The following is a 144,179-nucleotide window of genomic DNA, read 5'->3' as shown; positions in this document are numbered from 1 at the left end:
GAATGTAATCTCTCAGGAGATATGACGTCATGAACATTAAGCTCCATGAAAACCAACCTGCAGAGTGAAATTCGCTAGACATACTGGTGAAATTTGTGTGTTCGTGAAGTATGTTAAATATGTGTGAAACATATTTCACATGTGGGTAGCGAGGGAAGCCAAGGATAAAAAGCTAATTCGAAACGCCTGGAACGTTCTCAATTAATTTTTTTTTTTTTTTTTACATATGAAATACAGTCTGGAAAGAAATACTGTAGGGGTGAGAACCATCAGCCTCCTGTTGGTGAGTAGACTGAAGAAGAGAGAGAAGATAGCTTTAGGTGATGGATAGAGATAGGGGAGGCAGTAATGGACAGAGAGAGAGGGGAGAAGAGAAAGGAACGAGGAGACGATGGACAGCGTGAGAAGGGGAGGGAGAGACAGGCAGAGAGATGGGGGAAGGAGCAGATGAGTAGAGAGTGGGGGAGGAGGGAATGGACGGAGAAAGGGAAGAGCAGAGCAGGGAGAGGGGATAGTAGGAGGTCGACACAGAAAGGAAAGGCGAGGAGATGAACAGGGAGGGCGAGTTTCCAATGTGATGGACAAAGAGGGGGGAGGAGGAGATTGATAAAGAGAAAGGGACGAGCAGATGGACACAGAGGTAGGAGGGGAAGATTGACAGAAATAGGAGGAAATACACAGACAGAGGAGCAGGAGAAGATTGCCTGAGGGTGGGGGGGAAGGTTTGAAGAGGAGGACAGAGAGAGGGGGTTAGATAAAGAAAGAAGGGAGGAGAATTTGGTGAATAGAAAGAGGATGGGTAGATGAAGGCGGAGGAGGACCTATATATAGAGAGAGGGGGGGAAGAGGAGATTGACAGAGAGAGTGGACAAGATGGACAGAGAGAGGTTGAAGGAGAAGATGGACAGAGAGAAGAAAAGGGGAGGAGATTGACTAATTAGTAGACTGGAATAAATAAATATCAGGCCAACCTGGGTTTCTTAGCTAGCCTTTTATATTATGATGTCTACTACTGTGGGGTTTGTCTATAGGTTGCGTTTCTGACTTGTAATTAAAACATCTCTGTACCAGGTTCGAACCCAGCCACAAACTGATTGTTCAATAAAAATCATCAGCTATGACTTCCAAAGACTTTCAGCATAAGAAGTCACCCTCGTTGTGGCAACGGTCTTGACAAAGAAGGCGGAGGAGCTGGCAGAGGAACAGGGCACTCTGTTACCCTCGGTGTGGGAAACTGCTCCTAAAAGGTGAAAGAATCGGCAGTAATCAACGGCATGAGGATGCAGAAGGAAATGGAAACCACTGAACTGAAGACTCATAATGCGTATACAGAGGAAATTCGGCTTACAGTTGAAAAGTGTCGTGGTGATCTCTCCATTAGCAAAAGATTTCAGGTTAGATTCACATTCCGATCTCCAGGATGGAACTGCAAAGGATGAAGTGACTATGAGAAAAAGATTGAATAACGAACGAAGAGATAACATTGTCGGAGCTTGGAATGTCAGAAGTCTGAACGTAGTAGGAAATCTGGTTTTGTCCATTATGAATGATTCTGGGGAAGCTTGCGACAGTGAAAATAATGGGTTTGTTCGTAAATAACTGCATGCTAGCCGTCAAGATTTTCTTTTATTCATGTATTGTGTAATGAGCTTCGGGAGATGATTCCTATTTTCAAGCGTATTTTCTCTTTCTACTACGCCACTTTTACTTAAAGTTTTCGATGTGTGATGTTCTGCTTTGTTTTTTGACTTTACTGTAATATACAAAAACGCATAAACTAACCAAAGTCAACAAAACAATGCAGAACCTCACACATCGAAAATATTACGTAACAATGGTATAGTACAAGGAGAAAACATACTTGAAAATAGGAATTATTTCACTGAGTGCGTCGTGTAAAATAAAAACAAAAGAAAATCGTGACTGGTAGCAGAAAACTTATTTACGAACCTACCGCCACGCCACGTACTTCTCTTCTGCGCCAACCTTTTCATCTCAGTGTAGCAATTGCACCCTACGTCCTCAATTATTTGCTGGATGTATTCCAGTCTCTGTCTATTTCTACAGCTTTTACCCTCTACAGCTTTTACCCTCTACAGCTCCCTCTAGAACCATGGAAGTTATCCCCCAATGACATAACAGATGTCCCATCATCTTGTACCTTCTTCTTGACATTGTTTTCCACATGTTCCTTTCCTCGACGATTCTGCGGAGAGCCTTCTCATACCTTACCTTACCAGTCCACCTAATTTTCAACATTCGTCTGAAGCACCACATCTCAAAGGCTTCGATTGTCTTCTGTTCTAGTTTTCCAGCAGTCCATGTCTCACTGCTATACAGTACTCCACTCCAAATGTAAATAGAATCTTAGAGTTTTCTTTCTCACGCTAACACCCTTGGTTGATACTAGCAGACTTCTCTTGGCCAGCAATGCTTTTTCGCCAGTGCTAGTCTGCTTTGATGTCCTTCTTTCTCCATCCATAGTAGGTTATTTTGATATCTTGGTAGCAGATTCCTTATCTTTGTCTACTTCCTGATCTCCAACTGTAATGTTAAGTTTTTCGCTGTACTCATTCCTCATTTCTGCAACTTCTCGTTGTCATGGTCTTTATTCGATTTACTGTCAATCCATAGTTTGTCGTCATTAGATCATTCATTTCGTTCAGCACATCCTGCAGTTATTCTTCACTTTCAGTGAAGATACCAACGTTGTCAGCGAACATTACCATAGATATCTTTTCAAAATTAATTTTAATCTCTTTCTTGAACCCTTCTTTTATTTCTCTGATTGTTTCTTCGACGCATAGATTGAACAGTAGGGGCGAAAGACTGCACCTTTTTTAATCAGAGCACTTCTCTCCTGGTCTTCCAGACTTATTGTTCCCTCTTGGTTCTCGCACATATTGCATATTACCCACCTTCCCTAAAGCTTACCCCTGTCTTTCTCAGTATTTCGAATATCTTGCATCATTTTATAATGTCAAATGCTTTTTCCAGATCGACAAATCCAATGAATATGTCTTGATTTTTCTTCATTCTTCTTTCCATTATCAACTGCAACGTCAGAATCGCCTCTCTGGTGCATTTACCTTTCCTAAAGCCAAACTGATCGTCATCTAACACTTCCTCAATTTTCTTTTGCGTTCTTCTGTATATTATTCTTGACAGCAACTTGGACGGACGAGCTGTTAAGCTGATTGTGCGATAATTCTCGCACTTGTCGGATCTTGATATCTTCGGAATTGTGTGGATGATGCTTTTTCCGGAATTCTGATAGTATACCGCCAATCTCATACATTCGACACACCAACTTAAATAGTCGTTTTGTTGCAACTTCCTCCAACGACTTTAGAAATTGCGATGAAATGTTATCTATCCCTTCTGCCTCATTTAATCTGAAGTTCTCCAAAGTTCTTCTAAATTCTGACTCTAACAGTGGAACCCCTAACTCTTCCCTGTCTGCTCGTGTTTCTTCTTGTATCAAAGCATCAGATAGGTGCTCCCCCTCAAAGAGGTATTCTGTGTTCCCTTTCTACCTATCTGCTCTCTCCTCTGCATTTAACAGTGGAATTCCCACTGAACCCTTAAAGTTACCACTCTTGCGTTTAAGTTCACCGTAGGCTATTTAAACTTTATTATATGATGAATTCGTCCTTGCGACAATCATTTCTTTTAGGATGTCTTCACATTTTGCCTTAGCTTCCTTGCACTTTTATTTCATTTCTAAGTGATTTGTATTTCTGTATTCCTGAATTTCATTGAAAATTTTCGTACTTCCCTCTTTCGGCAGTCACCTGAAGTACTTCATCTCTTATCCGAGGTTTCTTCGCATTTATCTTCCTTGTACCTACTGTCTTCGTTCCAAATTCTGTGGTTGTCCATTCCTCTTCAACTATTGAGCTATTGATCATCACAGTGTCTACAGCCTCAGAGAACTTCTAACGTACCTCTTCATTTGTGAATCTATAATTGCTCCTGGCGGTGCCTAATAATCCAGTACCTGATTTCGGAATCTCTACCGGACCACGATGTAATCTAACTGAAATCTTCCCGAATCTCTTGGCCGTTTCCAAGTATATTTACTCCTCCTGTGATTCGTGAACAGATTATTGCTATTACTGATATTTTTTGAAGAAGTAAATTAGTCTTTCTCCTCTCTCGTTTTTACTATCAAGCCCACATTGCCCTGTAACACTTTCTTCAACTCCATACCCTACAACCGCATTCCAATCCCCATAACTACAAGAGTTTCAACTCTGTTTAAGTACTGAATTAACCATTCAGTATCTTCATATACTTTCTCTATTTCTTCATACTCTGCTTGCGACGAAATCTAGAAAGTATGTAAGGGCAGATGCATAGGTTTATTCTATATATAAATGGGACAGAAAATATGGATTACAGGTCAGATGAATAGAGGGTAATATTAACAGGAGCAGAAAATGGTAGAACGGGAGTAGGATACGTTATGAGTATGAAGGTAGGACATAGAGTGAGTTACCGTGAAAGGTCAGTGATAGTTCTCATCAGTTGCGAAAGCAAACCAATACTGCCAAAGGTAATCCAAGTATAAACGCCATCTTCTTCAGCAGGAGATGAAGAGATAGGGAAAGATGTTGAGGATAGTCAACGGGTAATTCAGTATGCAAAGGTAAACTAACTAAAACCTAATATTCCTGGGTGATTGGTATTCGGTTGTAGAGGAAGGAGTAGTAGAAAGTGTTGCGGGATAATACGGCCTTGGCAGTAGCAACGAGAGAGGAGAAAGACTAATTGAGTTTTGTTGTAAATTTCAGGTGGTAACAGTGAATATTCTGTTCAAGAACCAAAAGAGAAGAGGTGTGGTTGCAATAGACCCGGAAATACGGGAAAAATCTAGCTGAATTACATCATGGTCAGACAGATATCCCGAAATCAGATACTAGATTTTAAGGCGTACAGACATAGCTTCTGATCACAATTAAAAATTATTAAGAGAAGAAGCTTATGAGAATCAACTGGTAGAATCCGAGCAAAAGGATGTGGGATACTGAAGTACTGAGAATTGTAAGTCGGATTTGAAGTTCGCTAAGGATGTGGGTATTGCGATAAGGAATATCACAGTAGGTAGTTCAGTTGAAGATGGGTTGACATCTCAATAGATGGCGATCACAGATGGTGCACAGATGAACATAGATAAAACAAAGGGAGCTGTGAATAATCCTTCGGTAACAGGAGAAATAAATCAGTTGATCGAAGAATGACGTAAGTCCAAAAGTGTTCAGTAAATGACAGGAATACAGCAATTTAAAAAACCTAAGAATTAAATGAACAGGAAGTGAAGGGAGCCAAGGCGAATGTCTGCGGGGGAAATGTGAAGAAATCGAAAAATAAATTATCATCGTGAGGACTCACTCAGCATATACAAAGTCAAACAACCTTCGGTGAAATTAAAAACGACGATTGTAACATTAAGAGTGCAATGGGCATTTTACTGCTAAATGCAGAGGAGAAAGTGGATTGTTGGAAAGGATACACTGAATACCTCTATCAGAGGGAGTAATTGTGTGATAGAAGAAGAAGTTGGAGGCGATATGGAGGATAGAGGAGACCGAATAATAGATTCTTTGAAACATCTCTGGAAGACTTGAGATCAAATTAAGCAGAAGGGATAGATAACATTTTATTGGAATTACTAAAGTCATTAGGAGAAGTGGCAGCCAAATATCCGTTCAGGTTGGTCTGTATAATCTATGAGACTCTCAATGTATCGTCAGACTTCCGGGAAAATATCGCCCACACAACTCCGAAGACAGCAAGGGCAGATAAGTGCAATAATTATCTTAGAATCAGCTTAACAGCTCACACATGTAAGCGGTTGACAAAAATAGTGTACAGACGAATGGAAAAGAAAACTGAGAATCTGTTAGATGACTATCAGTTTGCCTTTTCAAAAACTTAGGACTTTCCCATTAGTAATCGAAGCAATACTAATGAACAATCGAGTAACGTTCAAAACACTTGTCCACCTACAAAAAGCTTTCGACAGTTTGCAATGGAGCAAGGTGTTATAAATTCTGAGATAAATAGGGGCAAGCTATTGGGAAAGACGGATAAGATACAATATGTACCAGAAAGAAGAGGGAACAGTAAGAATGAAAAATTAAGAACTAAGTGCTCGAATTAAAAAAGGTGTAGGAGATAGATGTAGTCTTGCACCCCTACTGCTCAGTCCAAAAGCAGAATAAGTAATGGCGGGAAAGAAGGTTGAAAAGTGAGATTGAAATTCAGGGTGAAAGGCTATCAAAGATAAATTGTGCTGATAACAAGGCTAACCTAAGTGAAACTGAAGAAGAATTTCAGGACCTGTTAAATTTAATGAATAGGTTAGTGAGTACAGAATTGATCGAGAGTAAACCTTTTCTGTCCTGTTCTGAGTATACACAACACTGTTTACGATTACTTGCCACGCGGTAACGCAGAGACTGGCTGATAAAAAAGGGTTCCTGAGGTCAATAACCGATGAGTTCACAAAGTGAACGAGTGGCCGAAAACAAGTACAGAACGTAACAAAGTCATCTCTAGCGTATACAAAATGTCCAGGGAGCTGCCAGAATCAGGAACGTAATACAAACAAGGTCAAAACACTACCGATTAATGGGGCTTACTTCATGCTACAGTGAACTAGAGAGAATTGCAAGTATTAGGCCGCGATATTTGAAGGCAGTCCCGCATGAGTGGACGGCTCCAAGTACATGCTTGCTGCAGCGCAGTCTCTCGCTGGAGCAAGCTGTGGCTGGAACATGTACAGCTCGCGCGGGATACGACGGCCGATGCTCAGTGACCAGTTTTCAACCAAAGCGCTGGACGAGTTCATTCTTTTGTTCGGTAGGAGAGCCCGATAAGTGTTTTCCACCTTACGGTCGGTCAGTGATGACATAATCGAGGTGCGCACTCTGCAGTCCTTCTCAAAAGATTATACAGAAACTATTCGGTAAAAAAATTCACTTTTGCTTTACTTATAGGTTTATATATTATTTTCATGATGATGTTCCCATCATTTCGTTAATGATCATAATTGTTGTGTTATCCACGTGAAAGTAGGGCACTGCGCGAGATTAGGAAAAGTGAGCAATGAAAAATAGAGGTCGCTATGATTTTGCGTTTGCTGCATATTACATAATATCTTGTTGCGTATGAAATTTAGATAAAATATTGAATTTTTCTGTAGACCTGAGGTCGAGGTATCCAATCTCGAGAAAATTGATGTGATGTAGGACACTCATTTGCGATCGCGCCACGCCAGCAATAAAGCCAGAGTGAAATATTCACAACGTTCTTCGTATTTCCTAAACAGTTTCAGATTTCGAAATGAGATTTTGGCAACTAATAGCATGTGAAGAGAAGAATATTTTACCATAACGGTACTATGTAAAACTTCATTATCTACCGTTTTATTCCAAAAACTACAGACTTTTCCGGTGAAAGAATTTAATTTTTAAGGGCCTCGATAGCTAGTGAAACGAGAAATGCTATGGGTTTTGGAACAAAATATGTAAAGACATTACAAGTTCTTTCTACCAAGGATGAGCTTTTTCATAAGCTTCTGACTTTACTTCTCCTCAGTTCCTCGCTTAACAAACCTAATAAACCACTGTTTCAGAATTCTCTTGCAATTGTGGCTTCACAACATGTTAGTGAACTGAGGCAGTGTAAGCTCCGCTGTGTTTTGGCAAAAGAAGCAACCAGAGAAATGCGTAGGTTTTACTCAGAATTCACCACTCATGACGCTTCTCTGAAATTTACAAATGGTTAACAAATCAGGCGAAAATAAATCGATTTATTTTCGGCGGAATTCTGTTTAGATACTAACGAGAGCAGAAGTGACAGTAGAGCGTTTTGAATGCTCACCATGCAAGTGTGAGCATAGGCTTCAGTTTAGAGCGGAACATCCCATATAGCACTCTGAGCGATCCCCCACCACTGCCGCTGTCCCCACGCTTCCCCTGCCTACTGCGCATCTAGCGGCCACGGTATTTTGCATACACTATAGCCTGAGTATGATCGACATCTTCTCCATATCGAAACTCAAGCCTGGCGTGGAGTCCAAATCACTGTCGAGTGCTAAAAAATCGAAAAAGGCGAAAGTAATTATGAGCAGAAGAAATGATATTGGCAATAAGCCAATATCGAAAATGAGGGCCACGATGTAGGCAAAGATAAGCAATTCCCGTATCTTGGAAACCAAATAACACATAATAGCCTAAGAAAGAAGAACAGAAAAAGCAGAGCAGCTTAGTCAAAGAGGGCATTAATAGCTAAATCCATCAGCATCAGCCATCAGTCTTAACCTGAGGAAGAAGTTTCTGAGAATGTAAGACAGATGCACAATTTGGATGGTAGTGAATCATGGACCGTATGAAAATTGTAAAAGAAGAGAATCAAAGCATTTGACATGTGATGCTGTGGAAGGATGTGTTGAAAACTCAGTGGACTGATACGATAGAGAATGAGGAGACTGTCCGATAAATCGGCCAAGAAAGGGATTTACGGAAAACAGCGACAAGAAAAATGACAGGAGATAGAACAAGTGTTAGGACATCAGGGAATAACGGCTATAGTACTAAAGGGAGCAGAAGGTACAAAATTTAGGGGAAGACAGATTGGAATTAATTCAAGAAATAATGGACGAGGTAGACACCTGAGACGAATACGTGGATGCCCGCTTCAAACTAGTCAGAGGACTAATAACTCCAAAGAAAATGGATGTGAAAGATGGACAACATTGAAGACAAACAGAAAACGTCTGAAAGCGATGGGATTATGGCTTTGGAGAAGACTGACGAGGTGTAATTGAACAAAACGAAAATCCCCTGAAGACTTTCAGAAATAGGTAAGTGAGCAGAGAAATCTCATAGCAAGTATCCAAGAAAGGAAAACAAAAGTTTTTGGGCATTTACTTAGACGCAGTAACTTTTTAACATATTAGGAACAAGGTGATACCAGGAAAAAAAATCGAAGATCTATTGATGGTATCAAAACGACAAAACTATAAAAAAAATTAAGAGGTCTGCATAAAATAGAGAAGAGAGGTTTCAAAGATGGGTCTTAGCCTTTAGAAGTTGATAATCAACTGATTTTCTTTCATAAAGCCGCGGTTATAGACGATAGGACATATTTTACACATTGATTGTTCTGTTTTTACTGTGTCGGCGCTTCATAACCATTTGAATGCCAACCAGAGTTAAAACAGTCACAAGTGTGATGAACACATCGAAGAAGTGATAAAAAAACACAACCATTCATTCGTAACTATATAGGCACTTCTCAAGGGACGGCGTACTTTAACTGAGAACTAAGGACACTGTATAGAGTCTGCAAACAATTGTATTATTTTATAGAAAAGGAATCAAGAAAAATATGTTTCCGTGTTTTTGCAGAGAGAAAGAGATTGATTGGAAATAGATACTGAAGTGAGTGATTTACTTGTCAACAAAATTTTACCATCAGAAATGGAGAGCTTGTCATAGAGGAATCACTATGGTATTCCCTCTTGAAGGACAACATTTTTCTCGTTACTATGCCAAAACCGCAATAACAGCCTTAGCGTCATTTTCAAGTGACCAATTTCATGTCCGCGTAAGTGAAAAAGTTTATCACTCTCTCATATATACATAATCATTTAATACCACTGTGTCATTGAAATCTGCGCTCTGAGATAGCATCAGATGAGTTATTCCGTAACTTTTCGTAACTGTGAAAGTGTTACCTGGACAGAAATTCCTTTCACAGTATCAAAAAAATTGGATCTAGTGGCCGCAGGATCAACACTACAGGAATGAAGGCACAGAGAAACGTCTGCAGAAAAAGTGTTGTATGTGTGCTGAGCCAAACGTGATCCGAGCGAGCGTTCTTCTAGATCGGCTCTACGCCAGCTTTGCAGACACCGCACCTCTCGTCCCGGGAGGTCTGTCACTGCTTTCAGAATGTGAATATCTGTGGGAGAAGGCTGCCCAGTTTCCCAGTGGCAAGGCGCCGTATCTTCCTAGTGGAGTAAACTCTTAGAAATTGTACCGCTTTTTAAACTGTACTAGTAACATATCTAGCAAACTAGACTCCTGGAAATAGAAAAAAGAACACATTGACACCGGTGTGTCAGACCCACCATACTTGCTCCGGACACTGCGAGAGGGCTGTACATGCAATGATCACACGTACGGCACAGCGGACACACCAGGAACCGCGGTGTTGGCCGTCGAATGGCGCTAGCTGCGCAGCATTTGTGCACCGCCGCCGTCAGTGTCAGCCAGTTTGCCGTGGCATACGGAGCTCCATCGCAGTCTTTAACACTGGGAGCATGCCGCGACAGCGTGGACGTGAACCGTATGTGCAGTTGACGGACTTTGAGCGAGGGCGTATAGTGGGCATGCGGGAGGCCGGGTGGACGTACCGCCGAATTGCTCAACACGTGGGGCGTGAGGTCTCCACAGTACATCGATGTTGTCGCCAGTGGTCGGCGGAAGGTGCACGTGCCCGTCGACCTGGGACCGGACCGCAGCGACGCACGGATGCACGCTAAGACCGTAGGATCCTACGCAGTGCCGTAGGGGACCGCACCGCCACTTCCCAGCAAATTAGGGACACTGTTGCTCCTGGGGTATCGGCGAGGACCATTCGCAACCGTCTCCATGAAGCTGGGCTACGGTCCCGCACACCGTTAGGCCATATTCCGCTCACGCCCCAACATCGTGCAGCCCGCCTCCAGTGGTGTCGCGACAGGCGTGAATGGAGGGACGAATGGAGACGTGTCGTCTTCAGCGATGAGAGACGCTTCTGCCTTGGTGCCAATGATGGTCGTATGCGTGTTTGGCGCCGTGCAGGTGAGCGCCACAATCAGGACTGCATACGACCGAGGCACACAGGACCAACACCCGGCATCATGGTGTGGGGAGCGATCTCCTACACTGGCCGTACACCACTGGTGATCGTCGAGGGGACACTGAATAGTGCACGGTACATCCAAACCGTCATCGAACCCATCGTTCTACCATTCCTAGAGCGCCAAGGGAACTTGCTGTTCCAACAGGACAATGCACGTCCGCATGTATCCCGTGCCACCCAACGTGCTCTAGAAGGTGTAAGTCAACTACCCTGGCCAGCAAGATCTCCGGATCTGTTCCCCATTGAGCATGTTTGGGACTGGATGAAGCGTCGTCTCACGCGGTCTGCACGTCCAGCACGAACGCTGGTCCAACTGAGGCGCCAGGTGGAAATGGCATGGCAAGCCGTTCCACAGGACTACAGCCAGCATCTCTACGATCGTCTCCATGGGAGAATAGCAGCCTGCTTTGCTGCGAAAGGTGGATATACACTGTACTAGTGCCGACATTGTGCATGCTCTGTTGCCTGTGTCTATGTGCCTGTGGTTCTGTCAGTGTGATCATGTGATGTATCTGACCCCAGGAATGTGTCAATAATGTTTCCCCTTCCTGGGACAATGAATTCACGGTGTTCTTATTTCAATTTCCAGGAGTGTATCTGCTTGGTGGCCAAAATGAGTGTTAGGTTGTACCTATCTGTTGTCGAGGACACAATTTTCGCCTAAAGTAGTTCAAATTTATTTTTTGCTTTGGAGGAAGCAAATATTTGCTTGTGAAGCAAGCATGTAACTATAATTAGTCAGTGATAATTTAGGGTAAAAATTTAAAAGCACTCTAGCATCAGTTCAGTAAATAGTTTAATAAATAGGGCGTCGTCTTATAAATTGTACCGCCCCCTTTCACATATATTGTACCAGTACAGTTAGACATAATCTTCATTATACATATTTTAATGTCTGATTTGCTGTAATAATTGATCTAATAGTTTTACTGCTGTATGTGTTGCCTGCTATAACTTAAGCTAGAGATAATGCTGTAATCATACTTTGCCGGCCTCCACACACTACTCATAAACTACAGCCACAAGACGTTCCATTTTTTTAAGTCACTTGCAGCTTATTACAACCAACTAGCTGGCAAATGCCTTCTCAGGAACGCCGATAGCAATATCAGACACACAAGGATTATTTAGCTGTTAGGAGTGTCATTGGCAGGGCTGTGCCTGTATGAATGCTATCAGTGACTTCTACAAAACTGGAATCTGTCCACTGGGTCCACACGTTTTTCAGCATTCAGACTTCGTGGTGACTAAATTCAAATCATAATCAGAAGGTAGAAATGAGGAAGAGTAAACAGACAAGTCGAAAACTCCCAGGAAAATCAAGACACACTCCACAAAACAAACCTTTAGTATGAGTGAGTCAATAGGAACACAAGGAACCTCTCGCATTGCAGCTCTGCATATAAGAATAAGAAGCAGGGCAACGTCATCTGCTTTTGGGATCACCGGTAATCCTTACAACAGGCTCCTCCTTCACAAATAATTTGAGAAAAACTGAAGTACGCCTAACAAAACTAAAACTGGCAACGCGTCTTCAAGCTGGTCCTGCAAGATATGCGAAGTTGAGCAGGATGAAGAAATGACTGACATCCTCACAAGTTGTGTGTTGTTCCGTACCCGGCGTACGAAACTTGAGTGCGAAGAAAAAAATATTCTATTGTGATATCTGCAAATCTGAATGAGTAGCTAATGTTGAAACCGTTCAGAGTAAGTCCAGAAATATCCAATATTTTATAGAGTAAACATGTATTGAGGATCCAAATTTTTTTGCTAATGTCTTAAAAATTAAAATAAATATTGGTCATACCAAATTTCTGTGTTTCTTGCTATAGTTGGGAATACTTTAGCGGTACGATTTATAACGCCAATAGTGCAATTTGGAAGAACTGCTTGTAGATACTATCACTTTACACCTCTCCAAATCTTGCGTTGCTTCTTTTACTCTCTTAATCCCAAGCGTAGGTAATTCGCATCATACGAAAGCGACGCTAATAAAAGGAAGGTCAATCACCTTTGAGCACCTCTGACAATAGGTGCAGACCCTACACGAAACTGCCACCGTCTCTGACATGTGCTTCTGGCTCCTGAGTGGTTTGGATATTTCTGTAACGACTTTCTGTTTGCGCCTTTGTTCACAACACACGCACCAAAAGTTATCGTCATTATTTGGACAATTACAGCTAGATATAGAGGTAAGTTCAGTTCTGAAAATTATTTGCTTCTTCTATACTATCCGTGAGGTGACGAAAATCACATTTTGACGTAACAAACTAGTTTCCGTACAAGTTTCCAATAGTTCTTATGAACATCTACATCTACATTATTACTCCGTAAGCCACCCAACGGTGTGTGGCGAAGGGCACTTTACGTGCCACTGTCATTACCTCCCTTTCCTGTTCAAGTCGCATATGGTTAGCGGGAAAATCGACTGCTGGAAAGCCTCCGTGCGCGCTCGAATCTCTCTAGTTTTACATTCGTGATCTCCTCGGGAGGTATAAGAAGCGGGAAGCAATATATTAGATATCTAATCCAGAAATGCACCATCTCGAAATCTGGACAGAAAGCTACACCGCGATGCAGAGCGCCTCTCTTGCAGAGTCTGCCACTTGAGTTTGCTAAACATCTCCGTAACGCTATCACGCTTACCAAATAACCCTGTGACGAAACGCGCCGCTCTTCTTTGGATCTTCTCTATCTCCTCCGTCAACCCGATCTGGTACGGATCCCACACTGATGAGCAATACTCAAGTATAGGTCGAACGAGTGTCTTGTAAGCCACCTCCTGTGTTGGTGGACTACATTTTCTAAAGACTCTCCCAATGAATCTCAACCTGGCACCCGCCTTACCAACAATTAATTTTATATGATAATTCCACTTCAAATTGTTCCGTACGCATAATCCAAGATATTTTAGAGAAGTAACTGCTACCATTGTTTGTTCCGCTATCATATAATCATACAATAAAGGATCCTTCTTTCTATGTATTCACAATACATTACATTTGTCTATGTGAAGGGTCAGTTGCCACTCCCTGCACCAAGTGCCTATCCGCTGCAGATCTTCCTGCATTTCGCTGCAACTTTCTAATGCTGCAACTTCTCTGTATACTACAGCATCATCCGCGAAAAGCCGAAAGGAACTTCCGACACTATCTACTAGGTCATTTATATATATTGTGAAAAGCAATGATCCCATAACACTCCCCTGTGGCACGCCAGAGGTTACTTTAACGTCTGTAGACGTCTCTCCAATGAGAACAACATGCTGCGTTCCGTTTGCTGTGTTGCCACACAGCTGGTCTGATATTCCGTAGGCTCTTACTTTGTTTATCAGGCGACAGTGCGGAACTGTATCGAACGCCTTCCGGAAGTCAAGGTTAAAATGGTTCAAATGGCTCTGAGCACTATGGGACTTAACATCTGAGGTTATCAGTCCCCTAGAACTTAGAACTACTTAAACCAACTAACCTAAGGACATCACACACATCCATGCCCGAGGCAGGATTCGAACCTGCGATCGTAGCGGTCGCGCGGTTGGAAGTCACGGAAAATGGCATCTTTCTGGGAGCCTGTATCTAATATTTTCTGGGTCTCATGAAAAAATAAAGCGAGTTGGGTCTCACACGATCGCTGTTTCCGGAATCCATGTTGATTCCTTCAGAGTAGATTCTGGGTTTCCAGAAATGACGTGATACGCGAGCAAAAAACATCTTCTAAAATTCTACAACAGATCGATGTCAGAATACAGGTCTATAGTTTTGCGCATCTGCTCGACGACCCTTCTTGAAGACTGGGACTACCTGTGCTCTTTTCCAATCATTTTGAACCTTCCGTTCCTCTAGAGACTTGCGGTACACGGCTGTTAAAAGGGGGGCAAGTTCTTTCGCGTATTCTGTGTAGAATCGAATTGATATCCCGTCAGGTCCAGTGGACTTTCCTCTGTTGAGTGATTTCAGTCGCTTTTCTATACCTTGGACATTTATTTCGATGTCAGCTATTTTTTCGTTTGTGCGAGGATTTAGAAAAGGAATTACAGTGCGGTCTTCCTCTGTGAAACAGCTTTGGAAAAAGGTGTTCGGTATTTTAGCTTTGCGCGTGTTATCCTCTGTTTCAATGTCGTTTTCATCACAGAGTGTCTGGATATGCTGTTTCGAGCCACTTACTGATTTAACGTAAGACCAGAACTTCCTAGGATTTCCTGTCAAGTCGGTACACAGAATTTTACTTTCGAATTCATTGAACGCTTCACGCATAGCCCTCCTTACGCTAACTTTGACATCGTTTAGCTTCTGTTTGTCCGAGAGGTTTTGGCTGCGTTTAAACTTGCAGTGAAGCTCTCTCTGCGCTCGACCTCAACACTGTTTTTGGAGATTACAGTTCACTTATATTGCGATGTAGAGATTCTTCTGAATTACTAATACTCCGAAGCTTTTATTTCATTAGCGATGTATCCCTGCAGTTTTACGCTCTACAAAATGCAAATGGAGCATTCAAAGCTCGCATACGAACACATTACAAAGTACGCCATAATAAACAAAATGATCTACTAGAATTGAAATCCGGAATAGCAGAACACTCTGCAAGCAAAAAAAAGACATGACGAACAATGAGACAGATAGGCCAGAACAGAGGCAGAACTAGTATGCAAGAAGCATCAGGGTCTAACAAAAGCCGGCTCCAGAGAAACCTACCAGTACTGTTGCTGTACATCATTGACCTCAGGTTAGAGACATAAGGCAAAGATGTAAAAGACTAAATTGTACGGGCAGTATTCATATGCAGTAAGTGTAACGTACTTGAACAAGAGAATAAACTGTTTCCTAGAATTTCACGAATAAGGCTATATACGTTATACATATGAGGGGCGTTTGAAAGGTCCGTGCAAAGTCCGAGAGATGGCACCACCGGCGCGTATCGATGTCGTGTTTAGTTAGTAGCATCTTTGGATAGAACGCGCACCAAGTTTCAGCCATATTGGCCTAATTCTTTGTGTTTGGCATTCGTGTGAACCAAGTAAGTCGAGTGATTGTCACAAAATGGAAGAAAAATAATTTCGTGTGGTGATTAAACATTACTTTATGAATGGCAAAACGTCTCATGAGACTAAAGAGAAGCGTCATAAACATTACGGTGACTCTGCACCTTCGATTAGAATAGTTTATAAATGATTTCAAAATTTTCCGAGTGGCCATATGGGCACAAGTGATGCTGAACGTTCTGGGCGCCCTTTGGAGGTTACGACTCCAGAAATCATTGGTAAAAAACCACGATATGGTGATGGATGACAAAAGAGTTAAGGTGCGTGAGATTGCTAGTGCTGTGGGTATCTCGAATGAACGGGTACATAATATTTTGCATAAACATTTGGACATGAGAAAGCTATTCGCAAGATGGGTTCCTGATTTCTCACGCTTGAGCGAAAACGGAATCGTGTGAAGTGTTGCAAGGATGATTTGCAGCTGTTCAGGAAGAATCTGCAGGACTTTAAGCGTCGTTTCGTCGCTGTGGATGAAACACGGATACATTACTATAGTCCTGAGACGAAACAACAATCTAAACATTGGGTTACCAAGGGACAATCAACACCAAAAAAGGCGAAGATCATTCTTTTGACCGGAAAGGTTATGGCGACTGCCTTTTGGGATTAGCAAGGGATAATCCTCATTAACTATCTGAAATTGGTTATACAATTACAGGTGAATATTATTCGTCGTTATTGGACCGTTTGAAAACCGAGCTGCAAGAAAAACACCGGCTACTGGACCGCAAAAAAAGTCCATCACGAGAGTGCACTAGCACAGACCTCAGCAGTTGTGGTTGCAAAATTAATGGAAATCGGATTCCAACACGTTTCACATCCCCCTTACTCTCCAGACTTGATTCCCTCGGACTATTATTTGTTCCCCAACCTGAAGAAATGGCTGGCGGGACTAAGTTTTTATTCAAACAACGAGGTGATTGCAGCAACTAATAGCTATTTTGCAGACTTGGACAATTCCTATTATTCTGAAGGGATCAACAAATTAGAACAGCGTTGGACGAAGGGTGTAAGTCTGAAAGGAGACTATGTTGAAAAATAAAAAAGGTTTACCCCAAACACGTAAGTAGTTTTTATTTTTGCACGGACTTTTCAAACGCCACTTGCAAATATTCGTAATATATGTCAACATATACTTCTCATTTTTAATCAACTAAGTTCAATAAATATACCATAAAATGTCAAATAAACATTTTTACTTAATCAAGTGTTGTAAGTGCTCAGCTTCTCAAACGCCTGTTATCGCAGATATATGATATACTTAACCGTACCTCATTGGTGTAACGTATCTTAGTTTTGACATCATGTACTCTATAACACTTCATTATTGGTTACAAATGTAGCTTTTTGTTACTTTTTTCTTTCAAGCAGAAATTTATTCATGTTTCAAACGAGTAAATTTAGTAAATTTATTTTCGAAACTTTCGGCATATGTTTCTGATAGAGTGGGCTACGCGTTATTACAGTATCCAGTCATATTAATGTGATCACCTGTTAGAAGCCCGAAGAACCACGTTAAGCAGCGCGAGACGTGCAGAAAAACAATGACCTTCTGGAAGCTACTGACATGGTTGGGAAGCCATGCCGAATCCAATGTCTAGACCAGCTGTGCTAGGTTTCTCGGTTGACGGTCCTTGGCGCAAGCAACCCGTTCAACCAACCGTCGACTGGGTTTATATCCGGTGATGTTGGTGGCCAGGAGAATACGGTAAGATCATCCTGGTGCTCTTCGTAGCGCGCAAGAACACTAGGAGCGTCACCCATGTCATCTATGGCCCGTGGTGCACCACAGTTGCTCCGGCTCAGGGTTCAGCTACCGCCATTTTGCCATGTTTGGTATTCTCTAGCCGCGGCGCCAGCGAGTAATACCAGTCTGTGGCTGGATGGCTGGAAAGGTGGCGGTGTGTATGCCTGTAATTCAATGGTATGCAAACATGTTACGTGGAAGAAAAGCATTGCTTTTCATAATTGCAGTGATGATATATTGAGGAGACAAGGAGTGATTAGTCGCCCTCTTCGACGAGATGTATAAGACATTCACGGAGGTGTCACAAAATTCGCTACGTCTGTCAACAGTGCATCGGACTGATAATTTACGAAGAAGTTTGTTGCAAAGTGCAGTGCACCTATGATTTTGTATCATATCTTGACTTTAAAAGTAATTTCAATGAAAATGGAGTTCCTCTTCTAACATTTCTTCTCAGACCCTGTTGTGAGAAAAAAAAGTAACTGTTCCGAGGTGCTGTTTAACATGGATGTCCATTAGTTAGTCCACATAGTGTATTTTTTTCTGGCAATATCAGTAAAAGCTACTGCAATGAAACAGAAATCCTTTGCCCACTGCACAGCACCTTCCTCCGTAGCAGTAGTGTTGTGTTATACAAGATTAGTAGTGTAAAGTGAATGCTTGCGTGCATGAATTTGCTATTATTGTTATTATTATTATTATTTCCCATGTAATTATATTTGTCCATGTTGTTATGTTTTGTAGTACAAGATCCATTTATCACGTCAGCAAGAATCAATTTTTCTTTTTCTTTAAAAAATTCATATTTCAGAATTCTGCACACACATAAAAGTATGAGTCTACGGTCGTATATTCTTGCGGCATTTTCATTTTAATATAGCATTAGGTAGTACGGCTCTCTCGGGGCCCCAACATTGAGCTAATCAGAATTATTAAATAGTGAATTACAATGGTTGCGTTATACGTTATTCGAGAGTGGAGCGAAAGAGACATATACGTAGAGGCGGACCGAAATATTCATGGATATACAGCAAAAATCCTGAATTACTCGACACAGAAGGCGGAATTATTTATTATTTCGTGATTCCATTGACGCGTTATCTTATCTTTCAGAAACAGTGATAGTACGTAAATTATAAAGGTACTTGCGTACTGTTCAGTTTCCTGCAACAACGCTATTTTTTCTGATAGGCCCAACTATTCACACGCACTCAATGATACAGCATTAAACGCAGTAAACGGTGGAAATGTTGACGTTTGTACCTTCAGAACTCCTCATTCATGTGTGCTGTCATTCAGTAGACAAGGAACTTCAGCTACAAGTGGCCATACTCCACAGGACGGAGAGGAAAGGAGACCACCCTAGGGGAGAGAACAATCATCATGCACATGCATGAACGAAATAAGACACGTCGAGGCACTGGAGAAGCTGTTCACAGAAATCCGTCCACTGTGTAGGGTTCATATAACACTATAAAACGAAGAATACCTTAGTGAATCACCGTACGACAAGTGCTCCGCCAAAATTTACTTTGAAGGACGATAGACAAATGCTGAGAATGGTGCAACACAGCCCCTGAATAAACAGTTACAGAAATTCGAGCACTTCTGGAGGAGCAAAATGGTTCAAATGGCTCTGAGCACTATGGGACTCAACTGCTGGGGTCATAAGTCCCCTAGAACTTAGAACTACTTAAACCTAACTAACCTAAGGACATCACACACATCCATGCCCGAGGCAGGATTCGAACCTGCGACCGTAGCAGTACCACGGATCCGGATTGCAGCGCCTAGAACCGCACGGCCACCGCGGCCGGCAGCATTCTGGAGGAACATCTTGGGAAGGTCGTTAGTGAAAGAATACTACTCGGTACAATTCCGAAAGACAGGGAAGAAAACCGTATGTACATAAAGTAAAGGAGGACAAGTGTTTAGTATTTTCCCGTGAGTAAATAAGGAAGAATATTGAGTTTTGGGATCGTGTATCATGGTCATATGAAAGCAAGGGCAACATACGCCGAAGTGATGGCCGATTAAAGGTGTGGAACCAGAAGAAGACTGTGTGGGATCCAGAAAATATGGAAGTTAAGGTCAAACATGGGGGCGGCAGCGTAGTGGTATGCTAGTTTATGGAGTCAACATGTGCGGGTGAGCTAGCTATTTTTGATGGCAATATCTAAAGGAATATAGTACAAGAACATTTCAACAGAAGCGCTCAAAAAACTAAATTTTGAAAATAAGTACAATTTCCAACAAGACAACGATCCTAAGCATACCTTAGAAGCTGCTGGGTTATGGATGGCCTAAACGCACTGCGTTCTGTCAAAACGCCACCTCATTCATCCGACCTGAACCCGATCGAGAACATCTGGTATGAAACGGATCAGGAAACATGACAACACAAGTAAAACATAATTGCTAAACATTATTCCGCAGGAATGCAGTAATACCGACTCGGACGTAACCAGCAGGCACGCATATTCTGTGCCAAGGCGTCTGGCCGCAATTATTCGTAGGAAAGGCTTGATATACAAATACTAGAACGTTTTGTTTGTTTGAATACTCACGTCCAACTGTTGGGACTACATTTTTTTTGGTTTTCATTACGAAATTGTAGTTATGTATCATTTAAGTAAATAGAAACTAAATACAGGTGTTTTAGAAGCAGAGAAGAATTTTATTTATTTTACTGTGTATGTTTTGGTAGTTAAATATTCTATTCTAGTAGCCTACAGGTGACATTTGAGTACTTCCGTCAGCCTCTGTAGTCTGAAAGGGTCAATGACTTACCTGTGATTACTTTTGAATACATTGTTATAAAGGGATGTGAATTAGCAATATGCAGTCTTAAAGCATATAAGGAAACCCACTACAGATGAAAATGAAACACACAATTGGGGAATCAAATATATACCAAAAGTCTGGCGTTTACAAAATACTATGTAATGACTGTGAGAAACAGCATATTGGCCAAACTGGCCGTAACTTCCTGACACGTTTTAAGGAACATACTACTGTTACTGCAAGTACCAAATCAATATTTGGTCAACATCTTGATGGATACAAGCATTGTGACGGCTGCATTTCTCACAATTTAAAAATATTACGTACCGTGCCAAAAGGATTACTGCTAAATACTTTAGAAGAAATTGAAATCTATTCATTTCACGAAAGTAATCCATTATCTGTTTTAAACGAACAACTTGAATTCAAAGAAAAACATTTCTTTGAGCCTTTCGACGATCTGTTCACTCTTCAGTCCTGCGTTTTTAAAACTATTAAGACCTTTAGGAAATTTTTATCTTTACTTTGTAATTTTATTTCGCCAAACATTATTTTATGACTGACTATCTGTTTTTAGAATGTTTGCTTATATGCTTTAATACTGCATATTGCTAATTCACATCCCTTTATTTTTGACACTACGGTTCATAGTATTATAATTTTAAATTCCTTCCATTTCCATTATTTTTGTTTGTTTATAAGACTGGCATGCCACATAAGACATAACAATGCCTTTTAAAAATTGTCACATGTAAAGAAAAAGGAATCTGCATATGAACTTCATAGACAATATTTCATAAATATGCACAACTACTGTGCACTCTCCATTTTTTTCCCTTAGTATTGATCTGTAAGAGTTATTATGTAATCTATGTACATGGAAGTCTCTTATTACACCAGTAAATCGTATCTGTGTAGCATGTACTATACGTGTCAGTTAACGATTATTGCAGCCTACTCATTGAAAATCCTTTCAATAGAGACATGTTGCTGCTCAATAGTACATCGTCTGACGTGACAGTCTTTGCCATTCCACTTTCGCAACAACTTCGTTAGAAAGAAGCCTGCTGCCACAGGTTGCACTGGCGTTTATCCACATCATGGCAACCACTAGTCTGACTATCGACTTTACAAAAACTTCAGTGGAAAGAAGCCTGCTGCCACATCTTTGGAAAGGCGTCGAACGTCACCATGGCAACCGGTGGTTCCAAATGTTTCACTAATAGGCCTTGAGAGGGCAACCCATATACTGTCAAAACGAAGTTCATTATTCTACATGCATAAATATTTTTAACGCTTCTTAATTGACAATAGCTGTTAAATAAAATAAGTTTAGTGTGTGTTTATTTTCCTTTCTTGACACTGTTCTTTTAACTAAGAAATTTTACATTGTTATTCGACCTATAACCCATTGGTTAGTAATGACATCATTCCGTCAGAAGTGGGCGGAGCCTCCATTATATATATTGTAAGACGTGCACTGGTTTCTCCAGTAGTGATTCTCCAGCAGAAGGAGGTCCTTACTCATTGGTAATTCATCGTTTTATAACTTTATAACTTTAAGTATTTTCTTGAATGTATGTAGCCCTCTAATTAAAGCTTTGTATACGACTTGTAGGTCTGAAGATGACCACCGTAGTGGTCGAAACCGGTCACCATAATAAATGAATTGTGATCAAGACTTAACTGTGAGCCGCGGAGTAATCACGCAGATGCAGATGTGAGCCCGCTAGGTCGTTTACAAGTTGACGCTCGCCCTGTAACAGAGGTGTACCACCAGACGAAGGGCGACCGGCGGTCCTCACGAGTACAGCAGTGGTGCAGACACTCACCTGGTGGTCTGGCAGCGCTCTCGCCGGCTCCCGCGGATGCTCTGCGCCGACCGGCCGCTCCTGGCGTGCAACTGCGTCCTACTTCTCGCGCCCGGTCCCGTGTTTTCACCTTTCTCCTTCGCCGGCGAATGTGCTGTTTTTCCTGCCACTCTCTTATCCTCTGTTACTGCATCTTCGGCGTTCAAACGAGAGCCGCCTACTAATCGCAGTAGCGCCGTACACAAGAGAGCTTTTCCTTTCTGACACAAATGTTGCAGATTTCAAACTTAAGACCGCCGTCAAACACATGCGACATTCTATAACAACACTCATTAATGATGTTTCATACATGCAACCTAACTACGACGTATATGCTGAGAATAACCAGACGTTTCTAAGAACCAGCAACAGCCCGAAGTACATTCATGCTCACAAATTAAGGATAATTGCAGAATGTGGTGCCCCACAATGTGGCACTACGCAAAACTAGCGCTAATAGCATAGGCACATAGGGAACACACACGACACAGATCTGAAAGTCCACGGTATTGGTGATAAGTTGAGAAAACCGTCCCTAAACACATGTGCTACAAAACGCCACTGTTTCCTGCGCATGTACCCCGACATCAATATGAGATATGATCACCATGCACACAGGCCGCACAAAGGGGTGGCATACTCTGGATCAGGTGGCCGAGCAGCTGCTGGGGTATAGCCTCCCATTCTTGCACCAGTGCCTGTCGGAGTTCCTGAAGTGTCCTAGGAGTTTGAAGACGTGCAGCGATACGTCGACCGAGAGCATCCCAGACGTGCTCGATGGGGTTTAGGTCTGTAGAACAGGCAGGCCACTCCATTCGCCTGATATCTTCTATTTTGAGGTACTCCTCAACGATGGCAGCTCGGTGGGGCAGTGCGTTATCATCCATCAAGAGGAAGGTGGGATCCACTGCACCTCTGAAAAGGCGGACATACCGGTGCAAAATGACGTCCCAATACACCTGACCTGTTACAGTTCCTCTGTCAAACACATACAGGGATGTACGTGCACCAATCATAATGCCACCCCACACCATCAAACCACGACCTCCACACAGGTCACTTTCAAGGACATTAAGGGGTTGGTATCTGGTTCCTGGTTCCCGCCAGATAAAAACCCGGCGAGAATCACTGTTCAGACTATACCTGGACGCGTCCGTGAACATAACCTGGGACCACTATTCCAACGACCATGTACTATGTTCTTGACACCAGGGTTTACTGACTCTCCTGTCTCTAGGTGTCAGTGGAATGCACCTTGCAGGTCTCTGGGCGAAAATACCATGTCTGTTCAGTCGTCTGTAGACTGTGTGTCTGGAGCCAACTGTTCCAGTGGCTGCGGTAAGTTCCCGAGCAAGGCTACCTGCAGTACTCCGTGGCCGTCTGCGGGCACTGATTGTGAGATATCGGTCTTCTTGTGGTGTTGTACACTCTGGACGTCCCGTACTGTAGCGCCTGGACACGTTTTCTGTCTGCTGGAATCGTTGCCAAAATGTTGAGATCACACTTCGTGGGACACGGAGGGCCCGTGCTATGTATGATCCGATGTGTTTGACCAGCTTCCAGTCGCTCTAGTATTCTATCCCTCTTAACGTCATCAGTGTGTGTTCTTTGAGCCATTTTCAACACACAGTCACCATTAGCACGTCTGAAAACGTCTGCACACTTACTCGCTGCACCTTACTCTGACATGCACCACACACCTCTGCGTATGTGGACTGCTGCCAGCACCACCGTGCTACGAACGCAGGTCAAATGCACCACATGGACATACCCTGAGGTGATTTCAACCAGGAAACCGCCCTGCAGGGCATTTGTTTCACTATGTATCAGCATTATCCTTAATTTATGAACATGAGTGTATATTACTGCTGCTGTATCAGGAAAGAGCGACGACGTTTGCCCTGTATCCTGATGGACTCAAAACTAGGTCTTAACCTAAACGCTAAGAAGTTACATGCCATTCTCCTGTCATACCGAAAGTTGACCAAGAGATATTTTCGTGATATGCAGGTGCCTTATCAAAAAGAGTAAAAAAATTCGGACTCTAAATTGAGAAAAAGAAATGGTTACTGCAGGCAGAAAATCTTTCTCTTGCCTACATGCAACTCAAAATTTGAGGCAAACATTTTCTCCTACTACTACACTTTGTGGATTAGCCTGTGAGCCTTTTCCGTCTTCACAAACTGTCTGTTCATCTCTCCTCAGGTCATTCAACACCTCCTCTTCCTGTTGGTTTTTAAGCTAACGTCGCTTTGAGAATCCGTTTACGGTCCAGTATTTGTGCTTGTTCGTACCGGATATTGCTGTATTTCGTTAAACTGCTTTCAACCAGATCAACTTTCAGTTCTTACAGCGTTTACTTATAGTGTGTTCGTCTGTAGCTGTTTTTCTTTTTAGAAATTTCACTTATGCACTTTGTTTTATACCTGATGTTCTTATCGTAGCTACCCTGCATTCACTCCCATCACGAAGAGCTGGAAGAGACATACAGTTTTGTATAATTTTACTCTAGTTTCTTGTCAGGTTTCCTTCGTGAATAAATTTTGAATGATTTCACGTACGTTTCCAAATTTAGGCAGTTTTAAATCTAGAGGTTTGTTACTGTCTTGGGCAATCAGAAACGTCGAATTAGTGAAAGATGTCACGTTTTCTACAGTCCAGTTATCCACAACTATTTTGAATCGTACCTCACCTTTGCCCCAGAAAGTCATCATTTTAGTCTTAGTTTTAAAATCTCAACATCGTATTCTTTAGAAACGGAATTTAAGTGGTTTAATGCACGTTGAAACTAGTCTTCCTTTTCTTGCATCTGCATAAATTAAAACATTTAACGTGTTATTTTTTTATGTTTTAATGCCTTTTTGTATGTATTCTGTCCAGTTTAGGATAATGTCATTCATATGAATATAAAAAACACTATGTGTTATTAGGAACCCTTGTCGTACTCCTTCATTTACTAAAATTTCTTTTGTTTCACCCACATTTGTTATAATTTTTCATTTATGTGTAATCTTCTTACGACCTTTAGCAGTCTGATTTCCATTATAGTTCTGATTTTGTTTCTGTTCATATTGTCAATTGTATTAACCAAACCTATAAATGCTGCATACCTTTGTACGCTCTCGTCTTTTCTCTATTACTTGTTAGAGAGTAAATACATTGTCTGCATTTGATCAATCTTTTCTAAATCCTGTCTGTTCTTCAGCAATGAAAATTTTTGAAATTGTTGTTAAGTCAGTTGTTCATTATTTTGCAATGAAACTGACATTTTTTGCACATAGGTATTACTTCTGCTGGTTTTCACGACTGAGGTATTTCACTTTTCTGCCAGCAGTGGTTGAATATGTTTATGAACCTTTTCTTTAGCATCATACTTCCATATTTTTACAATTCTGCTCTTATTTTATCGGTCCCAGTTGTTTTTCCATTTACAATTTCTTTTACGGACAAAAATAGTTCAACTCCAAACTAAAATTAGGCCTGTCTTCAGTTCTGCCAAATCATTCCTATTGTGATGAAGTTCAGCACGGTATAAAAAATGAAAATTGTATATGATTTGACCTAGCTATGAATAATGGGCATAGGTAAGCGTGTGGTAACATTCGCTTGTTTCACTACGTCAGTTTTCCTGTATTCAGTTAAGCTTATCTTCTGTTTACTTTATTAGGTTCTCAGTTGTTAGTGCAGTCCTTGCCTCACACCACACTTTAAATGCCTGTCATTATTCTATAATTGAAGTACTAGATATACGCAAGCCCTTTGGCCGTATCTTTGCATAACACTTTCTCCACCTCCTTTTCCATTTCATACATACGACTGTGTGGCACTTATTGCACAGGCTACGTTTTTCTTAGATAAATCATCCTACACATCTATTCTTTTCGGCACTAGGGAATAGCAAACGAATCACTTGGAACCATGTCTGATGAAATTGATGCTTGAGGAGTTTTTTTAGAAAGGTAACTCGCGAATTTTCGCCACACTATCTGATAAGAAGTATCCGGACACCTACTATTGGACATTAATAAGTGATGGGTAACATAGTGATGCTGGACGGTGTGGTCTCAATGTCGACGTTCCAACTCATCCCAAAGGTGTACCATTGGGTTCTGGTCGGGACTATGGGCGGAACCGTCCACGAACCATCGTCTTACATATGGTGCTTTGTGACACGGGCCATTCTCATGTTGATACAAATATCCGTTTTCACCGAACTGATCTTCTAATATATACCTACACAATGGCATAAAATTTGTTCATATCCTTCCTTTATTAAGCGAAATAACGGGACCGCACCCTAACCATGAAAAAAAAAAATCCACCCGTAACATCATCTCCTCCATACTCCACCGTTGGCATTACACCTGATAGCAGGTAACATCCTCCAGGCATTCACCAATCCGAGACACTTCCTTCGGATTCCCACAGGTGTAGTGTGAACATCCAGATCACTCGTTTTCAGTAGTCCACTGGCAAGAGATGTCACTTTCTGCACCACCTAAAGCATCTCTTGGAACTGACCACAGAAATACGTATTGTATGAGGAGTTACTTAACAATTACACCCCATTCTTTATAACTCCCTACGCACAGTCATTGTGCTACCTGTGTCGCTGGTAGAACTTTGACTTAGAAGTAATTTCTCCCACTGATTTCATTCGAATTTTTAGAGCGATCCTCCGCTATGCTAGACAGTCCCTGTCCATCAGTACACGAGGTCTGCTTGATCCTGGTTTAGATGTGGTTCCTGCTTTCGATTTCCACTTTACAGTCTTATCCCCAATATCAACTTTGGTAGCTCTAGAAAGATTGAAATCTCCGTGATGAATTTGTTATGCATGTAACATCCAGTGTCTGGTGATAGTTCAGCTCTCCCGAGCAACCCATTCTGCTGTTACGACTTCCCTAGTGACAACACAATACTCCCCACCAGCTTTTATATTGGCGGGCCTGCCTATCATTACCTTTAGAGGTCAGTTCCAACACTAGTTGTGATAAAAATAAACACCACGCTAAGATTTACTGGAAGGATACTTTTAATATACATTTTCAGGGAAAAAAAAGATGCGCCACGAAGGTATTATTAGAATCGGACGGGAATCAGTAGATGCGATGTACCTCTACAGACAGGCAAATGATTACAATTTCAGAAAAATTGGATAATTTGTTTTCTTCAAGAGAAAGACTTTCACAAACTGAGCAAATCACTAACGTGTTCGTCCAGCTCTGGCCCTTTAAAACCAGTTATTCGGTTTGACATTGATTGATAAAGTTGTTCGATGCTCTCCTGATGGATGTAGTACCAAATTCTGTCCAACTGGCGCATTAGATATTCAAAATCCCGAGAGCACTGCCCATAATGCTCACAACATTCCCAGTTGGGGGAGATGCCGAGGCCGCGCTGGCCAATGTAGAGTTTTGTAAGCACGAAGACAAGCTTTTGGAAAAAAAAAACAAAAATGGCATATTATTTGCAGACACTGTGACTGACATATGGACAGGTGTGTATATATATATAAATACAGGGTGGTCCATTGATAGTGACTGGGCCAAATATCTCACGAAATAAGCATCAAACGAAAAAACTACTAAGAACAAAACTCGTCTAGCTTGAAAGGGGAAACCAGATGGCGCTATGGTTGGCCCGCTAAATGGCGCTGCCATAGGTCAAACGGATATCAACTGCGTTTTTTAAAATAGGAACTCCCATTTTTATTACATATTCGTGTAATACGTAAAGAAATATGAATGTTTTAGTTGGACCACTTTTTTCGCTTTGTGATAGACGGCGCTGTAATAGTCACAAACGTATAAGTACGTCGTATCACGTAACATTCCGCCAGTGTGGACGGCATTTGCTTCGTGATACATTACCCGTGTTAAAGTGGACTATTTCCTAATTGCGGAAAAGCTCGAATTGTGTTGATGTATGGTTATTGCGATCAAAACGCCCAACGGGCGAGTGCTATGTATGCTGCCCGGTATTCTGGACGACATCAACCAAGTGTCCGGACCGTTCGCCGGATAGTTACGTTATTTAAGGAAACCGGAAGTGTTCAGCCACATGTGAAACGTCAACCACGACCTGCAACAAATGATGATGCCCAAGTAGGTGTTTTAGCTGCTGTCGCGGCTAATACACACATCAGTAGCAGACAAACTCCGTGAGAATCGGGAATCTCAAAAACGTCGGTGTTCAGAATTCTACATCAACATAGATTGCACCCGTACCATATTTCTATGCACCAGGATATGCATGGCAACTACTTTGAACGTCGTGTACAGCTCTTCCACTGGGCACAACAGAAATTACGGGATGATGACAGATTTCTTGCACGCGTTCTATTTAGCGACGAAGCGTCATTCACCAACACCGGTAACGTAAACCAGCATAATATGCACTATTGGGCAACGGAAAATCCACGATGGCTGCGACAAGTGGAACATCAGCGACCTTGGCGGCTTAATGTATGGTTCGGCATTATTGGGAGGAAGGTTAATTCCCCCCCCCCCCCCCATTTTATTGATGGCAATCTAAGTGGTGATTTCCTACGTAATGTTCTACCGGTGTTACTACAAGATGATTTACTGCATGACAGAATGGCGATGTACTTCCAACATGATGGATGTCCGGCACATAACCAGCGTGCGGTTGAAGCGGTATTGAATAGCATATTTCATGACAGGTGGATTGGTCGTCGAAGCACCATACCATGGCCCGCACTTTCACCGGATCTGACATCCCCGGATTTCTTTCTGTGAGGAAAGTTGAAGGATATTTGCTATCGTTATCCACCGACAACGCCTGACAACATGCGTCAGCGCATTGTCAATGCATTGGCGAACATTACGGAAGGTGAACTACGCGCTGTTGAGAGGAATGTCGTTACACGTATTGCCAAATGCATTGAGGTCGACAGACAACATTTTGAGCATTTATTGCATTAATGTGGTATTTACAGGTAATCACGCTGTAACAACATGTGTTCTCAGGCATAATAAGTTCACAAAGGTACATATATCACATTGGAACAACCGAAATAAAATGTTCAAACGTACCTACGTTCTGTATTTTAATTTAAAAACCTACCTGTTACCAACTGTTCGTCTAAAATTGTGAGCCATATGTTTGTGACTATTACAGCGGCATCCACCACAAAGCGAAAAAAGTGGCCCAACTAAAACATTCATATTTCTTTACGTACTAATCGAATATATAATAAAAAACGCCTTGGTACTGCGACAGTGTCTACTGCTTATCTTCGCGCTTGCCGAACCTTATCTTGTCCAGCAAGGTCGTCGAATCTCTCACCAACAGGGAAGTTTTGAAGCATTATGGGCTGCGGCCTCCAATCAGCTGCTCGAGAGTGTAACGATAAAATGCGCCAATTGGGCAGAATTTGCACTATAGATATAATGCAATGTAATATAGTCCAAATATATAGATATATTTGCACTATAGGACCTCCTACAACGCCATCATTCAGTGCCATGCGAAACAATTGCTTGCATAGGACCAGGGATGGACCAACGCGTGACTGACTTGCTCAATTTGTGGAACACTTCCTCTTGAATAAATCGTCCAATATTCCTGAAATTGTAATCATTTGATTATCTGTAAATGTACATCACATTCACGGATTTCCGTCCCATTCCAATAATTCCTGCCTGGTCTGTTGTCTAATTAATTTATTTGATTAAGTGTATAAATGCGTTACGAAAGATATTTGTTATACAGGTTGGTCAGAAACAATCTGAAAAGTTTGTAAGGCTGTTGCATGGTAGGTCGCGCTGAGAAATAACTGTTACCAAAGAAACTTTTACGTTGCTCTGTTTCAGAATTAATTAGGACTCAAATTAGCTGTGAAGCCGTTGCGCCAGCAAATTCAGGCGGCCCGCCAGAGTCGGTGTCGTCAGTCTAAAACCTAACCAGAGTGCGATACAACGATTCGACATGGGGCAGTAAAAAGGATCGAACCTGAGCTAAAGGCTGAGCAGTCCCTTGCGCTAACAGGTACGCTAAAAGACCATCTGACTCTAACTGGATCTGGTGGGCCACTTGAATTTGCGTGCGCAATGGACTGATCAGCCAAATTCAATGTTAACTAACACGAACACGGCGCAACATATCGAACTTTTTTCTCAGTTATTTCTCAGCACAGGCTTGCTTGCAACGCTCTCACAAGCTTTTCAGACTGTTTCTGACCATCCTGAATACGGCTATCAAATATATTTTTCAGTATTGTTCTTCTGTCAGCGATTATTTCCAACTAAGCTTAGCAGAGGAAGATACAGGTGTTTGAAGAAACAGCAGCACTTTACGACACGTGCTTGTTTTGCTAAATTGTTGCTGTCAAAGTTATGATTATTATCAATTACGCTGAGTGAGCGGGTATGTGGAAAGAATACATTGAAAGCCACTATGAGGGGGAAGATTTGTCTGATGGGACAGAAGAAGAAACAGGAGTCGATTTAGAAGAGATAGGGATTCAGTATTAGAATCACAATTTAAAAGAGTTTTGGATAAAATAAGGCAAAAGGGATAGCTAACATTTCAACAGAATTTCTTAAATCATTGGGGGAAGTGGCAACAAAACGACTATTCACGTTGGTGTGTAGAATGTATGAGTCTGGCGACATACTATCTGACTTTCGGAAAAGCATCACCCATACAATTCCGAAGACGGCAAGAGCTGACAAGTGGGAGAATTATTGCAGAATCAGCTTAACAGCTCATGCATCCATGTTGCTGATAATAATATACAGAAGAATGCAAAAGAAAAATGAGGATGCGTTAGATAACGACCAGTTTGGCTTTAGGAAAGGTGAAGGTACGAGAAAGGCAATTCTGACGTTGCGGTTAATAAGCGAAGCAAGACTAAAGACAAATCAAGACACGTTCATAGGATTTTTCGACCTGGAAAAACGGTCTACAACGTAAAATGGTGCTAGATGTTAGAAATTCTGAAAAAAGTAGGGGTAAGCTATAGAGAGAGATGGGTAATGTACAAGAGTCAGGAGGGAATAATAATAGTGTACGGCCAAGAACAAAGTGCACGTATGAAAAAGGGTGTAAGACAAGGATGTAGTCTTTCACCCCTACTTTTCAATCTGTATATCGAGGAAGCAATGATGGAAATAAAAGAAAGCTTCGAGAGTGGAATTAAAATTCAAGGTGAAAGGATATCAATGAAACGATTCGCTGATGACGTTGCTATCCTCAGTGAAAGTGAGGAAGAATTACTTGATCTGCTGAACGGAATGAATAGTCTGATGAGTACGGAGTATGGATTGAGGGTAAATCGAAGAAAGATGAAGGTAATGAGAAGTCTACTAATATCAAATATCGTCCTTAATTTGAGGAAGAAATTTCTGAGACTATACGTTTGGAGTACGGCATTGTATGGTAGGGAAACATGGACTGTTGGGAAAACCGGAACAGAAGAGAATCGAAGGATTTGAGATGTGGTGCTATAGACGAATGTTGAAAATTAGGTGGTCTGATAAGGTAAGGAATGAGGAAGTTCTGCGTAGAATCGTAGAGGAAAGGAACATGTGGAAAACACTGATAAGGAGAAGGGACTGGATGATAGGACAGCTGTTTAGACATGAGAGATTGGCTTCCAGGTACTAGAGGGCGCTGTAGAGGGCAAAAACTGTAGAGGAGGACAGAGATTGTAATACATACAGCAAATAATTGAGGACGTAGGTTGCAAGTGCTACTCTGAGATGAAGAGCTTGGAACAGGAGAGGAATTCGTGGCAGGCCGCATCAGACCAGTCAGAAGACTGATGGAAAAAAAAAAACAAAAAAAAAACGCTGTAACAATTATATTTCGCAACCAGAATTTAGAGCTTACCTCTTAGCAGAAGTCAAGGAATATTAGATCCCACAAAAGTTATTTAAATTCCAGCTTATACAGCAACCTACACACACCCCAACTCTCGCCGTTTGTAACTGTGGTTTAGTCAGTGCGAAAGCTTCGGGTGACGGTTCTATACTCCCAGCATAACTAGACAAAACTTTGACATTCCTTTCAAGTCAGTTCGTCATTCGCCTCCGGGTATTTCTTTCTATAAACGTTGCTCGCATTCGTATTCTGCTGATTTTCGGTGAGGCACTGAGTGTCATTCTAACGTACTAATGCAGAAGCAGATTTATTAATAGTTAATCCGTGAAGATGCAAGCCGTGTTATAGCTTCACTAAATACAAAAACAAATACATATTCTTTCACAACCATGCGAAGCAGCTTTTACCTCTTATGCCAAAGATAGTCTTACTTGAGGAGTACCACTACAACCATTTCAAAATACAAACTACTAAATCGGTCATGGATGTAGAGAAAATATGATTAACACCACTATGAGCAAATAGTGAGGTACAAAGACTTTAAATTCGGGACAGCAAGGAAGTTACAAATGGGGAAGATTCAAAGCTTATCTTCATCTGTAGAAATCTGTACATAAATTGCGAAACAATATTATTAATCTAGGAAAGCAAAACAACAATGAACAGACACAATTCTGTAATCATACCAGCAACGTAATTTAATGACAACAGTGGTCAACTTATATTTAGAGAAATTTTACAAACAACAAATTCGATCGTCGGATAGATACATTAATGTTACATTATTTTCTTTTACTTCTCAAAAGCGTAAAGATCAGATAAGTACAAAAATAACTGATTTCAGTAGACTCATATGACTAGAATGAAGTAGTCAAAAATTCACAAAAAGTGCTTATGTACATTGACCAGTACAACCAGTAGAATGAAGTTCTGGGCAAATTTTTGACGCTGCAAGAACTGCTATCTGGAAACTGATGAACAAATTTTAATCTTTGTGGACACATAATCCATTGAAACATCAACAGTTTGATTATGCTGCTAAATGTTAAACTTTTAGCTTGAAAATATTAGCTGTTTCTATGACATAGAGCTTGTTAGAAATTATCGTAATTAAATTTGCGCTCATTATTTAAGTGCAACAGATAAAACCTGCACTGTTTCTAATATTGCACGTTTCGGCGTAGTAAAACGTGCCATTGTGTAGTGCTGACATTGGAAATCTCGCGCAAACGCAATGCCACTAAAGTAATAAATAATGATTTCATCGGAGATGGAAGACTATAACGCTTCCAGCGATGTGATGTAATGGTGATTTTGTTTGGAAGCCTGGTGAGAGAACATCTGTTGAGCGGTAGACACATTTACATCCGATAATACTGTTTCAAGTTGAATACATAGGTAATCTTAGGTATCTTGACTTTGTACTCGTACTTGTGGCTCCATCCTTATACAAACTAAGCAGGTAACCGTGTGCTGTTTTTTAAACTGTCTTGAACATTTGTAGCTGTTGCACCACTGGTGAAATATTCAGACGCCGCTGTTCCCAGAGGTGTAAATATACGGCCGTTCCTCAGTGGGACACAGAAAGCGGGAGAATGTATCATCCCAGTCCTCGGATTTACGGCCAACCGGCTCCATCATGTTGTTCCACAGTGCATTGGCAGCTATTGACACAGAAAAATTACAGGAATTAATCTTCAGACTGTTACGAAATTCCAATCATAGGCTGACTTTCATTCATAAATAATCAAGTTTCTATACCAGGTAGATAACGACTAACTCCTAAGCATTGGAAAGTCGTTGGCTCATAATGTAAACTTAAAGATTATTTCAGGTACTTGTCGGCTGTACATAAGATATAGTTGAGACTTTCATGTTCATTTCTACGGTGTTTCTACCAGACAAACCAACTACATTTAGGCGTGAGGATGTCTGTGAGTGAATCCATCTCAGATATTCCGTTCTGCGTTTTGTGTACTCAGCAAATTACCCCAATACAGAGTTGTCATAACCTCTCGATCAATTTCTACGAAATAACTGATGTATTTACTTGATACACATTTATGTTTAACGCAATCCAATACAAATTTAATCGCACTTCAACATGGTGTCCATTTTAAGGCATTGCTGTCGCCGTTGTAGAGCTGACCTGAATACATTCTGAAGCATATCTTGTTAAATGGACGGCGCTGCGTCCAGGATCAAGCTGTTAGATCCTGGAGTTCCCTTTCCTTTGTTTTGCGAACCCTTGACTCAGAGTACCGCGAAGGGAAGAAATTCTAGGGTGTCGAATGAGCTAAACATGATGGACACAGACCTGCGTAACGTCTGCCTATCCACTTGTGCGCTAATTTTTGGTTCAGGTACCCTCTTGCTGTGAGTCAAAAGTGAGGGGGTTCTGAGTGCTGTTGGAACGCAACAGTGTCAGCAATGCCTTCTTGCTCCAAAACTGTGGTTCCAGGAATTGTTCCAGCGTATCAAGGTACAGGTTGCCTGCAGTTTTCGCTTTTGCAAATAAATAAAGTCTCATAAACTGGAAACTTTGTGAATCCAACACATTTTCTTTTGGTGTGTCTCTTTGCCATTTAGTGGTAGCTTGAGGAGGCTCGTTAAGTAGCAGTAATGATCGCAAATGTGGAATGTGGCCTCATTAGTTAAAAAATGTCATTCATCAGTTGTTCGTTGTTTGCAGCGGTCTATCAAATAGTAACACGGAGACTGGCAAGTTGAGTAACCTTCGTGGTCTAATTTGTGAAGTAACTGAATGTGATACGCTCTTTTCTTGAGCACAATATCGTTGACTTTGGCACGTCTAACTCGTTGCTTAAACGACGAATTGATGTATTCGAAATTCTTTCGATTGCTTCTCTGATTCGCTGAACAGTCTCTTATGGTACAGATCTCCCGGAACGTGATTCACGGGCAACGTTCCAGTTCTTTGGAACTTACTGACAAGGAATGCTTTTTCTTACTGGTGCTGGCTTGTGAAACTGCCTTGTGAAGTCCACTTGCACCTCTAGATAACATCAACTGCGCGGTCGCGGGCTAACATCAGCCAAGTTGTAACAGAAATGGATTATAATTATGTATTATGTAAGTTCTTTCATTATTTCTTGGAAATGGATCGAGACTTTTTGATCATCCTGTATTTGTTGAAAGGCAGGACTACATATTGTTCAGTGCGACATAACAGGCTTCGTAGGGGACTATTCCGTTAAAGTGATCCATCGCATCTGGTATGTAGTGATTTGCTCGGGTCTTATTGCATCATGGGGTTTACACCACACATCAGTTGATGTCAGTACAGGATATATATTTTAATTGGTACGGAATTAATCCATATAGTAACATTCAAACATCAGTTACATCATGGCCATTCACCACATAATGCAGCAGAAGACATACACCAAGAAATATTTTGATAATTTTAATCTTAATTTTCAGATGAAAAATAGTGAAAATAGTAATTCCAAACTAAAAAAAAACTGGCGTTCTGCAGTTGAAATTATCAAATACTGTAATATGTTTATTTACGTCTTATGATGACCTTCAGTTGATGCTAATTTTATTTTTAAAATGCTCTTTGATTCTTAAATGACAACACTGTTATTTGCAGAATTAATTTTAATTCTGCAGTGAAGTATGCTCAGATTTGAAGTTTCCTGGTGAACTGATGCTGTGTGCCAGACCGAGACTAGAACCCAGAATGTACGTCTCTTGGGGGCAAGTGCCCTACCGGCTGAGCTATCTTTTATTCCATTTTGCCTTTCGCTCTCTAGTTATGCCTTCATCGACGAGTTTCTTCGTTATAATTTCAAAAATACTTTCACTATGTGCTATCAATTCATTTCCTTTCAGTTGTCTGTGCTCTTTTCGACACGGGAATAATAAAGGCAAGGGGTACTTCGGCATTAAGTAAATAAAATGCAATATATTCTGATAAAATTGTGATCTTTCTTCTTGTTTAATTTACAAGTTTGTCCTTAGAGGGAAAAAATTAAAAATTAAAACCCAATAATTTGAGAACGAAATGAGATATCGTTCTGCTCTCAGTTTTAAGTAAAATTTCGATATCTTACCTACGTTTCATTGAAAGCAATGTACAAGATAAAATCAACCATACGTAAAGTTTACGCAATGCGTTTTTACCTCTGCAAAATCCTTATAATTTCGCGCTATGTTTAACTTATTGTAAATATGACAGATAACCAAAAGAAATTCCGTTCTTTATCGAGTGAAGATATCAGACTGTAATGTGCAAAAATCAAAGTCTTTCATCTGATTATTTTCTTAAAATTAGATGACAAGTATTTCAGCGTTCTCAACCCAGGCACCAGAATTTGGCGAGCAGTGCAGCCTTAGCAAAAGTCGCCCGCAACACTGGATGCTGAAAGAACGTCTGTAGCGATTTAAAGGTTAAGACAGATACACCTTCTAAAGCGATAATAATTTAAAAGGACAGAAAATGTATAATTAACTTCCTCTTTGTTGGCTGAGCCTTGTATCTCACCTTTTTATAGATACTTCATACAATTGGTTAAAACATATGAATCATTTTAATTTTATCCATATTTTGCAGCTTAAAACGTGACTGTATTCAAAACATTGCAGGTATGAATTAAACAACGGCTTCAGTCACAACTTTCTCGTCTTTTATTAATTACACGATGCATTTCGGACCCTTTGGGTTCATCGTCAGGTGCAATTTGTCTTAATACATGTTTTACTTCTTCTCGTGAATGAGGTCAAATGCTTATTCCTGCCCACGAAAAGGTTTAATGTTAGGTTATGAATTTCGTAAGTTGAACGCGGAAAATATGTGGAAAATACTGGAAAATGACCAGTATAAACTTACCACATAATCCAAGGAAAGCGTTTTCAATGTTTTAGCTCCAGCAAACATTCTTTTCTTCATCGTTTTAGTGCATGTCACTTCATTCAGGATGTACATTTGCACAGACATCTTTGACAACATCATCCGTTTAGCCCCATGAAATATGCACTCCTTGGGAGGCAGTACGTTGATGATAAGGTCACTGATGTAAAAAGAAGTAGCCACTACGTCGATCAGTAAGTCAGCGCCGGACGTTGTGTCCGAGCGGTTCTAGGCGCTTCCGTCTGGAACCGCGCTGCTGCTACGGTTGCAAGTTCGAACCCTGCCTCGCGCATGGATGTGTGTGATGTCCTTAGGTTAGTTAGGTTTAAGTAGTTCTAAGTTCTAGGGGACTGATTACCTCAGATGTCAAGTCCCATAGTGCTCAGAGCCATTTGAACCATTTGAAAGTAAGGCAGCACCATGCACGCTTAGAGTCCTCTCTCCTGCAGCCCCCAGTAAGCTAGCATACGTCCGTCGTACTGAACGGAGATTACGTTCAAAATAGGGTTTTGTAGCCAAAAGAGTGGAGAGTAATATGGTGTATCAGAATCTTGAATAAAACCGAACTGCTTTTAGAAAAAAATGTTGTACTACTTATTGAACGGACTTCATACTTTGGCTATTCGACTGCAATTAAATTTGATTTTCCGAAAGGTTTCAGACCACACTTCCTTGCTGATACCATAAACAGTCCAGTACAAGCTAAGCGCATCTCTGATCATTTCGAGCAGCACTTTGAACGGTAAATTACAGACTTTCACTGATCGAAAGCCAAAACGTGAGTATGTTATTAACACTGTGCTAACAGAACCATCATTATTATTAAATTTTTTGCTACAATGAAGTGGAAGGAATGTATAGAAGGGAGATGAACTTACAGCCAATATTATAGAAATAGAACAGGACGTGGATGAAGAAGAGATGGGAGACATAATACTGCGAGAAAAATTTGGCAGAGCACTGAAAGACCTAAGACGAAACAAGGCCCCGGGAGAAGAAGACATTCCAACAGACATCTGGTAGCCTTGTGAGAGTCAGTCATGACCAAACAAGATCTATGACACAGGAGAAATATCCTCAGATTTCGAGAAGAATGTAGTAACTCCAATTCCAAAGAAAGCTGGTGTTGACAGGTGTGAATATTACCGACCTAACATTTAAGAAGTCATGGGTGCAAAATATTAACACGAATTCTTCCAGAAGAATAGAAAAACTGATAGAAGTCTCCCTTCGGGAAGATTAGTTTGGATTCCGGAGAAATGCTGGCACACGCGAGGCAATACTGACCCAACGAGTTATCTTACAGGGTAGGTTTAGGAAAGGCAAACCTACGTTAATAGCATCTGTTGACTTATGAGAAGCTTTTGACAGTGTTGACTGGAATACTCTCTCTGAAATCTGAAGTTAGCAGGGATAATTACAGAAAGCGAAAGGCTGTTTACAACTTGTACAGAAAGCAGATGGCAGTTATAAGAGTAGAGAGGTATGAAAACGAGGTAGTGGTTGAGAAGTGAGTGAGGCAGTATTTTAACCTGTCCCAGACGTTATTCAACCTGTACAATGAGCAAGCGGTAAAGAAAACGAAAGGAAAATCTGAGGAAGGAATTAGAGACACTTAAAGTAGTAATTGAGATTTTTATTTGCCCAAGCAAAACAACTGGTGATGGCTGATGTAGAAAGAATATAAAATACAGACAGGCAATTTTAATGTTAAAAATATTTTCTGAATGTATTCGTATGGAATGAAGCCATGTATAGAAGTGCAACATGGACGATAAACAGTTTAGACAAGAAGAGAATAGGAGCTTTTGAAATGTTGTGTTACCGAAGAATGCTGAAGATTAGGTGGGTAGATCGCTTAATTAATGAGGAAGTACGGAAAAGAACTGTGGAGAAAAGGAATTTGTTCCACAACCTGATTAAAAGAAAGGATCGGTTGACAGGACACATTCTGAATCAAGGGATCACCATTTTAGTATTGGAGGGAAGTGTGGTAGGTAAAAATCATAGAGGGAGACTCAGAAGGATGTAATTTGCTGTAGTTATTCAGAGATGAAGAGGCTTGTACAAGACAGAGTAGCATGGTGACTACATCAAAACAGTCTTCGGACTGAAGACCACAACAAAAACAAAATCCAACTAGTGTTCCCGACTATTCTCTCACAAAGACCGTTATTTGTGCGTTTATCATGTACACAATTTGTAGCGTTGTTAATTTCAGTACCTAACACTTCCTTATCAAGCAACTTGACATCATTAATTAGCCATTTCCAAATACCGATGGGGGTAAAGCTTTCTGTATTTCTCTCAGAATTAAATTTCAGGATATCTCTCGTTGAAAGATACATGTTACTTGCAGCTCAACAAATGTTTTTCTTGGGCACAAATGGGCGCTCCACTGTAAACAAGCGCATCAATGCACGCACGCCAAGGCACTACTCATGGCCACCAGTAGACTTTTTCCTTAACTTCTAAATACTGTTTTTAGTAGGATCACTGCAAATCGAGCGACGATTAGGGCTGAACTCTCTTACGGGCAAGACTTACATCTGTTATCCCTGGATTACCTCACTTTTTTTTTATTTGGAACATGTAAATCAAGTTGTCACCTACGCAAGCGTGATATTTGTTTCTTTCTCTGTTTAGAAAATTAACACGCTGATTATTTCTTCGAACTAATGAGTTGTCATCAAAACAGATCAATTTTTCAAAATGTGAATCTGAATACATACAGCCCCAGGCTACTTAAACCTTCACTTCCACCAGTAGACTTTTTCCTTAACATCTAAATACTGTTTTTAGTAGTATCACTGCAAACCGAGCGACAGTTAGGGCTGAACTCTCTTACGGGCAAGACTTACATCTGTTATCCCTGGATTACCTCACTTTTTTTTTTAAATTTGGAACATGTAAATCAAGTTGTCACCTACGCAAGCGTGATATTTGTTTCTTTCTCTGTTTAGAAAATTAACACGCTGACTATTTCTTCGAACTAATGAGTTGTCATCAAAACACATCAATTTTTCAAAATGTGAATCTGAATACATACAGCCCCAGACTACTTAATAGAGTCCGAAGATACTTTCAGCTTTTGTGCAGTTGGAGATTCCTGCACTTCTGGTGTTTACCAGGTGTATTTAGGCTTGAACCTGAATACATGGTTGAACTGGTGAAAAAACCCTAGAGCTTATTTTCAAGTATAATTAATAACCAATCACTCATTTAGTAGGTTATTTCCCAGATATAGTCCTTATGCATAATTCTGTTCGTATTGGAACATCTCAAACTGGTGAATCGATTTCTGAACCAGAAGACAGCAAAATTCCGTAACAGGTGGTAGATGGGCGAATAACCCGAAAAGGTACTTATTCACTAACTGATCCTGAAGGTGAATGTAAATACTTTTATGTTTAGGATGCATGAAATTATTTCCACTGAATAGTTTCATTTCTTGACGTCGTTTCGTACCTAATCTTTTGGTAATTCTGTTCAAGCACAAGGAATGTTTTGAACACAAAGGCGAGCAATCTGGACTTTCGTGATGCTAATTCACGGAGTTACTTCCAAGCATGTGCTCAACAAGCTTGGGATTAGGGCTTCATACATTGAAATAATAATAAACATAGTGTTGAGAATAAAATTTTCACTCTGCGTTGGACTGTACGCTCATTTGAAACTTCCTGCAAGATTAAAACTGTGTGCTGGACCGAGACTCGAGCTAGGGACCTTTACTTCTGCCGGAAAATGCTCTACATGATTTTGAGATTTGCGGTTGAGATCATGACCTTGTCTGAGAGGAACAGCGGTATCTAATTGCGGAAACAGAGCAGTCAATAGTGTAAGTCCTACATCATAGGAGATGAAACTTTTAGCAGCGTATCGGTGTTTTTCAAACCCACGTTGAAGATTATGAAAACATAATTAATTCTAATTTATTTTTCATTTCGAGTAACCCTTTTTTAGGATACGTTGAAACAACATTGTTTTTGCGTCTTTGTTTTCAACTATGGTCCGCCCACGTGGTCTCGCTGTAGCGTTCTCGCTTCCCGAGCGCGGGGTCCCGGGTTCGATTCCCAGCGGGGTCAGGGATTTTTCCTGCCTCGAGATGACTGGGTGTTGTTGTGTCGTCTTCATCATCATCATTCATCCCCATTACGGTCGGAGGAAGGCAACGGCAAACCACCTCATTAGGACCTTGCCTAGTAAGGCGGTGCGGGTCTCCCGCATCGTTCCCCTACGCTCTGTAAAGAAGCATGGGACTTCATTTTCATTTTTCCATTTTCAACTATAGTTTCCTTTGAATCATACTTCTTCCAATCTTCGAGAATGTTGTTTCTTCTATTCTTGTGATCACTTCCTTGCAGTTCTTAGTGTTTTTCTGTCGTGAAAGGCTGCCTCTTCTATTGCTGCCTTTTTTTATTGTGTCCATGTTGACTCCTCCATCTTCCATATCTCTTCCTGCTTCTCTGAGCCATATCATTTAGGATTTGTAATTGTTCAGTAGGCCCAAGATTTGTTTACTTTTTCTGTCATTATTCATGCTGCTTATGTAAGCATAGAATTTTAATCTCCTCTTTCTCATTAAATCTGTTACCTTTTCAACTTTTAGATATAATTCTCCATTAGATATTAATGTGTATTCTGATTCACTGCTGCTTTTAGGTCGTAGTATTTTTCTTCGAATTCTTCTTTCAGTTTTTGGTCATTTTTGAAACTCTCCCTTCCTAGCTATTTTAAGAATTTCAGCTATATAGACTACTTGTGGTCTTAGAAATATTCCACAGTTTTTCAGTTTTGTGTTTCAGCATAAAGATTTTTTGGTATAGATGTTTCTTATTATTTGAAAGGCTCTCTCCATTTGAAGTATTCTAGTCTCTATTGCTGTATTTTCCTTCATGACGTCTGAAAAATATCCTCTTAGATATTTAAAATAGTCTACTTTAGATATTGTTTTGTTATTTATTTTAGGTTTTTGAGGTTCCTTACTGACATTTGTCACGAACAGTGTTTTTTTAACATATATGTACTCTTACTTTTCCTGCTTGATTATACTGTTCTGTTACTTGTTCATGTGAATTTTCAAGTGAGTCTGTTATAAGTGTCATGTAATCAGCAATTTCCAGGTAATTTTTTACTCATTATATGAGAGTTTGTTGACTCTGATCAACTTAATGGATGATACTGACTATAATCTCACGCACTCATAAAACGTTGGGAGAAAATCGCTGGTAGACTGAAGCTTTGGAGAGTGTTTAGGCGTCCACATGTGGCTCAGACTTGCCCGAATATGAGAAATATGCACTATCTGTGTATTCTACCCCGCTGCAGCATTTTCGGTATGTTACCTAAGACTGACTATAATTGAAATTAAGACACCTGATTTGAGAAATATCCATTGCCTCTCGCTGATATTACCTGGTATCAGCTAACTTATAAATATGCGAATCACGTCATATGTCTCTGTTGCTACCATATTTATGAGGCTTGTAGTACAATGGTGTGATACTTCAACGTAAAAATAAAATTTAAAGAACACGGAAGTTTCGAACTGTGCTTACTAAATTAATATTATTGGGAGACAGCTAGCAAACAAGAGAAAATTCTAATTTTTGACATAACATACCAGGATATATAATTTACAGTGAGAAGGTCGACGAATCTAGTAAACAAAAGTGAAAAACGTACACGAATATGTGCTAATGATGATAGATTCAGTTGACCACAAATGTGTGAGACTTTTCAGTGTCACCTGATTTACATCTTAAGTTCTATATTGGCATACACTACTGGCCATTAAAATTGCAATAACTGTCGAATTTGCATGAAGTCAACTTCATACTTGGATATGTGCTTTATCAGTGAGTAGGAGCAACGCCATACACAATGTATACATAAGAAGATATTATGTAGACGGTTTCTCGTTCAGAAATCGCATCTGAATATTGATTGTGAGAAGGTCGTGGTATACCTTGTGTAACAAGGAAAACGTATACCAGCACGTGTTGGAATTCGACAATGGCAGTATTTCGTCTTATCAAGACTGCAACTTATTGTTCCAGCATGTTGCTACTCACGTTGGTTGATATATCGCGAATGTAATGCAGGTGGGGAATCTTTGATTGCAGCAGTGCCTTATTCGAGGCCATGCAGGATCTAGCGGCCTCTAATGACTAGTGCCCGAGAGGACATTGTGCTTTCGGCAGTGCAGCCACATCACGTAGCTTCAGTCAGGAAATTATCCTGTTTGCGGAAAGACACATGCTCACAGAGGTACTTGGACGAATACGAACGCTGTTGCGGTGTCCTTTGAGGCGACAGGGGAGAGGCATCTTGACAGTGGTGCGACCAACGAGACTATGAATCTACTCTGTAGGAATCAGCATGGGTTTCGAAAAAGACGATCGTGTGAAACCCAGCTCGTGCTACTCGTCCACGAGACTCAGAGGGCCATAGACACGGGTTCCCAGGTAGATGCCGTGTTTCTTGACTTCCGCAAGGCTTTCGATACAGTTCCCCACAGTCGTTTAATGATCAAAGTAAGAGCATATGGACTATCAGACCAATTGTGTGATTGGATTGAAGAGTTGATAGATAACAGAACGCAGCATGTCATTCTCAATGGAGATAAGTCTTCCGAAGTAAGAGTGATTTCAGGTGTGCCGCAGGGGAGTGTCGTAGGACCGTTGCTATTCACAGTATACATAAATGACCTTGTGGATAACAGCGGAAGTTCACTGAGGGCTTTTTGCAGATGATGCTGTGGTGTATCGAGAGGTTGTAACAATGGAAAATTGTACTGAAATGCAGGAGGATCTGCAGAGAATTGACGCATGGTGCAGAGAATGGCAATTGAATCTCAATGTAGACAAGTGTAATGTGCTGCGAATACATAGAAAGGTAGATCCCTTATCATTTAGCTGCAATATAGCAGGTCAGCAACTGGAAGCAGTTAATTCCATAAATTATCTGGGAGTACGCATTAGGAGTGATTTAAAATGAAATGATCATATAAAGTTGATCGTCGGTAAAGCAGATGCCAGACTGAGATTCATTGGAAGAATCCTAAGGAAATGCAATCCGAAAACAAAGGAAGTAGGTTACAGTTCACTTGTTCGCCCACTGCTTGAATAATGCTCACCAGTCTGGGATCCGTACCAGATAGGGTTGATAGAAGAGATAGAGGAGATCCATCGGAGAGCAGCGCGCTTCGTTACAGGATCATTAAGTAATCGTGAAAGCATTACGGAGATGATAGGTAAACTCCAGTGGAACACTCTGCAGGAGATACGCGCAGTAGCTCGGTACGGGCTTTTGTTGAAGTTTCGAGAACATACCTTCACCGAGGAGTCAAGTAGTATACTGCTCCCTCCTACGTATATCTCGCGGAGATACCATGAGGATAAAATCAGAGAGATTAGAGCCCACACAATCTTTCTTTCCACGAACAATTCGAGACTGGAATAGAAGGGAGAACCGATAGAGGTCCTCAACGTACCCTCCGCCACACACCGTCAGGTGGCTTGCAGAGTATGGATGTAGATATAGATGTAGAATACTGAGCTAGGGAATGGCACCACTTCGCCGTTTCAACCGAATCTCTTTTCCACCTGTATTAGCGCAGTGTAAATATCCATACATGGAGGACCCGAGAACAACAAACATTGCCAGACTGCATTATTCATCATCATAGACGACCAGCACCCGGCGTGATGGTATGGGGACTCATGAGTACGCAATACAATCAGCTCTGGTTCGCACTGTTGCTAATTTGTACAGGGGCCATTACAACTACGGCGTGGGTGTGCCCATCTTAGGTGCCTCGCATCTTAAAAGCCTGATGTTATCGTTCAAGGAAATAAAAACGCAGGTTGCCTTTGTTGTCCTGACCTGTCTTGATACAGACGCCCTTCGACTGCTGCCATGGACCATACCTTCTCAAGATCTGTTATTAATTCGGTCGTGGCTTGTCGCCACTACTCGCCAGCAACTACGATTGATGAACTTTGGCAAAGGTTTGAAGTAACATGGAATGGCGTACTACTATCTGTGACCCAATCTCAGTGTGATTCGATGCTCATCTGAGTTGAGCCTAAATTCCGAACCCTCTACACAACTCACCTATAAATTCAGTCACGTATTATTTCTGTGGTAGTGTACACCTTGTGGTGCAGTTTAATGAACAGATGAATATACATCTGCACAGAAAAGAAGAGCCTGTAGAAAAAAATGAGAATTGTTTGGAAAGATTGTTTCGCACACACCCATTTAACGCACTACTGCCCATTAAAATTGCTACACCACGAAGATGACGTGCTACAGACACGGAATTTAACCGACAGGAAGGAGATGCTGTGATACGCAAATGATTAGCTTTTCAGAGCATTCACACAAGGTTGGCGCCGGTGGCGACACCTACAACGTGCTGAGATGACAAAAGTTTCCAACCGATATCTGAACACAAACAGAAGTTGACCGGCGTTGCCTGGTGAAACGTTGTTGTGTTGCCTCGTGTAAGGAGGAGAAATGCGCACCATCACGTTTCCGACTTTGATAAAGGTGGGATTGTAGCACATCGCGATTGCGGTTTATCGTATCACGACACTGCTGCTCGCGTTGGTCAAGATCCAATGACTGTTAGCAGAATATGGAATCGGTGGGTTCACGAGGGTAATACGGAACGCCGTGCTGGATCCCAACGGCATCTTATCACTAGCAGTCGAAATGACAGGCATCTTATCCGCATGGCTGTAACGGATCGTGCAGCCACGTCTCGAACCCTGAGTCAACAGATGGGGACGTTTGCAAGACAACAACCATCTGCACTAACTGTTCGACGACGTTTGCAGCAGCATGGAGTATCAGCTCGGATACCATGGCTGTGGTTACCCATGACGCTGCATCACAGTCAGGAGCGCCTCCGATGGCGTACTCAACGACGAACCTGGGTGCATGAATGGCAAAACGTCATTTTTTCGGATGAATCCAGGTTCTGTTTACAGCATCATGATGGTCGCAACCGTGTTTGGCGACATCGCGGTGAACGCATATTGGAAGCGTGTATTCGTCATCGTCATACTACCGCATCACCCGGCGTGATGTTATGGGGTGCCATTGGTTACACGTCTCAGTCACCTCTTGTTCGCATTGACGGCACTTTGAACACTGGACATTACATTTCAGATGTATTACGACCCGTGGCTCTACCCTTCATTCGATCCCTGCGAAACCCTACATTTCAGCAGGATAATGCACGACCGCATATTGCAGGTCCTCTACGGGCCCTTCTGGATACGGAAAATGTTCAACTGCTGCCCTGGCCAGCACATTCTCCAGATCTCTCACCAATTGAAAACGTCTGGTCAATGATGGCCGAGCAACTGGCTCGTCACAATACGCCAGTCACTACTCTTGATGTACTGTGGTATCGTGTTGAAGCTGCATGGGCGGCTATACCTGTACACGCCATCCAAGCTCTGTTTGACTCAATGCCCAGGCGTATCAAAGCCGTTATTACGACCAGAGGTGGTTGTTCTGGGTACTGATTTCTCAGGATCTATGCACCCAAATTGCGTGAAAATGTAATCACATGTCAGTTCTAGTATAATATATTTGTCCGATCAATAACTGTTATATCATCTACATTTCTTCTTGATGTAGCAATTTTAATGGCCACTAGTGTAATACACTGCCAGGAAAAAAAATTCAACGCCTTCAACGGTTGTATTTGGTGGTACCAGCGAAAAATATGAAAATACTGAGGGGTGCTAGTGTTGGTGATTCATTTGGAACTGCCACAGGCGATCTGATGGCTCTCTGGTACCCTGGCCTCTCTACGCACAAACTGTTTCGACTCCGCAGCCAGAGAAAAATGTGGACAACATTCGCTCTAGGGTAACAACTGTGCCCCACCGCCGAGTACATAATGCTGTCGAACATTTTTGGTAAATGTATCAGTAGCGTTTTGCTGCTCTCAGCAATGGTCTGCGGAACATTCCCGCACTCGCAGATCAGGTACTGGACTTTCGTGTAATACAGGCCCACATCAAGATCCACGTGTTGTGAGAGCAGCGGTGGCCAAGGAAGATATCCGGTACGTGTTGCACCTGATGTGTCACCAAAAATCATTGGGAACAGTCAACCTGAAGCAGGACTAAGACTACGTGTGCCTCTGGCAAGGTTGTCACTGACGCCACGACAGTGGCTGCTCTGGTGTCGTGGAAGAGTCGACTGGAGAGTGAAATAACACTGTTGTCTTCAGTGAGGAGAGCAATTTCTGTCTGTATGCGAGTGATAGACGTGCACGTGTAGGGGTGGATCTGGTAAGCGGCCTATTACAGGTGTGTTCGTCCACCACACACAGATACCAGCCCAGCCACCATGGTGTGGGGGGCCATCAATTACAGCTTGCGCTATACGTTTGCTGTTTGTGGAGGGGTTAAGTAACCAGAGCAACTTCAGTGTACAAGTTTTTGTCCCCGTGCTACTGCCATTTCTTCGGCAGCAAAACAATGCACGTCCACAAACGGCTGGTGCCACAAAAAGTGCTTTTCGTGCTGTACAACAACTGCTGTTACCACTAAGATCACCAGACCTCTCGCCAATTAAACACCTATTGGATTTGGCGAAGCGAAAACTTATCCATTCTCCAGAGCCTACAAGAACCACTGCCTAAGTGCAAGAAAAGTGCATGGGACAGACTATCGCAGGATGCAATTCGGCACTTGACGATCGTTTGCTTGAGAGAATACACTTCTGCGTTCCCGCCAGAGGAAGGTACATTGTGTATTGATGTGACTGTTTGGGTGCCCTTTACCATGACATGTGTGTTTCCTTTTGGCCTGAATTTGTTGTCGTATACTCCGATAACGACAAAGTACTTATCACATCATTTATCAATACCACGCGGAGTAGCCGCGCGGTCTGCGCTATGTCACAGACTGCGCGGCCCCTCCCGTGGGAGGTTTGAGTCCTCCCTTGAACATGGATGTCTGTGATGTTCTTGGAATAAGTTAGTTTAAGTAGTGTGTAATTCTAGGGACCGATGATCTCAGCAGTTTGGTCCCTTACGAATTCACCCACATTTCAACATTTCAAAATGGCCATGTCCTTGGGGGCGTTGCATCCTTTCTGCCAGCGTTGAAAGGAAAAAAGATTTTATGGTCCCTTTTGTGTGTGTGTGTGTGTGTGTGTGTGTGTGTGTGTGTGTGTGTGTGTGTGTGTGTCACTAAGCAGATATCAACATGGGATAGTGGAAACAGAGATCTAGACAGATATGTTATTATCAATGAGTTTGTTTATCTTAACCTTACCTCTCGCCATACCCTTCTGACTGAAGTGGAAGCAGTCCTGCGAGAGAAAGGAGTAATCTGTACGATGGCCGGCTTTCGTCGTAATGTTAGGAAAGATGAGCGACTTGGTGAACGGCTGCGTCACCACGGCAAAATCTTTCAGACCCGCATAGCGGCTATCGGCAGACTGTGGACGAAATAAAAGTCACAATTTTTAAATCAAACAATGGCAACTCCAGATATGAATATCAACAATGTACGAAAAAACATGTTGCTACTTACACGTAAAGAAGACACGTCAAGTTGCAGATAGGCACAAATAAAAGACCCTCACATATAGCTTTCGGCCAAAGCCTTCGTCAGTAAGACACACACTCTCACAACAGGTGCGCGCGCGCACACCATTCACATACACAAGCTAGCACACCTCAGGCACACGCGACCGCCAACTCCAGCATTTAGGGCCCGAGCTGCTGGGGTTGGCGGTCGTCTTTTACTGACGAAGGCAGTGGTTGAAAGCTTTTGCCGGCCATTGTAGCCGAGCGGTTCTAGGCGCTTCAGTCTGGAACCACGCGACCGCTACGGTCGCAGGTTCGAATCCTGCCTCGGGCATGGATGTGTCTGATGTCCTTAGGTTAGTTAGGTTTAAGTAGTTCTAAGTTCTAGGGGACTGATGACCTCTGATGTTAAGTCCCATAGTGCTCAGAGCCATTTGAACCATTTGGTGAAAGCTTTATTTGAGTGTCTTTTAATTGAGCCGGTCTGCAACTTGACGTGTCTTTTTTATGGTAAGTAGCAGTCAGTCTTTTCCTGTAATTTTTAGTGAATTGTAGTAGTTAATTTAAACCAATTTCCTAAAAATTTCAGTTTCAGAGGATGCTATGCCGATACATGTCTATTCCAATTAAATAACAAAATACTATGTGAAATTAAAGTTAGTCTCTTCGAAATACTATTGATGTTGTCAGTTAGGATAGTCGTAACGTTTCTTTTCATCCGTGCCTCGCAGCTGGCGTAACGTCGCACCAAGTCGAACTCGCACCGAGGTCAGAACCCATGCACTCTTAGCGATGTGCGGTGCACGAAACAAATTAACGCGACGTACTGCTAAGCGGATTTAATGGGAAACGTTTACTGGCGAGCTCTGATTACTTTTTTGCACTGCTCTATCACCAATTTCCGTACGTATTATAAGAGTATTTGCATGTAGATACGCATATACCGGGTGATCAAAAAGTCAGTATAGATTTGAAAACTTAATAAACCACGGAATAATGTAGATAGAGTGGTAAAAATTGACACACATGCTTGGAATGACACGGGGTTTTATTAGAACCGAAAAAAAGTATTGCTAGACGTGTGAAAGATCTCTTGCGCGCGTCGTTTGGTGATGATCGTGTGCTCAGCCACCACTTTCGTCATGCTTGGCCTCCCAGGTCCCCAGACCTCAGTCCGTGCGATTATTGGCTTTGGGGTTACCTGAAGTCGCAAGTGTATTGTGATCGACCGACATCTCTAGGGATGCTGAAAGACAACATCCGATGCCAATCCCTCACCATAACTCCGGACATGCTTTACAGTGCTATTCACAACATTATTCCTCGACTACAGCTATTGTTGAGGAATGACGGTGGACATATTGAGCATTTCCTGTGAAGAACATCATCTTTGCTCTGTCTTACTTTGTTATGGTAATTATTGCTATTCTGATCAGATGAAGCGCCATCTGGTGCACATTTTTTGAACTTTTGTATTTTTTTGGTTCTAATAAAACCCCATGTCATTCCAAGCATGTGTGTCAATTTGTACCTCTCTATCTACATTATTCCATGATTTATCAGTTTTCAAATTTGTACTGACTTTTTGATCACTCGGTATATGTGTATGTATCTATGTTCCACATCTCTCTCTAAACCACTGGACCAATTTCAACAAAACTTGCTATACATTTCACTTACTGTCTGGGAAGATTCGCTGTGGTGGTAGGAACCACCTATCGACCACAGGAATAGGAGCGGGGATGCAAATGGTGCGTAGCTCGAGACGCTCAATAGACCTTAAAGGTCGCATAGATTTGCAAGCGGCGTTGAGTTTGATTTTTTGCAGGTTGAAAAGTCGCTGTAGAAGTAAGAGATGTAGAGATTTTACTGGAAACTGTCAAGCTTATTTGAGGAATCATGCAGCTGAAGCACTTACAAACAGTAACAGAGGCAGAGAACTGTGCATCAAAGGTCCTGGCCATTGCATGGGCACCAAACAACAGCAAATTTGCTTGTTGTGTGCCAGATCGCCTCATCCATGTATTTGATGAGGGGGTGTGAAACGTGACAGGTTTTCAACAAAACCAGTTGACTCAAAGTATGAGAAAAAAAGCTATGTTGTAAAGGGCATAGCATTTTCTCCTGATTCCCAGAAGATTGCTGTTGGTCAAACTGATAACATAGTTTTTGTTTACAAGATTGGCAAAGGCCGGGCAGAAAAGAAAGTAATCAGTAACAAATTCCCTCAGCAATCAGCTGTAACATGTTTCATCTGGCTCACCAGTGGTCCCATCAATTATGGTCTAGGTGATGGAAAACTACGAATAGCTAAAGCCAAAACCAATAAATCACATCCTTTGCATTCATCCAGTATTTAAAAATAAGAGCAGTTGGTAACTTTAAACCAGTTTTATACATAATTTCAAACCTTTACGAGACATGTCGCTGACAAAATGCACTGTACATACCGTAAAACTGTCGCATCAAACATTAACTTTTACTTTATTACTTCCTTACTGCTAACACTGTCTACATTTTTCGTACCGCATTTAGATAGGTCACTGAATGTACTTGTAAATATATGACATTGTAGGACGCAGGGTTCAGGAGACATGACGTCATAAACACTGAGATACGTGAAAAACTGCCGAGTCAGAGATGACGTTTTAATTTATTATTTCTCTCTATCATCTCTATTCGCAACACATTTCGCAGACGCTATCCATATATAGGGTGAGTCACTAACTATTGCCGCCAAGAATAACTCCGAAAGTGTATACGAGTTCAAAAGTTTGTGGGACCAAAGTTGCATGGGGCAACGAGGGCCATAATATAATGTTTGTTTTTTTTGTTGCTAGGTGGGGTCGCTTCAGAGATATGAAGGTCAACTTTGTTTTTTTAAATGGGATGCTATAGTTTAGTACTTAATTTCTGACAGCGGCTATCGATACGAGCCCAATGATATGCAACAGTAAGGTCTTTGAAGGTCAACGAAGGTCAGAAAGGTGGCATCAACGTCCATTTACAGAAGGTGTTCCAAGTGATGACCAGTGGTATCAATGCAGTGCTGCAATCTTCTTATCATGGATTGAGTGCAATTCTCATCACATCGATACTTACGGAAGCACATGCTCTGACAATTCTCTCTCGCATATCTTCAGGTGTAGTTGGAACGTCTTTGTGAACAATGTCTTTTACGAATCCCCACAAGAAAAAATCCAGAGGCGTCAAGTCTGGCTAACGAACCGGCCACGACACATCTCCTCTGCCCCCAACCCAACGATTTGGGAATTGTCTCTGCAACTCATTTCTAGCCATCAGCGAAAAATATGCAGGACACCCACCGTGTTGATAGCATATTCTGTTCCTTGTTCTTGAGGGTATTTCTGGCAATAACAAAATTAATGTTTCTTGCAGGAATGTGGTGTACTTCCTACCATTAAAATTTCCTTCGATGAAATAGGGGCTATAATTATGTCCTCCAGAATCCTACACCATACATTGACCGACTACGTTTCGTGAATGTAGCCTCGTCAGAAAACAAAATCAAATTCATAAATGTGTCATCCCTCTGAATTTGAAGTTGAACCCATGGGCAGAATTCTATGCGACCTTACAACCAGTACCAGTTAATTCTTGGTGGAGACTGATATGATAAGGATGTTATCTATGGCGGTACAGTAGACGAACAACACTACCCTGGCTCATGTCAGATTTCCTTGCAATTTGACGCGAGCTAACACAAGGCAAGAGTATCAATTTCCGTTTCCTCGTTAGTACCTTTCCTTTGCCGGATATGTTTCCGATGCGTTAAAGATACAGATGTTCTCAATTTATCATACACATATTTAAATGTACGACGTGTAGAATAAGTACAATGAGGATATCTTTCAGCCTGTAAGTCTCTAGCTCTCACTGTATTTCGATGGCATTCTCCGTAAACGAGAAGCATATCGACTTGTTCTTCGAAGGAATACATCATTCACATTTGCTTGATTCGACGACACTAGTCTTACAGTTCCTATTCATGTTGTATTGCGAAACCGTCGAATGGTGCTTACATGTCAATGGCACGTTAGATGGATACGCCGTATTCGGCAAATATTTACTATTTGCACGATATACGAGAGAGAATTGTTAGAGCATGTGCTTCGATAAGTGCCGAAGTGATAAGTAATACAACTCAATCCATGATAAGAAGATTGCAGCACTCCATTGATACCAATGGTCACCACTTGGAACATTTCCTCTAAATGGACGTTCATGGCACCTTTGTGACCTTCGTTGACCATCAAAGATCTTACTGTTACACATCAATGGATTCGTCTCGATAGCCGCTATCAGAAAATAAGTACCAAAGTATAGTATCCAATTAAAAAAATGTTGACCTTCATATCTCTGACGTGACCCCAGATATCAACAAAAAACCAACGTCATATTATGGATCCCGTTGCCCCATGCAGCATTTGCCCCACAAACTTTTCAGCTACTATCATACTTTCGAAGTTATTCTAGGTTACAATAGTTAGTCACTCACCCTGTATACTACTGGTGTAAAACGCACCATCCGAATAGTCCTTCGAAAACGCCGTGTCATCCTCAGCCGATAAGCGTCAGTATGTGGTCAGTATACCGCTCTTCCGACCGCTACATCTCAATCAAGTAGCTCCCCAATTGGCCTTACAAGGGCTAAATGCACACCACTTGCCAACAGCACTAGGCAGATTCGGCTGGTCACCCATTCAAGTGTCAGCCAAGATCGATAGCGCTTAACAGCGGTGATCTGTCGAGGATCGACAAGTCTGTTGTCATTAGTGAACGTAGCTGCAAAATTACATCATTATACGACACATATTTGAGGAGATACATCATGAACAATGGGCTGCGTGAAAACAGAACTATAGGGCGAAATTTCCTAGGAATGCAGTTGAAGTAGGTTACAAATATGTATGAAATATGTTCAATATATATGACATGTACCACAATTAAAAACCTTCAAGAACCCTGGATCGTTCTTAACCAAATCTGGTAGACGTATTATTTACTATCTGGTAAGAAATACTGTGGATAAGAACCAGCAACATCCTATTGGGTTGGGGATGATAACGTGGAGAGGGAAGAATGGAGGAGATGAACGGATGGAGAGGGGAAGACGAAGATGGACACAGATGGGTAGCAGTTAACCTCAGTCAAGTACATCAGTTTTATTCAGCCTATCTCCCTAAAGCTAAAAGTCGCACGCCGACATCTGAGGCTTCCGTTACCGACGACGTGTCCGCTCACTGATTCACAACACTCCCTCCGAAAAGCAGGAGGGAGCTGAAGCACATTTCGATGCCTGGATAGCCGCGCGGAGTGGCCGAGCGGTTCTAGGCGCAACAGTCTGGAACCGAGCGACCACTACGGTCGCAGGTTCGAATCCTGCCTCGGGCATGGATGTGTGTGATGTCTTTAGGTTAGTTAGGTTTAAGTAGTTCTAAGTTCTAGGGGACTGATGACCTCAAAAGTTAAGTCCCATAGTGCTCAGAGCCATTTGATGCCTGGATACAGGAACTCCATTTGAATATCTTGCACGATTTCCGTAATGAAAATGGAAATTCATTAATCATAGAGGATCACTAACTCCAGAACTACGTTAAAATACAAATCTCGCCCCAGAGGGCCACTGGTTGCCACTCCAAACCGCTCCACGAAATTATCTAACATTCAGACCCTTCAGTCAATCAGACTCACAGGCAGTTTCATTGGTGTTTTTCCGTTCGCGGTAATAACCTTCTGTAAGGTTCTGCTTCCCGCGAGTATTTTTGGAACTTCCATCTTAGTACCGGAAAACATAGGCAATCACGTGAGCTGCTGCCCTTGAGATGAGTCTAGTTGTTCCACTAGCTATTTAAGAGGATAGGGAAAAGAATCTTCCCCCAACACCCGGAAACTACCCGAGGCGACAGCAAAAGCGAACATGGCTAGCACACTTGGGCTGCAAGTAAATATGAAATAATTATTACTTATCTGCTGTAATAAGATGTATGACAAGGGTAAGGTTCTAATTTATGAGAAAATAGTAATGTGTGTCTTTGGATAATATCTTCTCGGTTTTTGTGGGATCAATCGAGCTACTACACTTAAGTTTCAAAAGTTACCAAGACGACTGACATCAAGGGCGTTTGGTAAGACGTCCCCATTTTACAATCCAAGTACGAGTGCATTTGAACTAAAAACATATGCGCGTTTTAGTGATTCAAGCAACGAGGAGCAGTCCGAATCCCCTACAGGGTAGTGTCTCCCGTTAAGATTCCATCACTCTTCGATACTACTCAGTGTCCAACTTGTGCCACTTCGTCCCGCATACTAGCTATACTCATTGTGTATTACAATAATTCAGCAATGTTAAAAGGTCGCTGTGTACATCCAGGCAGTTTGTATTTGCCATTTGCGGCAGGTATTCCAATTATCGTGCTAATATGAAATGTATAAGTGTTTGATCCAAGAAGATTTTTTTCGTACGGTTTTATATAAAGCTGTATGCATGCACACATAGGACTCATATCGTTGTCACAAACCATCTATAACATGTCATTTTACTGTGAATCATTTTTACTGTTGGTCGAATTAGGTTCCAGGGATGTTTCTGTGCGTAATTCAGACATCGCTGTTGCAATTTCGTTCTACTCATTGACTGTTAGAAAATATAAAAGACATAGCTGCCCTTTTATATCTCACTTCTGCTTTAGAGTAAACTCCTGTGAAACCTCACTTCTGCAATAGATTTCACTTAGGGCCTACTTCAGCACTGGAGCTTATTGTAACGCTCACATAATATATATCTTGTTCTGTAAATCTGTTTGAAGTCATAGCTTAATTTATCTCTACGATGTAGCTATGCAAAATGCATCCTAAGATGGCGTAAGTTCGCTGTGAAGAAAGCCATAGATAATTGTTATAAACTATATGTGTTAATTAGTTACTTACGCAATCACTGACTTATTTAATAGAGAAAATTGATAATTTTTAAAAGCTATCTAATTTCCTGTACAGTTTAATGGTCTTATTTGAGGGACAGAATTTCATAGTCGCTATTCAGATTAAATTTTATTGCAATGGTGTGTGAAATCACTACACGTGTCAAATATAATCGTTCAGATTATTCGAATTAAAGACTACAATAAAGAAAATCTTATCCAAATGCCAATATTGTAGCCACATAAGACTGGTGTTACTGTAGTTTCCAAATAGGAACACATGGTTGAAGAAGTGTTGTTCACATGTATATTTTTGTTACATCGGTGATAATTTTATTAAAATTAATATGTTGTTTCTTAATGCTACTTTGGATACTCATGTGGATTTTAGACGTATTCCATTAGCAACGGGCTGCAAAAAAGTATTGCTACATATTGTATTAACTGCGCGTACTTTGCTTTTTGTCCCGCGACGTCGTTTCCTCTGTGGGAGATGATACTTTTTATTACGATGGTAGTTATCAGCTAAGTAGTGTTTTTGTCAAATACCCTTCCTGCTAACGAACATACTTTCTTTGAGTGTGTTTTGGCAGTTGGAGACTCGGATTGACAACTAGCACGTGTAAAACAAGCGAGGTATACTTGATAGCGTATCGAAGAGGAAGTTACCTATCAGTGGATGACGAACGGATAATAATATTTGCTAACTTGAACATTTCCAATGCGATCATTTATGCTCCTGATTTACCTTCCATAAGCTTGATTAAAGAAACCGCCTTCTTACAATAAGATTCCCCCTGTTTAGTGAAAGTTCACTTCTCTGCAGAAGAATCCAACACAATGGCGCCAGCAGCATAATCCATTCTAGGACAAACGAAAACAGCTCATCACGAAGGAATTACCCGAATGGAGCTGAAATTGGTAGATGTGATGTAGTTAAGCAGACAAACATGTGATTACGGTACCAGAAAAATTGGACGATTTATTCAAGAGAAAGAACTACACGAATTGAGCAAGTCAATAACACGCTGTTCCACCTCTGTTCCATATGCAAGCAGTTTCTCGGCCTAGCATTGATTTACTGAGTTTATTGCATCCTCAAAATCCTGAACTGATTGGGGCCATGCCCATAACGCTCCAAATGTTCTGAACTGGGGAGAAATCCGGCGATATTGCTGGCAAATGTAGATTTTGGCAAGCATAAAGGCAAGCAGTAGGAACTCTCGCCGTGTGTGGCCGGGGATTATCCTGCTGCAATGTAAGCTCAGGCTAGCTGGCCATGAGGGGAACCAAACCGCTGTCCTGAGCGTCTCCACATACTTCTCCGCCCGTCATCTGGAATCAGTTCGAAGCGACACTCGTCACAAAAGACAGTTCTACACCTCTCAAGGAGATTTCAGGGCGAAGACGTGCCTGGAGAAGTGCTGGATACGCTAGGGTACCAACTTAACTGTCGCCCCCAATACGGGCCGACAAACAAGAGTTGGTTGTCAACGGCGGCACCCTTGTAGCACAGTAGTAAGTCGATATTATACGCCGCGTTTTGTTGCCCATCATGAAAAGCCATCCTAGATTTACGTTTCACGAGATAATGCACGCCCGCTCACGGGAGAGTTTCTACCGCTTGTCTTTATACTTGCCAAAATGCATCTTTATCAGCAATGTCGCCGGATCTCTCTCCAGTTGAGAACTCTGGGAGCATTATGGGCATAACACCAATCAGCTTGGGATTTTGAGGATCTAACGCTCCTGTAGGACAGAATTACGCACGATATCCATCAGGAGAACATACAGCAACTCTATCAGTCAGTGCCAAGCCGAACAACTGCTTGTATATATGCCAGAGGTGAAAGAGCGCATTATTGACTTGCTCAATTTGTGAAGCCCTTTGACTTGAATAAATCACCCATTTTTTTCTGATATTGTAATCATTTGTTTGTCTGTATACGTACATCACATCTCCGATTTCCGTCTCATTCGGCTAATTTCTTTGTGGTGTGCTGTTTTTGTTTGTCTTGGACTGAATTATACTCCTGACGCTGTTGTGTTGAATTCTTCTGCAATACAATGAACCTTCACAAGTCAGGGGAAATCCTATCGTAAGAAGCCGTTTTTAAAACAAAAAAATAAGCGTAAGGAAGATAAACCAGAAACATACATGACTCCATTGGGAATGTTCACCATAAACAATATTATTAACCGCTTACCATCCACTGACGGGTGAATGCCAAAACGAATAACTGCTTACGTAAGGGTCAGAGGGGAACCAACGTGTTACTGATTTGCTCAGTTTGTGAGGCCGATGTTTTCTCAAGCTGTAATCACTTTTTTAAAGAATGCACAACTATTTGACTGTGTATTACTGTATTTTTCTCCTGTAAACTCTAGAGTTTGGCTTTCACGCCATTATCGAGTACAGTGTGAAACTTTCCTTTGTATGTAAAAAATGACAGAGCTGGAAAAATTCTTACGTTATTTGATTTTCAAATAGCTGAGCAAAACTGAACGTACTAAGACAGATCTCTCTTTACTTATTCTGGTCATCACTAAACTGACACACAACGTTTTTAGCGCAACGCAATCTGGCTTTCAATAATGCCTACAAAATAATGGGCCTGACTAACAATAACCTATTCCTTTCATGAATAACTTACCTCAAAAATCTTCTTTACTTGAACTACCGCAATACAGCGAGTGCCAATACTGCCAGCTAAATAAAAGATTCTGACTACTGAAGGCACTAACTACTGATAGGCATAGTTAGGCATAGTTAGCAAATGAAATATTTTGATAGAGAACAAACAATGTATTTACCTTAATAGTGTTCAAAAGTCATACATATATCATTCGATGATATCCAGCCTTACAAGTTTACTTTTTCTGACGGACACATGTCCAGATCGTCCGCTCATAGTAACCTCTCAAAACTCTGACATCTCTCTCCCCAAATCCACCACTGCTGGCGGCTCACCTCCAACTGCCCAACGCTTCACCAGCGAATATTCCAACAATCAGTCCAACCAGACACAGACTACACACAGCGCAGTCCGTGATTTTCGTACAGAGCACAACGTGGCGTAACCAACACAAAAACCTGTTGTTGTTGTTATGGTCTTGAGTCCTGAGACTGGTTTGATGCAGTTCTCCATGCTACTCTATCCTGTGCAAACTTCTTCATCTCCCAGTACCTACTGCAGCCTACATCCTTCTGAATCTGCTACGGTTTTTACCCTCCACGCATCCCTCCAGTACTAAATTGGTGATCCCTTGATGCCTCAGAACATGTCCTACGAACTGATACCTTCTTCTAGTCAAGTTGTGCCACAAGCTTCTCTTCTCCTCAATCCTATTCAATACCTCCTCATTAGTTATGTGATCTACCCATCTAATCTTCAGCATTCTTCTGTAGCACCACATTTCGAAAGCTTCTATTCTCTTCTTGTCTAAACTATTTATCGTCCATGTTTCACTTCCATACATGGCTACACTCCATACATATACTTTCAGAAACGACTTCCGGACAGTTAAATCAATTCTCGATGTTAACAAATTTCTCTTCTTCAGAAACGCTTTCCTTGCCATTGCCAGTCTACATTTTATATCCTCTCTACTTCGACCATCATCAGTTATTTTGCTCCCCAAATAGCAAAACTCCTTTACTACTATAAGTGTCTCATTTGCTAATCTAATTCCCTCAGCATAAAAACCTAAACAGCCTAATTACAAGTGTTCTTAGTTAATATCATTTTTCTGTGTACTGTGCAAGATGACAAGTACACAGTTCAACACATTTGCTTACAATCGACATCAATCTAATGTGTAGATCTGAGTGTTTTTCATCATGCACAGTACACAACAAAATGATGTCAATGGTCTAGGAACATTGTACTCGATAATGGCGTGAAAGCCGAAGTCTAGATTGTGCAGAAGAAAAATGCAGTAATACACAGTCAAATGGGGGTATATTATTTCAAAAATGCTGTATGACTGTGACTCAGCACGAAAGAAAACCTCGTAATAATTTGTCTGTCTGTAGACGTAAATCACATCTACCGATTTCAGTCCCATTTGGATAATTCCTTCGTGGTGCTTCGTTTTGTCTTAGAGTGTATGTTATACCCCCATATTTCCTCTAGAAATGTGATATTGTTGCAAACAGGAAAAGAAATAGATGGAGAACACTGAAGTTGCGCCAGAATCCGGAGAATATTGGAAAGTACACTACTGGCCATTAAAATTGCTACACCACGAAGATGTGCTACAGATGCGAAATTTAACCGACAGAAAGAAGATGCTGTGATATGCAAATGATTAGCTTTTCAGAGCATTCACACAAGGTTGGCGCCCGTGGCGACACCTACAACGTGCTGACATGGGGAAAGTTTCCAACCGATTAATCATACACGAACGGCAGTTGACCGGTGTTGCCTGGTGAAACGTTGTTGTGATGCCTCATGTAAGGAGGAGAAATGCTTACCATCACGTTTCCGACTTTGGTAAAGGTCGGATTGTAGCCTATCGTGATTGCGGTTTATCGTATCGCGACATTGCTGCTCGCGTTGGTCGAGATCCAATGACTGTTAGCAGAATATGGAATCGGTGGGTTCACGAGGGTAATACGGAACGCCTTGCTGGATCCCAACGGCCTCGTATCACTAGCAGTCGAGATGACAGGCATCTTATCCGCACGGCTGTAACGGATCGTGCAGCCACGTCTCTATCCCTGAGTCAACAGATGGGGTCGTTTGCAAGACAACAACCATCTGCACGAACAGTTCGACGACGTTTGCAGCAGCATGGACTATCAGCTCGGAGACTATGGCTGCGATTACCTCAGACAGGAATGCCTGCGATGGTGTACTCAACGAGAAATATGGGTGCACGAATGGCAAAACGTCATTTTTCGGATGAATCCAGGTTCTGTTTACAGCATCATGATGGTCGCATCCGTGTTTGGTGACATCGCAGTGAACGCACATTGGAAGCGTGTATTCGTCATCGCCACACTAGCGTATCACCCGGCGTGATGGTATGGGGTGCCATTTGTTACACGTTTGTCACCTCTTGTTAGCATTGACGGCACTTTGAACAGTGGACGTTACATTTCAGATGTGTTACGACCCGTGGCTCTATCCTTCATTCGATCCCTGCGAAACCCTACATTTCAGCAGGGTAATGCACGACCGCATGTTGCAGGTCGTGTACGGGCCTTTCCGAATACAGAAAATGTTCGACTGCTGCCCTGGCCAACACATTCTCCAGATCTCTCACCAATTGAAAACGTCTGGTCAATGGTGGTCGAGCAACTGGCTCGTCACAATACGCCAGTCACTACTCTTGATGAACTGTGGTATTGTGTTGAAGCTGCATGGGCAGCTGTGCCTGTAAACGCCATCCAAGCTCTGTTTGACTCAATGCCCAGGCGTATCAAGGCCGTTATTACGGGGAGAGGTGGTTGTTCCGAGTACTGATTTCTCACGATCTACGCACCCAAATTGCGTGAAAATGTAATCACATGTCAGTTGTAGTATAATATATTTGTCCAATGAATATCCGTTTATCATCTGCATTTCTTCTTGGTGTAGCAATTTTAATGGCCAGCAGTGTAAGTTTTAACGCTGAAGATACACTGATAACCAAAAACATTACGACCATTGCCCACCGTGATGCAGAGAGCCGTCTGGTGGCGATGCGGGCACGTGACGCGGTAACAAATTACGTAAGCGGAGCAGACAAGACAGGGGAATCACACTAGCAAAAATATGGGCTGCAAATGGGGAAATCCCTTGAGATAAGCGAGTTTGAGAAAGGGTTGTTACGCAGAGCCTGTGAACGTGTATCTCGAGAACGGCGAAGCCGGTCGAATGTTCACGTGCTACTGTCGTGAACCTCTACGGAAAGAGCTGTAAGGACACTGAAACCACCACTAGGCCATAAATGGTTGGAAGTCAACGATTCTTCACAGAACGTGGGGTTTGGTGGCTTGCCTGCTCTTTAAAGTAGGATAGGTGGTGATCTGTACCATCTCTGCCGAAAGAGCACAATGCTGGTGCATGCACAAGTGTTTCCGACCTCACCGTTCATCGTACATTGTTGAACATGGAGCTCCTCAGCAGACTATCCTTCCGGATCACATGTTGACACAATGACATCATCAGTTACGATTGCAGTGGTCATAGTACCATCGTGATTCGACCGTCGGTCAATGGAATCGTGTCGGTTCTTCGGATGCTTCACATTATTGCTACACTAGGTTGATGGTCATCTCCACAAACGGTGTCATCGAGATGAATGGCGGCTCGGAACGTGAAGCGCGCTATGGATGCAAGGCTGTGGGAGCAGTATTACGCTATGAGAGACATTTTCCTGCGCCTTCATGGGACCTGTGGTAGTAATCCAAGACATGCTGACAGTTGTGAACCACTTGCATCTCTTCGTTCTTGATGTGTTCCCCGACGGCGATGTCACCTTTCAGCCATATAATTGTCCATGTGTGGGGCGGCGGGTGTAAGAGTTTGAATTATATTGTTGCCGTTCTCAACACAAGCTCTCTAACTACAATGCTGGCAACCAGAAAGTGATTAGCAAAAACGTGATGCCTGTAATTAGAGTTCACAGTGACCACTCTGATGGAGAATAAAAGAAGTTATAGATTATTGATGTTCATTACTCTGAAGATTTAGGATGATGTCTTGGATTCATAGGAAATGCAGTTTACTATAACAATTTTCACTATATTCAGGAAACGATAAAGCGTAAAATTCCAAACAAATGATTATCCATATCAGCTATTGTACTATCAGAGCTGGACAGAGTCTACTGCACGATCCTATTATCTCTAGATAACGAAACTGTTCAATAACCGTTATCGACGTAAATGTTCAAAGTGAATGATCGCCAAAATTTGATGTTAGTACTCGTCAAACGCCACGCTAGTAATGGTAGAAGGTCTGTCCTGCGGTGACACGTGAAAATACGACATACGCAAACTGAGACTAAATCGATGGAGTCGTTCCATAACTCTTAATCCCAATGCGAACTCATTGTTACATGCATGCTGAGTTACGGCATCCAAGGCTGTTCCTGGCAACTGCACTAACACGACGCGGCTTCCGACACGGAGTGCGCGCTCATATGATTCTAGAAGAGAACTGGAGTCCGACTCTAGCTCGCAGCGCTCTTATTTGTATATCCGCGGTGCGGACCGACGAAGGCGCAGCCGCCAACATTTGTTACTGATTAGCCGCTGGGCTAGCAAAACACCATTTCAGTTTACTAAATAATTAATTGCTTCATTCGCTGGAGACCGATGAAGCTCTCGATTTAATTGTGCAATCAGCACACAGGTAAGTATCTATAATAAAATTCTAATGTGGGTAGGTTAAATACTTTTGGTGGGCGAATTATTTTAGTTGTACTGCACGCAATAGATGAGCTCCGAACTTGCCCTTGGGAGAGACGCTACAGCTATAGTTTTATAGCTACCTTTTTGAAACTTCTCATATCTTTGGTATTATAGCGTATCTCCATTCTACCTACATGTAAACATCCTAGCTTGATCTGATCACTTACTTAATCTATCTTGCTTCCGAACTTTTAGGACACAAAAACAGAAAATCATGAATTTCAATCAAAATATTACTTTGTGAGATCCAGCCTGCTGTTTCCATTCAATTACAATGAAAACGGAATCTGAATATAAATTTTGAAGTTTCTAGCTCCTTTCTGTTGTGCCAATGATTTTTACGTAAAACGTCCAAATTTCGATAACTGTTTAAACTGTTTAAGTTACCAAACTGAAACTTAACCCATTATTATTTTAGCATCATTCCTGACATGCTATTAACTTTTCAGATTATTTATTTTATTTTTAAGGTATTGCGCAACATTCGTGACGTCATAGCTAGTTACAGCGGACAAGGCTGGCACACAATGGAAAGCATATGAATTTTGTATGGCGTGAGTAGGATGCTTCCCTAAATGTGATACAGTGGTTTGAGAATAGTGAACTCACGTCCATGTCACGGCGACCAAATTCGCCCGATGTTCGTCCTATGAAACCCATCTGGGTCGCTATTAGGCACCGTTACTGCATACGCAAATCAGCAACCCATCACCTACGCGAATTACCTGACCTGTGCGTAGACGTCTAATGTCATATACCTCGACAAACCTACCAACAACTGTCGGATCTCTGATACGCAGAATCAGTGATGTATTCGTTCCAAAGAGGGAAAAACAAGCTATTAAACAGGCGCTCATAATTTTTTGGCTCATCTTCGTGTTTCCCTTGATCAGTGTGTATCAGACAGCAACAGGTAGGGTACGTGAACCACTGTGTGACTATATGCAAAATTCACTTACCACCTGCTCATCCACCTTCTGCCAGTCGTCCATGACGCGACTTAATTCCTGGCGTCTGTTATCGAAGCGCAGGCCGAACATACAGGGGCACTCTAAGTCATTAACCAGCTCACACAACAAAGACCGCGTAGTGAAGTTCCTGATGATGTCCATGTCTGCAAAAGAATGAAACGCTGTAGAGCGTCGTATATCATCATAGTATCTTAACTCTACATCAGCTCCATGTAAATATTTATGATAAGAATTTTCGTAAGACTGGACTACTGGAGTCACAGAATGACTTTGGTATTATTTCAGCTTGTTTAATGCCCTTACGAAGGACATTACAATGCAGTACTAAGGCAGTGATATCGAATACGTAATGAGTACTCACATATTTATCGTAAGCATCGATGGACGATTTGCAATGAAACACTGTTTCGCTCCATCACTCTCAGAGAGGGATTTAAGAAACTCTAGCTTCTCCCTGTTGTTTTTAATGGCATCTCATCTGAATTTCGATTTTTTTGTTGAGAAGAACCGATTTTGAAAGTCGCCAAATCTTTGAGTTATCTCCTTGTGGCACCATAGGAGCGTCTTTGCATCTTTGACCGGTGCACAGGACCTCAGGAAATGGGAGTCTCTGGCACTTGTATGGGCCACGAGGTCGTGAATATTTGAATTAGGCTTTCCATTCGACTGTCATCTTGGGTATTAATAACCGCTTCAGCTGTATTTAGTCCGTCATTATTGGATCACTACTGATTTAGTGGCACTAAGGGCCACATCTTCAGGTGACCATATGACTAAAACATTAGAATGGAAATGCTCGGAACCTTTTTACCCAACATTCGTTGTCCGTCAGAACAAAACACCGCTAGAAGATGGTATGCCTTAGAATAAAACAGCCAGATTCCAATGTTGTGAATGGGTTCACTGTGCTGTGTGTTAGGAGCGGACGCGAAACGGTTCGGAGGTCTGCAATGTTTAAGATTTTGGGTGATCTTTCCAGTTACTTCGCCAATGTGGTTAATAGGCGACATGAAAGTCATGTGACTTAAATAGTCCAACGGTTATTTATTCCAAGTGCAGAACTTGTATTGGGTTGTAATGCAAACTGGTATTCATGCACGTGTGTTCATGAAGATTCAGTTCGCTCGTCTTCATAAACTAGGTATTAATTTGCGACACCGAGTAATATCTATTCAACCCGCTGTGTTCGGCCTTATCATACTCCCCTACATTATGAATACTTTATTGTCTTTCTGCAATACTCATTAAGAGAACCTGTAATTTCATGCTATTTACTGGAACTTATGTTACATGTACTGAGAATCTAGATGGTTTTTTTATCGGTTTGCACAGCATGAGTACAGTGCAGTAACTATATTCCTATTAGTTATATGCAGTAACAATATTCCTATTAGTTACTTGCTCTATCTAAGTCACTCATTTATTCTTGAATATAAGGTAGTATGTGATTTTTGGGTAAGGTTCTTTGAGTATTTACCTACTATTGGTGTTCAAGTACATGGACAAGCTAATTCATTTACCGTTTCACATACTTACGAAAGTGTGTATGTTGCTGTGACGATATCTTTAATTACTTGCGGTCACATCGCGTTTCCAATTGAATACGTAGTCATTAACATTCATATTTTAAGCATAGCTTCATACATTAGGGCTCTACCCACCCACTCGTGATAGGACGTCAGTTTCGTATCACACCTTAGAAGTTCTCAGTTTCTGTTTGTACAGAAAATAAATATCCCTTTCATGTAATGATTATTTGTTCCTTCACTAGTGAAGCTGAAAGACAAGTGTAGGCCCTACAGCTGCCCTTTTCTCTTCTGTTCGTTTTTAGTTTCGGAATAAACTTCATGGAATTCTAAAAGACATGTTTTGAACGATGTATTCGTTTTTATGAACGATAGTCATATTCACAATATAATACTAAAAGTTGAAATGATTCGAAGTACTCTCCAGCGTATTTACTTTCCCATTAACGAATCTAACTTTTGAACAAAAATGAACGTACTACTTGTCTTTAAAAACTTTTTATAATCTATGAGCGAAAATATGTTGTCTAAGAGATAATACTGTGAAATGCCTAATACAAGGGTTTCTTCTTAACTGTACCTACTGTAATGTACAGTTATTTTTCAACGGAAATAAGTAGTTAATTGCAGGTCCATAAATGATTTACTAGAGACATTACAACCTTGTAACCATTCAAAGGTATTTTTGTAAGAAATAGCTGCAACTGGCATTCAGTTCACATCTTTTTCATAATATTCATAATAAACATAGCTAACGGAACACATAACAAACTACATCATTCTGTTTCGTTCAATAGAAATAACGGAAATTTAATTGTAACGACCATTCACTGAAAAACGACAAGGAAAGCAGAACGAGAAAGTGATAGACTCCTACTGACACTTCTGTTCTTTTCGCCTGATGTAGGAAAAACTTGTCGCAGACTCTGACATTTGGGAAAGTACGCTCGGTCAGCGTGGTCAGATTTAGTTTGTAAAATTAGTTGGAGATCTTTTTAACATTTAATATTTACATTACCGTTACTGATACCGAAACGTGCTACGGAACGAGTGATATTGTGGTGAGTTGTGAGTATTTTGCTGAATGCTCGATGTTTCTAAGTTTTTCATTTACCGAGGTACCGAAACAACTACAGTTAATATAACTGCAATTATGTACCGTTAATAGATCTTAATAATCCCTTTTTCTCCACGCATAGGCGTCAAAGCTGGTTAAACAGCACTGTACCGTTAGAAAGGTGAAAAATAAAACCGAAACAGTAGACGGGACATGCAACAGACACAGGTAGAGTTAGGTCTAGTCGTTTGATTTCGCCAAGACGGCTGTTCAATAGAGGGTCCACGCAGATTGACCTGGTCTTTAATGTAGTTATCATAAAGCCATTGTATAAATAACCCAAAGAAGCAAGTCAGACACTTGTACGTATCAGTTGCTTCAGCAAAATTTCAGCGATCCGGGAGGTGAGTGCAGGTGTATCCAATAGGGATATCGAGTCCTGATATTTGCCTCATGACCAAGTGAAACATTAGTCGAAACTGGTAGACCTCAGATTTTTTTAATATATTCGGAACTGGTGGTTTATTTTTTCAGCAAAGTAGTTGTAGCACAGAAAAATAAGTGTTCAACAGTTACGGTACTATTTGAAATTAACTTCCAGTGCTACTCACCCGGTAGGAGTGACAAGTTTCTACCAGGAAAGAGGATTCATTATCAGTCCTAACAAGGAGGGCAGACGGATGTTATACTTGCGTGGAGTGACGACGACGCTGACGAGGGTGCGTGGCAGGTTCTGACGCAAGTAGTCCAGTGTGTCTATCAGATCCTTCCGATGGTTCTCCGCAGCTTTCTTCGCAGTGTCTCCGTAGCAGACGTCCAGGCAGAAGTCGTTATCCCCCACCATCACTGTCACTAGCTGTGAAAGATAAAAAATGGCGTCATATTCATAAGATCATTTAAGAAAATTGCAATAAAGATATGGTTTCCTGAGACTGTCATTGTAAAATTAACTGGAATTTCCGTCGGTGCTTGACACAACACATCAATATTGGAACCCACTTGTCACCTGTTTGACATTAACTGGAGTACATAGCTAGTATAACCTAAGTATTTATTCATGAAATTATTCCACTTATTATACAAGATTTTGTCCCTTGATTGAACTACGGCGATATCTGACCGATATTAATGTAATATTCGGTAGAAGTTAAAATTTCGATAGCGCAATGGAAAATATGAAAGGGTCTTTAACATGTGTTTATGTAATGCAATATTACGCCAGAGACCTTCAATCACTCTAACACCATCTGAGAGCATGTGTGTTTTCTCTTATAAACGAAACGCATGCGATACAGATGTAGGTCGCACTTCGTATTCCCTAACACCTGTTTGCAAGAAACGTGAATCAGAAATGCTACTCTCAGCACGTGTCTCAAATTCCTTTGCACTGCAAACCTTTCTAATGCTAGTTGTAATACACATACTAAGAAAGGAAACTTTTGTCTGCTAATGGCCGTTTATAGTGACAGTATTTTTTGCTGAAGGCAGAACGTATTCGGTGAATTGAGCTCGCGTCAGCTACGAACGTAGACAACTGATAGTTGTGCTCGTGGCGTAAGCAGGCTGTTTAGGTTTTTATGTTGGTAACGCCACGTAGCGCGCTGTATAAAAATTATTGACTGCGCTGTGTGCAGTCTGTGGCTGGTTGGACACACTGTTGAAATATTCACTTGTGTAGTGTTGGGCAGTTGGATGTGAACAGCGAGTAGCGTTGGGCTGTGTGCAGTCTGTGGCTGGTTGGACACACTGTTGAAATATTCACTTGTGTAGTGTTGGGCAGTTGGATGTGAACAGCGAGTAGCGTTGGGCTGTTGGAGGTGAGCCGCCAGCAGTGGAGGATGTGGAGAGAGAGATGCCAGAGTTTAGAGAGGTTGCACTTGTGTCCGACAAAAAAAGGAAATTTATAAAGATGGATGTCATGAATTGATAGATATATATACATGATGACTTTTGAACACTATTAAGGTAAATAAATTGTTTGTTCTCTACCAAAATCTTTCATTTGCTAATTATGCCTATCCGTAGTTAGTGCCTTCAGTAGTTAGAATCTTTTATTTAGCTGGCAGCAGTGGCGCTCGCTGTATTACAGTAATTCGAGTAACGAAGATTTTTGTGCGGTAAGTGATTCATAAAGGTATAGGTTATTGTTAGTCAGGGCCATTCTTTTGTAGGGATTTTTGAAAGTCAGACTGCGTTGCGCTAAAAATGTTGTGTGTCAGTTTAGTGATTATCAAAATAAGTAAAGAGAAAACTGTTATTTACAAGGACTTTTGCTCAGCTGTTTGAAAATCAAATAACGCAGAAGTTTACCTGCACAGTCTTTCATAATTTTTCAAAGGGTACGTTACAGTGGTAATTGAGCGTGACAAACACAAAATTTTATAAATCACTTTAGGATGAAATAATTAAGGAGAAGATAGAAATAAATTCATGTTATTTTTTCAAGGAATAAATATGAAAATTCAATGAGAGTGTTACACATGTCCTCTAAGCAGAGACCACTTAAGAATACAATTCCTCGCATTATCAAAAACATAACAAAATAATCCCACATATTCTCAGATCCCCTTGATGTTATTAAATGAATGGGAAAATAACGTGAACCATGACCATACACAAGCATGATTTAATGAAAAACCAATATTCATCCATGAACAATAAACAAAGAACAAATCTAACCTTGGTCACAAAGTAACACACCTTCAGAACTGAAAAATCGTGTAACACTGTATTACGCCAAAGCAAGCTAGCAAGCAATGCGCTCAACATTCATTTTTAGAATGTTCCTGCTTCTAAGCTAACATCTAGGCAAAAGACAAGACACAAGCGTCTGAAAGTAACAAATAGAACTATGTTGACTGTTGGTGGCCGCTACGCGTGATTGATCAGTACGGCTCCATGTTCAAAGTACACGGTGCAGATATGATTTCATTATGCAGCCTAAGATATGACTTATCGTACGAGAGAAGTGCGTAGAATATTTGCACCATGCTAGTGATTTATAGCTCACGTAGTGACATGTAAATTGAAATACGTTTCTAACTGCTAGCTTTCATTATTATATAGGAACTGCTTTACTGATGCTCTATAAAATACTATTTGTTAAAACATCATTTACTAAATATTGCAGTTGTCTTGTATCGATAACCCCTCCCCAGTGAGCCGATAGGTCTCAATGCAAGTAGCTTTGGTATGTGGATCGAGTCAAGTAAGTAGTAGCTGGTGCCTTTATGAAGTAACCGTGTACATCGAGCGTCAACGTATAACGCTTAAACGGTCATTATTTGAGTCTGTTTTGTATCAATTGATACTTAAAACCGTAGAAACAGGAATTGGTGTTTCATTTATGTTTGTGCCTGTGAGGCGATATCTAACTAATGTTTACCAGGTGGAGTTTAATCAGTGTATATTATAAAAAAAGGATGAATGTATCTTTGTATGTTCCACATCTCCTCCTAAACCAAATGACCGATTTCAACCAAAGTTGGTACTCATGTCCCTTAGTGTCAGGCAACAATTGCTGTGGGAGTAAGAACAGCCTAATTATCATAATTCAAAAGATATGACGTCATAAACAGAGATTCGTGGTAAAATGCCGCTTCATGTGTGAATTTTTAATAGATTTATTCTTTGCTACTAAGACACTCCTACAGTCGAGTCAACTGAAGGCAGCGCTTCTAACAGATTTCAGCTATGGAAGCGCGAACGGCTGTAGGCTGAAACAATAGCTGTCCATTGATCCAGGAAGAGACATTTAAAAAATCGCGTTGTAGGCACGCGAAGCAGCTCCGCCCAGAGTTCGGAAACTGTCAGGCATCATGTTGCTTAATTTGGATACTGTATTTATACATATGCACATTATGCATATATCTCTGTATGACTGTTTCATAATTTCAAAGGAGTTTTTATGAATAGATGGAAAACATGGTTATTTGTTTTCTATGAGAAAAGTAGCAAAATTAATACCCGAACATTGCTGGGTTTGTCAGCTACTACACACCTGACGACCTGTAGCAGACAACCACGTCATTATGTGAGCCGAAATAACGGGATTAATGCTAGAATGGACAGTAAATTTACTGGAAAGTGCAATAACAGTGTTTAGTAAAAGTCTGAATCTTAGTAAGTATCTAGTGTTCCGAAACATTTTCCTAAATTACACGAAGCGCTGACAGTTCAGCGAACGTTGCGCACAAAGGGCTCTTAATAACTTTTAATAACAGCAACCATGTATTAAAATATGAGCAAATGGGTATATAACTGTGTTTATTCAAGCAATTCATCAGTTTCCTTTTAATCTGAGGCTCGTAACTTTACCTCGTGTGTATGCTCAGTCCTGCTCTGTATGTGTCCGTTTTATTGAAGTGTACGGTCACAGCGGCTGGGAAGGACAACACGAACATTATTTGTGGGCGAGACTACGTCACATGGTGCAAGTAAATGCAATTGATCACGTGTTGTAACATGTTCATCGTGATAATCAACAATGGGTCAAGGACTAGCTATGTGGGGCGCTAACATCCAGATCATAAACAAACAATGTGTCTGATAGTAAGCAGAGTGAGTGACAGCTGGTCATTCAGCTTAACAATACGTTTTGCCTTTCGTTAAATACCTATCGCTTCGTTTAAGAACTTACAGCAAGGTAATTCCTCCAACACAGTCATCCATGGAATAGAGATGAAATGCTATAATCGCTAACGAACTTTCAGGACACGTTTTCCCTTGCTTGCAGTCTAGGCTAAAAGTTACGACCAGACCCTAAATAAAAGACGAAGAAGAAGGAAAGATGATAATGATGATTATGACAACCACTACTGGTTGCGATGATTCATGGGAAAAAACACTGAAACATTTTAATGTGCCAAATAACAACATTTTTTGTGTGCTACTTGATGTGAATATGCCTATATTATGTTGATTGACTGAAACTGTACAGACACTATAACTAAATTATTTTTTTTTAAAAAAAAGCCAGAGGTGTTGATTATTTTGGGCAGAAGGAAGATTAAGTCTAACGTCCAACAGCAAGGAGGTCATTAGAGAGGGAGCACATTCTGGAACTAAGAAAGAATGGGAGACGTAATCACACGTGCTTTATCAGTGGAAAAACCTCAGCAAGTGTCTTAAGTAATTTAGGGAAACAACAGAAACCCTAAATCTAGATTGACGGGCGTGGATTTGAATCACAGTGCCCTCTTATAAGGCCGATTGTATCTCATCGGGTAAGCCAATAGCGATGTCGTTGCAAGATGCCACATGTACAACAAAAAAAGGGTTACTCTTTAGCAAACATGACCGTCAGAAACTTTCCAACACAGCACATACTCGCCGGTCTCACAGAACATTATCACAGAATCTGAGAAATCTATGCGGAACCTGTTCACGAAGAGGTGGACTTGCTCTCGACTCAGAGTTGACATTTTCATGTCTTGCGTCTCCGCTCTTCCTCGTCGTCTCCCATTCTAATTATTGTATAATTATTGGTTGTCGTTTCTCAATCACATTTCAGTAAGCCACTTCCTCATTCATATGCCACCGTTCAGTTCTCATGTAGAGGCAGCTTAATTCTTACGAAGTCCGGTCTGTTTGTAACGTGCGTATTATGGCAACTAAGTTAGCTCAAACATTTTTTTCTTTGAGAAATCTTAACCATTTGCAGCCGAGTCTGTTTGTTTCTTCGTCATTATTCCAGAGTATAATATATATAAATGAAAACAAAAATTGGGCAAAACTGATGTGGTTTTCACGATGTTACTGCTTTTTAGTTATATATTCAATTGATCATTTGAGCAGTTCTTTTATCTAAATCACGTGGAACCAGTCAATTTTCAGGATATGCATACGTGATTAGATCGTGAGGACATCCTACAGAGATGGGGAGACTATTTAAATGAGCTATATGGCACAGATAACGAACCAACAACTCTAGAATTTGAATCCGTGAACACTACAAATGATGACGAGAAAGGGCCAAAAATCGTAATGGAATAAGTAAAGAGTGAAATAGCTGAAATTAGAAATGGGGACTTTATAAGTAGAGATAGAATACCAGGAGAAATACTAAAATATTTGAATTAAGAAAGCGTAACAAAAATATTGAGGTTATGTAACAAAATATATCAGATTTGAACAGCCAGAGGTTTTCTAACAACAATAATGATTCCAATACCAATGAAACATGGAACCAAGAAATTCAGTGAGCTGAGGACAATTAGACTCATTCCACATGCAGCCGATGTTACGTTAAGAACCATTAATAAAAGACTGAAAAAGGTAATGGAGGAGAAGCTGGCTGAAGAACAATATTTGGCATTAAAGTAAATACAGACATAAGAGGTGCAATAAGACTCTCGTGAATTTTGGGAGAGATCTTGATTGAAAAAGGTAGAAACTTATATATGTGTTCACAGATCTTGAAGAGGCCTTTCATAATGTGGCTTTGGATAAGCTTGCAACTATATGATGGAAACGAGTAGACTGAAAAACCGGACGACTTACAAACTCATTATATTTTAAGCAAAAAGCATAAAAGAAAGTGAGAGGAGAATTTACCAACTGGATAGAACTAGGAAAAGGAGTAAAACAAGGCTGCGGTCTGTCTCCTACCATTTTTAATCTATACGTAGAAAATATGATTGTCCACTGCCTATTAGATGACAAGGGGTAAAAACTGGAGGAAGAAGAATTTAGTGTTTGAGGTTTGCAGATAACATGGTCCTCCTAGCGCATAGCAACAGGTCAAAAGGAATTCTACAATATAGTGGATATCATTGAAGCTAAAGGAAAGATTTATGGAATGAAAATGAACACAACGAAAAACAAAAGTAATGGCATAAGGAGAAAATAAAAAGGTAAATATAATGCTGAATAGAGAAGTCGTAGAATGTGTGCAAATCTTTAAACACCTTGGAAGCAGAATAGAAACCGATTGGAAGAGCAGCACAGAAATTAAAACCAGAATAGCAATTTATAAGAGAAGAAGAATTTTCTGCAACAATATGGAGACAGATTTAAAGAACAGGCTAATGAAATGTTTTGTGTGGAGTGTCTCCCTGTATGGTGCTGAAACGAGAACAATGAACCAGAAAGATAGAACAAGGCTGCAGGCTTCTGAAGTGTGGACATGGCGGCGGATGGAAAGAATAAGTTGAATGAACAATGAAAAATGAAGATGTACTGAGAAGAGTGGAAGAGCAAAGACAATTACTGTATGTAGTGAAAAGAAGGGAACGAAACTAGATTGGACATGTATTAAGAATGAAGGAGGAGTTTATAGTAGCAGCCTTAGAAGGGTATGTGGAAGGAAAAAGGAGGCGAGGGCGGAAGAGGTTTCAGATCATGGATGATGTGTTGGACGGCAGCACATACACCGCCATTAAGGAGGAAGCGATGGATCGCAGGAAATGGAATTGCGAAGGACCTGCTAATACAGCAGAAAAATGATGAAGATGATAGATGATTAGTGTTGACATTCATGAACACATTAATTTTGAGACCTATTCATGAAACCACATTTAAAAAAAACGCAGACATCCTCCTAGGTAGGGCAACCACAGCTATGAGTAGTCATCTTCGGCATTAATAAACCGATTCAGCTGTATTTAGTTCTTTTGTTATTAGATCACTAGCGGTTTCGGTGAACATACATAGCACTCATATTTTAGTCACATGCTCATCTGAAGACGTGGCTTTTAGTTCCACGAAACCGGCAGTAATCTAATAATGAAGGACTAAATAGTGCTAAAGCGGTTTATTAACACCCAAGATGATGAAAAACAATGGTTTTGCTACTCGATTACAGTGTGAATCGTATTAATTTTAATTATGAAAATCTGAGCCTATTTTGGAAGGGAAAACAGTTTTTCATATTCGTCACGGTAGTTATCGGCTCGGCCATGAAGGAATCGAATTTGTACATAAATGCTTGGTCCTACTTTAAAACAAGAACTATTACCTTATCGCTGGTAGGCTTCCTCTCTTATACGTATCATTAATGTGAAACAATTTTAAAAAGTGATCGTAAGTGTTCATACGTTGGCAGCTGTCACTTACAGCTGACAGCCTGTTAGCGTCTAGGAATCTGAATCATGTAATTCACCATTAAAAGTACACAAAACCGGTCTCATCTAAATTATTCCACAGAATCACCAAATCCTTCACCTTCTGTACATTGTGACTGTTTTCATGAATTTTATGCACGGCGAAAAGCGGTATTTAAATTGAAATCTGCCGAACTTAATACCTTACAAGTGAGAAATTTTAAAGCAATGTCACGTCTTAAAAGCTACATCGAGTGGTGGTCCTTGAACACTACAAAGCCGATGTCGCATTTTATTCTTATTTACATATCTATTCCTCAGGTTCTTTGGGACCGCGTAAGCCAAAGCTGCTAGGTCGTGGAACCAGCCAGTAGTACATAGGTTACAGAATGATTGTTTAAAAATTTATTAACAAATAAAAATTGTGAGTGGATATACGAATAAATAATACAGAGCACGTAAAATTCTCAACTACTATGTGGAACCCATGAACATACTAAGGGTTTCCGACAAGAAAACTTTTCCATTTGGATTTGAATGTTTGGGGCTTACCGCTCATTCTTTTTAAGTTCTACTAAAAGCTGAAAGCTGTGTGTTAAACTGCACTTTCATTTATATATGCAGTTTGATTTTCTTTAAGACGTGAACTGGTCTTTGTAATATTTAGCAAAGATATCCTGTAATCAATATCGATTTGTCGAACAAACTTTTGCGTTCGCTATTTGTGGCGTTGCTCTAGTGCGTTTCTGCATTGTGTTTCACTGCAATATCGTATTTATCCACCAACACCGGACAAGCGCCTTTCAGTTAAACTATTTTCCCTGTACGGTATATACATAATGGGTTTACGAGTTCAGGTTGTAGACACATGGTTGACGACATCTTGCTTCTGTCCGTGACTCGTGCTCGGATAACCGAATGGTAATGCGACCGCTCGCGGTAGGCGGGAAATCCGGGTTCAAGTCTCAGTCTGGCACAAGCTTTCATGATGCAGCTGATGGTTGTCCATATTCGCAAATGTGAAAATGTTTCATGTACATCTTAGAAATCCTTGGGTAACAGAAGAAATATTGAATTTAACTGAAGAAAGGAGGAAATATAAAAATGCAGTAAATGAAGCAGGCAGAAAGAATACACACGTCTCAAAAATGAGATCGACAGGAAGTGCAAAATGGCTAAGCAGGGATGGATAGAGGACAATTGTAAGGATGTAGAGGCTTATATCACTAGGAGTAAGATATATACTGCCTACAGGAAAATTAAAGAGACCTTTGGAGAAAAGAGAACCACTTGTATGAATATCAAGAGCTCAGATGGAAACCCTCTCCTAAGCAAAGAAGGGAAAGCAGAAAGGTGGAAGGAGTATATAGAAGGTCTATACAAGGGCGAAGTACTTGAGAACGATATTATGGAAATGGAAGAGGACGTAGATGAAGATGAAATGGGAGATAAGATACTGCGTGAAGAGTTTGACAGAGCACTGAAAGACCTTAGTCGAAACAAGGCCCCGGGAGTAGACAACATACCATTAGAACTACTGACAGCCTTGGGAGAGCCAGTCCTGACAAAACTCTAACATACGGGTGAGCAAGATGTATGAGACAGGCGAAATACCCTCAGACTTCAAGAAGAATATAACAATTCCAATCCCAAAGAAAGCAGGTGTTGACAGATGTGAATATTACCGAACTATCAGTTTAATAAGTCACGGCAGCAAAATACTAACGCGAATTCTTTACAGACTAATGGAAAAGCTAGTAGAAGCCGACCTCGGGGAAGATCAGTTTGGATTCCTTAGAAATGTTGGAACACGTGAGGCAATACTGTCCTTACGACTTATCTTAGAAGAAAGATTAAGAAAAGGCAAACCTACATTTCTAGCATTTGTAGACTTAGAGAAAGCTTTTGATAATGTTAACTGGAATACTCTCTTTCAAATTCTGAAGGTGCCAGGGGTAAAATACAGGGAGCGAAAGGCTATTTACAATTTGTACAGAAACCAGATGGCAGTTATAAGAGTCGAGGGGCATGAAAGGGAAGCAGTAGTTGAGAAAGGAGTGAGACAGGGTTGTAGCCTCTCCCCGATGTTATTCAATCAGTATATTGAGCAAGCAGTAAAGGAAACAAAAGAAAAATTCGGAGTAGGTATTAAAATCCATGGAGAAGAAATAAAAACTTTGAGGTTCGCCGATGACATTGTAATTCTGTCACAGACAGCAAAGGACTTGGAAGAGAAGTTGAACGGTATGGACAGTGTCTTGAAAGCAGGATATAAGATGAATATCAACAAAAGCAAAACGAGGATAATGGAATGTAGTCGAGTTAACGCGGGTGATGCTGAGGGAATTAGATTAGGAAATGAGACACTTAAAGCAGTAAAGGAGTTTTGCTATTTAGGGAGCAAAATAACTGATGATGGTCGAAGTAGAGAGGACATAAAATGTAGACTGGCAACGGCAAAGAAAGCGTTTCTGAAGAAGAGAAATTTTTTAACATCGAGCATAGATTCAAGTGTCAGGAAGTCGTTTCTGAAAGTATTTGTATGGAGTGTAGCCACGTATGGAAGTGAAACGTGGATGATAAATAGTTTAGAGAAATAGAGAATAGAAGCTTTCGAAATGTGGTGCTACAGAAGAATGCTGAAGATTAGATGGGTAGATCACATAACTAATGAGGAGGTATTGAATAGGATTGAGGAGAAGAGGAGTTTGTGGCACAACTTGACTAGAAGAAGGTATCAGTTCGTAGGACATGTTCTGAGGCATCAAGGGATCATCAACTTAGAATTGGACGGCAGCGTGGAGGGTAAAAATCGTAGAGGGAGACCAAGAGAGGAGTACACTAAACGGACTCAGAAGGATGTAGGTTGCAGTAGGTACCGGGAGATGAAGAACCTTGCACAGGATAGAGTAGCATGGAGAGCTGCATCAAACCAGTGTCAGGACTGAAGACCACAACAACAACATCGTCGGAAGGGTCGAGGCGGGAGGTGGGAGCGTTGGTGTGTAATATTTTATTGGCATTCCCTTGGTGATCCCACCTTACTGGAAAGCACAGTGGATGAAACCAGCTGAGCAGTACACCACATAGTTTGAAGCGCGAGCCGCACATCGCTAATAGGGTATGAATTCTGGCTGCGACCTGGGATGTGACTTCACGCGATGCCACGGAAACTCCGAGGGCGGACGGAAAGGGGCGTTTCAGAGCACACGGAGTTAGCCCAAAATATAATATGTTGTGCATAGCTGCTAGCTGACGACACTTATACAAGGAAAAGCCCTGACTGACTGAGTCATCATCACCCAGCCCAAACCTTAAAGACAGAAACCTGAAATTTGTAGCGGCTGTTGATCTTACACTGTAGGGATCGTGAAATAAGGAGCTGATCGGTATTACAATCCTAAGGGAGTGAAGTAGGGCATGAAGGGCTGTCTGAATATATGTATTGCTTTAATCTATGCTTCAACATTTTTGGAAATTGAAACACTAAGGGGGTAAAATAGTGGATGAAAGTTTTTTTTAATGAATCATTATTAAAGCACAAAGGTGGAAATCGGTATTTCACTTCTCGGTTAGAAATTAAAACAAATACTTGTTTCATTTTTTTCGGAAATTTAGCCTCTAAGAGAGTGAATTAGATGACGAAAATTTGTAGGCAAATATTTCTTTATGAAAGCATTTTTCAAATAAATATAAGAAAATTTGTTTTCGGCTACTCGGTTAGAAATACAAAAACCACATGTTTCATTGGTTTTGGAAATTCTATCACTTAAGGGGGGAAAATAGAAGACGAAAATTTTTATCGAGATATTTAATTACATAATTATTTTAAAACTAAATCTCAAAATATTTGTATTTGGCTTCTCAGTTATAAATGACAGAAATGCGCGTTTCATTGCTTTTTGGACATTCATCCTGTAATAGGGTGAAACAGGAAATGCAATTTTTACGAAAACATTCCTTTATACTGAAGCGTTTTTAAAGTTAAATCTAGTAAAATTGGTATTTGACTTTTAAAAAAAATATGGTTTATGGGATGGAAGTTTCTAGAAAAATATCACTACAAGAGATCAAAACGCAGAATTAACAAAGACCTCCGACTCCAGTTAACAGATTCGCTTTTTGGTCAGAAATGTATTCGGAAAAGAGATTGCTTCTATGACCTTAATTAGTGTGGAAGTTTAAAAGATATTGCCATTTGTGAACAAAAGACAATTTCGATTAAATAAAATAAAGATAAAAACTGTGTAGAACATACGGTCTATGTCATCTATAAGAACTAAGTTTTCCGCATCGGCACTACCGTATAAAAATTTCTTGGACTTATTTCCATGTACTTCTGGGTAAAATCTCAAGCTTTCGACCATTACCACAATCAACTTCGTCAGGAGTAACCATTCCTGACGAATATGACGGTGGTAATCGTCTAAAGCTTGATGTTTTACCTAGTTTTGATAAAGGATATCATGTAACTTGCCAAGTACACTACTCATCATTAAAATTGCTACACCACGAAGATGACGTGCTACAGAAATTTAACCGACAGGAAGAAGATGCTTTGATATGCAAATGATTAGCTTTTCAGAGCATTCACACAAGGTTGGCGCCGGTGGCGACGCCTACAACGTGATGACATGAGGAAAGTTTCCAACCGATTTCTCATACACAAACAGCAGTTTACCGGCGATGCCTGGTGAAACGTTGTTGTGATGCCTCGTGTAAGGAGGAGAAATGCTTACCATCACGTTTCCGACTTTGATAACGGTGGGGTTGTAGCCTATCGCGATTGCGATTTAGCGGATCGCGACATTGCTGCTCGCGTTGGTCGAGATCCAATGACTGTTAGCGGAATATGGAATCGTTGGGTTCAGGAGGGTAATACGGAACGCCGTGCTGGATCCCAACGGCCTCGTATCACTAGCAGTCGAGATGACAGGTATCTCCTCCGCATGGCTGTAACGGATCGTGTAGCTACGTCTCGATCTCTGAGTCAACAGATGGGGACGTTTGCAAGACAACAACCATCTGCACGAACAGTTCGACGACGTTTGCAGCAGCATGGACTATCAGCTCGGAGACCATGGCTGCGGTTATCCTTCACGCTGCATCACAGAAAGGAGCGCCTGCGATCATAATGGTATGGGATACCATTGGTTACACGTCTCGGTCACCTCTTGTTCGCACTGACGGCACTTTGAACAGTGGACGTTACATTTCAGATGTGTTACGACCCGTGGCTCTACCCTTCATTCGATCCCTGCGAAACACTACATTTCAGCAGGATAATCCACGATCGCATGTTGCAGGTCCTGTACGGGCCTTTCTGGATACAGAAAATGATCGACTGCTGCCCTGGCAAGCACATTCTCCAGATCTCTCACCAACTGAAAACGTCTAGTCAATGTCGGCCGAGCAACTGGCTCGTCACAATACGCCAGTCACTACTCTTGATGAACTGTGGTATCGTGTTGAAGCTGCATGGGCAGCTGTACCTGTACACGCCATCCAAGCTCTGTTTGACTCAATGCCCAGGCGTATCAAGGCCGTTATTACGGCCAGAGGTGGTTGTTCTGGGTACTGATTTCTCAGAATCTGTTCACCCAAATTGCGTGAAAATGTAATCACATGTCAGTTTTAGTATAATATATTTGTCCAATGAATACCCGTTATCATCTACATTTCTTCTTGGTGTAGCAATTTTAATGGGCAGTAGTGTATTTGTGGAGTGAAATGAAGGGGTACGTTCGTGACACACAGACTACGTTTAATGTATCGTAATGAAGCTGCTCGACTTGTGCAGTCACAGACGCTTGCGGAGTGGGCCAGTGCCAGTGTACGCGCCTTCCAGTGCCTGTCGAAGTCGACGGCAGGGTGCGCGCGCATGCGCCGGACGAGCAGCCTGGCCTGGAAGGGCACGTCGCGGCTCATGGCGCCGCCCTCGGCCACGTTGAACTGCGACGCCTTCTGGTGCGAGAGCGCATCGTGCAGCGAGAAACCCACCAGCCGCGGGTTGAACTCCTTCAGGATGTTGGGCAGCGTCAGGAAGCGGCGCCAGCTGCCCTCGCCTCCTGCAACATCCCCGTTCTGCTCTAGAACCCTATTTGCGGAACTACAATGGTGTGCAAAACTGAAGGACAAAAGTAATTTTCTCATGATGTCTGTCAAGTAACGTAGCTCAATGAAACGTGGACAATACATACAAATATCTGCAACAGTATAGTAACGGAAAGACGCAGTAATTACATAGAAACCAGCGTGCTTTATGATAGCTCCATGGAGACTAGAAGAGTCGGGGTGTTGTTATTAAGTGGGTGTGTGACCACCACGGAGGGAAATACATGATCTGCAATGAGCAACCGACCTAGGTGGTCACTCAGTTCTAGGCGCTGCAGTCCGGAACTGTGCGATTGCTACGGTCGCAGGTTCGAATCCTGCCTCGGGCATGGATGTGTGTGATGTCCTTAGGTTAGTTAGGTTTAAGTAGTTCTAAGTTCTAGGGGACTGATGACCTCACATATTAAGTCCCATAGTGCTCAGAGCCATTTGAACCATTTTGCAGTGAGCATCTATGCTGGCCACAAAGATGGTAACGATTTCTTGTACTAGGGCTTTCCATTCCTCCGCCAGCACGGCTGATAGGTTCTGGATGGTCGTTGGTACATGTCGGTGGGCTGCAGTGCATCTTTAACAATGCATCCCATACTTGCAGGATGGTATTCAAGTCGGGCAGCAGGCAGGCCAGTCCATTCGCCGAATACCCAGAGAGCTCCTTCACTGTTGAGTGCCATCGCACATGCTTATCAATAGTAATGAAGGCAGCGCCGAATGCATCCCTGATAAAACGCACTTGGGGAAGGAACAAAGTATCATAATAACGTTGACCAGTAACTGTACAGGATTCTAGTATTCGGAGATCAGAACACCCATGCTGCATTATACACACCTTAACACCTGGACCACTAAGCGATCATTTTCCTGGGTGCATTATACGCTCTCACCATTCACCATGTGTCGATACGTCCAGAATCTTTACCCAGACTGAATCTGCTCTAATCTGAGAAGAGCACGTGGTCTCACTCTTTGTTGGTCCGGTTTCTGTACTCTGGCAACATAGCAGTGTCGCCGATGTGCAGGCATGAATAGACCACACCGCACTGGTCGTCAGACAAGAGCTCACCTCAATGTAACCGCTGTGCTACTGTAGAACTTGAGATTGCGTCCCTTGCAGATCTGTTAAATGTGGTTGCAGCTACACCCATTTGGTGTGGGACCCTTCTTCCTGTTGTACAATGTACCGATCATCTGTAGCTGTACTTGACCATTGTCGACGACCTCCTCTCCTTTCGATAGCTCGCCATGCACGTCTAACAATGTTGTGGGCACTACCATACTCATGGACTACAGTCCTCACACTTCGACCTTCCAGTTTACCTTCAAGTCTTGCCATTGGGAAGTCATCCAAATGTTGTCTGTGTGCCATGTTCTTGAACACAACCACTGCAGAGCACTGTGGCAATGTTGTGGGCACTACCATACTCATGGACTACAGTCCTCACACTTCGACCTTCCAGTTTACCTTCTAGTCTTGCCATTGGGTAGTCATCCAAATGTTGTCTGTGTGCCATGTTCTTGAACACAACCACCGCAGAGCACTGTGGCAATGTTGTGGGCACTACCATACTCATGGACTACAGTCCTCACACTTCGACCTTCCAGTTTACCTTCTAGTCTTGCCATTGGGAAGTCATCCAAATGTTGTCTTTGTGCCATGTTCTTGAACACAACCACCGCAGAGCACTGTGGCTGCTCGCTGATTGAAAAACACTGTTTCCTCCCGTTCCTTCGACTGCCTCATGTTGGGACCACCACTTTGGGCTCTATATTCATATTGACCTCTCGCCATGTGACGTCCACTTTTCATGGCATGACTGGGAGATGTGTGGCAATAGCTCCCGCATTTTCAGTTATTACCATCGACATTATATATCTCGTCTTTAATTTTCGCAGTGAAAAGTACATTTGTACTCTGAGAAGCAATATCAGTGTTTTGCTCTTCTTGTTGTCTGTGACTTATTCAGGCTGTGTTCACAGAATCCTGGAGACAAACCATAGGGTAGGAACATCTGTTCATGATGGTTATGATGACGATAATGATGATGACGTTGGATGAGGAGCACGCAACAGTACGAGCACCAGCGCTGTTACAAAGTGTCAGCATGCTATTGTCGTGGAGTGGATGAGGAGGGCTTTCCCCAAAGGCGGAGTTCCTTATGATGCATGAAAGTCAACCTATCAGTTATAAAAATCGACCTTCATGATACACTAAAAAGTGACACTGAAAATCGGTTAATAAAAATGTTTAAGTGCCAGGGCAAGTTATCCATTCAGGGTAAGCTCACCTCGCCTTCCCAGCAGCTTAGGGATGTGGTCCAGCAGTTCAAAAAATTTCTATATCTGTGGTATACTTGTGTCAGCGTCAGTGGGGGTGGTGGACTGACATCCAGCCAAACCACTAGCAGTTCCACTATGTCAGCCAAATTATGTTGAAGCAAAAGTGGACTCCCATAATCTTCACAGAGTGGTGGACACTCCTGCCAGTGAATCAAACCGAGCGTTAATGGACAATGTCCTATTTGCGGGCTGGTGGGCACCACTTTCTTCCATCTGTTTGGTTGGTATGAAGTCCATCATTCCTGCATGGTCGATTGAGTCAACACAGCATACTACGTGTGTTCTCACTATCAAACAGAAACAGAAAAACTGGAGAGGCACCCCACCTTATGGAAGACACGTTAGATTTGTTATAAACCAGAGACATTTCAGCACACAATAAACAGAAAACGTTTCATTTTTTGGAGATGACAAGCTCTAGAATGTATGGTGGATACGAAACTACTGGCATATGCAACTAAAAGTTTCGTGTGAGGTGCAACAGGTGGAAGTGAAGATATCTGCTGGTGACTGAGGATAGTGTACTGAACAACATTAGACCAGGATTTAAGTCATATTAATAATTATAGCTACTGCAATTATGTTTTTGGGTTTGGAAGTACCTCCAAGTATATGTGACGAAAGCAAACCATTAACGCTTATTTTCCCCCGGGCAGTAGGTCAGATGTTGAAGTTTGGATGTGAACGCCACATGGTTAGTCTATACTGACACGTGAATACTGAATACACTGGTGCAATTACGACCATGCAGAAGCGATCGAGTCGTAAAGTTTATGACGTATCTGTGTGAAGACTGTTTGACGCAGGGAAATAACAACCAGTGTGCTGACGTGTGCGGTTCCTAAGGTACCACACATAAAAATATCTGCACATACACCTGTTACATCCTGTATAATGTCTCAACTCTGTGATATATCTCTCAGTTGTATACCAAATGTAAGCTAGTGTAAAATTTTGACGCCTACTAACCGCTTCTTTTTCAGATGTAAATACTTTGAGACAAAAATTAATGTACTCTACAAAAGTGGTTGACATATAATGGCCTTTTTTCAGAAAGAAAATAAACAAAATTCTCACTGAAGATAGCACATAAACTGCTGAAACATGTATAGTTTATAACAAAACTACGAAACGGTATCTTACATAAAGCAGACGTCCTCTACAGTTTCTGTTTCTTTTTTCTTTCTTTAAAAAAAAAAAGAAGAGCTACAGCATCCAAAATATTATCATTAAATGGAAAGAATTGCTTGATTCTGATACGATACAAAGTTGTAATTATAGTTATCATATTTATAGAAGGCGGTTTATGTGTTGGATAATGTCTAGGCACAGCGTAATGAAGCTATAAAGTCGCACGGCTAGTTTATAGACTGTATTGACATATATTTAAGAGACGTGACCAGGTAACACTGCACTACAGGACTTCCAATCCGTCAGTTTGTTGAATATATACACTATTCGAGCGATTATCACTTGCACAAAAAATTTGTTTCTAACTGTCTGATCATCACCTCGTTCTACAGATCTTTAGAAAATTGCCCTTAGTTTAACAGTCCCAAAGGAAAACGTTGTACTAGCACTCGTGAAATGAAGAATGAGTCTGTGCAAGTCATATTTTAGTTTCTCTAACTATGAAGGAAGATTAAACATACAATAACGTATAGAACGCAAAACAAATTTATTTTCTACACGTTATAACTATAAACTGAACGTGTTTCGGTATACTATCACTTTGGCATAGGGGAGTAATGTTGTACACAGGCGCACTTCTCAAACTTTTACCTTTAGTCTGTTTACAAGTTTTATAAGTTTTGAAATAGAAGATACTGGAAATTAACACAAATGTCCTTTTTGCAGGCAGGTAAAATTGTAGAGATATTAAACAAATTCTTCTCATTTGCAAGTACCGCATGTTGCATGGTAAAAGGTCTTCTTCTGTTTCAAGTGAGAAGATGCTGCACGATGGACGAAGTATGGCTTAACTGTCCACATGTTATATAAATAGTTCTAAATATATATATACATCATTTTACTCACCATAAAATTCTGTACCTGAAGTATTCATTCTGTACCTGAAGAACATATTCCAAATTGCTTTAATCTACTATAAAGCACTTAAATGTATAGAAGAGAAATATTTACAAATGCTGTACGAAACACAGCCTCATGTTTAACAACAACAAAAGCTATAGACGATGGCATAATCTGTTTATAGCGTTCTGTAGTGCGCATTCCTTCGTGTGTTTCTAAAGTTAGTAACAAGACTAAAGTAACGACCAAAAAACACCATGAGTTCCTCTAGGCGCAACACTCTTCCTGCTAGGAAACCGTTTCACACTGTCACCGTAGCGAAACTTATTGAAACATAGAACCACCAGTACGGTATAACGTAGTAAAATGGCTCTGAGCACTATGCGACTTAATTTCTGAGGTTATCAGTCGCCTAGAACTTAGAACTACTTAAACCTAACTAACCTAAGTACATCACACACATCCATGCCCGAGGCAGGATTCGAACCTGCGACCGTAGAAGTCGCGCGGTTCCGGACTGAGCGCCTAGAACCGCTAGACCACCGCGGCCGGCTATAACGTAGTACAAAAACCTAAAAATAGCTGTGTCCGTTCCTTCTTTTCTATATAAGAACGGTACCTAAGATACTAACGAATTTTTGCTTTTCACGTTAAAATCGTGCTTTCTTTGAATACCTTTCAGTTAACATTTCTCAGCATTCCCGTTACACACTATCTCGCTATTCAGACACCATGTAACCATTAGCGATGCCATTCTCTTTACCTACACCATGGACGCCATTAGTCTGCCATTAACTCGCTTGTATGAATAATAAAGTAGCAGGAACCTAACCTTTGAATGATTTTCCTCGCCATGTTAGAGAAGTAAATAACATCTCGAGCTTCAAAATACAGCTGTTGTTACGTTTATCAAAACAACAACAATACCTGTCTTTGTTCTGTACGGCACCACTTACCACTTAACAACAAAGTAACCTTTCTTATCACTTTTAACTCTATTACTTTCATTTTATTATTATTATCACATTTAATTTATTATCATTCTTATGTAACCATTAGGCAAAAGTACTGTATGTATAAAAACCAGGTTTGTAATTTTCTGATCAAGTTGAATACGAAATTAAATAAATAAACTGCACTCATTAAATGAACAGTCTTCTACGCCACCAGAGCTTTTAATTAGTTGTCATTAAGTAGAATGACATCGATTACAAGAGAAGGAGTTGGAAAACCAATTTACTGGCATACTGCACTCCTAAGAAGGCGGGTGTAAGGTCCACTTTGTGCAGTAAGACACCAATATGTGGCATTGTCAGTTAACTTTCTACGTCTGTTCCACTACACACACCGAAGCTGTTCTGTCCCCTGGAACTGGCGAGCTTAGGATGTACACCGCAAAGGAACTCACTTTATGACTCTTATTTTTTTTAAAAAAAATTACATATTAATATTTGTCTCAGCTGTAATGGACACTGCTGTGGCAGACTAGCCGGTACCATTCGTAGAATGACAGAAAAATACATCTTAAATGTTCAACACCCAACCCAAAGCACACTCTGCTGAAAGATATGATATATAATAATGTGCTACATTGTCTCACACAACAATGGAATGCCCCACCATGCGACTTCTTAGGTGCACGTTATTCAACAGCGCATAACACAACGTAGGCCCAACTTAATAAAATAGGTCTCAGAGGAGGAGCCATCTCGCCTTTTTACCATTTCTTACTCATCCTGCGTGTATCTGTTCCATAAGGCAGGTGGAGCTCTTGAGGCGTAGCGAGAAAACGCTAATGACAAATCCTCCCAGCTCAGGAGCAGAAAAGTCGCAACCCTACTACAGCGCAAACATCGCAAGCGACCAGGAATATTATCATTACCAAATACTTTACAAACATGCCTCGGGAAAGGATGGGGCCCTATAAGACGAGAAAGGTTGGACAGATTGGTTTACGAGTCGGGAAATGGAATGATAGACATCAAGAGTTGCCAAAATTGTAATGTCAGCTTTGGAGAAATACAAAGATTTCACTGCACTGCAAGAAACTAGATGGTTTGGGGCAGGTGGTATAAGTGAAAATAAATCAGCAATTTTTTACAGAGAGTGCGAAGAGAGCAGAAGGCACGAACATGGAACAGTATTCGTGGTGACTGACCATTTCGTAAGGCAACTAAAGAGCTCCAGTGCAAATGGCAAAAGGATATCATGTCTCACTATAAAGCATAAGTATGCACTAACAAAGTGACGAGGAGGTGAAAAGTTATGCGATCTGAAGTTTTTCCGGCGTATTTCCAATTTGAACAGTTCTCGGCTATCCGACCGGGTAGCGTCGTAATTTCTCCACAATATTTCGGCAGACGTACACGCTGCCACTATCAGGTGGTTCCTGACGAATGCTGTGCTGTTCCTCTCGGCGCCCTATATATACTAGCCGTTACCCCCTCCACCGTTCCTCTTCTGGTGTGTTTGGTGCGGGCGGCGCGGAGGCTACCGGAGGTGGTAGGGGAGCGGCGCCTGGGCTGATCTGGGGTCTGCAGACTCCCAGCTCTGAGACCGCATCTTTCTCTCCAGGCTGAGTGCAGGGTTCGAAGCCTGACTAAGTTGCAGGCCGCTGTCTTTGTTAATTAGATCGTCCTGTTGTCGGATTTCGATGGCCTCTATAGTAACGTAGTCCCAGAAGTAGGAGGATTGACAGAGTATTTTTGTTTTTTCATAGTCCATAGTATGGCCACTCTTTATGCAATGGTCAGCCACGGCTGATTTAGTGGCCTGGCGTAATCCAGTAAGGCGCTTGTGTTCGCGGCACCTCTCTTCTATAGTGCGGACTGTCTCCCCAATGTATGAATTTCCGCACTGACAGGGAGTTTGATAAACGCCTGGTTTTCAAAGACCTATGTCATCTTTCACTGAACCCAGTAGAGTCAAGGTTTTTGCAGGAGGCCGGAATACACATTTCACATTGTGTTTCTCCAGGATTCTGCCGATTTTTCTTGAGATGTTTCCGACAAACAGAATGCACACCAACGAATTGTGTTCTTCTGTTTCTTCTTCTTGTTCTCTTGGCGCAGTCTGTCTGAGGGCGTGTCTTTCTTGCTTCTGGTTGTACTTATTTTTCCGAAATGTTGTCTCTAGGTGCTGCAGTTCTGCTGGAAGGCTCTCCTGATCGCAGATCGATCGTGCCCTGTGAACAAGTGTGCGCAAAACGCCTTCACGCTGGGAGCTGTGGTGGCAACTGAAGGCATTTAGGTACAAATCGGTGTGTGTAGGTAGGTTTTCTGTATACACTGTGTCCCAGCTTGCCGTCAGGTTTCCGTTTCACCAGGACGTCAAGAAACGGTAGGGCACCATCCTGCTCCACCTCCATCGTGAACTGTATGTAGGGGTGCAGCGAGTTGAAGTGTTCGAGAAATTCACTGAAGCTGTCCCGTCCATGTGGTCAAGCAACGAACGTGTCATCCACGTAGAGGAAGAAACAAGTTGGTTTTTGTTTGGCTTGTTCTAGTGCCTTCTCCTCGAAATTCCCCATAATAAAGTTGGCTACAACCGGTGAAAGCGGGCATCCCATGGCGACGCCATCTGTCTGTTCACAATAATTTCCTTCGAACAGGAAGTATGTTAAGGTGAGCACGACCTCGAAGAGCCTTGTTAGGTTGTTGTTGAATTTCTTGCTTATCAGATCGGCAGAGTCTTTCAGTGGTACCCTAGTGAAAAGGGGCACTACGTCGAAGCTCACTAACAAGTCGCTGCCCTGGAGCCAAAGTTCTTGTATACATTGTACAAAGTGGATGGAATTGCGGATGTGGTGTTCGCATTTTCCCACAAATGGACTAAGGAGAACCGTCAGGTGTTGGGCCAGTTCGTAGGTTGCTGCTCCTATGTTGCTGACTATTGGACGCATAGGTGTCCCATCCTTGTGGACCTTTGGTATCCCATACAGTCGTGGCGGTGCAGCCGCTCGTGGTCGAAGTTTCTTGAGAGTTTTTCCATCAAAGGTACTGCGAAGAAGATCAAAGGTTCTTCTTTGAAGGCGACTTGTCGGGTCTCCTTCTATCCTTCTGTACGCTGCGTCATCGAGAAGTTCGTACATTTTTCTCTTATATTCTGAATGCAGAAGCAGTTCTGCAGCATTGCCTTTGTCAGCATGCAAGGAGGAAAGTTATTTTCACAAAGAACTGGGAAAGACGATGGAAAACATTGGTACCAGAAATATTAATATCAAGGGAGATTTCGGTGCCAAAGTGGGACAGGAAGGCATGTATAGGTCAACAATTAGGAAGAAGAGTATACATACAAAACAAATGACAATAAGCTGCGTCTCATCAGTTTTGGACTAACGCAGAACCTTGCGGTGAGCTCAAAGACCTGCCCCCACAAACAGATACACAAAGGGACCTGGACTTCCGAATTGGTAATACAATCACATGAGAGGTACAGGAAGTATATGACAGATATTAGATCTTACAAAGGGGCTGATACGGACACAGATTATTACGTAGTAATCGGCAAACTATAACTACAGCTTTGTTACAACAGAAATAGGAACAACGTGGTCAAGAGACAGTTTGAGGTTGAGAAGCTTAAGGATTCAGAGTTGTGTCACCAGTATAATATCAGAGTGCTTAACAAATCTGAAGTCCTGGCATCAGGTCACAGTGATGAAGAAGTCCTAACATTCAGTGGGAAGGTATACAGAGACCTCTGTAAATGAAGCAGTAAAGGCAATTCTAGGCCTAAAAGAGCCAAAAATCAAGAAGAAATGGTTCAGTGATGAATGTCAACGAGCTGTGTAGACCACGAAGAGAGCTGGAGTAACACTCACGCAGGACAGAAATTGTGCAGAAAAGCAGGGAAGCACTGAAGAATATGAAAAGAGAAACAAACAGAATTTTCAATACAACCGAAAAACCAGCCTAAAGTTGCAAATTTCAGTTTCCTTTTATTCACCCTATGACTAATTTCGGGCCGGGACCAATTTTCAGATCATCGTAACGTAGACAAAAACGGTTTTTCCTAAAATGTGAAACCCATGTCGAAAATGTGCAAATGAACTGTTCGACATGATTGCTACATTTTTTGAAATACCATTTTGGACTATGTTACGATTATTTGAAAATGGGTCCGGCCTGAAAGTAATCATCGAGTGGACGCGAAAAAATGAAATTTGCGACTCTGAACTCGTTTTTCGTTGTGCTGTTTAACCGAAGCTGCTGACCCACAGCTATTTCAGCATACTGGAAGTTCGTAAACAGAATCCTGCCGATAAAGGAAAGAAAATTCATGACCAGCACGATTAATGAAATACAGAGGGCAAATGCAAATATTTTACAGCAGAAAAATGGGTCAGATGTTGAAACATGTTAGAAACGGTCAAAGTAGTGGGCGGTTCGTTGTTAATAATAGGGATTGAAATGTGCTGACGGACGACTGAAGAATTCTGGACAGGTGGTGGGAATATTTTGAGCAGTTGCTGAATGCTGAAGATCCTGTAAATGTCTTCGCAGAGGATGTAGAGGAAGAAGAAATTGTAGTAGTTCAACAGGATGTAGATACAACAATTAAGAAACTGGAGAATAATAAGACGTCAGCAGAAGATAGGATAACGGCAGAGATGTTTTGGCAGGACGTGGAACACTTCAAAAGAGAAACAAACTGAATTGACAAAACTCATAGCATACCTCCTAATATTTTGACTGGCCTCATTTTGCCCATCATAGTGCAGCTACTCGAAGTGGCAAGGACGCAACAATTCGCTGGAAGCTTCCAGCAGAAATGTTGAGGCATGCTGCCTCTATAGCCCACCTGTAACTGCAAAAGTGTTGCTGGTGCATGATCTTGAGAACGAACTGACCTCTCGTATATGTCCCATAAACGTTCAATGGCATCATGTTGAGCGATCTGGGTGGCGAAATGATTCACTCGAATTTTCAAGAATGTTTTTCAAACCAGCTGCGAACAGCTTTGACCCAGTGACGTGTCACATCGTTGTTAGGTAACATGAAGACCATGAATAGCTGCAGATGGTCTCCAAGCAGGTGAACGTAGCCATTTCCAGTTAATGAGCGATTCAGTTGGACCAGAGGAACCAACCCCCATTCCGCGTAAACGTAGCTCCCACCATCACAGAGCCACCACCAACATCCACGGTGCCATGTTGACGATTTGGGTCCATGACTTCGTGAGGTCTGCACCAAACTGGAACACTACATCAGCTCTGACCAGGACGCGATTTTCGAGTCGTCTTCGGTCCAACTGATATTGTCACGAGCGTAGGAGAGGCGCTGCAGGCGATGTCGTACTGTTAGCAAAGGCACTCGCGTAGGTCGTCTGCTGCAATAGCCCATTAACGCCAACTTTCACCGCACTGCCCTAACGGATAGTACGTCTCACATTGACTTCTGTGGTTATTTCACGTAATGTTTCCTATCTATTAGCACTGACAGCTCTACGCAAACGCCGCTGCTGTCGGTCGTCAAGTGAAGACCGTCGGCCACTGCCTGATCTGTGGTGAGTGATAATGTGTGAAACTTGATATTCTTGGCACACCTTTGTCACTGTCTGTCTTGGAATTGCCGGCCGGTGTGGCCGTGCGGTTCTAGGCGCTTCCGTCTGGAACCGCGTGACCGCTACGGTCGCAGGTTCGAATCCTGCCTTGGGTATGGATGTGTGTGCTCTCCTTAGGTTAGTTAGGTTTAAGTAGTTCTACGTTTTAGGGGACTGATGACCACAGATGTTAAGTCCCATAGTGCTCAGAGCCATTTGAACCATTTATCTTGGAATCTTGAGTTCCGTAACGATTTCGAAGTGGAATGTCCCATGCATCTAGCTCCAACAACCATTCCGCTTTCAAAGTCTTTTAATTCCTGCTGTGCGGCAATAATCACATTGGAAACCTTTTCACATGAATCAGCTGAGTACAAATGACAGCTCCGCCGATGCACTCCCATCAGCATATGTTCATGTCGCTATCCCATTACTTTTGACGTCAGTGTACAATGTCGTAAGTGAAAGATAGAGAAGGAGGAGGTCGCGAAAGAATGGTACAAATGCACAAACAGAACAATAAAAGGAACGGTATTAGTTATATAGTTATTTCTCTACTAAGTGTACCATACAAAGTGTTTTCGTTAATAATTCTTGAAGAGCTGAAGCCTTTTGTTAGAGGTACTGTTGAAGACTTTCAGGTAGATTTTCGGGCAAGAAGATCAGCTGTAGAAAAAATTTTTACCTAGAAACAAATCTGGAAGATGTGCTGGGAATTCAGTGAACGATTCCTAGTAACATTTGTAGATTATTCTCAAAGGCAAATGATAATTTACATGAATGAATTAAGTACAGTATCCTGAGGCTGCTCGGCATACCAAGGAAGTTAATTAGTTTGATGAACGTGTGTACAACGGAGGCAAAAGCAAAGGTGATATGCCAGAGGAAGCTATCTACGGATTTCAACATTAAAAATGATATGAGATAACGTGATGCCATTTCAAAATTGCTTTTCAGTATGGTCCTGGAGAGTGTAATTTGGGCAATGGAAAGTTGAGGCAAAGGGGTGAAGCTGACTGGAAGAACACAGCAATTCGGATGTGCTGACGACATTGGAGCCATAGCGGAGTCAGAGGAAGAGACTGCAGAAACCGTAGAGGACTTAGCACAGAATTCCAGTAAGACTGGACTGGCGATTAATACAGAGAAGACTGAAATGTTAAAGTATCCAGAGAATCCCCTAATAAAGTCACATTACACGCTATAATATGAAATATAACGAGAGTGAAAGTTTTGAAATACCTTGGAACCTGGTTCAACAGGTATAATAACCTACAAGAAGAAATTGATCAACGTATTGTCAATGGGTCTAAAACTTATCTTGATCTGAAGCAGATAATGGCATCAAAAAATCTGTCAGTTAAGACCAAACTTACAAGGAACAGAAACCTTAAGCATCACAAAGAACGATGAAGAGAACTGCTGATTTGTGAATGGAAAATCATGAGAAAGATCTTTGGACCAAACCGTGAAGAGAACAGATGGAGACGTAGAAAGAACCAGGAACTGCACGACGTAATGAATCATTCGAACACTGTGCAGAAAATGAAAGCGCAGAGAATAAACCTGGCTGGGCACATTTCTAGGGGGCCAGAAAAGTCCCGGGCCAAGGCTGTGCTTACGGCAAAACCTGATGGAATTCGCCCATGCGGACGACCAAGGAGATGGTGGGAAGTTCTTCAGCAGCTGAGTGTCCGTGACAACTGGATCTGGATCCAAAATGCATAATGTCGCCATCTATGGAGGAACATTGTAAAGTCGCGTATGATCTTCAAAGTCCGTGATCGCCGATATATATGTGAGGGTAGACATGAAACTACGATCCACTTGTACTACACAAGTGGATACAGGGTGATACCAACCCTTATCAACGAAAATCAGAAACACAGCTGGTAGAGTGACTGTGCATAGTGCGTTCTGCAGGAGTAGCAGCTACACCTGCACTGGCAATGCAGCTGTAGATTTTTACGTCACGAACCCACTTCTGCAGGTGGCTCTCTCACAGACATATCTTGCATGACGTTTGCCTAGGAAGGTATTCTCGATTTCTACAACTGTCGTGTGTGGGCTGATAAAAAAACCACTTGCAGAAATCTTCGCCCCCTCCTGCCCTCCATCCTGCCCACCCTCCCCCCCCCCCCCCCCGCCTCCCCCACGGGTTTCAGGAACGATACGGTCTGCACATCTGGGCAGAGTTTCTAGATGACCGTGTCATTGGGCAATACCTTCTTCTGCCGCATCTTACAAATGGCGCGTACTTGCAATTCCTTGATGACGTCCTGTATGGCCTCTGGGAGATGTTCACTGCACATTCGTCAAAATATGTGGGTCCGCGACGATGGCACACCAACTAATTTTTCATACGAGGTCCGAGACCATCTGGACCAGTGATTTGGGCAACAGCGGATAGGTCGTAGTGAGCCGGTTGCTTCATCTCCACGTTCTCCCGACGGGTCACATGGAATCCTTGATTTACGAGATCCCTGTGGCATCCCAGGAAGACCTACTGCCACGAGTTATGGCTTTGAAGGATACTGGAGGACCAGATAAGGTGTTCGTGTGAACCAGAACTTGGTACGAAGGCACCTTAGCTGCGCTGACGTCGGTAGTGGTCACATCGACCCCTGCTTCTAAGTGGACCAAGGCGAGAAGTAGCAGGAGGCAGAGAGCAATGTGTGTTGTATTTTGCGTGAAGCAGGAAACCGGTACATTTCCGGTACATAACCATCTCGGTCTCCACCACAACTCCTGAAAGTCTGTAAAGGGAATTTAATTACATGCTGTATGTCCACTATCCCTGCAGATGACGAACAGACTGAAAAACAAAAAAACAAAAAAAAAAGAGAGGATGAAATAAATTATTCAGCTGTTAAAGGGAAAAGAGAATTTAATTGTTGTGTGGGACTAAATTCAATAGTAGGAAAATAAAGAAAAGGGAAAATAGTAGGAGGAATGAGAGGAAAAGATGTTAGGGAGAATCGCTTGGTAGAATTATGCACAGAGTACAGTATAATCATTTTCACACTTTGTTTAAGAAACGTGAAAGAAAGCTGTGTACCAGGAAGTGAACTGAGCAATTGTAAAGCTCCAAATAGATTTTGTAATGGTATGACAAAGATACAGAAACGGAGTTTAAGTTTCAAACCACTTCCGGAAGCAGATGAGGACTTGGAATAATTTGTTAGTCATGACATTCACCAATGGCAGATAGACTGGAAGCAATGGCAGACAGGCTGGAAATTAAGCAGGTAGGGCCTGGGTAAGTTACAATAACCAGACCTTCTGAGTTTCAAAAACATGGCTCAAATGGCTCTAAGCACTATGGGACTTAACATCTGAGGTCATCAGACCCATAGACCTAGAAATACGTAAACCTAACTAACCTAAGGACATCAGACACATCCATGCCCGAGGCAGGGTTAGAACCTGCGACCGTAGCAGCAGTGAGGTTCCTGAGTGAAGCGCCTAGAACCGCTCGGCCACAGCGGCCAGCTGTCTGAGTTTCGAAAGGAACTTTAGGTAATGACAGAAACAGATGAAAGAATTCTAAGAGAACATGAATGGTCAGCTTTGAGGTTTCTTGTTCAATCTGTACATGTCAGTAAGGAAGATCGCAGCAAAATTTGATTAGAAATTAAAATTCTAAGATAAGGAATACAAAGTACGAGGTTTAGCGATGACACTGTAACTTTGTTACATCGATGATCAACTGAACAGAGGTGATAGACCTTAGAACAAATATTATATGATGAACAGCAACAAAAGTATAATTAAGATATGGTAATCTATTCATATTGTATCAGGGGGTGCTGAGGGAACTATATTAGAAAATGAGCAGTAGATGAGGTTTGCTGTTTTGGCGGCGACAAAACAACAGACAATAGCCGAAATAAAGAGGATAAAATGCAAGCTGACATAGAAAAAAACAGAAATATGACGTAAATACGTAGGCTTACGTGGTCGGAGTCAGTCCCATTGAATTCTTTCTTGGTGAACGGCTATGCTATTTTATAAAATGCTAAAATAACCGACGTTTCGGCCTTGTTGCAGCCGCCTTCCTCAGGGCAAAGACCAATTAACTGAGAAATGGTTGCTTCATTATATTGCTTTTCTCATTGCGTCACTAGCCCATCTACTTAGACAAGGAGTACACTGAAGCAACCATTCCGCAAGCGATATACTGAAGGGCCGAGTGCCCTGAGGGAGGCAGATGAGCCGTGGCGGCTTGTCGTACCGTATCGATATCATATGCTCTTGTCTTTGGGTCTAAGATGTCTCCCAGCGAGCGCAGCTTCCTCTGGCGTAGCCTGGAGTGCCGGCTTGCTGAGCCCGCAAGAGCAGTCTGACAGTTGGCATGATGAGGCGAGTATCAGAGGAGTTGTAGTTTACTGGGAGGGATTTTCGAGTGTCGTGTTCAGCTGTGTTTTGCTTGCAGTGCCGAGGTACCTCAAGAGTGTATTATTAAAAACCCGCCGAACTGCTCCGGTTCTCTTTATTGGTACTGTAGCCAGTACCTCCATGGAATTTGCAGGCTGAATTGTATGAGTAAAAATTTGTGTGTTAAAAAGGTCTGTTAAACAATTTAATTAGATCTTTGTACATTGCAACTTATTGGAAATTTGATCTGTGAATTTTAAGTGTCTGTGGCGCCTTTAATTTCGATTAATGTCCCTCTCTACAACGAAGCTTGTGAAGTTCGTTGGCAGTAGCATTTGTGTAAGTGCTTTTCCCTGCCTCTTATTAATTCTCGCCTTCCTTGAGGCAAACAACTATTCACTGATATTAGTTCCGGCGTACGGTGTATGTCGATGCTTAACATTATCACAGATTGTTTCATAAAATTTTGGGTGAACTTCCGAATGTCTACAACTTGCTGTCAAGATGTTTCAACGCAGTGTCTTCTGGCTATCTTCAGGTTGTGTATTCCTGGCGTGAAAGTGGACTTTCGCGCTGCGCGAATGTTATCAGTGTTAAGAACAATGTGACTTATGTTTAATTTGAGCATTGTGAATAAATGCTGTGCTAAATTTGTACATTAATCGTATTTCTGGACTCGAATTCACTATGTCTTATTCACTGAATCTAATGTACTATTTATTTTGTTTCAGGTCGTGTATATCGAGTGTTGGTTTTATTTAAGTGGGTTATATGGAAATTTTAGTTTGTTTTAGGACACATTGCCCGTTATGTGCTTGCCTGGACTGTTTTCATCCTCAGGAGTCGTAGAATCTGAGGCAATTGGCTCGCAGTTTGTTCCAGCAGGGTTTGGTATAGCTACTGAATTCCGAAATTTCGTTTAGGAGGGTAGGACGTCAAACGGATCGACTTGGAGCAGGAGAGTCACCACAGGACATTTTGATTTCTACTGTCTATACTTTTACAAATAAATTCATAAAACTTTGGCACCATGACCAGGAAGGATTGAGGACTCACACTCATCGTAGTGGAAGTTCAAAAACGTAGCAAAATACCTTTTTTTACATCAGGAGAGTCACCACAGGACATTTTAATTTCTACTGTCTATACTTTTACAAATAAATTCATAAAACTTTGGCACCATGACCATGAAGGATTGAGGACTCACACTCATCGCAGTAGAAGTTCAAAAACGTAGCAAAATACCGTTTTTTACATGTGAAATTTGATCTTTTTTCACTTATTTCTGGCTGCATTTGTTGCTATAGGTACACTTTTCTTCCTAAGTAAGAGAGATTCTGCCATGCATTTTTCATAGCATACAAACAGTAGTTACAAGTGTATGAAACTCTAGAATTTTCCAAAACTATTAAAAACTGTGGAAAAAATTGAGATCATTAACTATAAAACTTGAATTTTTTCTAAACATGAAGTTTAAAATGTAACAGTTCACTCAGTTTTTCATAAATTAAATAACTTCTAGAGTTTCATACACCTGTAACTATGGTTTGTATGCCGTGCAAAAGTCATCGAAGAATCTCTCTTACTTAGGAAGAAAAGTGTACCTATAGCAACAAATGCAGCCAGTAGTAAGTGAAAAAATGATGAAATTTCACATGTAAAAAAAATGTGTTTTGTTACGATTTTGATCTTCCACTGCTATGAGTATGAATCCTATATCCTTCCCGGTCATGCTGTTAAAGTTTTATGAATTTATTTGTAAAAGTATAGACAGTGGAAATTTAAATGTCCTGTGGTGCCCCTCTTGCTCCAAGTCGGCCCGTTTGATGTCCTACCCCCTTAAGCCAACTGCAAGTGGTGTCTTCAGTTTTTTCTTAGAACACCGTTAAATTTCGAGTATCGCTGAGTAAGAAATTGGTTAACAACTGAGAGCGTAATCATTATTTCTTATAAGCTTGGCTGTGACTTGAGCTTGCGCTTACTGAAATTTATTTGTGCTGCAGGGAATTTGTTTAAGACGGCATGTGCTCTGGCATCGTAGCTGTTTACCGGTCCTCGCCAGACTCACTCATTCTGCGTCCAGTCGGCTTACACAGACGCCTATTTATGCGACTCTGTACACAAATCCTGGGCAGCGAAAGCTTGCGCTGTCCGTCTTCTGCAGTGCTATTTCTTAGAAGCGCAGCCGTGGCGTATAATGCTTCTATTTAAAGTTAAGCTGAAATTTTAAAGCAAATCTGAGTCATTCCGTTTGTTAATTAAAAGAAGCTCTCTTTTTATAACCTTATTGCTCTTTTAAGTTATATAAACATTGTACTAGCGTTTCAGATCTCAACGGTCTTTATTTGTTAATTTAAATTTTAATTATTTGATTATGGTCGAGGAACCTTGTAAGCCTTGCTATCATGTCTTCTCCTTCTTTGGTCGCTTTGTATTTTAGAAAAATAATTTTTTGGTAGTGGTCTGTTATGTTAACATCTAACATAAATGTTAAGTACTAGGAATTTTCTGAAAGCACTTTCTTTCAGCGCTGACTTGAACGTCACTGAATGCAACAGGGGGACTCTGAAGTCGTGCTAAGAGAAATGTGAACTGCAAGTGCTCCTCAGAAATCCTTTTCACCTAGAAGAAGTACTGCCTCTGCTTCAGTCATATCAACTTCCCATATTTCTACAGCAGCAATGCCTGAACGTATTTGACGAGTAGTTAATTTGGCAAGCTCTATTTAATGAGAACCGGTAGTACGACTTCTCAAGCTTGCCTACTCATCTCGCATGTCACGAATCGAACAAGTGCGCAACGAATCTGTCAGTAACTGTTACGCGTGGTAGACTCGCATACAAACAGCTGTGCGGGCAGTTACCAAAGAGCACCTTGAATCCTTACCACAATATTTAGATTAGGACTGTTGACATTTTTAAAAATACCGAAATCTCATGTATTGATATTTTAAAAATATCGTTGTCGGCTACGAAACAGCGAGGAGAAGGTATCGATGTATCGACGGAAAAATCGTAGCCGTACCTCGCTAGATAAATATCGGCTGCACATTGTAAACATCCTGTAGGCTTTACAGTTGTATATTTAAGTGTTGATTTATTATTAAATATATCGTGCATCAGCAAGCTAGCAGGCTGCCTACCACTCTTAGAGCAAGAACTGAAAGGAAAACGATGTACATTCACGCTTGGCGATAACCACTTTGCTAATAACGGATCTGCATGTAAGTGGCTCAACAAAAGGTGTCCAATAGGTCCGTCATTCGGTATCGTCACAGATCGGATTTGTTCGGAAAACTTCACATCGGTTTCCTTGTTATTCCATTACTGCCAACGCCAGTGAACTAGGAGAATACGAGGAACTAAAAACTGCAGTTTCTATTAGAAGCGCCTATTTAGTCAGCATTTCCCCTCACACGTCTCCGTCCACAGTAAAGACCAATCATGTCCTTGAGACTTTTGTTCCTCATTTTCATCAGCTGTTTTTGAAGACGGCCGATGTGAAGATATAACTTACTAGTTGCGTTAAGGTTGTTTCTTATCGCAGCTGGTCTGCTATTTCTTCACTTTGGAAATCTTGTTATTCCATCACACACTCCCCCGCTGGCCGCTGTGGCAGAACATTTGTAGGCGCTTGAGTCCGGAACCGCGCTGGTGCTACGGTCGCAGGTTCGAATCCTGCCTCGGGCATGGATGTGTGTGATGTCCTTCGATTACAGCCATTTGAACCATGTTGAACCCCCCTCCCCCCCCCCACCCCCCCAAAAAAGGGCAAACGAACTTCTTTTATGGCACATATACTTTAGTAAGGCTCTTTCACACGGTGAAAGTAACATTATGTTCATCTAGAATTTCAAAGGTAAAACTTCAAATATTTACTGGATATTGTGAAAAATGTAATACGAAATAAAAATATCGGCACTCGATATTGCCCTTTTGATACCGATATATGATGTATAGGCGGAGAAAAATTTCGGCTATATGCCTGGATATATTTTGGAAGAAATACCGATACATCGACAAATGGATTTTTTGTCAACAGCCCTAATTCAGTTGCGATGGTTGCAGCACGTGGAAGCTTCAGTCCATATTGAATTCTCGAAGTCAGATATCATGCATAGTTGTGTAACAAATGGTTCTGAGCACTATGGGGCTTAACTACTGAGGTCATCAGTCACGTAGAACTACCTAAACCTAACTAACCTACGGACATCACACACATCCATGCCCGAGGCAAGATTCGAACCTGCAACTGGAGCAGTCGCGCAGTTCCAGACCGTAGTGCCTAGAACCGCTCGGCCATCCAGGCCGGTAGTTGAGTAACACTAGTCACTTGTGTATTTTCATGCACCTAACTACATTCTCATTTACCGTTCTTTGTCTTGCAATTTTCACACCCAACGAAGTTGTGAACCCTACTCGCTACTGCAAGTTGCGGTTCTAGGCGCTTCAGTCTGGAACCGCGCGACCACCGCTACGGTCGCAGGTTCGAATCCTGCCTCTGGCATGGATGTGTGTGAAGTCCTTAGCTTAGGTTAGTTATGTTTAGGTAGTTCTAGTTTAGGTAGTTCTAAGTTCTAGGGGAGTGATGACCTCACATGTTGAGTCCCATAGTGCTCAGAGCCATTTTAAACCTTTTTTTTGTTTTGTTTTTTTTGTTTTGATAGAACTGGTCCGTTACCTATGGTCCAGGAGAGTCCTTTGTTCTCCACAGCTACGTGCATCAGGTTGGAGGCGGCGTTGCCGTTGCCGGCGGTGAGGCTGTCGCCCAGTGCGGCGATGACGTCGATGTCTCCGGGCCGCAGGCGGTGCACAGAGTCCGGCGGGGAGGGTGAGCGGCCGAGGCGGGTGTCGCACGGGAAGGGCCGGTCCGAGGGGACCTCCGGCTGCAGCGCCTGCGCATTCAGTACCACGCTGTCAGGTGGCAGTCGCTTACAGGTCTCCAAGACCCCGCATAAACAACATTTATACACTACTGGCCATTAAAATTGCTACACCAAGAATAAATGCAGATGACAAATGCGTATTCATTGGACAAATGTATTATACCAGAACTGACATGTCATTACACTTTCACGCAATTTTGGTGAACAGATTCTGAGAAATCACAACAACCACCTCTGGCCGTAATAACGGCCTTCATACGCCTGGGAATTGAGTCAAACAGAGCTTGGATGGTGTGTACAGGTACAGCTGCCCATGCAGCTTCAACACGATACCACAGTTCATCAAGAGTAGTGACTGGCGTATTGTGACGAGCCAGACGTTTTCAATTGGTGGGAGATCTGGAGAATGTGCTGGCCAGGGCAGCAGTCGAACATTTTCTCTATTCAGAAAGGCCCGCACAGGACCTGCAACAGGCGGTCGTGCATTATCCTGCTGAAATGTAGGGTTTCGCAGTGATCGAATAAAGGGTAGAGCCACGGGTCGTAACACATCTAAAATGTAACGTCCACTGTTCAAAGTGCCGTCAATGCGAACAAGAGGTGACCACACCATCGCAGGCGCTCCTGTCTGTGATGCAGTGTCAAGGGTAACCGCAGCCACAGTCTCCGAGCTGATAGTCCGTGCTGCTGCAAACGTCGTCGGACTGTTCGTGCAGATGGTTGTTGTCTTGCAAACGTCCAACTCTGTTGACTCAGGGATCCAGACGTGGCTGCACGATCCGTTACAGCCGTGCGGATAAGATGCCTGTCATCTCGAGTGCTAGTAATATGAGACCGTTGGGATCCAGCACGACGTTCCATATTACCCTCCTGAACCCACCGATTCCATATTCTGCTAACAGTCATTGGATCTCGACCAACGCGAGCAGCACTGTCGCGATACGATAAACCGCAATCGCGATAGGCTACAATCCGACCTTTATCAAAGTCGGAAACGTGATGGTACGCATTTCTCCTTCTTACACGAGGCATCACAACAACGTTTCACCAGGCAACGCTAGTCAACTGCTGTTTGTGTATGAGAAATCGGTTTGAAAATTTCCTCATGGTAGCACGTTGTACGTGTCGCCACCGGCGCCAACCTTGAGTGAATGCTCTGAAAAGCTAATCATTTGCATATCACAGCATCGTCTTCCTGTCGGTTAAATTTCGCGTCTGTAGCACGTCATCTTCGTGGTGTAGCAGTTTTAATGCCCAGTAGTGTATTTATTCTCTGAGCTGACGGAGGATACTTCTGTCTGAGATTGACCCTTCAGTAGCTAACCTACCACGCAGGTTGTAACATTTATGCCTAATTGGCCATTGCAGCCCGCATCTCGTGGTCGTGCGGTATCGTTCTCGCTTCCGACACCCGGGTTCCCGGGTTCGATTCCCGGCGCGGTCAGGGATTTTCTCTGCCTCGTGATGGCTGGGTGTTATGTGTTGTCCTTAGGTTAGTTAGGTTTAATTAGTTCTAAGTTCTAGGGGACTGATGACGATAGATGTTAAGTCCCATAGTGCTCAGAGCCATTTGAACCATTTTTTTTTTTTTTTTTTTTTGGCCATTGCAAAAGACGTAATGTGGCTCAAGATGACCTAAACCCAACTGGGTAATACATATTGCGTGGTGCTGCGTCGTGATCAGGCGCTGGGTGTCTGGGTGATCACGTGAAACGACTGGAGATGCGTGAGTGATCTCATAAAAGAACAGGGAAAAACGTGTGACTTCTGAAATTTTCCCGGCATATTTCTTCTTTTAAAAATTTCCGGGTATGCAGCCGGATCCCCTCGACACTCTGCCACGATATTTCGGCCTAGAGACGTCCGGCCATCATCAGGTCAGTACACAACTACTGAAGAGCCCGGGTGCAATAGCGGTATTTATGTTGAATATCGCGCATGCGAAATGCACTGGCATCCTACAGCGCATGCGTCAGGTGTTAACATGCGTGGCATAGCCGAGTTGTACGTGCTGCCCTCGGTGGTGAAAGTAAAAGATCATCTAGTCATTGAGTATTGAATGACGCCGTCGATTCCACTGTGGTTGTATAATTCTAATAACAGGATTACAATTTTTATCCAGCTGAAAGCCGTTATCACTATTAATAAGATTATCGGCAAGACGTATGTCCACTGATTCTTTGATTACAGAATCCCCAATTCCGGAAACCGGAGCTAAAATTTATGTTGCATTGTATTCCATTGAATGTCCCAAAGAAATACAGATTTTTCCAAAATCAAGGTTATCTTCCGTCCACCATCAAAGAACCGGGCCCTGGTTGAATCCATTAAAGGCGATTTATAACTGAACAAAGAAGGCGTCTAAAAAATTCCATGTGAATGTGGTTCTGCATGTATTGGCCAGATGACAAGAAGTGTCCATGAACGATGTACAGAACATGAAAGATACACCCGTCTGCGGCAACCGTCAAAATCGGCAGTAGCAGAACACTGTATTTCTTTGGGACATTCAACGGAATACAATGGAACAAAAATTTTAGCTCCGGTTTCCGGATTTTGGGATTCTGTACTCAAAGAATCAGTGGAAATATGTCTTGCCGATAATCTTATAAATCGTGACAACAGCTTTCAGCTGCATAAAAATTGGAATCCTGTTGTTAAAATTATACAATCACAGCGGAATCGACGGCGTCATTCGATACTCAATGACTAGATGATCTTTTACTTTCACCACCGAGGGTAGCACGTACAACTCGGCTATGCCGCGCATGTCAACACCTGACGCATTGCGCTGTAGGATGCCAGCACATTTCGCATGCACGATATTCGGCATAAATACTGTGACTGCACCTGGGCTCTTAAGTAGTTGTGTACTCATCCGATGATGGCCGGACGTCTCTGGGCCGAAATATCGTGGCAGAGCGTCGACGGAATCCAGCTGCATACCCGGACACTATTAGAAAAAGGGAAAAACGTATTGGTTATTTCTCCAAAAGAAGCGTTACTTTTTCTGGGCTCTGTTTGCTGAATGGGTAAAGATACTCCATAGCAGTTGGACATCAGATTCATGGCGTTACTTCAGAGCTGTGTTTATCTGTTGAGTCCCGGCAGTTGGTCGCTGCGACACGTACTCAGTGCAACAACGGACTTTCAATTCATATTTAATCTTTTCATTGCGGCTGTGACGAAATCGTGTGGTCTAAATTTCTCCAGGGCATCAAATTATTGTGTCCTCCCGTAAAAACATTCAGCAGACGTAGAGAATCCTCGAGCCTCATTACAGTCACTACTGATGTAACCAACGGACCTATGACAATGCGAAATATTCTGCGAGAGGCACTCAGCTGTTACAAGACGCATTATGAGTGAGTGGAAAAAACTTTTGCGATCTGTGTCTGAAGCATACACCTACATTCAACTCCTACGTGAACCGTTAGGCCGTAACAACCAGTCCACATAGCCACGTCGTCAAAGCATTTTCGAGAGTAGATGTTGCTAGGACAAGTACACAGTCCACGAGACTCTTAAATCTGCTGCGAAGTAGTAACTTGACACAGAGTAACATAGGCACTGGGATAACATTATTTCATTCGAAAACTGAAATGGCATTTATCGTCTCACTCACATGTTTTTGTAATAATGACAAATATCTTTCTTACTTCCAGGTTTCTGTAGCAATAAATCGTAAATTTAATACCATCCACTTCTCGGATAAAATTAAATGATCGTATGGTATTGACGGCCGAGAGGCCACACATGGGGAAATTCGGTCGCCGAGTTGCAAATATTTTCAGTCGACGTCACATTAGGGCAACTTGCGTGTCGAAATTTACGATCCGGTTGGGAACCGAACCCGGGTCCGCTGCAAGGTAGTCAGACGCACTGATCATTCAGCTAAGGGAGCAGACACTTTTTAGATACGAGGTAGCGTTGTTATACTTTATCACAAATAATTATTAACATTCAGCCACTTCAGTAGCACTTGATACAAATCAACTACTCGTTTCAACAGACATGGCTCCATCAAGTTGTGATACTCCCTCTATGGATTACATCAAATAAAGTAAAATAATCGGATACAACACAAAATAAAACAAAAGGACTCTAAAAAGGATAGCTGAAGATCAGGATAGTGCGGGCTGCGCATTGACGCTGTGCGAAGTGGAAGATTTTATGTAAGATGAGGATCCATATTCCAATGCGCTTTTTATTATTTTATTTTATTTGATGAACTCCACAAACTGAGAATCAGCATCCTAATGATGAGAACATTCCCTCTTGAAACACATGCACTGTATCAAGTGTTATTAAATTGGTTCAATGTAAATTTCAAGTACTTAGGATGCAATGTATCATACTAAACTGATTTTTAACGTAAATTTAGCATAACGAATGGTACCATTAGACTAACTTTGTAAAGTAAGGAAAGAAACACCACTGAAACCTGTCATTCCCAGCTGTATCGTATAGAACGGAATCGTTGTTAGCACAGAGAACCTAGAGAGCGAAACTGAAATTTATCAGGCCTGTAGCAGAGTACACAAGATAGAATGAGAAATAACGTCGCTAAATTAATAATGGAATATAGAAGAAAACGGAAAATTGCATCACCACTAGGACAGATGACGAAAAGCCACCGCAAAACTATAAAAAAGATGAATTTTGAGGACGGAGAACCACAGGGAGACCGAAAGCAAATGAAAGAACTTGGGATAGTTTGTATTATTAGATGCGACGCACAAAGCCTAATGGAGCAGATTCGTGTATTATGGAATTCCATTTACATTTATAAGGCGTAGTTTACTACCCGAATGATTCCCAAAATCAAAACGAATAGGGTGGAACTTATTCTGATAAGTTACGTCATGTGAAAAAATAATTTGTACACAGTATTATTATTAAAGAGAACTAAAATAAAAAGTGTGCCAGATGGATGGTAACATGAAATGGTAGGGCAATACCGAATAGAGTGTTGAAAATACAGGCAACAAATTGCATTTGGCAAAAAAACAATATGTAATTAGTTTAGGTAATACAACTCACAGTATAGTTTTGAAGTTTGGTATGGCAGCTTAGCTTATTTATTTTGGAAAATTACAAACGTCATCTTCCTTTTCTGCGCCGCACAGCTGAGTTGGACCCACACAGAGCGAGGCGAACGAAGCATGGTCGCGAAGTCTTGTGTCGCTACCGAGACTTTCAGCGTAGCTGTCTTCCAGTTCAGTGGAAAGATTAACAACCAAGTAAATCGTAATTCATTCAAGAGTTTGTTGCTTTTGTTGGTCGGTTTCTTGTTCTCATTCTCGGGACATAAATTTCCGCCCTTAGAAACTTTGTTGCATTTGGGCAGTTGCCTAGCTCTTGGTTAGATGTCTAATAGATATTCGTGTGGAGTGTAGTTCAGTACAGGTAATGTCTCGGCTTTTGTCCATATTGGACGTCTTTCTTATTGGTGTGGTGATATCTTCAAGAGAAGAACCACAGTTTTTGGTGAACAATGAGATGGTGGATAAAAACATTCAAAAGAACAAAGAGCAATAACGTTAGAACTCTTAGATACCCCATACAACCCGACAGGTCATGCAGGAAAAGTATCCAATTGCTCTTTGAAGAAAAAGTCGCCAACCGGTCGCTGTATAATAAACTAATAATGTTTCAACGTATATTACATTTAGTCTCAATTTCAAAGGCACACATCTAATAGTTGATGCAATTTGTTTTGACCATGTCCTTAGACACTTCACAAAACTGAAACAAATTCTTGAACAGCGAAAAAAATACTGCTGACAACCGGCCGATATTGACTACAGAGCATCGTAGATGACCACAGAAGTAGAGGAGAAACGTCGGTGCCCCTTATTACCCGGCTGTTCCATAATACCTGAATGTCCCCTGTATGCAAAAGAAGATGATTTTTTTCCACTGTTTTTTTTATTCTCTCCACTTCTTCATTTTTTCTTGTTATTAATACCCATTTACCATTGTTATTAGACTTTTTTACTTTAGGTGGACGCTAGTTTTAATGGATGATCCCAGGCATCACCGCTGTCGTTACATTAATGTACAGATAAACTGCCAATAGGTCACGTATTGCTTTCTTTACTTTTTTACGGATTTCGTTCATCAGATGACGGTACAGAGCTGTGTTTTAAACCTCAGACGTGTTGCCACTTAAACAATGAATACCTGAAGATCAAAATCAGTCAATTAAATGAAACAGTACACGATCTGTGGAGGTTTATATGTTAGTACATTAGTGATAAGTAACTCGTTTATTTTAAGAATTAACCACTACAAGTGAAAGGCAATGCACACTGCCGAAACGGTTCTTAGTCGCCAGGGAACATGTTCACTACTAGGTGATAGGTTGGTGCATAAGTTGGTAGCATTTTGGTTTTGCATGTTGGTATTACGATTGTTATGGGTTTATTTATCGATTTTCATTTTTATTTGTGGTTCACTATTGTTACTTGAGCTTACATATTGTCATTTCGTCATTTGGAGAGAGTGGGTATTGTTCTGGACGCTAGAGTATGGAGTGCAAAGTGGAGAAATCGGAACATTTGTGACATATTCTTGTCTTTGAGTTCAATAGAGGGGTGACAGGAGCGGAGGCAACCACAAATATTTGCGCCGTGTATGAGGCTAACGCCACTGGGCAGATCTCAGCAAGAAAATGGTTGTCTCGTTATAAGGAGAATTGTTTTGACATTAGTGTCTCCCCACGTTCAGGAAGACCTTCCGAGTTTGATGAAGATCGTTTAAGTACATTAATCCACAATGATCCATATCTTTATACTCGAGAACTGGCAGATGTGATGGACTGTGATCGTACCAGCATCGTCCAACATTTGCACGCAATGGGGAAGGTTAAAAAGTCATCTTTATGGGTGGCTCATGCTCTAAGCCAAAATCACAAAAATCACCGGGTGGCCATACATGCATCTCTGCCTCCTCATCATCAATTGTATCGTGAACAACACCAACCATTCATATCTTGTATCATTACTGGTGAAGCGAAATCGTCGCTTTAAGCTAACAAAGGCAAAGTAAAGGAGTCGTTGAACTCAAGCAAAGCAGCAACTCCCCGTATAAACATCTGCGCACATACACAAAGAATAATGTAATGCATCTGATGGAACAGCGACGATGTCGTGTACTACGAATTCCTTCTCCGAGGTATAACCATCACTGCTGACATTTATTGACAACAACTGCGATGTCTTGCAGACGCAATCCTAGAAAAACGACCAAGCAAACTGCGTGAAATGATGCTACTCCACGATAATGACCACTTCCATTCTGATAGAGTCACAAAAAACACTAAAGGGAATTTGGGTTGGAAACTCAATCCGCATCCACCTTATCCGCCGCATCTTGTGCTCTCAGATTTTTCATCTTTTCCGCTCTCTATCGAACGACCTTCAAGGAACTTCCATTCCAGAAGATAATTCGCTTCGAACAACGAGTTAAAGCCATGTGATGTCTACAGTCGCGGAATAGGAAGTTACCCCAGCTCTGACAATATAAGTTTCAGTTATGTGTATCGGTTGTGTTTATCAAACTTATGCAAAAACGCAACGGACTTAAGCACCAACACAATAATATAGTGAATAACAATAAAATGAGTATGTTTCGTGAAATTTGTTTCCTAATGTAATTTAGGAAACGGTTCATTGACGGGCCAGTGTAAGGTGACCATATCGTTGGAAACATCCACGCTCAGCCTGCATTTTTATTAACCGGTAACTGATTAAAATTGTATATGTAAAGTAGTATTTAAATTTGCTACGAATGCAGACCCAGTTTCATGTAGTAGTTTGATGACGATGTACCGTTAGGAAAAAAGCAATACAACACATAATGCTTACCCGAAAATACGCATATTTAAAAACCTACTTAACTAGAGCCAGCTGATACGGCAATTCATAATTCATCGAAAATCCTATGCCATGACCTGTCAAGATATTTGTCATAATGTGCAAAATTTTTGAGTAAATTTATGTATCTGCTAAATCGCAGTGACCATGTTGCAGCTAGCTCTGTGTTAGCCGAAACCAAGTTCCAGAGTAATCGCTGCCCGCTGTTAATTTTTGAGTAATGCCTGATTGTTGTTGCTGGGCACTAGCACTTAGCGTCACAGAATAAGATCCGAGTCTAGCGGCTGGGTTGAGACGATACGTACACAGGCACTTTTCGGATGAAATCAATAATTCTTGTAATGTGATATTCGCGCCGTGTTTGTCCGCTTTAGAGTTTCAGTGTGGAAGGATCAGTGTCGAATGGTGGCATGCAGAATGTTGTTAAACTGTGCATATTTAAAAGTGTTTGGTGTGACTAGTGTTTTCAGTAATAAACCGTACAGTTCGAGATCTGCTATGATAACTGCTCTTAATCGGTTTCGTCACAATCCGCTTCCAGAAATTATCAGTCACTGGAACATGTGACTTTTAATTAATGGAGATGAGAGAGGCAGCTGCATCGTAGTAATGCATCACGCCCCTAGCGGTCGTTTTACTCACTCGAAGTCATATAAATTAGCAGCTTTCTCGTCATTGCTGCAGAAGATGTTACAAATCCCGTTAAGTCCTGGAGTTGCTAAAAAGAATTAGATTTCATTAAGTAGAATATTTATTCAGTTAATGTAGTTGCTTAAAAATTATCCAAAAAAGGATTAAGGGAGAACGTAGTACCCTCAATATGCTAGGCTATGAAGTGCGAGTCAGTAAGAATGATTGAGAATCCTTTATTTCGATATCCGATTAATTAGGTAGATGGTGGAGAGCTGTTGATATTATCCCGCTCTTTCCATGACTAAAAATAAAGGGCAACGACGGCTCCTTGTCCTTAAGATACTACTGGTATTTATGCTATTAAAGTCTCAGAGTTAGATTGTAGACATACTGAGCAGACAGGGAGAAGTTCCCCACCGAGATTCATACAACATGGTGCCACTCGCTATCCTCAGTCAGCGTTAGCGGCATATTTAGTACTCAACAAACTCAGCCTGTGTAGCATTAAAGAAGATGTAGAAATTTTTCGTTTACAGATCAAAGAAACGGGTGGCAACTTTCTGGAAGATTTGGAAAGCGTGCAATGCAAGTTGCATTCACACAGTGATCTCGATGAGCAAACCGAACTCAAGTACAAAGGGATGCTCAACAACAACCTACTGTGTTTACAGCGGGCTCCAGTAAAAAAGAGATTGTTCAGAACAACAATGCATGCGCGGATGTGTGTTCTTTCGAGTCATCCCCTTTGGAACGTTTGCTTAAGTATAGAGTCTAAGGCAGGGACGCTAACCAGCACGAGAGAGGCGAGGACAGCGCCTCAGTTCAACGGAGGGAGAGCTAGCCGCCGCGAGTGACCGTCGGTAGCACAAGATAAGAGTGGCTGTAGCAAGTGAAATAACGACGGAAAAGTTACATCTGACAAAGTGTTGAACACCGTGAAAAAATGTGGTGCAATCTCTGATAACCATGTATTTTAACAGTTGGTCAAAAAATAAGTTGTAACTGAAAAGAAAATAATTGTAGGTCTCTTCGTTGATTAAATTATTTGCCTACGAATCAGCACCAAGACGAACTCAACCTGAGCTCACCACCGCCTTGCTGGTAAAGAGTTGTATACTAATATCGAGGAGACTACTTCTCCAAACGTCAAAGATGCATCGCAGCACACTTTCTAGATGAAGGCTATGATATTCATAGCTCAAAATTAAATACTGCATTTCCCAGGATATGTAATTAACATTTCATTTCAGTCGGGTTACATCATATGAACAGATATAAATTCCGTTGCGTAAATAAACAGTGAAAATGAGACTTAGACAGATAATTTTAAATAGTAATCGAAGTATATCAGTGTTATATCATCACTAACGATAAATAAATGTAAAACAAATATAAATGGACATCAGATGTCACAATCAAAAATGATACTGTCACAAAGGCACAGGAGAGAAGTGCACCTGGTGTTGTTGCAGCGGATCCCTATATTCAGCTGAAGTGATTTGAGCAAAAGGCAGACAAACTAAACACCAATGGTAGGACACGCATTTGAATTCCGCTCCTCCTATATACATCCCCGCTTGGTGGACGCGTAGCTCTAGTGGAAATCACATGCAGAACCAGATTATCTTCCCGATCAGAATAATTCAGAAAATTCGTGAGTAGTGCCCAAACTATGTCGCTATATCCTATACGTCACCCTGGTCGATGGCCAAACTATACCACCCTTCATCTCAAAAACTTCATTGTTATTGTTTCATATTTTACATGAAGTAGGAATAATGAATAGGTTTTTAAAAAATAAAAGTGAAAGAAAGACAACTCTAGAGTGACTATCTCAATCAAAAATGGTTCAAATGGCTCTGAGCACTATGGGACTCAACTGCTGTGGTCATAAGTCCCCTAGAACTTAGAAATACTTAAACCTAACTAACCTAAGGACATCACACACACCAAAGCCCGAGGCAGGATTCGAACCTGCGACCGTAGCAGCAGCGCGGCTCCGGACTGGAGCGCCTAGAACCGCACGGCCAACACGGCCGGCACTATCTCAATCAAATCTTGGTGAAATTTTCGCAACTGGTTTCTAATATGAAATGAAATAACATGAGAAGTACTGATGCAAACCAACTAGTATAATTTCAAGTAACGAGAGACTGGTAAAGATACGTTATTGTTCTTAGAGGCAAAAGTCAAATGGTCTGTAAAATAAAACTGGTTTTCTAGTTGCTTTTTTAAAAACATTACATATTTAAGTACGAATGGAAATCTATGTATTCACCGTACATGGAATTAGGACCAACTCGAATATGATGGAATCACGGCACAAATCTAGCACAAGAGTTAACGTTCACGTCTTAACTAAAAAAAGCACGCAGACTGCATACTATGTTAGCATGACGGTATAACGCAGTTGTAATTTAGAGATAAGCGTTGACGAGTCGCTTTTTTTACGTGCAATTTTCACATAGGGAACATATAATTTAGTCAGAGTTACGTCTCTTAAGGATCTACCTTCTAGCCTTTGATTTCCATAGCTAACAACTGTAAACTGAGTAAAAAGGAGTAATAATGACCTCAAAGAGTAAACTGAATAATTTTCTAAAAACAAGCGACTGTTGATTTCCATAGTGAGAAAGTGCTCCGAAAGAACATATCTCCATTTTGTTGCAACAGATTTCCAGAAAGCTTTTTAGACCGTACCTCACAAGCGGCTTGTAACCAAGGTCTTAGGTGGAGATTTCAATTTACCAGATATAGACTGGGACACTCAGATGTTTAGGACGGGTGGTAGGGACAGAGCATCGAGTGACATTATACTGAGTGCACTATCCGAAAATTACCTCGAGCAATTAAACAGAGAACCGACTCATGGAGATAACATCTTGGACCTACTGATAACAAACAGACCCGAACTTTTCGACTCTGTATGTACAGAACAGGGAATCAGTGACCATAAGGCCGTTGCAGCATCCCTGAATATGGAAGTTAATAGGAACATAAAAAAAGGGAGGAAGGTTTATCTGTTTAGCAAGAGTAATAGAAGGCAGATTTCAGACTACCTAACAGATCAAAACGAAAATTTCTGTTCCGACACTGACAATGTTGAGTGTTTATGGAAAAAGTTCAAGGCAATCGTAAAATGCGTTTTAGACAGGTACGTGCCGAGTAAAACTGTGAGGGATGGGAAAAACCCACTGTGGTACAACAACAAAGTTAGGAAACTACTGCGAAAGCAAAGAGAGCTCCACTCCAAGTTAAAACGCAGCCAAAACCTCTCAGATAAACAGAAGCTAAACGATGTCAAAGTTAGCGTAAGGAGGGCTATGCGTGAAGCGTTCATTGAATTCGAAAGTAAAATTCTATGTACCGACTTGACAGAAAATCCTAGGAAGTTCTGGTCTTACGTTAAATCAGTAAGTGGCTCGAAACAGCATATCCAGACACTACGGGATGATGATGGCATTGAAACAGAGGATGACACGCGTAAAGCTGAAATACTAAACACCTTTTTCCAAAGATGTTTCACATAGGAAGACCGCACTGCAGTTCCTTCTCTAAATCCCCACACAAACGAAAAAATGGCTGACATCGAAATAAGTGTCCAAGGAATAGGAAAGCAACTGGAATCACTCAATAGAGGAAAGTCCACTGGACCTGACGGGATACCAATTCGATTCTACACAGAGTACGCGAAAGAACTTGCCCCCCTTCTAACAGCCGTGTACCGCAAGTCTCGAGAGGAACGGAGGGTTCCAAATGATTGGAAAAGAGCACAGATAGTCCCAGTCTTCAAGAAGGGTCGTCGAGCAGATGCGCAAAACTATAGACCTATATCTCTGACGTCGATCTTGTTGTAGAATTTTAGAACATGTTTTTTGCTCGAGTATCATGTCGTTTTTGGAAACCCAGAATCTACTATGTAGGAATCAACATGGATTCCGGAAACAGCGATCGTGTGAGACCCAACTCGCTTTATTTGTTCATGAGACCCAGAAAATATTAGATACAGGCTCCCAGGTAGATGCTATTTTTCTTGACTTCCGGAAGGCGTTCGATACAGTTCCGCACTGTCGCCTGATAAACAAAGTAAGAGCCTACGGAATATCAGACCAGCTGTGTGGCTGGATTGAAGAGTTTTTAGCAAACAGAACACAGCATGTTGTTATCAATGGAGAGACGTCTACAGACGTTAAAGTAACCTCTGGCGTGCCACAGGGGAGTGTTATGGGACCATTGCTTTTCACAATATATATAAATGACCTAGTATATAGTGTCGGAAGTTCCATGCGGCTTTTCGCGGATGATGCTGTAGTATACAGAGAAGTTGCAGCATTAGAAAATTGTAGCGAAATGCAAGAATATCTGCAGCGGATAGGCACTTGGTGCAGGGAGTGGCAACTGACCCTTAACATAGACAAATGTAATGTATTGCGAATACATAGAAAGAAGTATCCTTTATTGTATGATTATATGATAGCGGAACAAACACTGGTAGAAGTTACTTCTGTAAAATGTCTGGGAGTATGCGTGTGGAACGATTTGAAGTGGAATGATCATATAAAATTAATTGTTGGTAAGGCGGGTACCAGGTTGAGATTCATTGGGAGAGTGCTTAGAAAATGTAGTCCATCAACAAAGGAGGTGGCTTACAAAACACTCGTTCGACCTATACTTGAGTATTGCTCATCAGTGTGGGATCCGTACCAGATCGGTCTGACGGAGGAGATAGAGAAGATCCAAAGAAGAGCGGCGCGTTTCGTCACAGGGTTATTTGGTAACCGTGATAGCGTTACGGAGATGTTTAATAAACTCAAGTGGCAGACTCTGCAAGAGAGGCGCTCTGCATCGCGGTGTAGCTTACTGTCCAGGTTTCGAGAGGGTGCGTTTCTGGATGAGGTATCGAATATATTGCTTCCCCCTACTTGTACCTCCCGAGGAGATCACGAATGTAAAATTAGAGAGATTAGAGCGCGCACGGAGGCTTTCAGACAGTCGTTCTTCCCGCGAACCATACGCGACTGGAACAGGAAAGGGAGGTAATGACAGTGGCACGTAAAGTGCCCTCCGCCACACACCGTTGGGTGGCTTGCGGAGTATAAATGTAGATGTAGATGTAGATGTAGAATTGCGTTCTTATAGAATATTGTCCCAGTTATGCGGCTGGCTTTGTGATTTCCTGAAAGAGAGCTCCCAGTTCGTAGTAGCTGACGGGAAGTCATCAAACAAAATAGAAGTGATTTCTGGCGCTCCCCTCTGCTGTTCCTTATCTATAAAAACGATTTAGGAAGCAACCCGAGCCGCCGTCTTAGAATGTTTGCTTATGATGCTGTCGTTTATCGACTAGGAAAGTCGTCAGAAGATTAAAATAAATAGCAAAACTATTTAGAAAAGATATCCATAAGGTCCCCCCCCCCCCCCCATGAACCATGGACCTTGCCGTTGGTGGGGAGGCTTGCGTGCCTCAGCGATACAGATAGCCGTGCCGTAGGTGCAACCACAACGGAGGGGTATCTGTTGAGAGGCCAGACAAACGTGTGGTTCCTGAAGAGGGGCAGCAGCCTTTTCAGTAGCTGCAAGGGCAACAGTCTGGATGATTGACTGATCTGGCCTTGTAACAATAACCAAAACGGCCTTGCTGTGCTGGTACTGCGAACGGCTGAAAGCAAGGGGAAACTACAGCCGTAATTTTTCCCGAGGGCATGCAGCTTTACTGTATGATTACATGATGATGGCGTCCTCTTGGGTAAAATATTCCGGAGGTAAAATAGTCCCCCATTCGGATCTCCGGGCGGGGACTACTCAAGAGGATGTCGTTATCAGGAGAAAGAAAACTGGCGTTCTACGGATCGGAGCATGGAATGTCAGATCCCTTAATCGGGCAGGTAGGTTAGAAAATTTAAAAAGGGAAATGGATAGGTTGAAGTTAGATATAGTGGGAATTAGTGAAGTTCGGTGGCAGGAGGAACAAGACTTCTGGTCAGGTGACTACAGGGTTATAAACACAAAATCAAATAGGGGTAATGCAGGAGTAGGTTTAATAATGAATAAGAAAATAGGAATGCGGGTAAGCTACTACAAACAGCATAGTGAACGCATTATTGTGGCCAAGATAGATACGAAGCCCACACCTACTACAGTAGTACAAGTTTATATGCCAACTAGCTCTGCAGATGACGAAGAAATTGAAGAAATGTATGATGAAATAAAAGAAATTATTCAGATTGTGAAGGGAGACGAAAATTTAATAGTCATGGGTGACTGGAATTCGAGTGTAGGAAAAGGGAGAGAAGGAAACATAGTAGGTGAATATGGATTGGGGGACAGAAATGAAAGAGGAAGCCGCCTGGTAGAATTTTGCACAGAGCACAACATAATCATAACTAACACTTGGTTTAAGAATCATGAAAGAAGGTTGTATACATGGAAGAACCCTGGAGATACTAAAAGGTATCAGATAGATTATATAATGGTAAGACAGAGATTTAGGAACCAGGTTTTAAATTGTAAGACATTTCCAGGGGCAGATGTGGACTCTGACCACAATCTATTGGTTATGACCTGTAGATTAAAACTGAAGAAACTGCAAAAAGGTGGGAATTTAAGGAGATGGGACCTGGATAAACTAAAAGAACCAGAGGTTGTACAGAGATTCAGGGAGAGCATAAGGGAGCAATTGACAGGAATGGGGGAAATAAATACAGTAGAAGAAGAATGGGTAGCTTTGAGGGATGAAGTAGTGAAGGCAGCAGAGGATCAGGTAGGTAAAAAGACGAGGGCTAGTAGAAATCCTTGGGTAACAGAAGAAATATTGAATTTAATTGACGAAAGGAGAAAATATAAAAATGCAGTAAGTGAAACAGGCAAAAAGGAATACAAACGTCTCAAAAATGAGATCGACAGGAAGTGCAAAATGGCTAAGCAGGGATGGCTAGAGGACAAATGTAAGGATGTAGAGGCCTATCTCACTAGGGGCAAGATAGATACCGCCTACAGGAAAATTAAAGAGACCTTTGGAGATAAGAGAACGACTTGTATGAATATCAAGAGCTCAGATGGAAATCCAGTTCTAAGCAAAGAAGGGAAAGCAGAAAGGTGGAAGGAGTATATAGAGGGTCTATACAAGGGCGATGTACTTGAGGACAATATTATGGAAATGGAAGAGGATGTAGATGAAGATGAAATGGGAGATATGATACTGCGTGAAGAGTTTGACAGAGCACTGAAAGACCTGAGTCGAAACAAGGCCCCCGGAGTAGACAATATTCCATTGGAACTACTGACGGCCTTGGGAGAGCCAGTCCCGACAAAACTCTACCATCTGGTGAGCAAGGTGTATGAAACAGCTGAAATACCCTCCGACTTCAAGAAGAATATAATAATTCCAATCCCAAAGAAAGCAGGTGTTGACAGATGTGAAAATTACCGAACTATCAGCTTAATAAGTCACAGCTGCAAAATACTAACACGAATTCTTTACAGACGAATGGAAAAACTAGTAGAAGCCAACCTCGGGGAAGATCAGTTTGGATTCCGTAGAATACTGACCTTACGACTTATCTTAGAAGAAAGATTAAGGAAAGGCAAACCTACGTTTCTAGCATTTGTAGACTTAGAGAAAGCTTTTGACAATGTTGACTGGAATACTCTCTTTCAGATTCTAAAGGTGGCCGGGGTAAAATACAGGGAGCGAAAGGCTATTTACAATTTGTACAGAAACCAGATGGCAGTTATAAGAGTCGAGGGACATGAAAGGGAAGCAGTGGTTGGGAAGGGAGTAAGACAGGGTTGTAGCCTGTCCCCGATGTTGTTCAATCTGTATATTGAGCAAGCAGTAAAGGAAACAAAAGAAAAATTCGGAGTAGGTATTAAAATTCATGGAGAAGAAATAAAAGCTTTGAGGTTTGCCGATGACATTGTAATTCTGTCAGAGACAGCAAAGGACTTGGAAGAGCAGTTGAATGGAATGGACAGTGTCTTGAAAGGAGGATATAAGATGAACATCAACAAAAGCAAAACAAGGATAATGGAATGTAGTCTAATTAAGTCGGGTGATGCTGAGGGAATTAGATTAGGAAATGAGGCACTTAAAGTAGTAAAGGAGTTTTGCTATTTGGGGAGCAAAATAACTGATGATGGTCGAAGTAGAGAGGATATAAAATGTAGGCTGGCAATGGCAAGGAAAGCGTTTCTGAAGAAGAGAAATTTGTTAACATCCAGTATTGATTTAAGTGTCAGGAAGTCATTTCTGAAAGTATTCGTATGGAGTGTAGCCATGTATGGAAGTGAAACATGGACGATAAATAGTTTGGACAAGAAGAGAATAGAAGCTTTCGAAATGTGGTGCTACAGAAGAATGCTGAAGATTAGATGGGTAGATCACATAACTAATGAGGGAGTATTGAATAGGATTGGGGAGAAGAGACGTTTGTGGCACAACTTGACCAGAAGAAGGGATCAGTTGGTAGGACATGTTCTGAGGCATCAAGGGATCACCAATTTAGTATTGGAGGGCAGCGTGGAGGGTAAAAATCGTAGGCGGAGACCAAGAGATGAATACACTAAGCAGATTCAGAAGGATGTAGGTTGCAGTAGGTACTGGGAGATGAAAAAGCTTGCACAGGATAGAGTAGCATGGAGAGCTGCATCAAACCAGTCTCAGGACTGAAGACCACAACAACAACAACAACAACATCCATAAGGTTCGAAAATTGGCAGCTCACCCCAGATAATGAAAAGTGTGGATTCATCTACATGAGTAACAAAAGGAAACTATTAAACTACGATTACAATATAAATAAATCAAATGTAAAGGCCGTAAATTCAACTAAATACCTGGAAATTACAATTACGACTAACTTAAATTGAGAATAACACATAGAAATTGATGTGGGGAAGGCGAACCAAATACTGCAATGTATTGGCAGAACACTTAGAAGATGCAACAGATCTACTAGACTGCCTACAATACACTTATCCGTCCTCTTTTGGAGTACTGCTGCGTGATATGGAATCCTTACCAGATAGGATTAACGGAGTACATCGAGAAAGTTCTAAGAAGGGCACCACGTTTTCTTTATTGAGAGATAGGGGGAGAGTGTCATGGACATGATACAGGATTTGGGGTAGATATCATTAAAACAGACGTTTCTCGATGCGGCGACCTACTTAGGAAGAAACGATCATCATAATAAAATATGGAAAATCAGAGCTCGCACGGAAAGATATACGTGCTCATTTTCTCTGTGCGCTGTTCGAGAGTGAAATAATACAGAATTACTGCGAAGGTGGTTCGATGAACCCTCTGCCGGGCACTCAAGTGTGATCTGCAGAGTAGCCTTGTAGATGTAGATGCAGATGGTAGAAATTGTCTCTTGTAGAACTGTGCCGTCAGTTTAAGTACGATGCGTTTACGAAAATGCACTTGTGCGGAATATTGGATCCGTACCTATAAAATAAAATTTATCATAATGGCCCACTCGAATGAAACCCATACATCAGATTGTCTGAGTATGCAATCGGAATTCTGCTGTAGATTGCTAAAAAGGACTTAGTTAGTCATTAAACTAAAAAGTACAGGTAGAGATTTAATAACACAAAATTTCTTAAAAAGATAAGTAAAATTGATTTTCAAGTAGCCTTAATATACGAAAAAACATTCTTACGCCACCGCCGTCTGTAGTAAGTAAAATTCAAGCATCTACGCTTCCATTTAGTCGTACGGGAATTCTTGACACAATGAGCGTTTCTTGCTTCGCCTACACTCTGCTACTTGCACAGCTGCAAGCGCGTTTTAGTTACATAAACACTAGGCGCGTCGGCTGCTACGGAAACATTTCTCTCGAGATCAAACGGTATGTTTCCTGTCGCGTAGGTTCTGTGCGCTAATTTTGAACAATCGCTAGATTTAAAGACACATGTACATCAGAGCTCCGCAAGATGCCTGACGGTGTGTGACGAAGCGTACTTTTAGTATCACTAACTCATCCCCCTTCCCTGTTCCATTCGTGCATGGCGTCTGGGAAGACTGACTGTTGGTAAACTTACGTATTAGCTCAAGTTCCTCCATTTCCCTCGTTACGATCATTTCGCGAGACGTATGTTGAAAGAATTAATACCTTGTCTGATTCTTCCCGGAAAGTATTCCCTCTAAATTTCAGTACTAACCCTCGGTGTGATGAACAATAGTCTATTTTCCTGTGTTAAAAATGGGATTCGGATTGTTGGTCTTCTGAGTGTTTACAACATTCAGATCGCATTTACGAGCAATATTCTCACTAAATGTATGTTACTTTATATAATTAAAGCTTAAAAATCATTAAATATCAAGACTTGGTCACGTGATAGAAAACGTTCTATTATTGGCTGAAGCTCTGATGACGTCGCAGACTAGAAGTAAGACGAAGCTATACGTATGTTATAGGAATGTTAGCCGAAGTTACTAGGTTTTTACGTACTTTTTCTGCAAATAGTTTACCTATTTGGTGATGGAAAACGCATTTACAACTTTTAAGTAACAATAGAAAGGAATTTTGTGAGCGCTGATAGTAGAAACCTTACGAAAGTATGTGTTTATGCTCCACTCATTTCGAGCGGCGATATGTGCAAGGACAGACATTCTTTTCCGTACTCCCTGCAGCATTATTAAACTTATTCAAAACTAAGGAATTGTAGAACTTTTGCGAATAGAATCGTATCTTATATCTAGATTGTCGACTATCAGTCATGAACTACGACCGAAAGCGCAATTAAATTATTCTTGTCAAATCTTAGAACTGATGTCCGCTATAAAAGGTACTTAGCCGATGTACCGCCTATACCACGGACTCCGTGGCGCAACGGACAGAATATGTAACTTCGGATGAACAGGAAACAGGATCCAATCGTGGAAGGGATATATATTTTGCAAAAATTTTACACGAAATACGAAAATAGCGTTAGCAAGAACTCATTTAGCTGTAGTTTCAGTGGTGGAATGTATTATACATAGCTTCAAAATTATCTTACTCTGAGAAATGGACACCTGGGTTTAAGTGCATTTACTTAGCTTACTTGCTTGGAAAGTATTGCTAGTAGTGAAGATATCATACTCCCACAGTACAGCGAGGTGTAGAACAATGAGGGTTTGTATACGGAGAGATACAAGGCATGTACGACATGCAGGTAACACAAACGTTAAGGCCTCCGATGTTTGTGCGTGTAGACTAAAATTAGGGTCTGAAGCAGACTTAACATCATCTTATGTAAGATGATGAAACATCAAAAGCTTCAACAATAAGGATTCTAACTGGATAGTACGAAGATAAAATTGTTTCTCATAAAGTAAAATGCAGGTGGCCGTATTAACTAGAAAATATCTTTCTGAACATGACGTGTGTGTACAGTTACTGCAAACGTAAGCGCATGTAAACGCCAAGGAAAACACAATAATACTCTGTTTCTAATCAATCTGGTGAAGTTTTGTAATTGTAATTTGGTTTCCATACAAAAGGACTGTTGATTTATATAACAAATAAGTTAAAATATTGTTGCAATCTGGATTAGAACCAGCTATCTATGGATAGCATCTTAAAATATTCGATTGTCCATCACTCTAGCAACCGAGATTCGCAACGATGCTCCTGTAACGATAATTTTTACTAAGAGTTTAAGTTCGTTGATTGACACTATCCTTCTTTATAATGGTGGGAAGGCGTATCTCGGAGGTAAATTAATGTCAGCTTCAGGTTGCAAGACATTTTTAATCAAGTAAGGGAACTTGGGCATCGACGTGGTAGTATTTTGTCGGTACAGTGCAACCTCTTTTAGCGCACCTTCTCGTTCTTTGGAACATTCAAAAACAATTTTCAAGAGTTTTTGTGGATATATTTGTACAATGTAGTACTACACAAAATTTGTAATCCATTTTCCGAAATGTTAACTCCAAAACAAGACATCACTGTTAATTGTATCCTTAGTCCATCTTTCTAGTGATGGTTGCGGGACTCGGCTGCTCTATACAGGATGTCACACCTTTCAAAGAGGATATCACACCTTCCAACCATTAAATTTCCAATCTTATTTTATTTAGCAACCAGTTTCAGCATTTTACTATGGCACCTTCAGGGCCCTGACCGACGTGTGTGATCAGTCGGCAGGTGATGATTCAAGTGATCACTGTACCAAATATCTACTAATACCAGTACTGCTGGCCGCTGTTCTGATCACAACCGGGGTAGATTCTTCTTACACGTCAGTCAGGGGCTTGAAGATGGCGTAGTAAAACGCTGAAACTGGTTGCCAAAGAAAATAAGGTTGGAAATTTGACGGCTGGAAGGTGTTTAATTTGACATCCTCACTGTTAATTAGCTTTATAAAGCAGGAGCAGCAAGCTAGCCAGTGACGTCACAGGCATCACATGGCTCGAATGGAGCGTTTTAGTGGGCTTTCAAATTATTTCAATTTCATTTTCATTTTTATAAAGGAATAATGGAATTCAAGAGGGAAAAAAGAATATTATGAGCATAAAATGATATAATTAACCACGTAAGACGATTTCCATGAAACATTCAAATACATTATACCTCTCTTGTGGTGTCTGCCTTTTGAAATTGTTGACCATCGCCGTAACACTCTCGTGCTGACTAACCGATCCCGTGACTAAACACCCCGGTCTTAGTTGGATCATCTCTGTGTCTCTTCTGTAAATTCCACATGATAACGGTCCCCGACTAAAAGGCAATATACAAGAATCGGTTGAGCAATTGTAAGTTACTTCTTTCATAGATAAGTTATATTTCCTTAAGATTTTTCTATGAGTCTCAGTTTGGCATCTACTTTTCTCACCATATGTTTCATGTGGTCATTCCACATAAAGTCGCTTTGCTCCCCTCGCTGCTCCATAGGCATAGTAGAGACTACTTCTAGAAGGGCAGCAATTTGTTTCGGATAATCTGGTACATATGCCTCTCCACTATTAAGCGACTGTACTTGCTTTTCTATTCCGGGACCAAATCTGCCATTTCCGCATTCGTACGATGATTGTAAAGAGTGACAGTACTACGATCTTCAGCGCTGAAACAATTTCGGAACCCCCAATCCAGTATTTCGGCCTTCCTTCTGTCGCTTTCTGTTTCAGCGTAAGTATGGTCACTATGTGAGTAAATAATTTCGAACCGCTTACTAAATTTACGTAAGATCAAAACCTCTCAGGATCTTTAGTCAGATCCGTTGTCACAATTTTACTTTCAAAGTCATTGATCGCGTCTCACATTGAATCTCCTTACGCTCATTTTCTCTTCGTTCAGCTTTTACTTGTCACCTACGTTTTGAGTTCTCTTATATGTGTTATGAATTTCTCTTTGTTTACGGAGCAGTTTTCTAATACGACTGTTAAACCACTGTGGGTCTTTCCCATTCCTTGCACGCAACATAATTTTCTAACGAACTTCCAGCATGCTGGAGTAGCTGTGGATCGGCAGTTTCTGTTAGTCAGTGAAATGAAAAACCAGTCCGTAGTGGCGATTTTCACTTTTTTTATTCGCTCGATTACTAGTTTCGGGCCGAGATCCGCTTTCAAATCAAATCACCATACACATAGTCAAAATGGTATTTCCGAAAATGTGAAAACATGTCAAGAATATACTGTTATCTGTATGCGCTGTAACTGTTCGTTGCACATTTTTGATCCGGTTTTCACGTTTTCGGAAACACTATTTTTGACGATGTTACGATGTTCTAAAACTGGGTCTCGGCTCGAAACTAGTCAACGAATGAATAAAAAAAAGTGAAAATTGCAACTTTGTATTGGTTTTTCGTTGTACTGATACTTTTCTAAGGCATATTGATGGTTGCTTTTGATATTTTTTCCAGTTGTGCTCCACAGTTTCGTCCCTTGTACTGAATATTTCATGTTGACTACACAATTACTCAGCAATATGTATACTGTCACTCTCGCTAAGCACCAATATTCAGACCCGTATTCAGACTCGTATTCAGACACATATTCATTGACGCTATCATAACATTATGGTCACTGATACCTCCTCTACATTAACTGATTCTGTTACGCCAGAGATATGGTAGCCCCTGAGGGCCGGCAACCCATACTACAGCACAGAGGAGAGGGTTGTCTATGTCTAATTCGTACCAAAAGTACCAGGGTAAAAACCGGCAATAAAAGATAATGGAAGCAGACATTCAGAACACTACTTCCTGCACGGAATGATCAGAAAACTAATACAGGTAATTCGGTAAGTCCCCTCAGAAGTACCATAGCACTGCAGCTCCTGATGCGGACGATCAGTAAAAGGATTCGATTACCATCCTTCATCCAGCTGTCATGCTTAACTTCACCCACATTAATTCGCAATCAGAATCCGTAAAACCTTACGAGATACGATAATAACTTCTTGCTCCAATAAATACGCCGTCACCGTTGGCATCTAACCTACCTTTACAGTAAGTACTCCAGACTGAATTTAGGATTCAGTTGATGTTCATTTCCGGTTTCAACCAACTTCCTCTTCCTATTATTACCTAGGTACTAGAACATTTGATAAATTATGCTAACTGTTGGATCTTATCATACTTTTCAAGTTTACTGATATATTAATCTTTTCTAATTATGTTCTGCGAGGAGGAGCATTCTCTCATTTTTAAAACTTTCGAAGGAATGTTTTACAAATTTCGAAGGAATGTTTTCTGTACCTTCTGGCTAGTTTAAATACAAACTCTTTTTGTGCCCCGACTGTAATACTTGATACCCTATGCCGTTTTCCCGTAACATCAACAGATGGTTCCTCCGTCTTGTAGAGAGCTTTGATGTACTCATCATTTCTCTCCCCTGAAATCGTCATCATTTATTATTGACGGGTTTGCTTTAATTTCAGCGAAAGACATTTTGACTTTCATATATCTTGAATCTGTCGTTCTGACGAAAATGTTGTTTTCGGACGGCTACTCAGATTGTCCCCTATGCCGTTAATATAGATCAGGAACAATAGAGGGTCTATAACACTTCCTTGGGGAACGCCAGTATTACTTCTGTTTTACTCGATGACTTTCCGTCTATTACTGCGAACTGTGACCTTTCTGACAGGAAATCACGGATCCAGTCACGCAACTGAGGCGATACTCCGTAGGCACGCAGAGCGGTTAGAAGACGCTAGTGAGGAACGGTGTCGAAAGCCTTCTGGAAATCTAGAAAAAACCGAATCAATTTGACATTCCCTGTCGATAGCACCTATTACTTCATGAGTATAAAGAGCTAGTTGTGTTTCACAAGAACGATATTTTCTGAATCCGTGCTGACTATATGTCAATGAATCGTTTTCTTCGAGGTGCTTCATAATGTTCGAATACAGTATATGTTGTAAAACCCTACTGCAATCTAGGGAGCAAAATAATGCATGAAGAAAGAAACAAGGCGATTATAAGAACCGTAGTAACACAAATAGGGCATAGAATTGTGTTACGGGAAGCAGTAGAGGACAAAAATTCTAGGGGAATGTAGAGAAAGGAATATACCTTCCACCGTGCCACAGGGAGTAGTAGAGGGCAAAACTCTTGGGAATGGCAGAGGAGGGGAACGTTGGAGGGCAAAAAGTCTAGGAGGAGGCAGAAAATAGAGTATATCGTCCACTGTGTTACGGAGAGCAGTAGAGGGCAAAAATTTTAAGAGAAGACAGAGAATGGAATATATACTTCTCAGTCAAGTAGCTCCTCAATTGCTCTTACAAGGACTGAGTGGACCCCGCTTGCGAACACCGCACGGCAGACCCAGACAGTCAGCCATCTACGTGCCAGCCAAGTTCGACAATGCTTAACTTCGGTCATACAACGGGAATCGGCGTTACAACTACGGCGATGCTGCCGACTGGTCAACTTAGTCAAATTTAACAAATACATTTCTAGCACCAAAGGCTTTTTGATAATTATTCTCATTCTGACCTGGCGATTACCTCGAAGAAGACGGCCTATTGACACACAGTCAACATGAGTTTAGAAAACATCGTTCCTGTGAAACACAACTATCTCTTTATTCACATGAAGAGTGGAGTTCCATTGACTAGGGATTTCAGATCGATTCCGTATTTCTGGATTTCCGGAACGCTTTGGACACTGTACCACACAAGCGGCTCGTAGTAAAATTGCGTGCTTATGGAATATCGTCTCAGTTATGCTACTGGATTTGTGATTTCCTGTCAGAGAGGTCGCAGTCCGTAGTAATTGACGAAAGGTCAGCGAGTAAAACAGAAATGATTTCTGGCGTTCTCCAAGGTAGTGTTATAGGCACTTTGCTGTTCCTTATCTATATAAACAATTTTGGAGACAATCTGAGCAGCCGTCTTCGGTTGTTTGCAGATGACGCTGTCGTTTGCCGACTAATAAGTCATCAGAAGATCAAAACAAACTGCAAAACGATTTAGAAAAGATATCTGAATTTTGCGAAAAGTGACAGTTGACCCAAAATAACGAAAAGTGGTAGGTCATCCACATGAGTGCTAAAAGAAACTCGTTAAACGTCGGTTACACGATAAATCAGTCTAATCTATAAGCCGTAAATTCAGGTAAATACCTAGATATTACAATTACGAACAACTTAAATTGGAAAGATCCCATAGAAAATATTGCGGGGAAGGGTAACCAAAGACTGCGTTTTATTGGCAGGACACTTAGGAAATGTAACAGACCTACTAATTAGACTGCCTACACTACGCTTGTCCGTCCTCTTTTAGAATACTGCTGCTCGGTGTGGGACCCTTAACAGATAGGACTGACGGAGTACATCGAGAAGCTTCAAAGAAAGGCAGCACGTTTTGTATTATCGCGAAATATGGGAGAGAGTATCACAGAAATAATACAGGATTTAGGCTGGAAATTATTTAAAGAAAGGCTGTTTTCGTTGCGGCGGAATCTTATCACGAAATTCCAATCACCAGCTTTCTCCTCCGAATGCGAAAATATTTTGTTGACACCGACCTACGTAGGGAGGAGCGATCACCATGATAACATAAGGGAAATCAGAGCTCGTACGGAAAGATATAGGTGTTTATTCTTTCCGCGCGCTATACGAGATTGGAATAATAGAGGATTCTGAAGGTGGTTCGATGAACCCTCTGCTAGACACTTGAATGTGATTTGCAGAGTACCCATGTAGATGTAGATGATAATTCGTCGTCTATGGAGGGTGCGGCATCACAAGAGGAGAGCATTTCTTTACGAGCTGTTTGTAACCAGTAACGAATCAGAGGTGTGAGCCGAAAAACAGACAAAAGGAAAAATTACCTCCCCACATATTTATTTGTAATACATTGCATGTTTTGAAACTAATGGTCAACTGACAGTTCCTGTAACAATCGTCGATCCTCTTTAGGCTTTCGCAATCTCTTTTTTTTCGATTTGTTGCTTTCCCGGTATCATTGCATTATCAAGAGATAATGCAAAATAATATACAGTAAATTACTTGTTTTGAAATGGTACCAGTCTCATTATTTATTTTGCCTTAATTTAATCGACTGCGATATGTTACGGGCATGTTTAACTGCAAAACCAAACCACTGTGGGCGTGCTCCTTCCCATTTTCCACTAAAATGCGACAACGTCAAGATTACACACACATTGAAAATTATCAAATAGTTAATGTGAGATTGTTTTAGTGTATGTGGTTTACTTGTTGGCTGCATAGAACGTCCGATGATGAGCAAAACACGGTCGAAGAGTACAGAAACGGATTCAATTAAACGAAATAATTCGTATGTCCTGTAGCAGCACAAAACAAATAATTCGTGTGTAACTGTCAACAGTACTTACACTTAGCAGCCCTGTGAGCAGGCTTAAATAAATACGATATTTAGCGTGCAGACAGAGGAACCACGCAGCTGCGCCATGCTTACGTTGAGCCGCCGGACGCGCTCGAAGTTCCTGGCTCGGTTGCTAGGCGCCAGCAGCAGAGTGCTGATCTCGCGGAAGCGCTCGTACAGCCAGACTTCCGCGAGGGCGCGCTGCCTCGCCGCGCTGCTCTGTTGCCCCTGCTGTTGCTTCTGTTGTTGTTGTCCTACGGCGGTCGCCGTGCAGCACAGGAGCACCACCAGCGGCGTTGCCAGTCGCATCCTGTGGAGGACACACTAGCTTCACCTGCTGCAGCGACACCTCACCCACCCACCTGCCCCGTTTGTGTGTGTGTGAATTTCTGAGGGACCAAACTGCTGAGGTCATCGGTCCCTCGACTTACACACTACTTAAACTAACTTATGCTAAGGACAACACACACACCCATGCCCGATGGAGGACTCGAACCTCCGGTGGGACCAGCCGCGCAGTCCGTGCATGGCGCCTCTGACCGCTCGGCCACTCCTCGCGGCTGCCCGGTTTACATTCTCGACTGAAACATGGTCGCGACATGGAAACTACACACACTAACATTTAGGATAACTTAAACATTCTGAAGTGATATTGAAATACGCCCTTGTCAAGTCATCTGTAAGAGAAGCTATGCTGGAAACGTCCATACGTACCGACCCATTTCACAGTTATCACATTTACCACTATTTTTGATAACGTGGTATAGTGTAGAATCCTCCCAGAGTTCCTTATCAAGTCTGGCAAATATACCAAAATATGGTTAGCAAAGTTCTTCACATCACTATTGCAGGCAGGAAACATACCCCAAGAACTTAAACGTGCCAAGATAATTGCCCTCCTAAAGCCAGGTAAACCGGGAAACCTTCCGCAAAACTACCGGCCCATTGCACTGTTTAGCATGGTGTACAAACTTCTGGAACGAGTGCTACTTAACAGGATCGGTCAGACAATACTCACGGCCATCCCAGTAGAACAAGCTGGCTTTCGAGCCCAGCCGAAGCTGTGCAGACCAAGTCCTGGCCCTTACAACACATATTGAAGCAGGATTCCAAAAGAAATTAAAAACATCTGTGGCCTTCATTGACTTGTCAGCAGCCTATGATACCGTCTGGAGACAAGGCCTACTCTATAAACTGATGAAACTAATTCCCTGTCAAAAAGTGACAAAGCTTATTGGTAACATGAGTGGTAACAGAGGATTCCAGGTCCTCATGGGAAACAGTCAGTAGCCAGAAATTCCTTCAAAATGGCTTACCTCAAGGCTCAGTACTAGCACCACTGCTTTTGAGCCTATACATTGCTGACATGCCAGAAACAGCTTCTATGAAATTTGGCTATGCTGATGACTGGGCTATTGCAAAAAGGCACACCGGTTTTGGTACAATGGAAGAAACCGAGTCATCCCATCTGTCTGCCCTGGCAGCATACTTCCGTAAATGGAGGCTTAGGCTTAACGCCATGAAGTCAGAAGTAACTTGCTTCCACCTCAGTAACAGAGAAGCCGACAGAGCTCTGGAAGTATACCTTGACCTCACGCACTTCAACCACAACAAGGAGCCAAGGTACCTAGGCGTCACGTCAGACAGAACCTTGTCATTTAAATCACACCTTACAAAAGCAGCTGTCAAGGTTATAACAAGAAACAACCTCATCCATAAACTCTGCGGAACCACCTGGGGATCAACTGCAACAACTCTGAGGACATCTGCACTGAGCCTGGTATACTCGGCGGCGGAGTACTGTGCACCAGTATGGCTAAACAGTAGTCATGTGAACAAAATCGATGTCGAACTGAACAATACGATGCGCATAATTTCAGGAACCGTTAGGTCTACCCCTAACATACGGATACCTGTCTTGAGTCATATACCACCCCCAAAAATACGACGAGAAGCAGCCTTGGTCAGGGAATACAACAAGATCGAAGCAAACCCTGAACTACCGGTACACATCGATATACCTGATCTGAGTACCAAAAGGCTTCGTTCAAGACGTCCTCCTCTTGCTCTCGACAGCCTCACTGCGTCTGACATCAACTCTTGGAGAAGAGAATGGCTCCAGAATGCCCCAACAACTTGCCACCTAACGCCTTGTATTTCCGAGCCAGTTCCTGGGTTTGATCAGCCGCGCAAGGACTGGGCATGGAAGATGTGCTGACTCACTCTTCAAATGGGGACTGCTGTCTTCGCCAGCATGTGACTGCGGCGCGCCTAAACAGACCATCCAACACATCACAGAAGAATGCAGTGCTAGAGCGGTCAATGGGGACTTTGAAGAATTCCTCGTGGCATCCCAAAAATCCATCGAATATATACAAGGACTAGATGTTTGTCTGTGAATATATGTAATTTTATGTAACGTTGAATAACGTGATCCAATACTGAAATGCACTTAAATGCCATATGCCAAATAAATAAATAAGTGTAGGATAATATCTTATCTGAGCAACAATAGTATCTTCAGTAAATCACAGGATTTAACAATACCTGAACAACTAAGAATGCCATTCATACATACATTCACCAAATTTTGCAAGCCATAAATAGCAACATAGTATTTCTGTGATCTACACGAGACATTTGACTGTGTGATTCAGATAGCCTCCTAGATAAAGGAAGGAAACAAACATTGGAAAATGTCATATCTAACCAAACGAATGCAGAAAGTTGAACTTAAAAATTCAACCAATGTAAGCAGGGGAGATTTTCTGACTAAGGAGAGAAGACGAAGGGTTCCACAAGGTTCAACCTCAGGCCCATGGTATCTCACATATCTGAACTATCTTTCATCCAACATGTGGCAGGCAGAATTAGTTCTTGTTACAGATTATGTAACTATATATCACCTAACATACAGCAGGCAGGATGAGTTCTTCTTAAAGATTGTGTTGTAATCAATCAAAACATACCTACAGTAACAGAAGAAATGGTAACTAGCATGCTTAAAAGTGTTATTGAGTGGTTTTCTGCAAATGATCTCAATTTCAAATTTAAAAAGGCACAACATATTCAATCTTGTACATCTAAAGGTACTACATCAGTGACAAACGTAACACACTGTGACGACATAACAACTAGAGTGTATACTTGAAAAATTGTTATCCACATACAGCAGAATTTAAACTGAAAATCATATTTTTGAACTCCTAAAACAACACAGTTGAGCCACATTTGTGCATAAGATAATAACAAATCCTGAGGAGAGGTAAATCATTTGTACATAAGATAATAATGAATCTTGAGGAGAGATAAATCATTAAGTTAACATATTTTTCGTATAATCATTTAATAATGTCTCATGCAATAATGCTCTAGGTTAAATCCATCTTTAGGGTAAACATTTTTCATTTCTCAAAAACGTGTTGCATGAATAATATGCGATTCCCAACCAGGTTCGTCATGTAGGCACATACATATTTAAGGACTTTGACATTCTGACCACCTCTGCACAATATATGTATTCTTTCATGACATATATTATAGATAATATACTCAAAAAAGGAATTATGTACAATATCAAAAGGTAAAAAACAAAGTTCATTATTCCACACTGAGGTGGACTTTAGCATAAAAATGGCTGTAAAATGCTACCACCAAAATTTTAGATTACTTACCAAAGATGTAAAATCAGTAAAGTTAAATTTGAAAACAAATTGCAAAATTTCTCCTTGAAAGCGCCTTCTGTGCCGTAGGAGTACTTTTATGTATGTAATATGTAATACATTGGTAGGAACTATAGTGGCATTTAAAAGATTGGTAGGAACTACTAAAACGCATTTGTAAAAAAGAGAAAGAGACAGAGAGAGAGAGAGAAAGAGAGAGACTTGTAAATGGTCAGCATTTAGCCATATTTACATGAAAGTGCAATATTGATGTAAAATGACTCGTTCCACATCAATGAGAGTAGTCTAACAAACGATATATTCTTCAACCCATAGGTCATCAGTGCCTCAAATACATGGTAACTAAACTTTCCTTACCACAGTTATAATGCATACAACCTTTTAACCGGTGTTGATTATCAAGCAGCTGTATATATGTTGAAGACTGTGATGTCTCTGTAGTATGCCGACATAACATAGACTACTTGAAGCAGATAGTGATGTCTCTGTGACGATCTTTGACGATCATTTTGCTTCTGTTTATGTTGACTGCTACTTAGACACAGTGAAACGAAGTGTTAACCTGTGAATCGGTCATCCGGTTTATTTCACAGCCTTGTCCTATTAACAATTCATGCTAGCCGACAGCCAGTTAATACATTACGATAACATTCTCACTTTGAGTTACGAAATATCAAGCTTATATAAACGACCAAAGTCTGATGATTTCTGACTTTGTAACATTTGAAATTGGCCGAAGGCTGAAATCTAGGTCGTGTAATGAAGCACATCATACAGTAAATCACGCTTTTATCTGTCCGTGATTCCCGGTACTGTTTATGATCTCTAAGGATGCAGTATAGTGTGGAGTGCCACATTTTAATACGTTTCGTCTCTGTTATTCGTATTATAATTTGAAGTTGGTACCCTCGAGCGGAGAACAATTTTGCAGAACGTTCAGTGACTATTTCTATAGAGTAGACAGTGACACTACCAATATGACGTGTCAGCCCGAACACACAAGAGACCAACATAGCGACTTTGGAGTCCTGGAGCCTCTTCCCGATGATCTCGCTCTGAGCGATACAATTAGGGAGCAAGCTACTGCATAGCATCTCTGCCATAACAATCCCTGGAATGGGTGAGGTCACCTTGTGTCTCGAAGTTGTGCCGTGTACTTCTTGTAACTACAAATGTGTCCGTTATAGAAAACGAAATGTTACTTGAGCTGCAAAGGATCCCCTCCACTAAACGAAACACTGGTGCACATTTTTTAATTTCAATTTTTGTATTTATTTACTGATTTTTTCTTCAATTTTCTAATTGGCTGATGCGGTCCGCCACTAATTTCTCTCCTGCTCGTATCTCTTCATCACGGAGTAGCACTGGTAGCCTACATTCTCAATTATTTGTTGGGTGTATTCTTATCTCTGTCTTCTCCTACAGTTTTTACTCTCTGTAGCATTTTTACGTCTAATATCATGGAGGTTGGTCCCTGACCATTCTGTCACTTCGTCTTGTCAGTGCTTTCCATGTGTTCCTTTCTCCGCCGATTATGCGGAGAACTTAATCACTCCTCATCTTAACACTCCACCTAATTTGTAACATCCTTTTGTAGCACCACATCTCAAACGCTTCGGTTCTCTTCTGTTCTAGTTTCCCCACTGTCCTTGTTTCACCACCATACAAATAGTTCAAATGCCTCTGAGCACTATGGGACTTAACTTCTGAGGTCATCAGTCCCCTAGAACTTAGAACTCCTTATACCTAACCAACCTAAGGACAACACATACATCCATGCCCGAGTCAGGATTCGAACCTGCGACCGTAGCGGTCGTGCAGCTCCAGACTGTAGCGCCTAGAACTGCTCGGCCTCTCCGGCCGGCCACCACCATACAATTCTGATCTCCGAATGCACATTTGCAGAAGCTTTTTCCTCAAATTAAGGCCAATGTTTGATACCAGTAGATTTCTCTTGGTTAGGAATGTCCTTTTTTGCCAGTGTTGGTCTGTTTTTATGTCCTCCTTGCTCCGTCCGTCAAGGGTTACTTTGCTTCCAAGGTAGTAGAATTCCTTAGTTTCTCTACTTCGTTATCACCAGTTTTAATCTTAAGTTTCTCGCAATCCTCATATCTGCTACTTCCCTTTAGTTTTATCTTTTTATGGTTTATATTCGATCCACATTCCGTACTCATTAGACTGTTCATACTATTCAACAGATCCTGCGATTCTTCATTTCCACTGTGGATAACAATGTCGTCGGCGAATCGTTCCATTATTGTCCTTTCAGGGTGAATTTTAATCCCACTCTTGAACCTTCCTTTTATTCCTGTCTTTGCTCTTTCTATGTAGAGACTGAACAGTAAAGGCGAAAGACTACATCTCCACCTCACACCTTTCTTAATCCTAGCGCTTCGGTATTGTTCCCTCTTGGATTTCGAAGTCTACAGATCCAATGAACGTGTCTTCACCCATTGTCAAGTGCAACGTAAGAACGGCCTCTTTGGTGCTTTACTAAAGCCAAACTGCTCATCATTTGACAGATGCTCAATTTTCTTTTCCATTCTTCTGTACATTACTCTTATCAGCTGCTTGTATGCACGAGGATTGTGCCTTAGTTCTCGCTCGTATCTGCGCTTCCCCAGTGTCATAGATTCTACTCACTAACGTGAATAGTCGTTTGGTTGCCGCTTCCCCTTAACGATTTTAGAAATTCCAATGGAATGTTATCTATCCCTTCTGCCCTATTTCATCACAAGTCTTCCTCAACTCTTTTAATTCTGATTACTAGATCCCCTGTATCTTCCACATCGGCTCCAATTTCATCTCTCGTATCATCAGATTAATCCTCCCCTCATAGAGGCCTTCAATCTACTCCTTCCATTTGTACGGTCTATCCTCTGTGTTTAACAGTGGAATTCGTACTCCTTTTAATTTCACCCGAGGTTGTTTTGACTTTTCTATATGCTGCTTCAGTCCTCCAACGACCATTTATTTTTCGATTCCTCACATCTTTCCTGCAGCCTATTCACTTTGCCTGCCCCGCACTCCTTATGTATTCATTTCATAAGTGATTTATATTGCAGTATTCCCGTCTTTCTTCCGAACACTTTTGTACTTCCTTCTATCGTTGATCAACTGAAGTATTTCTTCTGTTACGCAACGTTTCTTCGCAGCCACCCTCCTTGTTACTTACGTTTCCTTGTCTAACATACGTGCTTACATTTTGTAGAGATGCTCACTATGTAACTAAACTGCCTACTGTGGTATTCCTTATCGCAATATCCAAATCCTTAGCGATATTCAAATGTGTCTCAAATTCCCTCAGTTCTTCAGTATCCCAATTCCTTCCATACTGATGCATCTGTCGTTCTACTCTTCCTCATTACTAAATTGTGATCTGAGTGCATATCTGCTCCTGGGTACGCTTTTCAACTCACTTTCAGATTTTGGAATCTCCGTCTGATCATGATGTAATTCGGCTGCGGTCTGTTTCTAGTATATGTCCTCCTCATACGATTCTTGCAGGCAGTATTCGCTATCACCATCAGATATTTAGTGCTGAACTCAATTAGATTTTCTTCTATCTCTTTGCAACTACCTAGCCCATATTCCCCGGTAACTCTTTCTTCTATTCCTTTTCTAAGAACGGCGTTCCAGTCTCCCATGATTATTAGATCTTCATCTCCCTAAATTAATCTTTCAATATCCTCATACATTTTCTCACTCTCTTCAGCTTCTGCTTGAGACATTGCCATTTATACATGGACTATCGTCGTCGGCTTTTGTTTGCTGTCGAATCTGAGGAGAACAAACTATCACTGAACTGTTTCATTGTCTGACTTTCTTTCCTATTTGTAACGAACGGTACTCCCGGTTTACCATTTTCTGCTGCTGTTGGTACTACCCTATATTCAGGATTATTAGGGAAATGCACCAGAATAGATGATAATAGCAACTAATCTTTATTCACGGAAGAGTGTTTCAGCATTTATCCCCATTGTCAGGTTCTGCGAATACAATTTTGGTGATACCGTATATAAATGTGAATGCCATTTATATTAAAGTACTTATATTATACTCGCGCTTAGAATGATGTGGTGTTCATATTACGTCGTTAGTTGATGTCTTATGAGTGTCACTGTTTTGATAAGATGCTAAATGCCTGGTTTATCGTATTCGGATCTTTTAATAGTGGCGAACGTAATTTTATTGAAAGGTTGTTATTGGCTCTAAAGACTTGTTGACTATTTGTGGCTTTAAAAGTACTTTAAATTTGTTGGTACGTACCTTATTTTTTGTTTAGGTGATGTTTCTCGAGTTAGGCATATCTCGCTGTGTACTGTGCTGAGCTTTACTGTTCTACACTTGTTATGTAATTTTCTGATTATGTTCGGGTTAAAGTCATTTGTACAGGCTATATAAGGAAGTGTGTTAAGTTCTTTTTGACTTACTGGTTTTTCTAGTGGTAAATTATTTAATCTATTAATCACTGAATGTATAAATGCCAGTTTATGCGAGACACTGAACGACTGGAATTGGCATTTATAATTTTATTAGAACATCCGAATACCGTAACCTAGGTATACATAAACTCACACGTAGCAACTGTAATAGCTTTTACATTGGCCAAACAGAAATTTTAACGTCAGATATAAGGAAAACATTTAGAGACAGCGAGAACAATCAGTCGAGCTTCTTCATTTGAAAAATCAAAATCACACTGCTAATGGAATCGAAAATACACTCCAGATTCTGCACAGAATATCAAATGCTTTTGCAATGTACCTTCTTGAAGAATTGGAAATCTATATAAACACGAGAAAATACTCACAAGGAACAGTAAACGGCCATACAGAGTTTAGACTTTATAACACGATAATGGATAAACCAGAAGCAATATACACAACAACCAAAGAGAACGTGAAGTAATTTGATTAATAAAATAATATCGCTGTTCATCTGCATAATCTTTGTAAACATCTAACGTCGTAAGAGTTGAACTGTCAGACTACTTTCAAACCATAATTAACGCATTTTCAATACATTTACCTCATTTACTATCTGATCAAAACTGTGGCTTTACTGTTCTACACTTGTTATGTAATTTTCTGATTATGTTCGGGTTAAAGTCATTTGTACAGGCTATATAAGGAAGTGTGTTAAGTTCTTTTTGACTTACTGGTTTTTCTAGTGGTAAATTATTTAATCTATTAATCACTGAATGTATAAATGCCAGTTTATGCGAGACACTGAACGACTGGAATTGGCATTTATAATTTTATTAGAACATCCGAATACCGTAACCTAGGTATACATAAACTCACACATAGCAACTGTAATAGCTTTTACATTGGCCAAACAGAAATTTTAACGTCAGATATAAGGAAAACATTTAGAGACAGCGAGAACAATCAGTCGAGCTTCTTCATTTGAAAAATCAAAATCACACTGCTAATGGAATCGAAAATACACTCCAGATTCTGCACAGAATATCAAATGCTTTTGCAATGTACCTTCTTGAAGAATTGGAAATCTATATAAACACGAGAAAATACTCACAAGGAACAGTAAACGGCCATACATAGTTTAGACTTTATAACACGATAATGGATAAACCAGAAGCAATATACACAACAACCAAAGAGAACGTGAAGCAATTTGATTAATAAAATAATATCGCTGTTCATCTGCATAATCTTTGTAAACATCTAACGTCGTAAGAGTTGAACTGTCAGACTACTTTCAAACCATAATTAACGCATTTTCAATACATTTACCTCATTTACTATCTCATCAAAACCGTGGCAGTTACTAGACATTTCACTAACGACGTAATATGGACACCACATGAATCTAGACGTGATGACATTCACATTTGCATACGTTCCCACCAAGATTGCATTCTCAGGTAGTTGACAATGGCGATATATGCCGAAACAGCGCGTCATGAATAAAGATTATTTATTATAAGTAGCTATTCTGGTGCATCTTTCTAATAATCATATCATTATGTGTCATGTATAATGTTGCTGGCCCTGAAGAAGAAAGATCACCCTATATTCGTCGGACCACAAATCCTTATCTTCTTCACATTTCACTTTCCTGATGCCCAATGTAATCAGACCAGTAACTGCATTTCCCTTTTCAGATTTTCTATCTCTCCTATTACGTTAAAACTTCTGACATTCCATGCTCCGACTCGTAGAGTGTTACCCCGTAGTTCATTATTCCATCTTTCTCTCATGGTCACATACCTCTTGACAGTCCCTGCTACTGATGGGAATGGGGGTCTAGTGCAGAATCTATTGCCAGTTTTGCAACTGCTGCAGCCCCGACAGTGCCTTCGGCATGTCCCATATTTGGCCCGGTACTTGGCGATGACTTTTCAGCCCTTGGTATTACGGTTACTGGCGGAGACCCACCTTCTTGTCGCCGCATCTCGTGCTTTGCTGTCCGCTGTCCGTACCTCCAAGTACACTTCACCACTTCAGAAACCTCGGCCGCCGCCTCTAACTCGGACAACGCCCTGCGTTGACCACCTTCTGCGCCGGAGGTTACGTGACTGCTGTCCCGTGGTCAGGGCACCCGTTATTGGTTAGCGTTTAGCCCACTGACTTCCTTGCGTCCGGCGCCGCCACAGGTCAACTCTGAGGGGTGCTACCTGTTGCACACGCGCCGTCAAAAGCGCCCTCTTTAAGCATTCGAGCCAGAGCAGCACCTTCGACGTCTTCTGGGCGGGACAGTAAGAAAGACGCGCCTCAAATTTCAAATTCATAGCACACACACTTAAACCTAGTTTTTGAAACGTTGTAAGCCCTCTTTCCTGGGTTACTTTTCGTCTATCTTCTGCCTAATTCGGTTTTATCTCGACCGAGGACAGCGCCGTTTACGTAGATATATCAGTGCTAACAGACAAGAAAACTGCTTGAAATAACCGTGGAAATCACTAGGGTACGTACGACAAACGTATCCGTAAGGCCAGTGCTCCTAAATTTGGCGTTAATAGGATATGGCAGAAGACAACCAACGCTAAAGTCTTTGCTAACAGCACAACGCCACCTGCAGAGTCTCTCCTGGAGATGTGACCATATCGAATGCGCCGTAGACGACATAAAAACCGTGGCCTGGCCAGATAAGTCCAGATTTCTGTTGGTAAGAACTGATGGTAGGTATAATTGCGTAGGCTTCCGCGGCCAGAGTCAGTCGACATAAAAGTCTTCTGCGTTTGGTACCGTGTCATAATGTAAAAACTACTGCTGCTGGAGAAAAACCAACGTTTCGGCCACGATTGCAGCGGCCTTCTTCTGGGTCTAATGGTGCGTTCTAGCTATGCAGTGTCCTTTATATTTTGTTGTTAGTGTTCACTGCGCATGCCATTACGTCAGAATTTTAAAAAGGTGGTTAGTTTCATTGGTCACTTAAGGAAGAAGGAGAGGGAACTTTGTTTGAATAGGTTATTGCGGTTGTGGGAGAACGTGACCTCTGTTGTCTATTGGCTCTTGTGTTATGTGCCACGATTGGTGGTCACCGTCGAATGAGAAGTTTGCTGCTGTTTACCAACTGCTGGACGTCGGCCGCTCGGCGGGAGTTACTCGCCGATAGTGCTCGTGCCTGGTGTTGACAGTGCGGTCTGTTGGGCTTTGATTTCTGGCAGCCAAGATGGGGCAAGCCTAAGTCCATCCTCCCTGTTCATGTTATTAGGGTGTTTCAGTATGGCCTCTCTGATTTTGCGTTTCGTCATAATTGGCTGCTTGGCCAACACGCAGGCTTCGCTGAATTTTATTTGTTTTCCGCAGTCTTGGTGATGTTCTGCGACTGCGGATTTGTTGTGTTGCCCTAGACGAATATAACGCTCGTGTTCCAGAATGCGCGTTGGCCTACCAGTCTCGCCGATGTATGCCTCTCTACATTAGCATTTCACCTTGTAAACGCCTGCAGTGTGTAATGCATCCACCTTGACCTTAGTGGAGCCTAGCACGTCCTGGATCCTACGACCACTATAGAAGACAGGCTGCACCCCAGCGCGGCGAAGGTGTTTGCCTATTCGGTCAGTGACGTTTTTCACATAGGGTAAGCACACTGTTGGCTGCAGTTTGTCTATTTCCTGCTTATCTTTCTTGCTTGTGTTCGTCGACAAGGCTGTGTTTATCGACTTATGGCTGTAGCCATTGGCTAGAAACGTTGTGCGTAACCTTTTAAGCTCAGGTGTGATGTTTTGAGCATCACTTAGCCGCTGCGCACGGATTGCCAAAGAGCGGATGACAGAGTTCTTCTGCGCGTGGAGGTGGTACGATTGGGCGTGCAGATACCTGTCTGTATGTGTAGCCTTGCGATGTACTCTGTGCCCCAGTGTGCCCTCCGTTCTCGTGTACACTTCGACGTCTAGAAATGGTATAGCATCATTCTTTTCTACTTCCAGCGTGAACTGTATCTTTCCGTGCATATTGTTCAAATATTCGTGAAACTTGTGTAACTCCATTTCACCATGAGGCCATATAGCGAACGTGTCGTCCACGTATCTGAACCAGCAACGTGGGCGTAAAGGAGCTGAACCGAGGGCCGTTGCTTCAAAGGCTTCCATGGATATGTAGGCTGCCAGCGAAGATAGGGGAAACGGCATTGCTGCGCCGTCTGTCTGCTCGTAGTATTTTCCTTGCCATTTGAAGTACGTTGAAGTCAGGCACAACTCAACCAGGTCGCATATGTCTGGCGGGACATGCTCCTGAAGGATGAGGAGAGTTTCATCTACTGGCACGTTCGTAAATAGTGACTTCACGTCAAAGCTGACCATGATGTCCGTAGGTAAAATTGTTCCTCCCTTTAGGCGTTCTATAAAGTGTGTCAAGTTCTTCACGTAAGAGTTCGTCTTGCCAACTAAACGTCTTAGTTTGCAGGCTAGGTACTTTGTCAAATTGTAAGTAGGCGAATTGATCCCATTCCCTATTGGCCTCAAAGGACAACTTTCCTTATGTATGTTTGGAACACCGTAAATTCTAGGAGAGACTGGTACTCTGGGAATAAGACCCTTGGCTGTGTCAGCGTCAATTCTCGAGTCCTTAATCGCGGCCTGCGTCTTTCGAAATATCTTCGCCGTAGGGTCCGCCCTTAGTTCTTTGTAGATGAGATCATTTATTAGTTCTTTCATCTTGTCTTCGTACTGCAAGGTGCCTAAGATGACAGTAGCATTGCCTTTGTCTGCTGTTAATACCACAATTTCGTCGTTGTTCTTCAGTTCCCTGATAGCTCAATATTTCGGCACGGAACTTACAATGACTTGAGTCCAAGCCACGTCGAGATCGCTGCGCTACGCCGTACAAGAGGATGTCTGGCATGATATTAGGAGGTATTCTTTGACTTTTGTCACTTCACTGTACATGTATATAAAATATACGGATTTTCTATCACTAGCTTAGACGTATTTTCTATCAGCAGCTTGGAAACATCGCAAGAAGAGTTTTCGAGATCCTGTAGGATAGTCGTCCGACCAGCGACGGGGCCTATCTGCAAGAAGCTGCAGTTCGTCACCACGAACCCTCGCAAGATGCGACCCAGCCGTAAGATCCTACCGAGAGTCAAGTTATGATATCATAAAAGCCCGATTTCTCAACTTAAATTACAACTGAAAGAAAATAAGAACTGGTTTGGCGACAGACTTGCAAGTGGCAACCGCTATTCGGGTATGGGAATTTGCTGTGTGCAAACAGTGTCAAGAATCTGAACCAGTTACGATGAAATTTTCTCGGATGGCGCTCTCATAGTAGGGCGCTACCAGACATCTGCGTGCACAACCGAATAAAGTGGTACACATGATTCAAAATGGTCGCAGTAGAGGACGAAGGTCGACCGTAAGTGACTTAAAAAGCATTACAAAGCGTTACGGTGAAACGTAGCACTTTCTTTCGGCAGTTGGCAGCTGCCAATTGGCAGTGTCCCCAACGGCAGTACAAATATGTCGGCACTCCGAGAAGCAGTGCTCGCCTGTACGCACGCGGGCCACCGTCAGTAATTAATAGCTATCCAGTGAGTTCGACGTGCCATTTAAAATATTTTTGTAGCTTAGACCATCGTCTGCTACATATTCAACGGTTACGTACAGGAAGGACCAGTGTGAGAAACAAGTGTATCATAACGTTGAGTACATATTACTATCTGTGTTAACGTCTGCAGTTACGTAGCGCTAGCGAACAAAGAAACAATCATGTCATTTTCGGAGAAAGATATGATGATGGATGGATTTACTCACGCGGTATTAGAACTACTCAGGTTTACGCAACTTGACCACAAAATACATGAACGGTTTATACTATATGAAAACAAACACACACACACATACATGGATAAGTCACGAACATGAAGGTCGAATAAAAGATAGATTTTTAACCATGGAAGGGAAATGCTCGAATTTAAATCGCAAATAAATGGGAGGAATGATCGTTTAAAACGAAAGTAGATGTGGGTTTTAATCACGTACCAGAGGTAGATGAACGGCTGAAGATAGTACAAGATACGTTTGGCAGGAAATTGAGCTATATACATGCAACGAACGCCACACAGGATGATCTGCTTAAGAGGAAAAATAGCTTGGAGTAAGAAAAAATGGTTCAAATGGCTCTGAGCACTATGGGACTCAACTGCTGCGGTCATTAGTCCCCTAGAACTTAGAACTAGTTAAACCTAACTCACCTAAGGACATCACAAACATCCATGCCCGAGGCAGGATTCGAACCTGCGACCGTAGCGGTCTTGCGGTTCCAGACTGCAGCGCCTTTAACCGCACGGCCACTTCGGCCGGCCTTGGAGTAAGAAGATAGAAAAAATAATTTACAGAAAGTAACAAATTAACACACAAATACAACCCAGAATACAGAAGTTAGAATTTAAAAGTAAACTTGCGATTAATAGCACGCGTACTAATCCTAATGGCAGTACAAAAGCTTCAGCAGATCCACCTTTTAATATGTTACTTACGGGAATTCAAGCGAGCTCGCCCAACTCGGAAGAGACAAATAGTAACATAGAAATAACGCAAGTATCGGCAAACTGAATTCTAATTATGTACATCAAGAGTAAAGAAAAAACAGCGTTGTTGATTTAAATAAAGGTGTCTCGGCTTAACATACATGAAGGTTTTTTCGCTGTGTTGAGTAGGGAATTAATCCATAAGCTTCCGATGTTTTCCCCATCTGGTGATATATACCTGGTGATTTTTTTAAAAAAGCATCCAAATGAATATTACCCGAAACGAGGGAATACAATTTATCGTCGGTCATTTAGTAAGAAACGCGGCACAATCGCATATGCTCAAAGTAGATGAGAGCCTAGGGCGACATTCAAAGCGAATTTAAATCGAAGTATTGGAGCGACAGAGCTCAGAAGAAATTACGTTTAGGGTTATTAGGGTTCAGGCAGTATAAGAGTAGTAACTGTAAAGGCTGCTGAGACTCTATCGAGCACCAGTTAAATAAAGGTAAGTATCTAGACGACCCTGTTACGGACGAATATTTGCTTACCTTGGCGATTAAGGGAGCTCCTTGGCAGAGATTGGGGAAAAGTTAATAGACTTTTAGACCACCTTGAACAATTAGACACTATAGAAACTCAATCTGAGGCGTGGCATACTAACAGTAATGTACCCAAATCTAGTAATGGTAATCAAAATTATAACAATAACTGAAGACCAACAAATGTAAGAGATGAAAATAACGAACAGAGAAATACGTGATGCAGACAGTAGTGGAGAGGTAATGCCTTGAATCATAATGACACCAACAATCAGAGAGAATTCCCACTTACATCATCCAGCAGTACTAGCTATAATAATACGGCAGGGGGGAACTAGAGAGCTTGCGGGGAGGGGCTCAGCTCTCAGAAGCTGTTGAAAACGAGCCGTAGCTCTTGCATCCTAATTTGATATCAGGAAGGGTATACCAGAAGAATTATTACAAGGTAAGGAGCAAGATACGAGAAGAAATTTACAACCGAAATTGGATGGAATGGTTGATACAATTCCAGTGACCACTAATGCGAATTTTAGTAGTATAAGTTGTGTTAAGGATCAATACTTACTAGAACAGTACAGTACGTTGTATATGTTCTCTAAACTACTCAAAAAAGGGTATATATAGTGAGACTTACAGGATCAACAGGCAAAGAAATGTCTACAGATGTACTGATGAAATTTACTCTCCAAGATAATGCCTGTGAATAACTAGTGCTTTTAGTACCGAGATAAAATGTATCGATACTTATAGGAACAATCTGGTTATCGGAACAAAGAGTGATGATATATTTTATTGAGAGTGTTTACTAACGTTTCCTTATGGGGCAGATAAGACAAGAGTAACATTACATTTTGGTGCAATAGCTCTGCAGTTACGCTCAGTAATACAGAGAACTGAAATAATTGTTATAACAGACCACTAGTTGCTGTCCGAAAACCAGATGAGTCGGTATGGTTAGTACTAATGCAAGGACAGTTAACAAAAGCATAGAATGAGAATGCGATACGCCTCCCATCAATGAAGCTTTACAGCAGAAAAGTATGTAAGCAAGCTAGATGTAACTTGTGCCTACTGGTACATGAAGTTACCCTCCAAAATCCAGAAAATACTCAGCGTTTCTTCTCGGAGATAGAACCTATCACTTCAAAATACTACCATTAGGGCTCAATATCTCACTATTCATATTTAATTGAGGTTTGGATAAAACAACAGGTGAGGAATTGTGTGAAGAGTTCTATGTGGACGAAATTGTAGTCATTTTCAGAAACTGGATTGAACACCTTCAAATGTTAAACCTACATTTTATAAACTGTATTTACAAGAAAAAACTATTAATCTTTCAAAATCGCAGTTCTGTCGTAGTGAAGTTAAATTCTTGGGTCATATTGTAAATACTGAAGGTATAAAACCAGACCAACATACATTAGATGCTACACTGAAGAGCCAAAGAAACTGGTACACCTGCCTTTTATAGTGTAGGGCCGCCAGAGCACACGGAAGTGCCATAGCACGAAATGGCATGGACTCGCCTAATGTCTGAAGTAGTGCTGGCGAGAACTGACATCATGAATCCTGCAGGGTGGTCCATAAATCAGTAAGAGTACGAGGGGGTGGAGATCTCTTCTGAACAGCACGTTGCAAGGCATAAGATATGTTCAATACCGTTCATGTCTGTGAAGTTTGGTGGTCATCAGAAGTGTTTAAACACAGAAGAGTGTTCCTTAGAGGTACTCTGCAGCAATTCTGGACGTGTAGTGCGTCGCATTGTCCTGCTGAAATTGCCCAAGTCCGTCGGAGTGCACAATGGACATATGCGGTTGATCAGACAGGATGACAAAGTGCGTGTCACCTGTCAGAGTCG

The 144,179-nt window shown here is 41.5% G+C and overlaps 1 protein-coding gene across 1 annotated transcript; it reads right to left on the bottom strand.

Annotated features, from left to right (window-relative positions):
• Positions 1 to 32,880: 32,880 nt before the first annotated feature.
• On the bottom strand, positions 32,881 to 127,461 carry LOC124777318 (phospholipase B1, membrane-associated-like). The gene is made up of 7 exons (XM_047252678.1): positions 127,246 to 127,461; positions 100,655 to 100,868; positions 80,414 to 80,640; positions 67,224 to 67,386; positions 63,936 to 64,090; positions 48,374 to 48,539; positions 32,881 to 33,852 (listed from the first exon to the last, which is right to left on the bottom strand). The coding sequence occupies exons 1-7, from the start codon at positions 127,459 to 127,461 to the stop codon at positions 33,716 to 33,718; spliced, it is 1,278 nt and encodes a 425-aa protein (XP_047108634.1). The 3' UTR covers positions 32,881 to 33,715.
• Between the last annotated feature and the right edge of the window lie 16,718 nt (positions 127,462 to 144,179).

Source organism: Schistocerca piceifrons, chromosome 1, assembly GCF_021461385.2.
Source record: "Schistocerca piceifrons isolate TAMUIC-IGC-003096 chromosome 1, iqSchPice1.1, whole genome shotgun sequence".
In the NCBI taxonomy this organism is placed as follows: Eukaryota; Metazoa; Arthropoda; class Insecta; order Orthoptera; family Acrididae; genus Schistocerca; species Schistocerca piceifrons.
Note: the sequence above shows the minus strand (reverse complement) of the source record. Positions and strands in the feature narration are given on the sequence as shown.

What these genes read in the sequence shown, in the direction of transcription:
- LOC124777318 (XM_047252678.1), bottom strand. Translation starts at nt 127,461, where the DNA reads ATGCGACTGGCAACGCCGCTGGTGGTGCTCCTGTGCTGCACGGCGACC. An exon ending in AGGACTCTCCTGGACCATAG is followed by an intron (nt 80,641 to 100,654) that starts GTAACGGACCAG and finishes GGGATGTTGCAG; the next exon opens with GAGGCGAGGGCAGCTGGCGC. An exon ending in CAGCGTCGTCGTCACTCCAC is followed by an intron (nt 64,091 to 67,223) that starts GCAAGTATAACA and finishes ATTCTTTTGCAG; the next exon opens with ACATGGACATCATCAGGAAC.